The sequence below is a fragment of the Mustela nigripes genome, chromosome 6 (genome assembly GCF_022355385.1).
Source record: "Mustela nigripes isolate SB6536 chromosome 6, MUSNIG.SB6536, whole genome shotgun sequence".
In the NCBI taxonomy this organism is placed as follows: Eukaryota; Metazoa; Chordata; class Mammalia; order Carnivora; family Mustelidae; genus Mustela; species Mustela nigripes.
In genome coordinates this window covers 56,067,468-56,211,646 of record NC_081562.1, presented here as the reverse complement: position 1 = coordinate 56,211,646, position 144,179 = coordinate 56,067,468, and the positions used below count along the sequence as shown (strand labels likewise).

General features: G+C 44.6%; 3 protein-coding genes and 1 pseudogene across 6 annotated transcripts; 3 read left to right on the top strand and 1 right to left on the bottom strand.

The window, feature by feature from the left end:
• Nucleotides 1-29,198: 29,198 nt before the first annotated feature.
• On the top strand, nt 29,199-44,585 carry GSG1 (germ cell associated 1). 4 transcript variants are annotated; one of them, XM_059402645.1, is made up of 6 exons: nt 29,199-29,324; nt 38,910-39,228; nt 40,439-40,486; nt 41,367-41,519; nt 42,118-42,229; nt 44,167-44,585. In XM_059402645.1, exons 1-6 carry the CDS (start codon nt 29,277-29,279, stop codon nt 44,507-44,509), a joined length of 1,023 nt encoding a protein of 340 aa, XP_059258628.1. In that variant the 5' UTR covers nt 29,199-29,276; the 3' UTR covers nt 44,510-44,585. The 4 variants fall into 4 exon arrangements, with proteins under 4 accessions (XP_059258628.1, XP_059258625.1, XP_059258626.1 ...); XM_059402642.1 differs by having other exon boundaries at nt 40,439-40,609; XM_059402643.1 differs by lacking the exon at nt 29,199-29,324 and adding an exon at nt 36,257-36,388.
• A 2,906-nt stretch (nt 44,586-47,491) lies between these two features.
• FAM234B (family with sequence similarity 234 member B) lies at nt 47,492-78,985 on the bottom strand. The gene is made up of 13 exons (XM_059402640.1): nt 78,878-78,985; nt 69,100-69,498; nt 65,471-65,569; nt 62,894-63,082; nt 61,707-61,837; nt 57,920-58,067; nt 57,201-57,342; nt 56,038-56,181; nt 55,787-55,868; nt 52,819-52,974; nt 50,612-50,729; nt 48,396-48,616; nt 47,492-47,817 (listed from the first exon to the last, which is right to left on the bottom strand). The coding sequence occupies exons 1-13, from the start codon at nt 78,912-78,914 to the stop codon at nt 47,812-47,814; spliced, it is 1,872 nt and encodes a 623-aa protein (XP_059258623.1). The 5' UTR covers nt 78,915-78,985; the 3' UTR covers nt 47,492-47,811.
• A 6,782-nt stretch (nt 78,986-85,767) lies between these two features.
• Nucleotides 85,768-86,106, top strand: LOC132020615 (P antigen family member 4-like; annotated as a pseudogene).
• Nucleotides 86,107-111,607: 25,501 nt separating this feature from the next.
• Nucleotides 111,608-137,166, top strand: HEBP1 (heme binding protein 1). Its single transcript, XM_059404759.1, has 4 exons — nt 111,608-111,812; nt 120,687-120,825; nt 122,593-122,773; nt 136,573-137,166. The coding sequence occupies exons 1-4, from the start codon at nt 111,735-111,737 to the stop codon at nt 136,742-136,744; spliced, it is 570 nt and encodes a 189-aa protein (XP_059260742.1). The 5' UTR covers nt 111,608-111,734; the 3' UTR covers nt 136,745-137,166.
• The last annotated feature ends 7,013 nt before the right edge of the window (nt 137,167-144,179 follow it).

Below are 144,179 nucleotides of genomic sequence, written 5' to 3'. Positions count from 1 at the left end.
GATCCCAAACTGCAAGAGAAAATAACAATGTCAATAACAATGAAAGAAACTAAAGCATAGTGAGTGTTTACTGTGTATTACATGCTATTCTATGTACTTAATGGATATCAAGTTATTTGATCCCCATAATAACTTGAAGAGGTAGGTAAGCTTATTGTCATTCCCATTTTCACGTGAATTAAAGTGGCAGTGAGGGGAAAGGAAGTAGATATTAAGGCATATGATGACAGGACTCAGTGACAGATGTGAATGGGTGAGTGAGAGGGAGTCATCTAAGGGAACATCTGAATTTCTGGCTTAAGTGATAGATGGATGGTGGGGCCATCACTGACAAGCATGTTCCATCCAGAGCAGCCCACCATTGGGAGGAGAAGGGGAGAAGTCAGAGCCTCCTTAACCTTTCCCAATCCAATTCTCTGTCATGGTCAAGTGCATGAAGCCATTCTATTGATGTCTGCAAACCAGCCTTTCTGGGAGATTCCTATAAGACCTGAAAGAGTCCAGAAGGCAGAGTGGGCACCTCCAAGAAGATAAGGTGGATATTGTAACAGTAGAGGAAAGACCCACTTAGAGACAGAAGACCTTGTCTAGAGCCTGACTGACCGTGAACCACACAAACCCTCTGAATCCTCACCACTGCTTATTCTGAGACTGCCTTTGCCTGATTACAAGAACTCATGGGGCCCAGGGTGGATCTGCACTATCTTTAGCCTAGTAAGTCTGTAGACTATGCATCAGATACCAGGTAGTAACTAGATAGATACCTTTGAGTCCAAGGTTTAAAGAAGCCAGCCTCTATAGGCCCAGTAGGGGAGGTTGATTCCTAGAAAAAAAACCTGTGGTCCACTGTATCAATTGTGAGAGTATAAAGCAAAGACTCAATGTCAAAGAACCTGAATGGACCAATAAATATAGAGACAAGGAGGGGGGTTAGGTAATTTTCATGCAGAGAAAACATTGGTGCTTTCTGATGGCAATGCAGAAGAGAGGATCAAGAGATCAGGGGAGCAATTTAAGAAATGTTAGAGGTGAGCTCAGGTGAAAACTAGATAGAAAGGTATAAGAATAAGAAGTAGTAAAAAGCACAGCATGGAAACTTACTTCTGGAGATAAGGGTCTTTTGGGGGGCAAATGCAGAAGATCTTTAAGAACTAGGGCCTAGAGAAGTAAGAGGTAGAATATCTAAATAGCATAGGACTCCAGAGAAAAGATATGGACGCCTAAATAGCAACCAAGATGACCTAAAAAAAAAAAAAAAAAAAAAAAAAAAACCTGACCCTGACCATTTTGTGACCACAAGTAGGAGAAAGAGCATTTACCTTGGAAGATATTAATAGAGACACTGTTGGCGGGAGAAAGTGAAAGCAGGGGTGACTGGCCAAAAACTAGGTTAACCAGAACAGAAAACTAGAAGAAGCAAGGTTAAGTAGTAGCGCAGAAGAAGATCGAGAAGGAGATGGGGCAAAGGGAATGTGGGCTTTTACTAAATGAAGTAGTTAAAAGGTTGGCCATGATGGTAAAGCCATTGGTGAGTCTGGGAGAAAATGCAATGTGATCAAGGGGTAGATGCTTACTCTCACAAAATCATCCATGGAGAGCAACTACAACCCTCCCCGTGACACTTGTGCTGGCAGGCTCACTCACAACAGATGGACGGGCCTTGGGACCCTACCTGACATGGCCCTTCCTAGGTTGTCCAGTCCAGTGGTACTCAAGAGAAGAAACCTGCACTAGACTATAATCATGAACAGCTTCCTTCTTCTAGAACTGAGGTTGGCAAATTACAGCCCCTCCCCCCACCCCCAAGCCACATCTACCCCACTGGGCATTTCCTACCTGTGCCAGTCTTTATCAAAAGACAGAGAAAGGGGTGGGGGAGGGAGGGGGGATGGAAAGGGGGTAAGGGTCCAGAGGAGTTGTGTGGTCCTAGACACCATATTGAAAAAATAGGGATATTCACAGACCTCAGAACAGAGGCCCTGCCTACAGGTTATTCTGGTGAGAGAAACACTTATATGTATTTATCCTTGTTTGTCTTCCTTATAATTAGACTGCTAACTCCTCAGGGTAGAACTTGCCTAGCCATAAACTTCTGAGTGTACACTTCATTGCTAAGGGTAAACCACTAAACTCTTTACTAAGACAACAGTAAATATTTATTTTTACTCTCTGGAAACTTTTGTGAAGTAATGGGCAATAAGAATGTGGGCATAATTTGCCCAATTTCTCCCCATTTTAGAATCTGATTAATTTCCTTGGACCTGACTGTATGAGAAATTCTAAGCAGGGTAGGGAACTGTCTCCTTGGTTTCCTTGTGTGTGTGTGTGTGTGTGTGTGTGTGTGTGTGTACATGTGTTTTAAATCAGGGATGGCAAGTAGTTTCAGAAAGAGTTTATTAAAATGGTAAGAAGGTTTCCTAAGTTTATTCACTCATCCAAGATTGCAGGAGCTTCAGGCCAGGAGTTGATCTAGGTACTAAGGGTACAATGATGAAAAATACTGACTCTAGAGGTGGAAGTCAAAGTTGGGTGAGGAAAAGCCTCATTCATGGATTGACACCGGCTCTGGTTCTAAATCCGATTCCATACGAGCTGTTTAATTCAATCATCTTTGGCCTGCTGGGCCCACACAGTCCTCTGACACAGAGATGACCCTGCCTGAACATGGTCACATTCTGACTGGGTCCCTCTGCTGGGTCAGACTCATCTCACTGCCCTCACACCCCTGGTAGTACACTTGACTCACTACTTCAACCAGGCTAAGGGGATGGTAGATGCCCTGAGGAGCTCTCTCACAGCCACGCCTCCTCCAGCCTTTCCAGAAAGGCCCTCAAGGATTTCTGCAACCGGTCATTCCAGTTGGGCAGAAATTTCCTGCCTTGGCAATCCAGACGACTTGGCAGTCAAGAAGCATTTTGTTTTGTTTTATTTTAAATGCACAGTACATCCCCAAGCAGCCCCACCCTCTGTTCTAATTCCATTAAATCTATTCCTTTTGGACCTTTATTTTTCTCCACTAGAAAGTGGGACTGGGTGAGAGGTAGGGAGAGAGGCTGGCAAAATGAGAGTGTTCTATAAACATGAAAACGGAGGGTCGCACCTCTGCTTTGCCTCCTTACTTTCTCCTTTCTCGAATCTGTCACTTCCACTCACCAAAACACTCAAGCTTGTGCCCAGTCTCCTCACCCCAAGGAGTAGTAGGCTGGCTTAATTGAGCTGAAATGTATAATGTCACAGGAGCCAGCAATAATTAAAGGGTAACGCAGACAGCTGTGTCTTCAGAAAATAACACAGATGCATACTGCTCTTAATATAAAACTAATAACAATGTCACGCTAATATAATTAATGCCTCATTTACTCGGTCCAGTGGGGAATGAACTGTTCTACATAATTGATCTTCCCAGATTCCTGGAGCCAAAAATTTGGGGAATCAAATAGTTTAAACATATTTCATTGTTATGGAAATCTTTCTAAATATGTTGTGTTATTCTCTAGTTTCCTAGATAAACCTCACCCAACATGTTTCATTACCCTCCGTAAGGACAGAACCAGCTCCAACATTACATACCCAGTACCTGGTGGAGTGCTCGGACTCCTAATATATATTGGTAGGACAAATAAATCATCTCCAATATTGGCTTCGAGACCCAAAATAAATGAACTCTTAGACTTTGGACAGAGAGCTTTTTGGCCTCATCTAAGATTGTGTCTTGCATTCTTATATGTTTTTATAATTCCCCTGTCCCCTGCTTCACCATAAAGTTGCCAGTTTCTTGCTTCTGTTTCTAAATGGAAATGATGCAGTAATGCACGGACTATAATCTGCTCTAAATCAGCAGATTATTAAATTTATTAGGTCATGCCTGAAATAAAAGTAAATGAAAGAGGCCAAGTAGCTCTATGGATTTTTGATGCCCACCCTTGCCACCCAAAGGCTTTTTTGGCTTCCTTCTGGCTTCTCCTCTGTGCTTCAGATGGCTGCTCTTGCTAGATGAGTAACTCCCGAACAAGTCAAGCATTCCCATGAGAGCTACAATAGAAACTCATAATAAATGAGTCTTACTTGGGTTAGAACCTCTCACCATATGTCATCCAGGAAAAGATTGCCACTGATCATAGGATCTCACATCTAAATTAACTGGTTCCTCCACACTTGTGAGGCAAAGCCAACAGAGCTCACATTCCAGAAAAGGGTGGGGAATGGGGAGCCCCTGATAAGCTATAATATTTTTCAAAATTCACGAGTAAATCTCTCCCAGGATGTGTCAAATAGATCTTCCATTTGCTGGTGCTTTAGGTCTAACAGGCTTTCCCTTTCTGGGTCCCAAAGACTCCAGATCGATCACAGAAGGAACCCGACAGGATTCAGAGTTTCCCAGAGTTTCCCTGGAGTGGAAAGAATCTCTACTTTGTGCTTGACAGCTCTCTGAAAACACAAAGCAAGTGGTTGAAAATCCTGATTGCAAGTTTACCAAGAAATCATTTAGCCTTCAATAATAGATTCTGTCATTCACAAAGTGCAATGAAGACAGCAATGAACTGGTTCAGAATAGTTAGGGAGGATGTGAGGAAATGAGATTAGCATCGGACCATTGGATCCCACCCTCAGTGTGCCTCTGCTACCATCTTGGCTCCAAAGCGAACTGGTTAAGGTTTAAGTTTTCTTCCCCCTCCAGAGGCTGGTCTAGGGCTAGAGAGTTCTTTGTTGGAGTCAATAAGGGAACCAGGAGGCAGAACTCAAGCCTCACCCCTGAGTCAACAGCGGCCACACCAGGTACCTCGGGCAAGTTGTCTGAACCCTTTTTGGATTCTAACTCTTGGTCTGTAAAAGGAGTGATGTGTGCACCCCCTCTGCTCCCTGCATGCTGGGAGACTTGGTTAATTGGTGTTTGGAAAAGCTTGTATCTTTGAATGAAAGCATTTACAAGTTTTGAGCTCTGTTCTTAAGCTGAGTCTTTGTTCACGTGGGTTTTCTTGACTATGCCAAGAGAGCTTCTATAATTTCCCGCTGGAGAACTAATTCCTTAACCCAAAGAGTATGGTGGTGAATAGATGCTTTTATAAACCTCTTCTGTTTCCCTCTGACTCATTTTTCATCTCGTACGTGATCAACACAGACTTTTCAACTCTAAGAGAACTTTTTTGAAAAGTTTTAACTTAAAAAATATATGGTGTCAGCTGGATTTTTCCACATCAAATTGTGGTTTAAAAGCAGTAGTAAACGTTGCTTGCTTTAAAATTTTAAGTTTCAATTTTTAGAAAAGATTATGTTTTGCAAAATCAATAGGTCACCTTCTGATAGTATCTTTTCTTTTAACAGCTGTACTGAGGTATAATGACATACAATAAAATACACTTAAATACACTTAAATAAAATACACTTTAAATTGTATGATTTGAAACGTTTTCACATATACATACATCCATGAAACCATCACCATAATCAAGGTAATTAATCTACCCCCACAATATTTGCCTGGATTCTTTCGCTCAGTAAAATTATTTTGAGATTTACTCCATACTGTTGGGTGTACCAGAGTTCATTCCTTTTTATTGCTAATAAGTATTCCATTGTAAGGATATGCCACATTTGTTTATCTTTTCACTTGTTGATGGATGTTTGGTTGCTTTAACTTGGGATATTACAAATAAAGTTGCTACGGATATTCGTACAAGTGTTTGCAGTGGTATATCCTTTCAATTCTCTGGGGTAAATGCCAAGAAGTGGAATGGCTAGGTCTATCTCCTGAGTAGTTCCAGAACAAAAAGATACTGTGTTTGAAGAAAAGAATGATACATATGAACCCCTACATACAGTTCTTTCGATGTCTACAATTTTGATGTCTACAATTATTTATCATGGAACCAAAAAAAAAATGTACTCTGTTCTTCTTTCCCTATGTTACAATAATAACAGAAAGAATTTGCTTTGGTGTTACACAATGCAGTTTACAAAATACCTTTGCACATATTATGGCCATCTCTCTTCACAAGCAATTTCTTCTCTCTCTGATTCTCTCTGGCTGACTGTCACCCTACATAACAGTAATGAATACTGAATGAAGTATTCTAGATATGTTCTTAAAAGAACTACATATCCAGATTGCTTTTGCTCCCTTGATTCTCAAATGGCAACACTTACCCAAATCATGCTCCCTTGCCAAAGGCTCCCTTGTCCCTACTGCAAAAGTGAATGAGCAAGGTGCAGACCAGCTCCTCCACATGCCTGCTCTTGACCTCTGCCTTCTTCCTCTCCCATTCCACATGACTACAGACTCAGCAGTCACTAACGCTGCGGTTCAGAGCTTATACACTTCTTATCTTGACTCCAACTCTTTCTCAGATGTCTTGGCTAAGAAGATCCAGAAAGTGCTTTTTAATTCCCAAACGCTGAATCACCTTACCATATTATGTTGGTTAGAAAATAATATTATTGGGGAGATACTGTTGAGAGCCAAACTTAACACTTTCACTGTTTTATATCAGAAATTACTTCATTCAATGGTTGTGGGAAATTGCAGCGAACCTTTCAAAACTTCACTCCAAAAAATCTCATCCTGTCTTTCTCTGCCCCGCTCTCTCCTGCCTGCTGCTAAATTTCAGCGCCTTTTCTCGCTTTGCTCTCCCAGTCTCTTCCAAGGTTTGGAGAAAACAAAGACTGTAAGAGATAATTCTAATACGAGTGTTTAGCTTTGAGACAATTGGTTTTCTGAATGCAAAAGTGAAGTTATAGGCCTCCCCCCACAAAAATACAATTTAATATAGATTTACAAATTAAAAATAGACCTACTGAAGCACTGAAAAAAATACAGAACTTTTGAACTAATATTAGGTTGGAGAAATCTTCCTAAGCAAGACATAAAACCTAGAATGTAGGACACTTGGGTGGTTCAGAGGGTTAAGCGTCTGTCTTCAGCTCAGGACAGGATCCCAGGCTCCTGGGATCAAGTCTTGTATTGGGCTCCTCACTCAGCAGAGAGTCTGCTTCTTCCTCTGCCTGCAGTTCCCCCTCCTTATGCTCTTTCTCTCTCTCTCTCTGACAAATAAAATAAAATAAACCTAGAACTTACTGACAGATTGGCTATGTAAATTTTTCATTTTCATATGTGAAAACTATCATAACAAGCTTGAAAATAAGAGGCTGACTGGGAGAAAATACTTACAATATATACATATATATAGAGAGAGAGAGAGAGAGAGATGACTATTCTTAATGTATTAAAATCTCCTTATGTTGAGGGGCACCTGGGTAGCTCAGTGGATTAAGCATCTGCCTTGGGCTCAGGTCATGATCCCAGGGTTCTAGGGTTGAGCCCTGCATCAGGCTCCTTGCTCAGAGGGGGATTTCCCTCTTCCTTACCCTCGCTGCTCCTCCCTGCTCCAGCACACTCTCTGTGTCTCTCTCTTCTCCCTCTCTCTGTCAAATAAATTAAAAAAAAAAAAAAGGAAAGCTCTCTACATTAATCATACCCTTAAGATGTGTGCACTTTGCTGTATATAAATTTTACATAGAAAAAAAACGAACTATAAACAAATGTTAAATCCTGTTGTTGATAGGCAACTGAAATATTTAGCCTACTGATACCTGCAGCTTCATTCAAAACATACAAAAATAAGGTGAATGGACAAATGAATAAAGGAATAGATAGATGAAAAGATATATGATAAAGTAAATATAGCAAAATGTTAATTATCAGTCTAGATAATAGGTATGTGGATGCTTAAACTACACAATTCTTTTTTAAAATTAATTTATTTATTTGAGAGAGAAAGCAGGGGGCGGAGGAGGGAGAGGCTGGAGGATCTCCAGCAGACTGCAGTGAGTGCAGAGCCCAACAGTGAGGCAGAGCCCAACTACAGTGTTTGACCTCAGGATCCTGAGATCACAGCCTGAGCCAAAACCAAGAGTCAGATGCTCAACCAATTGTGCCACCCAGACACCCCCTAAACTATACAAATTCTTTCAACTTTTCTGTGTGCTTGAAAATGTTCATAATAAAATGTTGGGGGGGAGACCCCCTAAAATGAATAAGAAAATACACAAAATCCCTAAGAACAGTAAACAAAGAAAATTAGCAGACAATTTGCAATTTTAAAAAATGGGTACAAAAGGATTTTTAATTTTACTTGGAATAAGAAAAAAATGTATAAACCTTGATTACATCCAACACAAAGACACGCACAGGAAAAGAATAAATGTGTGTAAGGATATTTATTGCTTTTTTGTTTAAAAAAGAAAATAGAAAAAGAAAAGAAAGGAATGGAGAAAAAAAAAAAAAGCGAGAAAAACAACCAAAACTGTGTTCCCTGGGGAGATGGTGAAGTAAATGACAGGGTGTCTTGGTACAGAGCCCGATCCACAATGACACAGTGTGAGACAAAGACGTCTATAGGGACATGAAAGGTCTCCAAGGTCTATGGTTCACTGAAAAAAAATGGACATTACAGAATACATTGTATAAAATGACCATTTACATAAAAAATGATAATATAACTATGTATGTGTGCAAGTGAACAGAAAAAGTGCCCCAAAACATACATATTCAACCCATGACTCATCTTAGAAAAGAGTGAAATTGGAGCGAAGGCGAGAAGACATAGAAGGACATTAAACTTCTAGTCTGTAGACTTCTACACAACGAGCCTGCAATACTTTGGTAACTTTTTAAATTCCCTCAATTGACCCAAAATGCTAATAGTGACTAAAATCCAAATATCCCCCAAACGCCATGTGAAAATTGCAATATTCAGTCAAGAATTCACATGTTTTTTTCCGCCTAGCATCAAAAGCCTGAAGTCTTATAGACAAAACATCTGCTGATCCTTTACAGGATTTTTCTCTGCTTTTCATCTGAATGTCTCAGCATTCGTGTCTATGAAACAAAACAGTCACAAGCCTATAAATCATGTGAAAGTTCTTTCTTCTCCCAGTGCACTCCCTCAGGGCTTCACCCAGCTCTGGGTGCTGTCTGCTCCCAATAGAAGCCCCATTGACAGAAAAGTGTTCTTAAACATAATGGAACACATTCTGAGCTAAATACCAAAGACTAGATGGGTCAGACAGGGGAGAGTTTTACAAAAACATTGCCAGCCAAAGGCAAGAGAAGCAAATTTGAGAAGTGAGAAAAAGCAGAAGGAAGATGGGGGTGGGGTGGGGGGGAGAGAGTAAGGAAAGAGTTTCGATGGTCATATTTACAGCATCCTGACCCGTGAAAGAATTCAGAAGGAATTTGCCACCTAGGCACACACCTGTTCATGCGTGCAGCACTCTATTCAGGAAGCCAGTAGAGATTTTCTGAAGGCAGACAGAATGGTAAATTGTTCCTTCTGAGTAAGAGTTCTAGCTTTGCAGATACGCAAACATGGAAAGAAAAACTACAAGTGTTGAGTCCGGGATACATTCTGCAAGATTGCATGCCTGTGAGGACCAGGTTCCCAGCCCACAGAGGGCCTCAGAGCATTTTATAAACATTCTTGTGAGTGGGAAGGGCATTCAGCTCCATGACCAACAGCAGCTTCTCTGGCGGATACTGGATGGCTTGCATCTGGAATCTGGCAAAAATACCTGTGCTCAGGTGGAGATAGAAGGTCACCTAGACCAAAATGCCATTCACAGAGCATGTTTCTCTGCACTGCTTCTAAAAAAATGCCCCACTCCCCGCCCATGCTTCTGAGGGAGGCAGGGGTGCCCTGGGCATGTATGTCTTCATCTGCCAGCTCTGTTTAGGCAACAAACATCTATGGGGTACTTGATTCATGCCTGATACTATGCTTTACTCTGGAAATGCAAAAATGAGTCACATGACCCTCTCCCCAAGAATCCCACAGTCTGATGGGCAAGTATTTACAATAGGATTGATGTTCATAAAGGGCACAGTGAGGGCACAAAGTTAATCCAGACCACCTGCTGGGAAGGGGAAGAGAGAGGCCCAGTGTCACAGAAGGTGAGCTCTGAGCTGGGCTTTAAAAATGAGTGGGAGCTCAAGAAAATGAGAAGATAAATCAAAGACTGGGGGAAAATATTTTGCAAAAGACATCAATAAAAGATTCTTATCCAAAATATACAAAGAACTCTTAAAACTCAATAGTAAGAAAACCAACAACCCAACTTTAAAAAATGGGCCAAAGACCTATCAGACACCTCACCAAAGAAGATAAACAGCAAATAAGCCTATGAAAAGGGGTTCAACATCATATACCATTAGGTAATTGAACACTAAAATAACAGTGAAATACCACTACACACCAATTAGAATGACCCAAATCCAGAACACTGACATCACCAAATGCTGAGAAGGCTGTGGAGCACCAGGAACGCTCACTCACTGCTGGTGGGAATGCAAAATGGTACAGCTACTTTGGCTAACAGTTTGGCAGTTCCTTATAAAACTAAACATACTCTTACCAAATAACCCATTGATCACATTCCTTGGCATTTATCCAAGGAAGATGGAAATGGATGTCCATGCAGAAAGCTTCACATACAGGTTTATAGCAGCTTTATTCATAATTATCAAAACCCAGAAGCAATCAAGATGCCCTTCAGTAGGTGAGTGAATAAACAAACTTTGGTTCATCAAGACAATGGAATATTATTCAGTGTTTAAAGGAAATTAGCTGGGGTGCCTGTGGCCCAGTGGATTAAGTCTCTGCCTTCAGCTCAGGTCATGATCCCAGGGTCCTGGGATCGAGCCCCGCATCAGGCTCTCTGCTCAGTAGGGAGACTGCTTCCCTCCTTCTCTGCCCACCTCTCTGCCTACTTGTGATCTCTCTTTCTGTCAAATAAATAAACAAATAAAATCTGAAAAGGAATGAGCTATCAAGCCATGAAAAGACATGGGGAATTTTAAATGTGTATTTCTATGTGAAAAAAATATCCAAACTGAAAATGCTACACGTTGTCCAATTCCAACTATGACATTCAAAAAAAGATAAAACTATAGAGATAGTAAAAAGATCATTGGTTTCCAGGGGTGGGTGGGAGGAAAGGATGAGTGGGCAGAGCACAGAGGGTTTTTAAGGCAATAGAACTATTCTGTATGACTCTACAAAAGCAGGTTCATGTCATTATACATTTTTCAAAACTCATAGAATGTTCAACACCAAGAATGAACCCTAATGTGACCATGGACTCTGAGAGACAATGTATCAATGTTGGTTCATCAGTTGTAATAAATGGACCATTCTGGTGCAGGACGCTGATAGTAGGAGAGGCGGTAAGGGAGAGGTAGGAAGTAAATAGGAACTCGCTGTGCTTTCCACTCAATTTTACTGTGAACCTTAAAGTGCTCTAAAAAATAACATCAATTTAAAAGAGGGGGAAAAAATGAATAAGAGGCATAGCACTAGCTACCACACACACCAGTGTGGGTTCCCCCGTAGATAAGAGACACAGGCAAAGTCAAGCTTTCTGGATTGCAAGTGAAACACTCATGTGAGTATATTTTTTTTAATTTTTTAAATTATAATTGTTCTTGATAAGTCCACCAAGTGACCAAAGTTGGGGGAAAGCAGATTATAAACGTAAAGCACTAAACACTGAGAATGATACATTGTAAGTTCCCAATACATGCGGGCTGTTCTTATCATCCTCCTTCGCTGTGTTATCACCATTATTAACAGCATTCCAGGAAAGGGGAGCAACACGTTTAAGGCACAGAGATTAAAAATTAAAAACAAAACAACAACCATGAAACTCTTGAGTTTACAGAAAGTATCTCTGGAACACAGATGTCGAGGCAGAAGCAGTGAGGAGACAAGCCAGGTCTTGCAGGACCATAATTACCTCCAAAGAAGTTTGGGCTTTATTCTGTAGATAAACAGAGATAGTCTTAAGCAAGAGACGACACGAGATCAGATTGGTAATGGGAGCCAGCCTGGGGGCCGCTGCCATTGTCCCAGAGAGGAATTGCATGCTGTTCTGGAACAAGTAGCAGGAATAAGGGGTGGAGATGGAGAGCTGGTGGAATTGATAGACCACTGAGATGTTAGAGGGAGAAGAAACAGAAGTCTAGGTTGGCATTTGGGTTCCTGGTTTTAGTAATGGGACTGGTGGAGACACTAAGAGGAGGCACAGGTTGAAACAGGGTGGTGAGGTAAGGAGAAAAGAGCAAAGGGTGTATGAGTTCTCCGTCCAGAAGTACGTCCCAGATGGCCATGGGTGTCTTGGCACCACCTGTGACTGACACAGGTGCACAAAGCATTAAATACGGCCCCACCACTCGGCTGAGGCTTCTGCCCACAATATCCCATGTGATCCTTCCAGCCACCTTATCAACAGATAATGCTGTTATCCTTTTTTTTTTTTTTTTTAAGATTTTATTTATTTAGTTGAAGAGAGAGAGCATAAGTGTGGGAGGGGACAGAAGGAGAAGCAGGCTCCCTGCTGAGCAAAGAGCACGATGCGGGACTCGATTCCAGGACTCCAGGATCATGACCTGAGCCAAAGGCAGATGCTTAACCGACTGAGCCACCGAGTCTCCCTTCCTTGTCCTGATTTACAGATGAGGAAACCAAGGCTTACAGTCTTGCCCAGAGGCACACAGTAAGTACCCGAGCAAAGATGGGCACGCATGTCTCTCTCACGGCAAAGCTCACATCCTGGAAACCAAGATATTCTATGATCTCATTGACTTGCCACCACCTCCAGCCTTTCTCCTCGTGACCTGGGGCATGTGGCTTTGTCCTCCCAGCGAGCCAGTCCCTATCTGGACCCTTGGCAGGGCACAGCCCACACAGCTGTACACAGGGGCCCTAGGCCCCATTTCCTAAGCCTGCTTCCCTGTTCTCATCCGGAGGCAGGGCTGGGACAATCTGGAGACACCATAAATCTATGAAGGGATTTCAGCTACTCTAGGGGGCCATGTTCCACTTTGGCTAAATGACACTTCCCAAAGAAATGACCTTTTTCTGCATGTGCCACTATCTCTCTTGTGTGCATGGCCCTGGAACTAAATAAGTCATTGTGATGGGGTGGGGGTGGGGGGAGGTTCATTAAAAAAAAAAAAGTACAACTAGGGATAAAAATTGTACTAAGAGGAAATAAAAGATGGATGTGCATTTGGTACAGTTGTCATAAAAACCTTTGGGACTCTGAAATCTGCTTTCCTCAGCACTGTGTAGCAAAGGCACTTGCTACAGTTAATTAATGAGTCTGACTTCTAGCAGAGCAGTTTCCAAATGCTAGTCCTCAGGCCAAGTAAGTCCATAATGAAGTGTCACTACACGAGAAAATGAGAAAAATAAGGACACTGCAAAAAGCTTGTGTGTGTGCAGGTATAGTACCTAAATATGCACATATCACTATAATTTTTCTAATTGCCTTGCTTTGGAAGACTTCTCCTTTATGCTGAGACCATTAGCATCCCATTTTTAGAGCATGTTTTACATTCTAAGCAGCAACTCCAAAATTCTGGAACAGCAATTGCAGTTAGCAAGCCTTACTGAATCATTTAGCCTCCACTTTCTGTTGGGCTCTGGGGATGTCCCGGAGAACAAGTGCCACCACCTGCTGCTCTTAAAGGGATCCCTAGCAGGAAAGATGGGTATCAATGATATAATCAGAGTACAAGAAACCCCATGAAACAGCAGCACAGGACATAAGTGGAGCACGTGACAGGCAGCCTCTACTCACTGGGGAGATCTGGGAAGACTTCCATGAGAAAATGGCACTTACACAGACTAGGAATAAATAGAATGGGTAAGAATGAGCTGACTTAAGGGGCCCAAGGTAGCCCCAAATAGTGAGGCAGTTTTGAGGAACAGAAGAAAGGTGGTGAGTTTCAAGAGCTGGGAAGCTGGCCATGGGACAGGAGCACATTACTGTTTACATCTAGATAGTCTATGTCTAGAAAGGAATGCTCTCCCTGCATAGGGTAAGCCTGAATTAAACCCCTAGCCTCTGTCTCCCAAAGATGCTCCTGACTGCTTGCAGCAAAGTCACCAAATAATAAATGTCTAACTGCACACTATCAAGTACTGCTTAATAAATAATTGTTCAATGGGTAAGATTCTACGGACAAGGCTGGGCAAACAGGTCACTTTGCTGACCACTCTGTGCTTCTTTTTTTTTTTTTCTCCTGTCTAAAATAAGCAGGTTAGATCAAGATCGAAGGTCTATTCCAGGGCAAACATTCCGTAATGATAAATGTATAATAGCTACCATTTATTGAGCCTTTAAAAATTGAAGTCACAGTGTTAAATGTTGTTTCTGTATTATCAACAACCCTCATCACAGCCCCATGAGGTGTTATTCACACGATTTGATAGATGAGGAACTCTGAGACACAGACCAAACGTTCCAAGGTCATGTTCTAGTATGTAGCAGATTCAGGATTCAAACCCAGTTCCATCCGATTCCAAAACCCATGCTCTCACTATGAGCTTATGGACACTCGCATAAAGCCTTGTGATATTCTATAATTCAATTAGTAGTTCTACTGATATTCTTCAGCCTGGCATTCAGAGTCTCTTCTGGGCCAATCTTCCCCCAGTTCTAACCACAGTGGCCTTGGGTCAAGTATACTCATCGCCCGGCAGCACTCAGTTTATGATGTTCCTCCTTGATCTCCCCGTCACCAACTGCTTCTCTTTCTGGAATGAAATCAAGTAAGCAAGTAGACAATGACCCAGAAACAAAACACAATAAATGGGGTCATACACAGGTGTAGATGTTATAGGAGAAGTTATCTGAAGTCCAACTGGACCTAGGGAGCAAATCCTAAGGAGGGAGTGACAGGATAAATATCTTGGTGGGCAGATCAGCATCAAGAAGCTCCTGCAAGGGTGACAACTGGACCACATACAGTGAGATAGAAGACACAGAGATCCAGGCATGATGCTGGCCAAGAGTGGGCCAGGATACAGCAATGAAATCCCTGGAACTGTGGAACTAGGTGGAAGGCCAAGGCAGGCACTTCAGCCCTGAGAAGTAAGACAAGAAACACCATTAGAATGGAGCCCAAGACTGAGGGACTCCTCAGTCCCATGGGACTTGGCCCATGGGACAAGAACAAACCCCATCACTTATAATGGATGCTTCATATAGGCAAATTCTCCCAAACAGGATGAGGGCTGGTCCCAGGTGTTGGGACAAATTTGAGTCTGAGGTCGTGAACAGGGAACCGGTGAGATCATTCCATTCACCTTGGCTAGTTTGGTTCGTTTTAACCCTAGCCCTGATGCTAACCAGTTGGGCAAACTTGAGCAAGGAGGAAGACAGCTCTCCAGGCATCTCTTGTAAGTTCACATGTCTTATGAGAGGCACTGACTATTCTTTGCTCCAGAATTATCTTTGCAAGGACATTTGTATGATAAATAGATTTGAAAGATAGGGTCTCCCTTTGGAAGAAAATTCAGGAAGACTTACTGCCCATTATAAAAGATTTGGGTTCCCAAGCTCAAAATTCCTTTTCTCTAGTGAAACCCACTTCATATATCATTTGGTACCATTTGGTCCACTTTGCATATCTACTCAACAAATTTTATTCTTTCCACCACCTCTTTCAGAGAGATGGTACAGGGATCATAAAAAGACCTCACTGTAAATGCTAATGTGTCCCATTATTAATAATTGTTATTAACAATATAAACTCTACAACTTCTTCAAGTCCCAGCTCATTTGTCTCCATGTTGACCTTCTCAAATAGTTATCAGGAGGTCAGAGGTTAGTCACATAATTTATACATCCTGCCAGAAATGTCTCCACTTACTTCCTGAGTGTTATTTTTAACTCCCTGACTTGATTATTAGTGTTTGAGGACTGGGATCATATCTCTCACCTCTTCTGGACCCAGCATCTATGCTTAGCTATATGGTAAAGAGGCTCAGTAAACACAAACTGACTGAGTCTCATATGTCACTGTTCTCCATAAAGTCAAGAGGAAAGAATGTTAATTGCTTTTAATCAGCTTTACTGTCTCTGTGATACAGGCTTCGTAGCCTGGAGGGAGGACAGGCTGATAAAACCGTTCGTGGGATGACAAGCCCATTGAACTTACCTGAATAGCTGATGTAGCAGTTAATATTTTTATAGGATATTTGCATCAAGTGTATTATTAAACACACACTTCAGTATTTATATATGCAAAACAAATTGCAATAATCCATCTAAGTTTTTTCTAGCAACTCATCGTGTGGTACAAACCATCTGTCCATCCCCAAGAAACAGTGAAGGTCAAACCTCTGAAGCCACATCTTTGGCCTATTCCTGGGATCTCTGGGCCACAAAGCACATCATCTATTTCAAAAAGATGTAAATGAAATTAAGTTCTGAGCTATTAAGGCCAGCAAGCAATAACTCTCATGAACAAAAGCAAAACTAAAGCAATATGAACCCAAATCAAGCTGATCCTACAAATGGCTATTATACTATTGGTATCATCATACACATTTGGAGTATCAAGGCAGGTTATTTTCTCCAAGTTAGTTCTTGTACACAGTAGTAGGGGTACCTTGGTCATGGCCTCCTGGTCCAATGGCTATATATCTCAGACGCATGTTAATAAACACTTGGGAATGCCCACTCAATTAGTTATGCTTCATATACTAAGTTGTTTCTACTGAGTCACCAGTACAAATCCGAATCGCTACTGTCATTGGGTATGATAGTCTACAAAGTAATAGGAATCCATCAGTTCACAAACCTGCAAATGAAGATTGGCACTCTCAGAAAGGGGCCACACGTGGAAGTCTATTCGTGTTAGAATCTGGCGTGTCAATGTTTTCATCTCCTATGAGTAGAGAGAACAGCAGAGGCCCTACAAAGAGAATCTTCTGTCCCTTTTTATTCTGGTCTAAAGTACACATGGCCCACCATGTTCCTTCACTTGTGTGGCCAAACAAACAAACAAAAGAGAAAAAAAAAAAAACAAGGGTCTCAAGTAACATTACAAGCTGGTAAACTAAGTGAAATCATAGAGGCGATGTTTTTGATTCAACATAAGCATTCACTGACTGTTCATTCATTTCCCCTTCCCTTCTCCCTAGAGGAACTGGAAATGAAAGCTAAGAATGTGCCACCAAACCCAACAAGTCAGAGACAGTGAGAGACCACAGCCCACTTCATCTGGTGCCACCTCCATCCTGGCCAGCCATGCGTGGGGCGGGGGGGCAGGGCAAGAGGAAAAGCCAGCATCTGCTGCCACTAGAGATGGACCAGCTTGTCTTTAAAAGCTCTCACTGTGGGGCGCCTGGGTGGCTCAGTGTGTTAAGCTGCTGCCTTCAGCTCAGGTCATGATCTCAGGGTCCTGGGATTGAGTCCCACAACGGGCTCACCGCTCAGCAGGGAACCTGCTTCCCTTCCTCTCTCTCTGCCAGCCTCTCTGCCTACGTGTGATCTCTCTCTGTCAAATAAATAAATCTTAAAAAAAAAAAAAAAAAAAAAACTCGCACTGTGATAAGATCTACCCAGATAGCGTCAGGTTATTTCCAGGCTGATAACACCTCTGACTGAGCGTGCTCATGTGGGCGATCAGAAAGAGAACTTTGCCATCGCTTTGTCTCCCCAGAACACCGGATTTGTAATGCAACTGAGCTAGACTTAGAGCCAGCCTCATGTCCCTCAAGGCGGGCATGTGACAAGCCCGGCCTCCCCTCCCATCGGGGTCACTATCGTGCAGGCAGCCAGACCAACAGTGCTGCCCAGAACTAGCATTAGAGCAGACCTCAAGCACATCCTTGATCCATGAACACCACGGCGCTAATCGCAAAAATTGGGAACAGTGAGATGGGTCTCCCAACCCAACAGAATCTTGTTGTTTATTTCCGCCTAAGAGGTGAAATTCTAACCCAGGGCCAGTCAAAATACTCTCTCTATAAATTAAGTGCGATTATGCCTGGAGGCAGATATCAGCTCAGCAGAGTATGAATAGTTTGCAGATCCTAAGATGAAAGGTCCAGGTCTCTTTGGGCTTTGTGATGCTATTTACAAGAATCCCTTTGCCATCTTTTCCCTCTTTTGCCCTGTGCCTTCCACTTGCCCTTGATGAGGACACAGAGCTGGAGAGGGTGCTCAGAGCCCTGTCTCTGTGGGGAAAGCAAGATCGGGGAACTCAGGATGAAGTTCTGAATTGAATCTCTAAAATTCAGAGATTACTTGGAACAAACTCACCTCTTAAAACCAATACTTCAGATAAGGAGCAATTTGAGGGAGGGCTGTATCCCAACGACTTGTTGTACCTGCCACACACACGTTAATGTTTTAATGAGTGTTTTTGCTTCCTTTATTCAAGGGCCTTAGAATCCTTTAGGATGAAAGGTCCTGGGAGCCTGAAAGGGCTTAATGATGGGCTTCTGGTGCTATTATCCTCCCACAGAGACACCTACACTCTAGAGAGCAGAAGGTGAGTTTTTCAGCCCGAAGCACTCAGGTGGGTTGCAGATTTTGCTGCCTTAGAAAACCTCCCCAGGAGTGACCAACAGCACCGAGAGGGGGAGGGCAGGAGGGCAGGAGAGCAGTAACCCTCATAAAAATAACAGCCTGGGTGCAACTTAACCACGTGGCAAAACGCTGTTCTCAGTACCTTCCATTTAACCCTGATGCCCACAGTGTGACTACATTTTCCAGATGAGGAAGCTGGGGGCAACAGAGAGCTTTAGTAACTTGCTCAAATTTGAAGATCTTGTAAGTGGCACAACAAACCGAATTCTGGAGACGAAGCTCTTGACAGAAAGAGAGACAAGGCGGGACTAGAGACCCCGTCCTCCTGTCCTTTTCCTCCTTCTGTATTTCCAGTCTCAGAATCGGTGAACACAGCCTAGCCTATCCAGTGTGCCCAAGAGTGTGTCTGAAAGAAAGCTCCAGGGAATAAGGGGGTATCTGCTGAGCGTTTGCTCCTCCAGTCTGCCTAAGGAGCTGCCTTTTGCAGACAGATTGAGACATCTAATGGCTGGAGGCTAAAAGGGGACCACACCAAGCTCTGGGCAGACATTTGCAAACACAGACCATGTGGAACTCATTCAGCAGCCAGGATGGTGAAAGAACAGGAGACTATACCAAATAAGGAATTGCTCAAGGAACTGGACGTATTTAGATTGAAGAAGAACGGACTCGGAAGACAGAAGAGCTATATCCTCAAATACCTCATCTGTTCTCCTGGGAAGAGAGATGAGACCTGGCCTGACAAACCCAAGGGAAGAATTGATACAAAGGCAACGAAGTTAATTTTAGCGCGTGCTCAGAGACACCCACAGACAAATGCACAGCCTTTCTTAGCAAAAGTGTTTAATTACAAGCAGAAGAAGACCACTGGCATCCTTGTTAGTAACACATCCTTTCACTTTCAAAAGAGTCCTGATTTGGGTCTAAATTACGGGTCACCAGAAAGAAGGAACAGAGAGCCCCTTCCCTCCTGGATGACTTGTCTAGGTTTCAAATCATTTCCAAGCATGTAGTTTTTAAATTTGCATCTACGAGATGTTATTGAGATAGGAATCCTATTAATGATTTGTCACTACGAGGCTTATACCTTGTATCTATTTTTCCATCATTTCTGTTGTGGTCATTGAGCCTATTCCTTCAAGGACTGCTCCATTTTCCTGTCTGTGAGCTCCCACCAGCCCAGGAAACAAGCCAAGGAATGTTGTGCTGAATGGAAAAGGCAGAAAAGTTCTGTTTGACTTGGAATCCTACAGCCTGTGGCAGCAAGGGTGGAGAAGGGACTGAGTCCTTGCACAGGGTGTTCTTTGGGGCCCAGAAAACTTGGTGAAAGAATCCAAGTTCAAAATAAATGGGGCGGGAGTGCGGGGGGTGGGGGTGGGGGGTGGACACAGAAGGACGGGAGGGACAGGCAGGGACCAGGCCCTGTGTCTGTAGGTGCCAGGGGGGGAAACTGGTCATCTGGGGATGCCCTTGTTCTCTGCTGTCCCCCGGTCTGCTTTGTTTCGCTTTGTGCTTTTTCTTTTTTAAGGAAAATATGTCCTGGGGCTAGGAGCTAAAAGTGTCATTTGAATGACAATTTCTAGGAAGGGAGGGATCAAGATTAAAAAGAGAGATAGGGGGAGGGCAAGAGACCGCAGGAAAGAAAGTTCTTTAGGAAAAAGAAGTAAAGAGGTCCTCGCAAAGCCGGGGTGCCGGACAGATGCTCCCTCATCAGAGGACTAAAACCAGAGTTCTTTCAAGATCCTTCTAGTTTATGATGCGCTGATCATTGCAAAGAGGACCTTCCGTCCCGTGCGGTGTGGGAGAACAGAAAGTACTGGGCCAGAGTCCCCTCTTCCCCTGTTAGGCTCTGGGGCCTTTAACAAATATCACCTCACCTCTTGGGGCCTCAGCGTCCACGAGTGTTCACGTGAAACATTGAGGGTCCCTTCCTCTTACTGCCCTGGGCACGTTCTCCAGGTAAAGCAATGAGATGGAGGGAGAGGCAGGAAGGGAATTGGTCCATGACGGTCTTGATGGGCAGGCAAAAAGGAATCGAGCTGATGAGAAACGTAAGCAGGGAAGCCCCCAGACTTTTCCTCTGTCCTACTTACTCCATGTCTTGCGAAGGCCCTGGGGGAGTGACACCATGTCGGCACCTGCGCAGACCACGGATCAGGCTCTACAGTGTGCGTAGCTTTCATGTGTGCTATCTCATCAGAGGCCACAGCCCCTCGTGAAGTAAATAGAACTGATAGCATCACCCCCATGTTAAGAGTAAGAAACTAAAGCTCAAAGGGACCTAATGACATAGCCCAGATACACGGGCTCTGGTCCACATTAATGAAAGGCAGTACTTCAAAAGAGAAAGGAAGGACATATAACCCAGCCTCTGCTCTCCTTTGGAATTCACTTTTATCCGTGCTCGTGCTTTCCTGCCTAAGAGGCTCCCAGTACCTGGCAAATCATTAGCTTTTCCCTGAGTACTCCTCCCCACCCCTACACACACACACACACACACACACACACACACACACACACACAATCCGCAATTTCCCAGAATCACACAGGGAGGAAAAGTTCATGACAGTCCCTGCCACACTCAGGCACCAATTAGTACCTTATGCATTGAACACCCACGCAGTCCTCACCTAGCCCTGCGGGGCTTTATGGCCACAGAGAAAATGCTGTCTTTATTCTCAAGGAATTTATAGTCTTAAGAGGAAGTAGGGGAAGGTGCCTATCAAGTCACACACAGGGTATGAAATACTTCACAAGATGCCAGGATGAATGGGGGCACATGAAATGTACATGCAGGTGGGCAGCGCCTGGGGCGCGGGAACATTGGTACCACATGGTCATACCGCAAGGTCTCCGGCTCAACTTGAACAAGCGCAGTCGCCTTGCTCACCACCATTAGTAAATAAAAACATGCTTGCATGTCTTCAAAGGTACGTTTAGATTTCACAGACTGGCGCTGACTCCTACTTTAGCTAATAGAGGGCACACTTCTCTTTACCCTTTTAAGTTCCTTTGATGTCGGTTAGGACTATTAATAATAATAGCTTCCATTCATTAGATGTTTGCCCTGTGCTGGGCACTGTTAAATGCTTTGTATTCGTTTTCTCATTAAAACCCCTCTAAGACCCTAGGAGGTAGTTGTTGTCAGCTTCCTCTTCAGACCTAGAAACTGAGGGCTAGAGAGATTTTGAACCAACCTGCTCCAAGTCATATAGCGTGTAAGGAAAATGGAGATTTGAACCCAGATCTGTCTAAATCCAAAACTCATAGACTTTTATTTTTCCATTTTAGCTTGATGACAGCCTTATGGAATACGTAGGAGAGGTTCTCTTAACCCGTATTTTAAAGATGAAGAAACAGATTTATCCAGAGCTTTGATGATTTACCTAGGAGTTTTAGCACTAACCTGCAACTCCACTCCACTTAACAATCTACCCATCGTCTTTCCACAGCACCAGCAACTACTTAGACCAAGAGGGAAAGCCAAAATATTAACAGTCTTGAGACTGAAGTATAAGCAGGAGGGCGATCCGTGCAGTTTTTAATTTTTTTGCTATGCGAGCAGCTTCCTATCTAAATGTTCAACATCCTACCCTTCACCCAGTAGAGAATGCGGATGGCTTGGACTCTTCAAAGCCAAGCTGGGAATGACCTACATTTGAGAAAACTCCTGTCCTGGACGCTCTCGAAGCTACGCAGTGCCAGAGATGGTTGTAACCTTGACTTACAGGAGCACTCAACACTCGAAACCAGCAGTTCTGTTGGGATCGCTGGTGACTCAGACCCCAAACTCCCCTGGAATCCCTCCCTGTGAGCCCTATCCGCTGTCAGTTTGCCTCCATGGAGAGTCACCTTCTCTGAACTGCTGCCATGTGTGTTAGTCATTCTAGTAAGTTGGGCGAGGTGTGGGTCCAGGCCATCGTACTTCTGCTTGCTCAGAAACCCCTGAGAACCACAGTCCTGCTGTAACTTACCTGAACTAGCCACAGGCTGGCGATCTGCAGAGTCATATCCTCAGGTTCCTCGTGGGTAAAATAATGTTAATAAGCCCACCTGACTACATTATGGGGACTGAATGAGACAATGAAGAGAAAAACCCCATGGCACAGAACATTGTCAGTAGTCAATAAATACCAGCCAGACAACATTCTAGTGTCTTCCATCACATTATACTGTACTATATTGTGTTATTAATAGTCATGTGATAGTATTCTATTATTATTACTACTGATGAGGTGGTGGAGCATATTGAAATTAATTAAGGAGAGTATGACTAATTGGTATATGCAATTAGATTTTTTTTTCTTTAAAAACTCTGAGTTGGGTCCTTTCTCAGTCAAACAGTGATTTAAGAAAGAAAAAGACAAGAGGCAGAATTATTCCTATATTCGGTTCAGAGCCTGTTGTGCCTGTGCTGTCTGAATGGCTCAGGGGAAGAAGGCAAGTCCGAGAATACCTACCTTTATGCATCGGAGGGAAGAGAAGATTGCATGAAGAGGTGGTATTTGGGGACCTTTGCTCCTTCCCTCACAGACTCCCTTCCTAGTCAGTGTTTCTCTCATAAATTAAAAGCAACACGGCTCAGAGAGGACATGCCTTCCCACGGGCCTTGTGTATGAGCTGGGGCAAGGATGAAAGTTGAAGTAATTTCCTTTTCCATGGCTGCACTCGTTTCCTGTGGCTGCCCTAACAATTACCACAAATGTGATGGCTTCAAACAGCAGAAATTGACTAGCTCAGATTTCTGGGCACCCGGAGTCTGAAACCTGTTGCACCAAGCCAAAAGGAAGGTGTCAGGAGGGCAGCACTCCCGGGGGGGGGGGAGGGGGGGGTGGTGCTTAGGAAAGCCAGTTCCTGGCGGCTGCTGGATTCCTTGGTTTGTGGCCACATTACTCCAGTCTCAGCCTCCATGGCCACACTGCCTTGTCCTCTTCTGCCTGTGTCCAGTCTCCCTCTTATAAGGACACATGTGGCCACATTCAGGGTCCACCTTGATATCCGGGATCATCTCCCCATGTCCAGGTCCCTGACTTCATCATATCTGCAAAGCCCCCCCACCTTTTTTGGCATGTAAATTAACGTTCACAGGCTACAGAGATTAGGAACAAGGATGGAAGTATTGGGAGGGGTTCAAGAGGTACGGGGTGGAGGCGTGTATGTTGAGCCTAGCACAACCACTTTTTCTGTTAAACTCTGCAGCCAGCTCTGTTTATACCCCTTTCACCAGATCCAAAAGGGAAGATTTCATAGATGTTGTTGCCTAGATTGCTCTCCTTGACTCTTAAGAGGTTTTTCTCCATGGGACATCTGGCTGGCTCAGTTGGATAAGCCGTTGCCTTTGGCTCGGATCGTGATCCCAGGGTCCTAGGATCAAGTCCCACATCAGCTCCTTGCTCAGCCGGAGCCGGCTTCCCCTTTCCCCTCTGCCTGCCTCTCTGCCTACTTGTGATCTCTCTCTGTCAAATAAATAAATAAAATCTTTAAAAAAAAAAAAAGAGGTTTTTCTCCAGATCTCCCCCCAAAAGCTTCAGATATTCAAGCAATCTGGTCTTATTCATCCATTTCAAGTCAGCAAATGAGAACTAAGCAGGCACCTGTGTTTCGGGCACTGTGGGGGTTTCAGAGATGAGTAAGGGATATTCTCTGCCCCCCAGGAATGAACCAGGTGGAACTTGAAGGACAGTAGTTCCACTTTCCTTCGTGAACAATAACAGAATAAACAAAACATCGATCAAAATGAAGTCTCAGAGCCTCATCAGGACCAAAGCCCTGGTCTCAAGAGGATGTAACGCCAGTAATGGATATATTCACATCTACTTCCAAAATGTAGTTGAGAACTGTTTAGGGGATCTGTAGACACTTCCAGTACTTGTTTGTGGAGAGAGCAGAAATAATTTAAATTTATGGAAAAACTGCACAAATAAGCCATACTTAAATTAATACAAAGAACAGTCCTCTACCTTTTTCCCAAATTTACCTGTTGTTACAATTTTATCTCATTTGTTCTATCATTTGCTTCTTTCTCCTTCACTCTGTCTCTCATACTTAAATAAATTTTTCTAAACACCCTGATCACAAATTCCTTATATCACAATCTTTTGCTCCTTACTGTGTATTTTGTAAGAATGGGGGTATTTTCTCACACACGTGGAATGCGGTTATCTACTTTAGCAAATGTGGCATTGATATAATATTTTAATCAACCATGGGATTTCCAATTATGTCAATTGACTCAATAAAATCCTTTAAGTTTTTCCTCCTCCAGGACAGAATCCAGTCCAGGATCGGTATTGACTTTAGTTGTCATGCCTCTTTAATTTCCTTAATATGGACTATTTCCCTAGCTTTTCTTTGCCCTTTGTGACATTGACATTTTTGAAGCGCACAGTCCGACTTTTTTTTTTTTTTAAGATTTATTTATTTGACAGAGAGAAATCACAAGTAGACAGAGAGAGAGAGAGAGGGAAGCAGGCTCCCTGCTGAGCAGAGAGCCCGATGCGGGACTCGATCCCAGAACCCTGAGATCATGACCTGAGCCGAAGGCAGCGGCTTAATCCACTGAGCCACTCAGGCGCCCACAGTCCGACTTTTTAAATAGAGTGTTACTCATTTGGGATTTGCTCAATGTTTTCTCATGCTTAGACTCACCTCACACAGTCTCCACCCAAATCTTACACAAACGATGCTGTATTCTTCTCAGGGTTTCACATCTGGAGACACAATGCTATCCATCTGCCCCTTTTTGGTCAGGTCACTTGAAATCACCTGCTCAAAGAGTTATCTGATTTCTCTGCTGTGCAGTTACTTTTTCCCTTGCAATTAATGAGCAGTCTGTGGGGAGCCACTTTGAGGCCATCAAAATAGCCTGTTTCCCATCACTTTCCTCTATATTTAGCATGCATTGATAAGTGGATTTAAACCTGTCTTTACTATAATAGTTGCAAAATGATGATTTTTCAATTCCAGCCTGCTCTCCACATTTATTGTTCAGGAAGCAAGAGCCTCCCCTTGTCCCTTGTTTATTTGTTATTTATCTGCCAATTTATGCATCAGTAAAGACTCATTAATTCCTGCTTTTTCCAATCATTTGTCACCCAGTGCTGTACTTAATTACTCTGGTGCTCAAACTACCAGATTTAACCAGTAGAAATCCCTTCAACGTGGCTTCCATGCCCTTGTGAAATGCCCCTCATCATTTTTTTTTCCAAGCATTACTTTACTTTCTGGCATAATGTTCAAAGTTCATCTCATAATTAGCTTGTCCCATCTCTGGGATTGGTCATTTCTTTGAGAAGCTTTTGATATTAGAGGCCAAGATTGGAGTGCTACGTGCTCATTGCTGCTGGGGATTCCTTACTTCTAGGCCCTTTCAGTAGACAAAGCTAGAAAAAATATACATGTGTTTGGGGCACCTGGGTGGCTCAGTGGGTTAAGCCTCTGCCTTCGGCTCAGGTCGTGATCCCGGGTCCTGGGATCGAGCCCTGCATTGGGCTCTCTGCTCAGCAGGGAGCCTGCTTCCCTCTCTCTCTCTCTCTGCCTGCCTCTTTGCCTACTTGGGATCTATCTCTCTGTCAAATAAATAAATAAAAATCTTAAAAAATATATATATATATATACATGTGTTTACACATATACATACAAATATAATACACGTGTACATATTATATATATATACACACATGCAAATATGTACATGTCTATATATTTATATGTATATATATAGATGTGTGTGTGTGTGTATTTAATCACACTGATGCCTCCAACCCCAATCTACCCAACAAGTTTCCTTCTTGCCTCCCCCCATTCCATATTTTGATGTCACTTTCCCATACAGGAATTGTAGCTCCCAATAGCAGTCACACATTTCCATTTGCCCAGTGTCACAATATATTGAAATATTTCAAAATTGCTTGACACGCCCACCACAAGATGAGTGCAGTATATTGACTAAAAGGAGTTCTGGAGTTGGTCACAATTCTCCCCAACCCGGCCTCACCCAACACAGAAGGTAGAAGGTCAAACACTGTGTTCATGAGTATCTTGGATTTGTTCTTTCTATTAACTTCTCCCCACTTCAGTGTGGTTGTAGTGTTTATGGGAAATACAATTGCTTTTGTTTGTTTCCATTTGTTTTCAGTTGTAGATTTTCATTTCCCTTCCCATCTTGCTTTAATTTTCTTTTTGAATATGTAAAACATTAACATGCCTCCCAAAGTCAAAACTATACAAAAAACATTGTGCTCAGAAAAATCTCTCCCTCGTGAATCACTTCTATCCCCTCCCTCCACTAAGTAATCAACTTCATTGTTTTTTTGGTTTATCTTTCCTGTGTTCTTTGGTAACAATAAGCCGATATTTGTACGTTTTATTTGCCCTTCTTTCTTACACAAATGTGCAACTCTCTTGCACTTTCCAGCTTTTCAGTTAATATTTCCTGGAAAGCATTCTATATCAGTTCATGAAAATCTCCCTCATTTGGTGCTTTTTATTTTTATGTAGTGGCACAGTACCCCATTGTTTGTATGTGCCATATTTAATTCAACTGAGCTATACTGGGAGATTCAGGTAGTTTCCAGTATTTCACGATCACAAATAGCACTCTGCAATAAGTAACTTTGTACATATAGATGTCCATATAGTTGGCAGTACATCTTCAGGGTAAATTCCTAGAAGTAGGATATTTGTGGCCAAGGGATAAATGCACATGTGGTTTCGTTAAATGTTGCCAATTCGACTCCCCACTGAGCTCAATTCCAGAACCTGGGATCATGACCTGAGTCAAAGACGGCTGCTTATCTGAGCCACCCAGGCACCCCCTCATTGCTGTTTTAATGTGCATTACTCTGACTATAAATGAAGTTGAATGCCTTTTCATATATTTAGGGCCACTTACATGTCTCTTTTTATGAATTACCTGTTCCTTAATCTTGATCTCTTCTATAGGAATTTTGATCTCTTTTCTCCCTTAATGTTTAGAAGTTCCTTATATATTAGAGACAGGCTTTAAGCTGTCATATGCATGGCTCATATTTTCTCCCAGTTTATGATTTGTTTATTTATTTTGTTTATGGTGATTTTTGCCATGGAGAAGGTTTTTGTCTGTTTGTTTTTTAATGTAGTCAAATTTATCCATTTTTTCTTATTTAGTATCTGGATTGTTAGCCATCATCAGAAAGCCTCTATTTCCAAGCCTTTACTCCAAATGATTTTAGAGTCGTTTGCCCTGCTTTCTTCTAGCACTTGTAAAATCTTGTTTTCTACTTTCATATCTCCAGTCCATTTGGAGTTTATCCTTGAATATCATATAAAAAGTGGGTATAATTTATATTTTTCTAAATAGCTGTCCAGTTTTTCCCAATGCCATTTGTTCAAAAGACCATCTTGGACCCAGCAATTATAGATACCACCTTTGCCACATACTAGATGTCTCTATGTAGATGTGTTTATTTCTATTCCGTTGGTCTGCTGGCCTAGTCATGCTCCAGCACTCCCACTGTCTTCCCTGTAGAGGCCTGTAGACTGCTTTAGTATGTTAGGGCTGGTCCTCCCTTAAAGCTCCTTCTTCCCAGTATTTCCTTGCTGGTCTTGTGCATGTGTTTTCTGAAAGGAACTTGAATGTCAGCCTGTTCTGCTCTTTAAAAATATTCATTGTATTAGGGTTACATTAAATTTGCAAATTAGAGAGAGCTGACATCTGATCAAGTTGAAACATGCCAAGAACAAGGCATGTTAATTCCCCCTGTTCAAGATAGCGATGGATCATTTTAGATCTGGTGGCCTCTCTTAGACGTTTACTTAGGTATCTTAGCTAATAAGAAGCTCCCCGTTAGAGAGCGAGACCATATGCACTATACAAGCTCAAAGGGAAGAGAAAAAGAGAGAAGATACCTAAAATCACAAGGGTAGACTGTGGGCTGAACTGATCCTGGAATCAGGCATCCTGAAGGGCAAATAGGATTTAGGTTGGGTGGCAAAGAGGTGGATGGAATCCCAGTGAGGAGCACCCAGAATAAACTCAGGGGTACACTCAAGGTGACACGTCTTATAGGACAGAAAGCCCCCAGCCAGACTCTTACCTGGAAGACTAGGGAAGACACCACCTTTCTCTTTAAGCCTCAGAGTTACATCTCAGTGTTAATAGTTCCCAAATCCTCACTATGTGCTATTAAAATTAGGTTTATGAACATCAGCTAGATTTCCAGATACTAGTCCTATAGAATGGTCATTTCTGTACATTGTTGCCTTTTCTGGGAATGCTCTAGGGCTGGGTTACCCAATTCAGTAGCTTCAGTTTTAACACTACTTAAGATATTGTTGTACTGTGACATGTGTGTCCATTTTAGTTTTTGAAACGTGGCTACTAGAAAACTTGAAATCGCATGCATGGCCTGTATTGTACTTCTCTTCAGCCGCACTGGTCTAGAGCCTCACCACTCAATGTGGTCTGGGCAGCACCATGTAGGAGCGATCTCAACCCCTCAGAATCTGCTTGCTTACAAGGGTCCCCAGGTGCTTCTTACACACAGTAAGAGACGCTCTGGCTTGGATGACTCAGAAGACATCCAGGCCTCTGCTAGGTACCCCAGAGCAGCTCCCCATCCTTCTGGGGGTGGCCCGAGGAGGCAGGGGTGGGGACCAGCAGAGAGATGGCCCTGTGTGATGTCATTGTGATGTCATAGAGAAAAACCTCTTGCATCAGCCAGCCCCGCCCAAACTGGCATCCTGGCTCCAGGATATCTTTTCCATCTTCTCCAGTCCACCTCATACCACCTCACCCCTCTGCTGGCAAGAGGGGGCCTGATTCATCTTCCCGCCAGGTACGTGTTCCACGCAACCAATCAGGGCCGACCAGAAGAAGACCTGAGACACCTTTGCCTCAGAGCTTCGAAAAGTGAATGAGCAATCCTTCTCAACTGACTCAAAATGTTTGTCTCACCCAGAAGGTAAGTACCCCACTTTATTCCCCCTAGGTTTTTATTGAAATTCCAGTGAACATACAGTGTAATACTAGCTTCAGGCATACAATGTTGGGTTTGTAATACAAGTTATACAAATTTACACTTTATTTCACATGTGCAGGGTAGGAACTGGAGAACACACTGCAGGATTACCCAAAAGGGAACAGAAATCTGTTCCTCAAGCCCGTTTTCATTGATAAACCTGGTGATGTCCATACCTTGACCTTCTGTTTTCATCTTCTTCCACTAACCTTTTGTTACCACCTCCTCTGCCTCTTCATGACTTTTCCTCACTGCTCCCAGGACGGCTTGGGGCCCTCCCGCTCTTCTTTCTCCCCTGGTATCTGTATGATTCCTGTTTCCAAAATCTGGTTCCTGGTAAAAGGCCCGGTGGCGGGGGCAACCCCAGAGCTGTGTAAGACTCTAATGAACGGAAGAAGCAGATAGTAAATGCTCTGCCAGAGAAAGGCGAGGCACCCCTCCAGTCCTGCTGGTGGCCAGCTCTGACCAGGCATCTACTGGAACTGAGGAGAATGCAACCTTAGCTGTGCTAGTTTCTCTTTCCAGTCTCAGAGAATCTGGGAGAATGTGCAGGGAGCCTTCCAGATCCAGAAAGACCCTCTGTCAGCCAAAGATGTCTTGGCTCCTTTGGGAGAACCCACATCTGGAAATGACTTGCCTCCCATCTGAGACAGCTGGGAACGGCCAACTTTTAGCTCAAAGGGTTACTAAAAAAAGCAAATGTTCATTTCTCACACCTCTGGCCTTTCTCAGAAGAATGAAGCTTCCCATTAGGCAGGGAAATAAAACACACACGCACACACTCACGCACACAGAGCACGGTGGCTTGTGCTGTTCATTGGTGGTTGGGGATCACAGGCGGCGGTGGGACTGCAGCCCAAGTGAAGAGATCATAAATAGGAGAACCCACAGAAATGGGTAAGAAGGTGATGAAAAAGCCAAGCGTGGTAAATTTTATCTTTTTTTATTATGCATTTAGGAGGACAGAGGGAACATGAGTTTATCAATCTGTATCTTAAGTATAAAACATAATCCATTTCGTCACTCCGTGAGTTTCCCGTGCCTTTTGCTAAGTGGCGTGCATCTTCCCTTTCCCGACTGGCAGCCTGGGGTTGAATCCAGAGGTTTTGAACACTGACCACCATTTACTAGCCTTGTGGCCTTGAGATAGTCCAACGCTCCCTGTAGAGAACGGAGTGGCCGCCTCTCCCTCAGGCTGATTGTAAGGATTACCTAAAGAGTCTAGCAAGGGCAGATTCCTTCCCCTTCCTTTCCACTTTCCCTGCTGCCCCTTGGTCTTCACAGCAGCACTGGGAAGGACGGCTCTGTCGCCTGGCTTGCTTCTGAATCGCTCAGGTGGGGTATGCACCTTGGCCAGACTCATGAGTCCAGTCGTGGGTGCGGCTGGGACTAGAGCCCAGATCAGACAAGCAGTCGCGGACTCCAGGATTCCCTCTCAGAGCCGCCAAATGAAGCAAAGACTTAACCAGCCGCCAGGGATCTGTACCTTTAGGGAAAGGGCGGGGGCTGGGAAATACCTGACTCTGGGGTTCCCCTGCCACCCGCACCTCCCGACCCTCAGGCCCAGAGGCTGGGCGTGAGGCGCTGATCAGAGGGCCGACTCTTCCCCGCCCTCCCTCTGCCGAGCCTCGCCAGGGCAGCCAGCCATCAGGCCAGGCCCGGGGCTCGGCCTCCCTCCGGCCGGAGCTCGCCGGCTCCTCCTCTCGCGGGGGCCCCCAGGTCGCGGCTCAGAGCCGACGCCGGGGCCGGGAGAGGAAGCCAGGGCCCCAGGCCGGGCCCCACCCGCTCGCAGAGTCCCAGGCGCGGGGCCGCTAGGGCGGATCCTCCCAAACAATTCAAAACACGCTCCGCGCGCGTCGCCGTGGCAACGCGCGCCCGCTGCTAGGCGACCGGGGCGCCGTAGTAAACCCGGGGCGGACGTGTTACTCACGGAGGGAGGTGGGGGCGAGCGGAGCCGGCGGGGCCTCGGCTGGGCCCGGGCGCCGCGACTGCCGGAGAGGGGGAGGGGGAGAAAGCAGGAAAACAAGGGACGGGGTCGGGGGCACGCGGAGTGGAAACGGGGCGACCCAGCTGCGCGCCCCGAGCGACCCTGGAGAGGCGGATCCCTGCCCCGCCCCGCGGTCCCCAAGATCTCCCAGCCCCCGCAGGCCCCGAGGGCTCGGTCACCCGCGCGTGAGCGATTGCCCCACAGGATGTGCAGATGTGGCTGCCCCTCTGATTCACTCCAGCTGCTTGGGGCATGGAAGAAAGGCGGCTTCCTCTCCTGGAAATGACTGCATTAGCAAAAGCCCTCTAACAATTCCACTAACAACGGAAAGGGAAAGGCGACGGAGAGGAGAGGCCCTAAAGTGCTTTTCTTAGGTCCTTGCCCTTGAACAGGGTCCATGCTCCTGACCCATGTTAGAAAGAAGGGAGTTGTTCTTATTCCCTATGCCCCTCTTTGGGGGCCCTGGGGACATGAAACACTGTTGCAGTGGAGGTTAACCTGAAAGCCCAGAAACCCCAGAGCTAAGTGTCCTATACTGGTGGTAATATTTCGGACACTCAGCATAGGGGTTTTGGTGCCATTACTCTACCCTTCAAGGCTGGGAGGAACATCAAAATGTGTGAGGACCATCCTTATCTTCATCAGTGAATGAGTGAATGCACTGAAGCAAAAATTGTGGAGCTGGGAAATTTCGGATGGTTGGGCATAATGTCATCCAAAAGGGTTCTAATCGGTAGGGAATCCCGGAGCTTGGGAAAGAACATGGCTTTTTCCAATCCGTCACTGGCGTTTAAGCAATCTGTTTGTACCCTGGTCCATGTGAACTAAAGATAATACTCGTTCATGAGATCATTGCTATTTTCTGGGCTTTGCTGGTCAAAAAGCAGGACTGTTTCCACAGGTGGGAGGAAATGTATTGGCAGAGGATCTGTTGGCTATGCACGCTTCTGTGTAGAAAGCCACAGGGTGCGTCTGTGGACCTGCAGACCTTCTTCCACCTTCTACCTTCTTGCAGCTCCTATGTATGTGTATCAGGAGGATTGGTGTTTCCTTTAACAATAGAAGACCAGACGCTTTGCTCTGTTCACAACTTCTGCTCGCTCCTAGGCTTCTCAATTGCATTCTGAGCCTGGTTTCCATTACAGACTTCATTCACTCATTCCCTCATAGTAGAAATTGCTAGGCTCTAAGGATCAACCATGAGTAAAACACAGCTGCTCCTCTATCTAGCATCTTCAAGTCAAGCCTGCATGTTCTGAGCTGCAGGAGAAAGGCACACAGTGGAATAGGCAGGAACAAAGAACAGGAGCCTGGAGATCAGAGCCAGTGACAGCAGAAACATTCATGTCCTGTTCCAGCTTTTTGACTGCTGAGTAACAGAAAGGAATTAGTTGGTGAGGCATGTGTCAGAAATCTGACTCCAGGGCAAAGGACAAAGATACTACTACTGGTTGGGGGCAGATGGTGGCAAAGGAGGGTGGTGGGGGGGTGGTAATGGCAGCTGCAAATGAACCTATCTTGAGAGAAGATGCCACTACTGATAATGGGAAAAAGACAAAAAACAAACAAAAAACACCCAAATACCTTAGCCCTAGGCTGGTTTCCATTACAGTTGTATGTTGTCTTCTCCGGGGAAAAGGATGGGAGCTGCAGTCTTGAGGTTATGTGAGGAGGCCTGGAGTTGTATGCATACAGTCTGCTCTGGTGGGGCATTCTTACCATTGTTTTAATCGCATCTGATCCACTGTGTATTCACAAAACAATAAATTGGATTCCTGTTTACGAACTGAACTGCGTGTGGGTGTCCCAAGACCATTGTTTCTCTTTGTGTATACTAGTATGGTTTGGTACAGTGCAGGGAAGAGTCACTGAGGACCTTAGCAAGCACAGATGAGTCCCAAGCCTTGGCTTTGTGATGTCATAAATGCTGAGTCACATATCGGTCCCTGGGGAGGGGGAGGTCATCCTGACATGGTAGCAGTCCAACATACCAAAGTCAAATACTGTTTTGAGATACGGAATCTCTGTGTGTCTCCTGAGTCATGAGCTTCTGAGCCCAACATAATCACAGTCATGTTGCAGTGACTGGCAATTACTTTTTCTGTTCTAAGGGAAGAAAGAGAAGAAAAAATATTAGCATGCCTAAATTATAATGAAAGGAAGTGAGTGGGATGCCAGGCAGAGAAGCTCATGTTTCATCAAAAAAAGGAAATTAAACATTGTGGCATGTGGTCCATGGGGCTAGGGGGTGTCCTCAAGATGGATCAAGGCTAGTAGCCAGCCAGCCAGCCCAGCCATGCAAAGTACACGGCCTAGATTCAGGCTTTGGGGAGGCCTAAATTAATATAACTTCAGAGGCTCTCTCTAGAAAAAATAATGCAAAGTGACAAGTATGTCGGGGTCTTGGAAGGGGTCCGAGTTAGTGAAAGCCCCCAAAACTGGAGTGTCACGAGCTTGCTTCGCTTCCAGTCTCCCTCCAGGCCTCCTCACATAACCTCAAGACTGCAGCTCCCATCCTATGAAGGCAGCCTATGAAGGCACAGGGAGTGCGGTTTCTGAGCAGAGGCCATAAAAACCAAAGACGACAGACTGTGCCAAACGGTGACTCAAGCGGGATGTGAGAAGCGTCTGCAAGCATTTAAGGGGCGTTAAGTGCAGAGAAGGGAAAAGAATTGTTCACTGCTCTAGGGTGGAGAGGGAGTGAGGATACGATTCAATAAAGAAAAATGTGCACAAAACTCCTCAGGAAGCATTGGCTAACTGGATTTTCTGACACCGTGGAGTCTCTATTTCCCAGGGGAAGTATCTGAGGCTCTGTGAGTCACTGAAAACTGGAACAGCCCGTGAAAAATGTGCTACAGGAAATAATCCTACAAGATGTCCTCGGGGGAGCGGCTGGAGGCTCCCAGGGTTCATTCCGACCCCTGAATTCCCCAGGGCAGACACAACGCAAGCTATACATGTGTGAGTGGGAAGAAGGCCCGGGGAAGGAGAAAAAGCCCTCCCTGGGGGAGGAGCCGCCACCTGCACCCGCACGGGGGGGGGGGGGGGAATGGGGGGGGCAGCACGTGACGGAAGGGGGGAAATGTAAGGAGATAGCGCCACCCAGCGTCGGGACAAAAGCCGTGGCCGGGAAACCGACAGCCAATTCAAAGGTGAAGTGACCACAAAATTCCAGCTCTGGAGAGGGAGCTCTGTCACCATGAATAAAGGGTCGTGTGGGTGCTGTGGGACTCACGCCTGGGCACAGGCACATGTGTGTCAAATGTGCGGACACGTCAGTCCTAGAAGAGTAGGAAGCAAGAGCCAGAGAGACTCCTCCAGTTGGAATGTGGATTAATTCCCTCTGGGGGCTGGGGACGGCCTTTCATTCCCCCAGCTAACTGCACAGACACAGAATGGGAAAACCATGACTTGGTTGGTGGCAAATCTGGAAGATTCCAGGTGGGGGAGGGCCGGGGCAGAACAGGAGGGTTTCATTAAATGTAAGCCCCCCCAGGAATCAGACAGGTCATACTTAGGCGCATTAACTCCCTAGCTCCATATCTTCCAGGTTGTTCAGCTTCTTTCTTGTTGTTAAGCCAAAGTGGAGACTTCCAAGCTCTTTCCATATAGAACCGGAAACCAGAAGTCCATCCCTATGTACAAAGAGCTTTCTAGAATTACAGATTCCTGGGCCTCACCCCTGCGGTGGAATCTCAGGCCAGGCCCAGGAATCTGAATATTTTCCACAGTTTCAAAGACTGTTCTGATATTCATTCAGAACTGAGGACGGCTGCTCCAGCAGAGGAGGAGCCTCTGAGGACTTCACCGTCCAGACAGCTATCATGAAGTATAGAAAGTATTACAGAGGGGTACAGTATGGAAGGACAGAGGGAAGGGAGCTGTTCTCGCTCATGCAAAGGATGAGCGACTTTTAGACTAGTCTTGATGGGAGGTAGACCAGATGAGGACACTAAAGACATTCCACGCAGAAGGAAGCGAATCTACAAAGGCGCGGAGGACCTTCTCAGTATTCCACTGGAGGGACTGGGAGGTGGAGACCACCCATGACACACGGAAGCTCTTTCAAACCCATGGCTCTATGGGGCCCCGACATTGCAGATAATTGCTTACTAAAAGGTTGAAGGGGCGCCTGGGTGGCTCAGTCGGTTAAACATCTGCCTTCCGCTCAGGTCATGATCCTAGGTTCCTGGGATGGGCCCCACATCAGGCTCCCTGCTCATTGGAGAGTCTATTCCCTCTCCTTCTGCTCCTCCTGCTAGCTTGTGCTCTCTCACTCACTCACTCAAATGAATAAATTAAAAAATCTTTTTTTTTTTAAGATTTTATGTATTTATTTGACAGAGAGATTACAAGTAGGCAGAGAGGCAGGCAGAGAGAGGAGGGGAAACAGGTTCCCTGCTGAGCAGAGAGCCAGATGCAGGGCTCCATCCCAGGACCCTGGGACCCTGGGATCATGACCTGAGCCGAAGGCAGAGGTTTTAACCCACTGAGCCACCCAGGTGCCCCCAATTTAAAAATCTTTTTTAAAAAAAAAATAATAATAAGGTAGAAAACCTTACACAAAGGAATGGGAACTCTTGTAGTAATGGTAACCCTGCATTATTTTCTGTGTCCGCCATAAAATCAAGCCCAAGCCATTCTTACCAGCTTCCTAGGGAATGGCAGTTAGGTGGAAACTGAATCTTCACATAACTTTTTAAAGAAACTTCCCTCTGTGAAAGCAGGTCCTTGCTTCTTTGTGCTTAATCCCAGATCCCTATTGGCAAGCTCTCCTGTGTGATCTTCCAGAACAGCTGGGCCATGATTGCACTGTCAATTATTAAATGCCCAAGTTCCCTGCAAGGCAGCATTTAATCATGAGGCACTCCAAAAAAATAGGAGATAGAAGAGGGATGGGAAGGGAGGCAGGAGGGGAGGAAGGCGGTTTCATTCTGTCGACATTAAACCAAGGGGATTTGGGGCACAGATGGCATCCTGTGGTCCAGACAGCTGCAAGACACTGACCATGGCCAAGGTAACCAGCTTCCCCCTCTTACTGCTTGAAACATAACTTTGCATAGCTATTTTGAATCTGATTTTAAGAGCTGTGCCTGTCTCATCAATTTGTTGTCTATGTTAACTCTGAGTATTTCTGTTCATCTGTGTTGATGGAAGAATGACATTTTGGCACTTTTGCACTTCCTGTTGATCTGAGCCGGAGTATCTGGGAAGCCACACTCTCTCCCTTTTCTAGAGAGTAAAGAGTCACCTTGACATGGGGCTTGTCAGCATATGCAAAGATGAAACTTTTCTTAAGGCCGCTACTTCTTTGTGATTTTGTTAAAGAGATCATGGCAAAATTAGACCGGTTCTTGCAATTGAGGAGGTTATCTGGATCCTGGAGAGAAAGGCATGTGTAGGAAGAAATAAAACACATGATGAAGGGCGCAGTACCGTAGTTGTTGAAGATAATTCTTGAAAAGTCTCTTGAATGAATTCCCATTCGATTGTCAAGATGATTCTTGAGCGAGGCTCCTTGTGTCTGTCCTTGGTTGGATACTCCTTTGGAAGCAGTCTCTTTGAGCTTCATTCTAAGCTCTTTTTCATCCTTTCTTTCTCAAATCATTTCTTCCTTAAATTGTCTATCGCCTTGGTGCCGGGTTCCTTATTCTTATCTGTGATTAATATGCAGAATAACTTAAAATATGTGTAACTTGGAACGAATTGAGGCTAGAATAAAAAGATGATGTGATAGTGGACAAATTTCCAAGTCATATTCGATTGAAAATGAAGTTGAAAATGTAGAATTGCCTAAATCATTAGTTCAGTCTTCAGACAGAAAGATTAATGAAGATGTTTTACCTAGAAGTCTCATTTCCTGTTCACCCAATGTATATGAAAATAATTAGAAAGAATAAATTACAGTAATGGAACAATGGCTAAAACCAATAGGGTTTGCACAGCTAAAAACAAGGTGGGAGCATTCTTTGGGGGGACGGGGCGGTGTGTGCCTTCTATACGGGTAATAGAAGATCTTTCTTCACTTCAGATGCTGTGGTTTTTAGTCTTTACCAAGGTCACCCAGCATCCTGCACAGACTGACAATTCTTGGTGAATTTAATTTGTTGAGTGCTTTTTTAAAAATCATATTAGCAGATTGCTTTCCAGAGGTTGTTTCATCATATGTCTTATATATTGATTTTTATATGCATATGAACCTTGCATATTTCTTATGCCCATAAATAATCACTTTGTGGTATGCACTGTGTTAGTCCCTGGAAATTCTGAAGAACAAACTGTTACATTTCTGAGATAAAGTTCCCTGTAATGTAGAAAATGTTAAGCTGGAGATTATGAGGCAGATTTATGGGCCTGTGCATTTAGCTATGGTTTTATTTACGTTTCTTTAGCTAAGCAGATTTAGGTCTGATTAATTCTGATATGAGAGGTCCCCTGGAAAGCTCAAGATGGTTTACTTTAAGAAGCATCTGTCAGCAACTAAATATGGGCTTCTTTTCCCTTCAGTATGTATTAATATAACAGCATAAACCACTCTGTAACATAAAGTGCAAGACCCATCAGATTTCTTTATTTTTCTAAAGCTCAGTCTGGCTCTGAGCCATCGCTTAACCAAGGTTGAAACATCTAATATTGGTCATTCTTCAGGGGGCTCTCCTCTTCTTGTCGGCTAAAAATGACGGGGAGTTCGGGGCTCCAGCCAGAGCCACACTGTCCCCCCAGGAGTCAGGCACCACAGCTGCATCGAGCAGTGGCAATGCCTGTCCAGGTTCCTCGCTCCGTGACCATGACACTTGGTGCCCAGTCTCCATGGGCACCACACAGCCACCTCCCATTGGAGATTCTGTCCTCTCTGTGGCCGTGTCTGAAAGCTAGGCCCAGATCACCTCTCTCAGCACCTACGGCCTCCTGCCCTCTCCAGGGGTTTCAACAACCCCGTATCCCAGTAGGTCCACTGCCTTCTTTAATGCTGAAAGTCCTAATCCTTGATGCTCCCTGCCCTGGGGTGATCCAGTTTAATACTGACTGAGAAGAGCCATATCGTCCTTTACTCTCCTCTCAGAGGAATCCGTCATACCGAGAAGAGGACACCAAAAAACGTGTGTAGTTACAAGAAATACCTCAGCAAGTGGGTGCTCCTACCTTTCACTGAAGACAAAACCCAAAGTAATAATCACTGAGCGCCTTAGAGTGGCCCCAATTCTTGTCCTCACTTGACAGACCCCAGCTCTGCGGCTTAACCACATTCCCACAGAGACTATTATGGGATACTTAGCTCAGATCATCCTCAACAAGCACTTGAGTAGAATGAGGTCCAGCTTCAATAAACATCACCACCCTGGTGCCCACTCCAGGCCATTCCTGAAGCTAAACCCTCTCATTCGTGGCTCCTTGCAAGAAAGCTCCCCGGGGACCAGAGGGGCCCCATTATCGTGGAGGACTAGTGTGGCTTGAGCCCAGGCAGTCACCGGGAAGGGTACCCAGATCTCCTGGGAGGTTCTGAAGTCAGGCTCTCCCCTTGTGCTTGTCTATTCCAGATGGAACTCCCGAAGGGCTGCTCTGCCCAGCGGACACTCCTATCTGCCATCCTCAACATGCTATCACTCAGCCTCTCCACAGCATCCCTGCTCAGCAACTGCTGGTTTGTGGGCACACAGAAGGTGCCCAAGCCCGTGTGCGGAAAAGGTCTGGCCGTCGAATGCTTTGATGTGCCGGTGCCCTTGGATGGGAGCGGCGCCAACTCATCATCCCCGGAGGTGGTGCAATACAGCTGGGAGGCTGGGGATGACCGCTTCTCCTTCCATACCTTCTGGAGTGGCATGTGGCTATCCTGTGAGGAAACTGTGGAAGAACCAGGTGGGTTTGTCGTCAGCCCAGCTGCCTCATATCCCCCCCTCTCCCCGCCCCGGGGAACTTCACACGGGGCGAAGGGCCAGTGGGAAGTATACAGCACTCCCCACACCCCTCCGGGTCTCAGCATCTCCCCACTCTGCATCTTGTCCCTTTTCCCTAGAACTCCCTTTCGATGGGACCCGAAAGTCCATCTAGCTTTTCCCCTCCTGACTGTCTCGTAGACATGCTGGTTTAAAACCTCAAAGGGTTCCATTTAGACTTGTAACATCATGAGAAGCCCCACACTAGCGAGTTAGTGTTGCTGTTTGAAGACCAAATGAAAGAGGATTCTTGGGGAAAAGCCCCCCCCCCCCCCCCCCCCGCTCTGTCCAGCTGTGACCCCAGATGAGCAGCTTCCTCTCCACAGACTTTAACTTTCTCACCAGTGAGATGAAAGGATCTGAGGAGATCCCTTGTCAAGCCTCTTCCTCTCCAACCCCACCAAAAGGGTTTTCTTTTTCGGAGTATTACCGTTACGATTTACAAGGTGGTGAGGCTGAAGCCTCGGGAGGGTAACTAGGTGGAGTGAGGCTACCGTTGACCTCCCAGGTCTCCGGTAGCTCAGTCTTGTGTCACTGTGCATACCTTAACCTGTGCTCCTCAGCTTGGGAGCAGCTGACCTAAGGACAGTCCTCCTCCCTGCTCAAAGCATTCGGACATCACCTGGTAGTGATGTTGTCCTAAAGCCCAGAATCCAGTACAGTTAACCTGTTTCTCCCGATTTGGGACATGGGAAAAAGGAGGGGGACGAGGAATATAAATGTGTGTGTGTGTTTATATGTGTTATTGACATGTCATTTAGCTCAGCTCCAACCCCAGGGTCCCAGAAACAGTTTCAAGCCATGCAGACCAGGGTACGGAGGCAGGGAAAGGTGCTGGTTAACATCAGGCTTCTTAACCCTCCCGGACCTGAGAAATGGGAACATTTCCCTGTGGAAGCCCTCTCAGGCTCACATCTTCTTTTTCACGGTCAGGAGCTGGGGACAGAGAAATGAATTCTGAGGGATTCTTGCCTTGGTCATGCAACCATCCGTCCATAATGCATTCTTTCCCACTTTCAGAGAGAAATTTCTAGTGCCCACCTACCGTGTGCTGGGCAGGCACAGGTCCCAACCAGTGGAGCGGCGCCAGCTGCGGGACGTACCCCTGAAGTTGTACCTTGTCTGTGTTTCAGGGGAGAGGTGCCGAACTTTCAATGAACTCACACCACCAACCGAGAGAGGTGAGAAAGGACTACTGGAGTTTGCCACGTTGCAAGGCCCACGTCACCCCACTCTCCGATTTGGAGGGAAGCGGTTGATGGAGAAGGCTTTCCTCCCCCACCCTCCCTTGGGGCTTGTGGCAAGTATGTGGGTTTGATCACCAATTTAGTCGCCATTGAGTTGGACCTCTCTGGACCAACTGTGCTCTCTACACTGTACTGTGGTCTCCTTTTCTCTTTTTCTGAGCCCCGCGGGGTGACCCACATTCCTTCCAGAGCTGACTCTCATTCATATGCAGGAATGCAAAAAAGGAACAGCAGGAACAAATAAAGTTCACAAATAGAAAACCACCAACAGTTCTAACCTCCTCCTGTTGCCAAGTAACCATGTTGAAAAGCTCAAGAGGTTTTTTCTTTCCAATATGTATATATATTTTTAAGTTTAAAAAATATATATTTTTAAAGGAGGGAGTGAAAAAGGAGAGGGAGGGAGAAAAAAACAGAACTGACTGCTCCAAAATTCAGTAAGGAAAACGAGAACAAAAATGACCCACAGCAAAGTCATGCCTCTGCCAGATTTTGTGACGATTAGCTGATCTTTTCTTGAATCTCCCTAATGGTACTTCCAGTCAATCTAGTTTACTGGAGTCTTTATCAGGTCCTGAGCTGAGAGCAGCAAGCGCAAGGGTAACAGCAAAAGACCCCAAGGAGGGAACGCTAGCCAGCTGCTGCCAGCCCTGTCCCCTTTTCCCCTTCTCTGACTCTGGGAGGCTTTCCCTTCTGCGGGGCTCCGCGTTTCAGCGCTCGGTCATGTAACTGTCAGGGTGAAGGCTCTTCTTGTGATTTCTTTTGTCTTGTTGTTTAATACTTGGATTGTATTTTCTTCCCTGGATTCTGACAGAGATCCTATGGTTATCACTTGGAGCCCAGTTCTTGTCCATCGGACTTGAATTCGTCAGCTTCCTCCTGCTACTGATGGACCTGCTGTTCACCCGGAACCCGGGCTGCGGACTCAAGCTGAGCGCCTTCGCCGCCATTTCCTCTGTCCTGTCAGGTGCAGCCTCCCAGGCTGGGGTGGGCGGGGGCCTGGCCACCTTCCAGGCCCCTCTGATGGGCTCCTGTGTCCATCCAAAGGGCAGGAACGAGGAGGCGGGGTCCAGAATGGAGGGATGAGAGATGGAAATTTTGTATTGGATCATCATGTGCTTGGCAAAATGATTTCTCTCTGGGTTCTTCTTATTTGCCAGCTTTATCAGTATGTGAAATACAGTTTGGTTCACTTCTCAGTTGCCCATGCACACAGCTTTTCCGGACTCCGCTGGATCAAGTAGGAGTAAGAGACGCAGATATAAAGATAGATCAAGAATAAAGCTCGCGTTGAGGGCATGGGTGGGAAGAAGTAAAATGCCCCAAGTGCAGCATTGACTCAGAAACTTTTTCTGTAGCTCTCCACCTAAAGCCTGGGGGGGACTTATTGCAAAGCCCCCATCGCAGATTAGCGTCCCGGAAGTGTGGGGGCCGATGGGTGATGGGGACATCTCCACATAGGCTGTAACAGATACAAAATGAGGAGGTTGCTCCAAACTCCTACTCCCTATAAATGGCAAAGCCAGCCTGGGTCTAAGGCCGCCGCCTTTCTGTTCCCTCTGTAGGCCTTCTGGGCATGGTGGCCCATATGATGTATTCACAAGTCTTCCAGGCAACTGCCAACTTGGGTCCAGAAGACTGGAGGCCACATGCTTGGAATTATGGCTGGGCCTTCTAGTAAGTGCTTGCCATCTCCTGAACCTTCTAGCTCCTCCCCAGCCAACCTGTGTTGGATGTGCTGCCCTCAACTAGATGTTTGCTCCGTGTCCTTCCATCTTCTCTTCAACCCTCGTGCCAGGAGTCCGTTGACCAGAGAGTGGGACCATTAGGCCACCGCGGCTCTCTTCCCACCTGCTGGGAGGCACAGGGATGATTCTTCCGGCTTGTTCTGTCGGGTCTTTCTAATGATATAGCTGTCGCAGTTGCTCCCTCGCCTGATGGCATATGTTCCCTTGGGAAATAAGACTGGTTTTGTATGGCTTATGCCGATGATGCTCCCTTTATTATACATTTTATGATTCAAGATATTGGAGGACAGAGAAAGGAAGAGATCAGCCTTGAGGTGCGGTTCGCATTCTACCCCCTGTGCATGGCTGACTCTTCTCCTGTAACGAAGAGCCACTTCCTCCTACTTCTGCTCTTATTCCACTCAACTGTCTAAGAAACAAATCTCCTCTACCAGCCATTCTCTGACCCTCAAAGAACTAAGGGGTCAGTTATTTTCGGTTTCTCTTGAGAGTAGCAGCAGCCATGACAGACATAGTTGAAGCAAATACACCGTCTGTTTTAAGAGTCCTTCACTTCCTCCCCTGAGGAACACTCTCTCTCTGTTGACTGTGCAGGTGCCCACTTGGGCCTGCATTACAGTCTGCAGTCGGTGCTAAGCCCTTTACCAGTGCTGAAGAGACAGGGCACTGGGCTTGGTTTCCATGCTAGCGGAGGCAGTCCTGAAGGTCATCCTATCCCCTTTCCTAGTGATATAACGTGCTGTTGGATTCGGGCGTCTTTGGGCTATTCCAAAACCGGCCCCTGGAGCTTGCTTTCCAGACACATCGTTTTGCACCTTCTGTCTGTCTTTAAGCCGTTGTTGGCATGACTCTGCCAGCAGAAGCAGCCCAGCCTCAGTCGGCAGAGTCCGTCAGAGGCAGGCAGATGGGAACACGCTGTGCCAGTGTGTGGCCTGGCTTGACCCATCACCTGACCTCATGCAATTCCTCACTAACCTCACACAACTTCCTCCTTCCTGGGCTTCCCAGAATCATGGGGGAAATTTAAGGGTTGACTTCCCAAGTGTTTAGGAACGCGTTTGATCTAGTTCCCTGGTGGGGTTTTTTTGGTTGTTTTTTTGGTTTTTTGATTCGTCAAATCCATCCAGCTTCTCTTAAATCTCCAGCTTCGTTCCATCCATTATAAACTCCCTGAGGCCAAGAACCACATTTGTTTTCTTGAGGCAAATTCCACTGGTACAACGTATAGCAGCTCCAGGTTTGCAGCGAATGTTGCCTGAACGACACTGAGAGGCTCAACTCTGTGCTCCCAAAGACCACTAAACGCGGAACAGAAGGAGATGAAGGGGGTTGATCGCTCCCACCATCTGTTCGGAGTGAGGGAAAATCCTGGGTGGGATGTGTGTGTGTGCTTGTGGGGGGTGGGGCGAGGAGGAGGCTTATAGCACTGGGCTATGTCCCCTCCATACACCTGAGCTACCAGTCTGTGAATCGGAACTGAGGTGGGGAAGCCCTAGTCCAGAAAACTACGTGTGGGTGGGTGTGTGATATGTACACAGAAGATACACACCGAGAATAAAGGAGCACCGCGCTGACTGCTAATCGACCCAGTGAAAACGAACCTGTTGAACTCCTAGTCCAACTTGCAACACTACCAGGGTCATTCTCTTTGACTACAAAACATTCAGAACATACCTAATGAGACCCAATTCAGGCCTCTGGCCCACAGTGCTCTCCCCGAAGCACGGTGAAAGGGAGCCCACCCCGGTCCCTGAGCCCCTAAGGGGCAGCAGCCTACTTACTAATGGGAAGAGATCATGGTATTTTCCTCTCAAACCTGTGCGTATCTCAGATTCTGACCGTCTGGTTTTTTTGGTTCCTCCCTAGCACAGCGTGGCTTTCCTTCACCTGCTGCATGGTGTCGGCGGTCACCACCTTCAACGCATACACCAAGCTGGTGCTGGAGTTCAAGTGTAAGCACAGTAAGAGCTTCAAAGGAAAGCTGAGCTGCCCGCCGCACCATCCCCAGTGCTTCCTGGAGCAGCTGTCCTGTGCAGCCCCCATGGGGCATCCTCTGACCAGCTACCACCAGTACCACCCTCAGCCCGTCCGCTCTGTCTCGGAAGGAGTTGACTTCTACTCCGGGCTACACCACAAGGGATTTCAAGGACCCAGCCAGAGGCTGAAGGAAGAGGCGGCTGGGTCATCCATAGAGGAAGAACCGTGTTAGAAGTAGTAGGGTTTAGAGGGCAGGCTGAACCCAACCTTACATGTTTGTTTGCTTATCAACATGTACTGAAGCCAGAGTCTGTGTGTCGAGCATGGTTCTCACAGGTTTGCGACAAGCGTGTCTGAAAGGGCAGGAGCTAAGGGGTGCGTGTGCGGATGCTGCTGCCCCCCTCTTCCTTCCCAGCTTTTCCCTTTCCTTGTCTCATTTCAGCATCTCCCTATCTCCCATGCTTGGAATCACCCCCTCTCCTTCACTGATTGCTTGCTATGTGCCAGGTTTGGGGCTCAGCAGACAGAAGTAAAATCCAGTTCCTGCCCCTAAGGGGCTTATCCATCTGCCCCCTCTCTGGGATTTGGAGGTGCAGGTAGGCTACTCAAACAGTTGTTTACTGGGCTCAGCCTTCCCGGAAGGCACAGAATGGAAGATAAAGGCCCTCCTGGGAGCTTAGACACGTAGGACAGATGCCCTCGACACTGCCTATTACAGTATTACAGGGTCCTGCACTCACATAGTAGGGACCCAATGAAAGTTTAAATATTATCGTAGAAGCCACCAGGAAGCTAGAATACATGAGAAGTGTATGCAGGGACATGTAGGGACAGCATGCAGGGACAGGTCCACTTCCAGAAATGGTCCACTGGAGTTATTCCTGGGGTATTTATGGAAAGGGACACTTCCCCAATGAACATACACTCCTCTCCGGATCCCCAACTCACTCACTCACACCTCCTTCCTCTTTTCCATCAAGGGAAAACCAACAACCCGATGGCTAAAAAGAACGAGAATGACACACAAGTATGTTTCCTATATAGTATTTATTTGTTCTGCAACAATTCACATTTTAAATAGTGCTTCCTGACAATATACCAGCTGGCTTGTCTGTAGTATGGGCAATAAAAGCAGCAATTCACATTCAAGGGGGTTGGTGTCAGCATACCCGACAGGGAGGGGGAGTGGAGAGCATCTGGGGGAGGGGAGGATGCTGTCTAGGGTGGAAGGAAGCTACCCGGATAGCAAGGAGGAGAGCTTGGGAGAAGGAAGGTCCTTATACCCACACAAGTCACGGCTATCCCTAAGAGGCAGTCACAGGGGCCTTGCCGGAGTGGGAGAAGGGAGGAGCGCTTCCTATCTTAGAGGTCCGGTAGGGTGGGTGCCTCCAAGGAGAAGGGAGTGTCAGGACACACCTGACCAGCTAACACCCATGCTGGTCACGTGAAGCTTCTGCAATCCTCTGCCACCACTCCAACCTGCCCTGGCTGTAGAGCCTGTCCTGTGTCTAGCAAAAATGGATTCAAACTTATCATAGTTAAGACAACAGTTTGTAAACACACCATGAAGAATTTAGGGACTGATGCTCTTCTAGCTTCCTCTTATTTCTGGGACTCACCCCGCATAAACACCATCTTCTACCCAAAAGGATACCCTCAAATCAGGCCCTCAGTAAGCGACTTGGCATTTTGCTCCTCTACCCAAAATGGCTTTCCCAGAAAGCCTCAACATGGTGAAGAACAAGGTAAGAAATAGATGGCTCAGCCCAGGCCACAGAACCACAAGTCAAGTTTTAGCTATTCAGTCAACTATAAATTAGTCCTCAGAATCCTCTAGTAGGCTAAACAAGATCCTAGAATCTTCTACCCAGATTCAAACTCTAGAAGTCAATCTAGAATCATCCCTATCCTCTTGGATATCCTCTCATTGTTCCCCCAAGTTCACAAAGCTTCCCAAAGTGTTGAAATTAAATTTCCTTTCGGGGCCCTAAGTCAAGGGGCCCTGGCAGGCCAACCTGATATTGGTACTAACCTTCTGTTATGTCATAATGCCTACCACTGGGCAAATAATACACATCCCTTCAAGTCTGAGATCCCTAAATTTCTGTCATCTCTATAAATTTGTCTCGACTCCCTTTATTAATACAAGCTAAAAAGATACAGGCTCAAGTAAGACAGAACCTGAGTTGCACTCGGGTATGACCTATCAAAATTATTCAAAAAGAAAAGTAGTTCTCCACCAGCTAATGTGGGACTTTCTGCTATATAAACAATGACCTAGAAGTTTAGAAAAGAACTTAAGAGAAGTAATATTTATGGAAGAAGGGAGAAGTAAGCACTGGTGATAATTCTAAAGAACTTAACCAATTATAAAAGAGTATTTACACGAGTTTTCTCAAAATACAGTGTTTCAAAGGCTCTACAAGGAAGGAGATGTGCAGGCAAAATGGTTGCATGTGGGAGTCAAGGATAAAAACCCAGGAACAGCTTTGCTCTCATGCAAGCAAAGCAAAACTATCTCTGAATAAGCGGGCAAATGAGAGGCAGTACAGAGGATGGCCCCTAGGAGATGCTAAGAGAACAGAATGGAGTTATGGCAGGGATTAGGCTGCCTGCTGAGTCGTTCCTGACTTCACAGACCTAGGACAGCGCGCATACACATGTACACGTACACGTACACGTACACACACACACACACACACACACACACACACCCAGCACTTCGGAAGTTAGCAGGGAAAAGGTCAGGACCAGCAGGCCAATCCAGACCACATGATACCACACAGACTCCATCAGAGGCCGCTCATGAACTACGCACTGCTCTTGCTCCCCTTCCGACAGGAATGTGGTGGTAGCTATGGTCACCAAGTGTGCAGAGATGGAAAGTTTGTGAGGTGGAAGGCCACTGAAGATAAAAGCTGCAAATGCGAGGACAGCTCCCTCAGCCTCCCACTGTCTTGTCTCCCTGCCGCTAGGGTGGGAAGAAGCCCAGGTACAGGCGATGAGAGAACATGGAAGGCAAGGACCAGTGATCCTGATCAGAGGCAGGACACTGGAAATCTCAAGACAACCAAACAAACCAGGTGTACTTCAGAAGGACAAGGAACTCGGTCCCTGGAGCTTAGAACAGATCGAGAAACGAATTCATCATCACACCAATGCATACACACATGTGGCATAACGCAAAACAAAATGTTCCAGGGAAGAACTTCACTGGGATTTCCCAGCAGGAGTTTATAAATTAGACACACAAAAAATAAACCATAAGATTCACATTTCCAAACTATCCCTGGAGTGCCTAGAGGAGGGGGTTAATGCAGGGACTGAAAAGTTAGAGGTCAGATAACCCCAGCCCAATGGATCGTGCCGTCATCAGAGAACTCCAACGTGCCCTCCAAAGTGCTTTGTGACAATCGCACAGAGGTGGTAAAATGAGGTGAAGTCTTCCTTCTCTCCAAAGAACTGACTTGACACTGCTGGGAGAGAGATGGTACCACTCTGTTCACTTCTTCTGAAATGGAAGATTCCATGAGACTACATCTAGGGGAAAAAGTGCAGGTGTCAGCGACTTTCATTCCTTTCATGACAGAGCAATGGAGGAAACCCAAGCTATTTCTCTACTCTTCTGTCCTTCTGTTTAACCCGGAAAGTTCATAAGTCCTTCCAGAAAGATCCAGAAACCTTGTTTTTTTCCATGATAAACTCTTGAACATTGAACTAGACCATAGTATTTGAGGGGTGTGAGAGTAGCAGCCAGATAATTCTTTGGATACATAACTGCTCCAAGTGTGGCATGCTGTTAGCCTCGCCAGCCTCTACCCAAAAAATACTGGTCGTGCCCACCCCCTCAGTCACTGAGACAATAGACACCATGACCCCACATTTCCAAGTGTCCCCTAAGGGGATAGTACCATTGCCAGCTAAAAACAACTGAGTACCATTTCTGAATGGTCATAACGCACCTTAAGAAAACAGAGCTGCTCTCGAACAGCTGGTTCTTGACACCTGGCTAATCAAGAGGGCTCCTACTCCCATCTACTTTCTCGAGAACAAAGTTGGATTTCGTAGCATTTGCCCCAAACCCTTACTGGTAATCAAATAAACCAGAAGAGATTCACCTGGTGGGGAGGATCAACAAACTTTATTCTAGAGAGGAATCTTCGCAGCTCCCCACGGCCAATTTTGGGGGTGGTGTCCTCAAGTTGGACCACCTGGCCTTCCATCAGCGCCCACCGTAGACTAAGCTTGCTGACCACCAGGGGTGCCAGATGGCCTTCGGAGCTTGGCCCTGTTGTCCTGGTAACATAAAAGGCATCTTTCCAGAGGTCGTTAATTCCAACTGAGGAGGACAAAAACAAGAGCGATTAACGAGGACAGAATACTTCTGCAGCAGGGGAGTGGCTTGATTCTGCAACTAGATTCATTCATTCATTTACCCCTTCATTAATTTGTCCACAAAGTTTACTGAACACTTATTAAATGCCAGCACTGGGCTAGACAGTGGGTGCACAGTGGGGAACGACAGGATGCCAGCAATGCAGCACATTCATTCCTCTTGGTCTTTAGACCCTTCCTTTTCTGAAGCTGCTTCTAAGAAAGCCCCAAATCAGGAAACGAGGATATGCCAACTGTGGTGACAATTTGATAGCAAAGTGAGCACAGCAAACTAGAACTCTGGAGAATTCCTGGACTGTCAGGACACAGTCGCAGATGCTATCTGCTTCACCAGCTCTTATTTTGCCTTATCCTTAAAACAGCTGTTGTACTAAAAAGGGTCTCGATTCCTAATTACTACTATTTAATGTTCACTGAATAATGTTTTTCACCAATACTGAAAAACAACTCAGGGGCACCTGCCTTCAACTCATGATTTTAGGGCCGTGGATTCAAGCCCCACATCAAGCTCCCTGCCCAGCGGGAAGCCTGCTTCTCCCTCTCCCACTACCCCTGCTTGTATTCCCTCTCTCGCTGTGTCTTTCTCTGTCAAACAAATAAATCTTAAAATCAACAACAACAACAACCCATCAACTCATTTAGATCCCACCACAGGATTCTGTAGAATGCCACCTCCCTGACCCTGCTCCCCACCACACACAAAGCCAGGGGGCAGGGGTTCTTGCAAATTCCTTGTGAAGTATTCTTCCTAATGTATCCCAACAAACTGAGAGTCACAAGCACGTTTTAACTTCCAGGCAAATGAGTTTGTACACGGAGAGCAAGCCTCTGAATGGCAAGAAAATACGGAAAGACAAAGGAGAAGTGGCCCATCTGGTTTTCCTCACCCCATACCCTCCACCCTCCCCTCCCCCGCCACAACAAGAACTGCACACTCCCTCAGTTCAGAGTGAGGCAAAGGATCTCTGAGGAAGAGCCCCTCAGACACTTCAAGACCAGGAGGTCGCAGTGGCTGAGTTTCCAGGGTTCTGACTGCCTGAATTACTGGTCTCTAATGATATTTGATCCAGATTTTGCTATATGTTATTATTTATATACATACATAAAATTGAAGACTACTTCCAAAATGTTAACAGGGTAACAAGTGGTCAGATTCTGTGCGATTTTTCTTTTTCCCTTAATTTTTCTCTTGGCAGCCACTTCTATGCAAGGGGCATGTTTACCTGCGCTAGTCAGAAGAAAGTCTCCACTGATCCTACACCAAGGTCCTAGACACCACATGCTACCCCCACCATTTTCCTCACAGGTAATTCTTTTTTTTTTTTTTTTTAAAGATTTTATTTATTTATTTGTCAGAGAGAGAGCGCGAGTGAAAGCGAGCACAGGCAGAGTGGAAGGCAGAGTCAGAGGGAGAAGCAGGCTCCCTGCGGAGCAAGGAGCCCGATGCGGGACTCGATCCCAGGACACTGGGATCATGACCTGAGCCGAAGGCAGCTGCTTAACCAACTGAGCCACCCAGGCGTCCCCCTCACAGGTAATTCTAAATCCTCAGCTCCTAGAGGGTCAAGAGTCTAGTCTTACTTGTACTCCCAGCACCAGCACCATGCCCGACACACAGATGATGCTCAGCGAGCATCTGCTGAATGACGCTGCGTGAACCACATCCACCTGAGGACCTCTGAGATGGGCCACACTTGCCCTCAGCTTTCAGCCTATTCGGAGGGCTGGGTCCTTAGCCTGAGAGCCTGCTGCTCCTCCCAGAGGGGCACTCCGGCCACAGCCCTGAGGAAGCCTGGGAGCGGCTCAACTCCCCCACCCCCTGCTGCTGTTTGATGACACGTGTCCCTCCCTCACTGAGACAGCGGGATCTTCACACACCCAGCCAGTACACTGTCTCCCCTCATCTGTGCACACAGCCCCCACTGTCACATCACATTACCCTCTGAAGCCGTCACTGTGCCTGTGGCATTGGCCAGATCCAGAAGAATAGAGGGGAATGCTGGATGCAGGAGGTATAGGTGGTGAAGGCTGGGTGGCCCAGTTCCGGGGATGACATCCTGACAGTGAGAAGCAAAAGGGAAGAACGTAGTTAACTCTCATTCCCACATGTGACAGCCCTCCAATGAAAAGGGGTTTTGTGGAAACAAAATGTATACATGAAAAGACACCTCTTCTCATTGGATATTGAAGCCAATTACAAATATCAAGCTAAAATCACAAAAATCTCAGTTTCTAAAATAAGCAGAGCATTGCCCAGACAGAAGAAAATCATTAATTATAAAACAAAAATTCCAATTCCAAGTGGCAGCCCCCCAAGTCCCCACAGCAGAAGAAATGCACACAAGAACTGCCCTTGCCAGCCTGACCTCTGTGCAGGGATGACGTTCGGCTCACACGCATGCGTGTGGAAGACCATGTACAGGTCAGTAAATGATTGCTCTACTGAGCTCCTTGTGTGCCTCCCCCACCCCGGGACTACCCTTGGCCGCACTAGTGGAGGAAACAGGAATCCTGTATTCTTAGCATAAGAAGCACATGAACGGAGGAGGAGCACAGGCAGGACGGCTGCAGCTGCACTGCCCCGACGTGCTGCGCAGCAAAAGAGGGCATTTCCCGGACCCTCAGAGTCCCACACCTGACAGGACAGACTTCTGACTCCGTCCACATGACAAGCAAAGAGCCAAACTCCCTTCTCAACGTCAAGGGAATGGAACCCAAATTCCTCAGCCTGAAAGCCAAGGTCTTACACCACTTAACCCAAATCTGCCTTTTCCAGCCTCTTCCTACCGTTATTCACCTGGCCAGCCAAGCTTCAGGAATGTCTGACTGGCATCTTTGCTCCATCTAACCCTACGTCCCCCTTAGGCGTCTAACAATCCTCTGGAGCCCATTTCCACGACTGAAAACAATCCTCATCCTTAGATCACATCTGAAGGCCACCTCTTTTAGAGAAAGCTCCCCAGCTGCCCTCCCTTTGTGCTTCTAGCTAAATCTCTTATTTGTGCTTCTATTACAGCATCTGTACCACACGTTTGTTTTGGGGTTATTTACAGACACTTACATTGGAGAGTCACCTGTTCTAATCCCCTCACTTTATTAAATGAGGAAACCAGGAAGTTAAAATGTCAGGTAAACTGTCATGGGCACATGTTAGGGCAGGGCAGAGTTACAACCATAATCTAGATTTTGAGTAAATCTGATCCTCAAAATGAGGGACTATATTAGCATCTTCATTGATGGATAAAGAGCATGAGGCTCAGAAAAGTTAGATGGCTTGTCCAAGAGTGCATAGAATTCAGGATTCTTCATCCTTCTGGGTCCCCCCAGCATCTGTGGACCTTCTCTGAGAGAGCAGCACCACGGTTTCTAGTCTATCCTTAGGTCCCTATGGAGAACATGGTGCCTGGCACAGAGCAGGTGCTGGTCAAGATAGGCTTTATTGAGGGGCGCCTGAGCGGCTCAGTGGGCTAACCATAGGCCTTCAGCTCAGGTCATGATCCCAGGGTGCTGGGATGGAGCCCTGCATAAGGCTCCCTGCTCAGCAGGGAGCCTGCTTCTCTTTCTGTCTGCCACTGCCCCTGCTTGTGCTCTCTCTGACAAATAAATAAAGACTTTGGAAAATCTGCCTTCTGGGCTTCGGACCTTCTCCCCTGTAATTCCCCCAGACAAACCCTCAATCTCAGCTTCAACGATATTCTCTCCAACTTCCTGGCCCATGCCATTTTTGCAGACTCAGTTTATTCACCTCGAAGCCTAGCCTCACCCACATGAACCCTCCTCTGCCCCCTCCAGACCAGTCACCGTTACTTCTCTTTGACTACAGAACATGTGAATCATCTGGAATTTTGGACCTAGCATCTTGAGAGGACCTATGCCTTATCTAGCCTCCCACTGTTGGCAGCCAGCAGCCAGGGGCTGCTATCAGCTTTCCCTTGACTGCAGCTGAAAGGCAAGGCCAGGACAAGCAGAGCTCAGGAGGGAGCAGGTTCTAGCCCTGCCCATCGGGTGCTGCTATGTTTTACCCACACCCACCTAGAAGCGTGGCTGCTCCACTAAACCTTCCAGACCCAGTCAGCCCCGCAGAGCAGCTGTCATCTCACTGAGTGACGAAAGGCCCCCCATCCCACACCCCCCAGGCTCACTCACAGAACTGGGAGATGCAGCTGACGTCCCTTCAGCCCAAAAGAGGAAGACAGACTTCTGGTCTGCAGTCACTGCTGAGGTGGTTGGTGTCTCTTTCAGGTGACAGGGAGCACTGTAACTCCAGGGAATGGAGCCTGAGTCCCCATCCACCACCACCATCTGCAAAAGAGGAGACAGTGAGGACAGCCCACCTTCAGAAAGGAAGCAGGCTGCAGCGCCCGGGGGGCTCAGTCAGTTCCGTGACCAGCTCCTGATCTCGGCTCAGGTCGTGATCTGAGATGGAGCCCCACATCAGGCTCTGCAGCAGGCGTGGAGCCTCCTCAAGATTCTCTCTCTTCTCCTGGCCCCCCCCTCCTACTCCCCCAAAAAAGGCAGCAGGCCGAGGAAACACACAAGAGAATGAAAACTCATGTATATTAACAGGTTGAGCTTAGTCCACATGAACAAGCTAGGCATTCGGAAAGCATTAAACAGTGACTCGGGACCAGACCTAGTTTTCCACAGCCCTTGTCCCCACTTAGCAGAGTTTAAAGGTCTGCTGAATTCTCAAGCGGGAAGGGGACATTAGAAATCACCCAATCAGCCTGTCATTCTGCAAGTGAGAGAAGGCAGCTCGGGGACAGGAGGGAGCTCAAGAGTGCTCAGTGTCTGTGGCGGTCCTCATCCAGAAACAGCAGCCCTTTAGAGGGGAGGTGCTGTCACCAGACGCCCACAGCAGCACCTCCTGCCGGCTCCTTCCCTCCCACCACCGCAGCGCCCACGGAGGGGACAGTGACCAAGTGGATGCCCGTGCTACGCGCTGTGCTCCAAGCTTTACAGGTTTGACTCCTGGGCGTCACGCATACAGAGCTCAGCCCTAGGTTGGTCTTAAAGTTAAGACAGCACATCGAGACAGGCAAATCAACTAGGAGAAAATACACTCCTCAGCTGCATCTCTCACAGGATAATGAAGGGGACTGAGCTCCTAATCCCTGGCTGCACATATATCTCCTTCTCACCCCAAATACCTCATACCTCACAGTTTTAGAGCCTCTCCTTGGTCCAAATCCATAAGAAACTCCCCACCCAGCCCCAGGCCCGGTCCTCAGTGTCTGTTCTTCGGTGAGTGGAAGGACTGCACCCCCATCAACAATCACTTTCCTACTCTTCAGCCCCTCAGGCCCAGCCTTCTGCATCCCTGCCCGGACTCTGCCGCACTGCCTGGGGAAACAGCTACCCCCCACCCCCGCCCCGAGCCAACACTTCCAGATTCCCTCTGGTAGTCTCGGCACAAAAGTGTTGAGACACCACACTAAAAAACTGGATCCAGTCACATGCATTATTTTCCTGTCATGATAACCCTATGAAGCCAGGTGCTATCACAACCCCCACTTTATAGACGTAGAATCTGCAGTTAGGTGAGGTTATGTAACTTGCCCGAGGCCACTGGAAAGTAGTGGAGCCAAGATTAAATTCCAGGTCTAAAGCCCCAGCAGCTCAGCTCTTAATCAAGCTATGTATACCCTTCTCCCTTAATCCTGCCAGGAATGCCAATGAAAATTCCAATCTCTACCTGAAATTATTTTGAAACACAATTGGACATTGTTTCCTTCCTACACAGCACTGCTGGAAGACTCTCCCTGAAGTGATGCCTTTATCATCAGCTCTGTCCTCCACTCAGGATCAAATGACCCCACTGCCCCCAGTACTTTCACCTAAACGCTGCCGCCCTGCTTTCCAGGGCCTTCCATCAGCTGAGCTCACTCAGAGCTCTGTGGTGGAAATGCCCCTTGGCTCCTCCTTACATATCAATCCAGTGAACCACTTCTCTGCTTTCAGGATGTGAACATCTAGCCCGCAACCAACACAGAGCACCTCTTGACTCCCTTCCTTCTGTCTGCTCCCTGCGCCTCCATGGCATTGTGCGGACCTCCACCTAGCACGCGCCGTGGCGTGGCAGAGCCATGTGCATACGCACACCCCAGAGACTAGGAGCTGCATAGGACCAGGGTCTTGTGTTCATTAACTCTGTGTCTCCAGAGACATTATCTGTGCATCTGGAGCAGAACTTGGTGGACCTTAGAGGCGATGATTAACTGTTGAGTTGGCTCCCGGGGAACAGTGTGCAATATATAAATACATATTTTAGAGTGAAGGAAAACACAAAAGCTAGGTTAATTATAAAAAAAAAATTTCAAAACCTTAATTCTCCCTATAATAAGAATGAAAACTGAGGGCGCCTGGATGACTCAGTCATTTAAGCATCCAACTCTTGATTTCAGTGCAGGTCATGATCTCAGGGTTGTGAGATCGAGCCCTGCGTCCACTCCGTGCTGGGCATGTAGTTTGCTTGAGATTCTCCCCCACACACTCTCTCCTTCTAAAATAAATAAATCCTTAAAAAAGAGAGAGAGAATGAAAACTGCCTATCCAATCATTGTATCTTCACAATATACAACCTCATGTAAAATCAGAAAGACCTCCTCAGTGTCTCTGGAACGTGCCATACCATTCTGTCTCTGGGCCTCAGGCATTGGTGGTCCTGACCCGACAGGCCTTCCCATCCACCCCTCCTCATATAAATATAATTCAACTTTCGAGGTCCTGCTCATCTTTCCCTCCCTTAATAAGTCCTCCATAATAACCCAGCTACCCCAGATATCCCGTCTTCTCTGAGAGCTTAGGAAACTAGGTACCGAAGTACTAAGTTTATTTATGCCTGCCTTTCCCCACCGAGAGACTTCAGAAGGTTCTTACTGCCTAACTGTAAGAATTCAGAAGAGGAAATTCACATACTGGAAGGGGGTTAACTGGAAAAGCTTCCAATGCTAGAGATCTCAGCACTAGCTTGTGAGTTTTCAGCTACTCTTTGAGTTCTCTGAAGGAAGGGACCATATGTTAGGTTCCTATTTCTCACAGTACCTAGCATACGGCTGGACACAACAAATAGACTTTCTAGATGTTTTCATTGATCTGAGTCCCAAAGTTTTACCTTTTTCATCCCAACTCCATCCTGTTTCTGGAGAAGGAAGTCCAAGGTCTGATCATCGGTGAAATACCCAGGAGTAGGCTGGCTGCAAATGAGAACAAAGTTAAGCGCTCAGTAGTAAAGCAGAAGGAGAGGAAAACAAGGACTTCTTTCTCCCTCTTCCGCACCACCCCAGGTATCCAGCAATTGTTCTGGGCAACTTTTAAACACGGGAAAGCAGATCAAAACTACATTAGGAGGAGCATACGGCAAACCTGTGCAGGCCTTGCAGGCTCAGTGTCCAGGAAGGTGTAAGATTTTGCCCCCGCAGCAGGATGAGGCCTTGTCTGGTTGTAATCAGGAGGTTGCTGCAGTTGGAATCAGGTGCCTTCACCATCTGCAGTAGCTCAACACCATCACTGAATTAAACAAGACCCAATGGTTAGTCTCTGGCTTGGATGAGATTCTGGAGCCACAAGTTGGGGCTCTTTCTCTCGGGGTACGTGTTTCTCTATACTCTTGTATTCACCTCCCACCATTATCTCACGAGGGAGGCACTGTGTCGTTCCAGTCGAATCTCATTTTAGAAAGCAAGAATCCCTGGAAAATTCATGCCAGTTCAAAAGGAACTCCTAGGAGAAGGGCCACAAGGCCAGATCTCTCACGTTGGATACTCTGGGGGAGGTTAACAGAGCCAAAGATAATGACACAGAAAGCAGATGGAGACCCGGACAGGAGGCCTGAGATTGTCACTGAACTTGGACAGGAACCCATGGTCTACACTGCATTGAATTATTTCTTTTTCTGAACAACTGGGACCATTCCATTTAATACCTGCCCAATTCTTACTGAAACAATGTGCTAGTGCCTGAGAAAATGCTAGAAGATGATCTGAAACTTCTGACAGAAGAGAATGAAGACAATCACTACCCCGGCCTGGGGTTAAATGGGTAAAATCCACCACATGTGACAAAGGACATGCTTTTGATTAAGAAATAAACAAGAATAAAAAATAAGATTTCATGGATGCTAGTCTTGCTCCTGTCAAAACGATTCTTCAACTAAGAGAAAAACAGAAAAGGAGTAGGGCAGATACTTCTGCCCAGTTTACAAGCAGGTTTTTTTTTACATAAATCTCTCTCCCTGCCTAGAGGTCTCCCCATCTCAGCCTGCCCTGCTCTGACTCAGAACGCTAAACAGATCTCCTTCTTTTCAGTCTGTGTGTAGAGTGATCACAAATCATGATCACCAACACCTTATGTTCCCAAGAAAAGAACGTATCTACCTCACCAGATAAGAAGATGGTATATGAAGGCTAGCGCTCTTTCCCCCACAGACCTCTCTGGCCCCTTATTCACGCCCAATTCAAACGCGGAGACTCCATGGCTCCTAAGATCTCAGGAGATTGAACTGCGACAAGGTCAGATATCTGCCCTACCTGTAAATGTCAATGAGCTCAGACAGGTTGATGGATCTTCGCTTCTCCCATTCCGGCTCTTCTATCTGCAGAGAAGGTGGTAAGCTGTCTCGATTTTGGGCCTGAACAAAAATGTCCCGCAGGGCGACAGCTTGGATATTTCCTAGCACCACAGGAAGAACCAACACTGAGAAGCTGAATTTACTAGAACTCTCCCAGGGTGAGGATCTGAGCGAGAGACACAGAGCCTGATCAGATGGGTCTCACAGGGGCCCCTGGGTGGCTCAGTCAGTTAAGCGTCTGCCTTCAGCTGGGGTCATGATCCCAGATTTCTCGGATCGAGCCCCACACTGGGCTCCCTGCTCAGCAGGAAGCTTGCTTTTCCGTTTCCCTCTGCTGCTCCCCCTGCTTATGCACTCTCTGTCAAATTAATAGATAAAATCTTTAAAAAAAAAAAAAAGAAGATGGGTCTCACAGATCCCACCCAGAATGGTTCAACATGGAATGGGGAAAGGAATGAAGCAGATTCTGGGCAAGAAGTCTTCTCTTTGGAGAAGGCAACTGGGGAAAGCTGAGTTAATAACCGGCCACGGGTGGCAGAGAATGAGAGGCCCCTGGGATAGGAGGTGGCAAAAGGGCTGACTGATGTCAGCAATTCCCAAACTTTCACTCTGTCTCAGAAGGGAGGCCTACCACACACACAGATGGGGAACGGCAAAAAAACTAGCTTTGCTTCTTACCAAAGCCAAACAGGATGTAGACAGCCCCATTTGTGGTGACATAAACCTGAGGACCAATCAGATTCCCCACTCCCACGATGTTGTACTTCACGGGTCGGCCCACTGGACTCCCTGTCCGGCCAGACACCAGCAGAAAGCACAGATCTGGCTGAAGAAGTAGAAAAAGACAGAGTCAGTAGATGCCATATTGTTTCCTTAACCAAGTAGTTTCTCCAGACATTACTGATTCCTGATTAGCTAAGGGTTCAGAAACACTTCCCAAAGTTGGAAAGCATAAAGCCAAACCTGCTTCACGTTCTTCCCCTGGAAGCAAGAAAATGAAGCCAACGTTCCCATTCCTTTGGTAGATATGTGCAAAAACCATCTGTACGGTAGCTCAGGCAATTTCTCTGAAACACGGTTGTTTCTAGATGAAATCTTCTGAGGCACAGATTTCTAGCCCAGAGCTAACTACAGGACTGCTGACTCCCGGTCTCTACTCTCACACCCAGAAATCGCCAGTAATATTTGGTCCCAACTAAAATCAATACAGGCAGCCTCTCCCATCGTAACATTACATGTCTAGCCTGCCTGGCTACTATCAACCTTACTCTCAAGCAGAGACCAGCAAAACTGCCCTGTGAAGAGTCAAATGGCATTGTAGGTTTTGCAAGCCAGATGGTTTCTGAAGCAACTAGTTGACTGCCATAGCGTGAAAGCAGCCATGGATAATAATAAGAAAATAGGCATTGGCTATGCTCCAATAAAACTGTATTTACAAAAACAAGCAGTGGGCCAAATCTGGTCTACAGGTCACACAGTCTACCATCCTCTGCTCTAGAGGGTTTTCTTTCAGCAATAGAATCACCAATTGGGAAATATGAGAATTGTACTGATAAGCTGACTTCCGTAAAGCTTCTGACAAAGTTTAGCGTCATTAATTCTTTTGGACAAGACAGAAAGATACAGTTTTCAGTGTACCCAGAGTGAGTCAATGCCAATCTACAAGGGAGGTTTCTGTGGAATGTCACACCACCCTGCTACTGTCCCATTCCTACTAATCACTCTTCTCAAAGACTTGAATGAATGAATAGCTTATCACAAGCTCATCACAAAGCTGAAAGGGATAGCTAATATGCTCTATGACAAACTAGAAATTCAAAGAAGTCTTAGGTTTGAAAGATGAGTCAAAATCTGAAAGAAGAAATGGGGCCATTAATTAATTGATTAATTAAAAGGGGTGGTACTTTAATAGATTATAAATAAATGCAAAATCTTAGGAAGGCCACCACAATCTTCAGCTATGTTATTAGAAATACAAGGCCTGTATCAAAAGAAGTAGTATTTCCTTACACTGATATAACTGGTTATATCACAAACAGAATACGGTTTCCAGACACAGGTATGACATTTTAAGAAATATGGATAAAACGGAATGCAAAGGGAAAGAAAGCAAGAAAGAGAGGACTCTAGACTTCATGATGCATGGGGGACAACAGAAGAAACTGGGGGCAGTTAGCCTTGCAAGTAGCAGGCTTAGTGCGATGTGGCTAAGGTGAATGGGCTTTTATGTAGAAAGAGGAATATATTCATTCAAAGTAGCTGATGCTGGAACAGTGAGTAGAAGCTATGAGAAAGTAGAATTCTTACCAATATGACAGAATTTTCTAGACCTGACCAAAAATGAAAAGAACAGTGTTACAAATCAGTGATATTCCCATTGGCCTGAGGACTTGAGGAGAGTAGGGGCCAATGTGTCTGGAATACTGTATCAGTGATTCTAACATGGTGTGAGAGGATCAACCACATGGCTTTGAGGTCCCTTCCCACTAACGTTCTAGGCCAGATAAGTTCCACTAACCCCAAGCCAACAGTTCCTCTGTCCCAAGCCCACCTCACTCTAAACCCAGATCTAAGAATGCATCACTCTAAGTCATAGACCTAATACGTTCCATTCCTTAAGAAGAGAGAACATTCCATACTGTAGCTTAGAATAAACCAGAGCTTGGGTTCCCCAGGTTCCTTGTTGCTGGCATTAGAGGTCAAAAGAGGTCAGTATAAAGGTGAGGCTGCTCTAAACCCATCATTTTTCTGCGATTTTTCTAGTACTATCACTTTTCAGACAGAATGGACACTATTCATATCTCTACACTATGTGTAAATAAGTAAATTCTGTGAGGCAAGTTGGACAGTACACTTTTTTTGCTGTTTGGTTAAGACAAAAAAAGAAAAAGAAAGAAAAAAAATTACAGAGTAGGAGTAGGCAAGAAGCCAGTTCCTTCAACAGAGGCTGCCTCACTGTGGAGGGTCCCTAAAAGCCTCAACCTCTAGCCTGTCAGCCACCACTGGCAATGAATAGGGTATGAAGGCCAAGATTGTTAAACTCGCTCAGGACATATAAACTTGCTATGCCTCCACTAACCATACCTCATTAAACCGTTAAGAAGAAACTCCCCATACTTTCCACTTCGGGAACTTCAGAAAATCACTCCCTGATGGATGTAGTTACTGAAATTCACAATGATTGGGATTAAAAAAGATTATGTAAGTATTTGTTGAGTTTGGGGTTCAATCTACTTTGAGACCAACTTGCTAGTGGAAGGAAAACTAATAAAGTACCCTCCAAACTCACTAGTCTTCAGAAATTTACCTTACTTCTTTGTTCTCATCTCACAAAGTATTGCCAGATGTCCTAGAACAATGCTCCCCAAACAGTGCTCAGTGACTGGAGAAGCACTTTCAGTTTACTTATGGTGCTCCTGGCAGAAAACCATAAAATACTAATGGATTTCATTCTATTCTAAATCATTTTACTTGCAGATTTCATAACTCTACACCTTGTATATGCACTACAAAAATCACAACAGCAAACACAAGGTCTCTTAAAATTAAAATAAATCAAATAAAGCAAAATGATCTATATCCACATTTTCCCACAAATATTAGTTGCCAATTGTTCAATTCTTTCGTCCACCAGCATTTCCTGGCAAACCCACGTAGGAAGTCTGAGAAGACGTCTTAAAGGAACTTTTGGCACAAGCTCAAAAAAAGTGTTAGGAGTAAAAATGGAGATATACGGAGTAAAATGGAGATATGGGAGTAAAAATGGAGATACATGTGCTCGTCAATGTACTCTTTCCTGTGATTTAGGAAGGAAAACTACTATTATTTTATCTGTACACAGAGTACTAGCCCTAGTCCACTGGAGCTCCTGCAAAGCATAATCAAGGAGCATAATTTAAGGACAAATGTCCTGGACTCCAGGTCTATTGTCATAGCCTGTATACAACGTCCTTTCTTAGGTCATTGCTGTTATTACTTACTCAATATATGATGTGTTCCATATCTATTCTATGAGCTGTCTTGTGGTTTTACATAAAGGTTAAGTATGTCTAATACAACTAACAATACACCCACACGGTAAAAAATAGGCACTACTTTACGCAGTTCAAATATGGTAGCTCCGGCTTTCACAACAGCCCCTGTTCTAGATAGAACATTTCTGTGTTACATCTTGGAGAGATTCCATGGCTTGCCCAAGGCCACAGGGCTACAGTGGAGCAGGAATTTAAACACAAACCTCTCTGGTGCCCAAGTTCCACCCTGCCACAGTCAATGGGAACATAATGAGACTGCTGGGAAAATAAGTTCATGATGGCAATTTTTTCATTAAATCTCCGAGAGAGAATTTTCTTAAGCCTAAGCCCTTGTTAAAAGGTTCAAGCAGCATTTATGATACCCGTACTAGAACTGACTGAAGTTGAAGCACTTCCTATGAGAAACAGAGACAATCGGACGTAGAGCATACCTGCAATTCCCCAATGGCCAGAACGACAAGGTCTCTAACGCCATCTTCATCCAAGTCCGGCAGCACCACCCCTGGGGCAGCCAGGGTACCATTGGATAAGTAGTTTGGGTTTAAAGTCCAAATGGCTTTCCCTAGGGGTGACAAATAAGCTGATCACAATGATAGCTTCAGCCTCTGGAAAGGGCAGATGCAGAGCTTCCAGGTAAGAGAGAAACTCAATGGGCAAATGACAGCCAGCAACTCCTTACCTTTTCTTTTAGTTTTAATCTTACTGGGGATGAAGGGCACAGGAGTGTGATCTGAAATCCTTAAGCGTCTGACTAAGAAACCCATGTGATAACTTCACACCTAGGTTTTTTAGATAAAATGGAGGTGCTGAAGTCTCTCCAAGAAAGAGGAGCCCACTTGTCTGGGGCAGAGGAACTGATCTGTTAGAGATTATTACGATTTCTGAGGAACCATCCAGGGGCAGCCAACCAGACCAACTCTCTCTGTCCCACCATGTGCTCACATGAGCAGGGGAGTCACAGGAGGTTTTCAAAAGGACTTTAATTCTGCAGTTAACTTAAAGTTTTTTTCACTCAGAATTACCCCACTACCAAACTTCAACCTCTGAAACTGGAAGGTTGCTACGTGTCCAGCTTTGGTCAAGTCTAAAGCATTCACAAGCAGGACACTTACGGTTTTACATGGGGCTTTCATTATATTTGATTCTCTCTCGTTCCTCATGTCATGGGTGTCTAAATATAGAAAGTAGTCAAAAGCCCAATTCAACAAGCATCAACAAACCTTACTTTCTTCCCTGATCTTTTTTTTTTTTTGAATTTTTAAAACTTTAATTCCCTGACCATTTTTTTAAGTGGTAAATGGGTAAGTTTACACAAGGACCCCATCTATATCAAATATGAAGGGACAAAGCCCAGCTGTCTTGTACAAAGTAGGACTACTTAGAAACCAAAAGCCTCAGGGTAGTTTCTGTTTGGGTAACTCAGTTTAGCTCCATCCTATCACCAAACAGGTTTAACCATGACCTATTACTCAACCTAGTCAAACCCTTTCTCTGTTTACCTTAAATTCACCTTCCAAAGGAGCCCAAACAGACTTTCCACTGTGTGAAAGTGGAAAGGTCCCTTCCATATAAGACCGTTCTGATCCCCAAACAGAGACTTCCGTGGAATGACCTTTACCTGATGTCGCATTGAATGCACTGAACATTCTGTGTGTCCCTGTCACAAGGCAGATGGTTTCAGCCACGCTTCCTGGCATCAGATTCAAACATGTAATATCCCGGGCCTCCTCGGGGAGAGGACTGGACCAGAGTGTGCTGCCATTCATTCCCGAGAGGCACACGAGAATAGCGGCTGCCTTTGAGACACCTAAAAGCACACAAGAGACACAGGAATGGAAAGAAGGCAGAGAAGGTAAACAGCCCAGGTGAGCAGGAGGCCAGAACCACAAGTAAATGGTGCTAAGGCAGCTCACACCTGTGCATTCCACGGCCTCCTGTACTTCTGGTACTAAGTCTGACAACAGAGTACCTAGTATAGAAGCTCAACACATTCCTCATGTCAGGACATGCTGTGGACCTCATCCAGGCACCCTGTGTGCATCCTGCACCCCTCCCAGCATGCCTGCTTCCATGTCTGTCACTTCAGCCCCCACCAAATTGTCATATCCTGAAGGATAAAGACCATCCCATTCATTTCTGGAGTTTCAGAGCCTCACACAGCACCTACACATACAGCAACCAATCAATCTGCTGAATAAAAGGAGCAAAAATCCAGAATATAGGAAAGTCATTGTTAAGAACAACAGCAGCAACAAAAACAAACAAACAAACAAAAAAAAAATCAAGGAAAGGCATGCTCAGAAAAGTGAGACTGATCTAAAATATGTACAGAGCAAAGGAATATGTGAATTCTAATTGTTGCTAGCAAGTGCTCCCTGAAAGCAGAAAAAGTAAATATTTGAAAAATAAACCTGAAGATTACAACTCAGCAATGATCAGTAGATCTTCCTGGTCGAGAGTCCCATGGAATCAGCTGATAAAGCCCCTGCAGTTTCCCAAGAATAATTGGGAAAACTTAGGGGCCAAGCACATGAACTCCAGAGACAGTCTCTCAGCTACACCGTTTGGATACCAGCTCTCTTATTTACCCGGTGTGGAATCTGAACCAGTTCCTTAACCTCCCCTTGTCTCGGTTTCCCTATCTGCAAATAGGGGGTAAGAATATTAGTCTACCCTGTTGGGTTATGTGGAGGGATACATTCACTCACAACATATGTTATGCACTTACACTTGGCTCTATTGTTTTTATAATCTGCAACCAAATCAGGCTGGCCCGTATTATGTCCAAACCCATAGCCTTACCATACGAGTCCTGATAAATAGCAAACTGTGTAAAATACCAAATGATTAAAACAGATCTCCAAATCTAAAAGTGGTTGGGGAAAATTTTTACTTCAAAGGCTAATGAGTCATAGGCAGAAAAAAAAATGTAAATTAACGTCAATTAAAGCCAAAAGTCAACCTTCTAGGCTGAAGGTCCTCTCTGTAAACACACCTATTCCTAAGTTGCTTCTACGTATTACATAAAACTCAGAAAGGTTCTTCTAATAATCCCAGAGAGGCAGGCAGCCTAGAATTCTCTAAAACATACCTAGATGTTATCCCAGCTCCCAGATCATTAAAGGGTAGCTACCAGGGCTGCACACCAGACTTACTGTCTCAGTTCACAGACTGTGGGTTGCTGTCACTTTAATGGGTGTCACAGGACAAACCAGGAGCCCCTGTGTACCCACGCTGAAAATACAACCTTTTTCTTTTTTTTAGCTGATGTGTATCAGCACACTCAATTAAGTTGTGTAAGGTTTAATAAAGAGATTATTTACAAAGATGTGGTCAGGGTACAGGGAAACCATGAGAGATAGCACAGTCCCTCAGAACGTAATCATTCATAGGCCGAAAAAGACAGGAGAGAAAGTGATTCCTGGAATCCAGAAAAAGAAAGTCCTATAAGAGGACCACCATTAGAGAGGATGTGACCTAGGATCAAGGAAGTAGCTGGCCTGAGGTCATCCTGAAGGGGAGGAAGCCAAGAGAATAAATGCCCTCTCTCCCCACTCATTTCCTCTCCTCCAGTTTCTTGCCTAGACTCCCCATTGGCCAAACCCAACAGGAAACCGGCAGGCAAGGGAGCCTGTTGACATAACGTGTACTGGTCAGCCTTCCAAAGCAGACAGCAGGACGGAGAGCAGAGAGAAAGGAGGAGACAGAATCAGTAAAAAGAAAGCACACGGCCATGATAATGTGGGTAAAGATATTTTAGAAGATGAACAAGAAGCTTTTCTACTGTGGTTGGTAAGGTAGGGTTGTGTCAGCATTTACTATAATCTAAGAAGCAATGGAAAATTGGCTGGGAGAAAACTCAAGAACCTTAAGGACTAATGCTGTTCATCGCCATTTCAAGTGTGTGCATAAGTCACTTCTCTGGATCCTCCCTTCTTCATGGGACTGGGGGACTACTAAAATTCCTTCCAGCTGCAGATCTCCATGATTTCTTCAAATAAGCTTTACTGATACGCAGGAGCTTACTGACAATGTCTGTCATGTATGATAGACCCATGATGACTTTCTGTTCACTCCTGACCCTTTTCTACAGTGCCCTTCAGGACACAACCCTGGAGCTTTCTCTTAGCTCACAGCCCCTGCAATCACTGAGCTTCTCCTGTAGTAGCCTCTAAAACACATGCATGTCTCTTACCAATTGCACTCCCGTTCCATGAAGTTACAAAGGAGAGAAGGACATCACGTAGGCCGTCTCCATTCACATCAGCCAATTCCAATGGAGACAGGTCCCCACCTGATAAGCACATAAAAAACAAAAAAAGTCCTGAGTTAAGTCACCACAAAACAGTTCTCTACTCCAGGTTAGAAAGGGAACAGACACATGGCACTGCCAGCACCTTCATAAAAACCAGGCAGACTCCTGGTTCCTAAATAAGATAGAGTACACACAATTCTGCCTATTCCTCTAAGTATACCTAAACTCCCTGCACATTACAGAGAACACAAATGTAAGAAGACTCTAAGGTGGGGAGAAGGTAGGTTGGCTAGGGGCTGAGAAGCCCAAGGAACGACAGGTGATGACCCTCCACCCCGGGTTTTCTTCTGGCCTCCCATGTCCCAGACAAGGTGCTGCAGAAGCCGGCAACCCAGAAATGCCAACAGGTACAGACAAAAAAGGCCCAAGAAAAGCTGACTCCTCTAGCTGAAGGTCCAAGAAAGAACAGCATAGCAAGAAAGAAAAAGTTTTAGATCATAAATGTTCTACTCCAACCAAATGCCACACAGAGAGAACTGCAGCCCTATCCCCACAACAAAGCCTAAACGGGAGCCTAGATTTCCACCTTTGCCCAGCTACAGGAAGGCACCCCTTCATCTCCCAACCAAGGTCATGTCAGAGAAGGCCAGGTGGGGAGCCAGGACTTTCCTCCCCACCAAGGGTCTTCCACACACCAGGGAAGCCTACAGCTCTACCCGACCCGGCATTAATGAGGCAGACGCCCACCCCTGCCAGAGCGGTGTCAGCAGAGGCCTGGCAGGAAGCCTGGGCTTCCAGCCTGGGCAGCGACAAGGCAGACAGTGCTGTCCTGCCCCTCGACAGTGTACAGTCAGAGGATGTCTGCCAGATATGGAGAGAACCCAATGCATGGCTGGTGGAAGTGCAAACTGGTAAAAACACCATGGAAAACAATTTAACATAAACTACTAGGCTGGCACATGCACACACCGTATGACCTAGCAATATCAGTCATAAGTTAATGGCCGAGAGAAATTCTTACATATTGTATCAGGAAAAATGCACAGGAATTTTCCTAGTGGCAATAATGATTTTTTAAAAAACAGAAGCCACCAAAACGCTTATCAACAGTAAAATAGACCAATAAACCATGGGCTCTCCACACCATAGGAAATGAGACAGTGGAAAAAATGAATAAGCTCTAGTTACACAGCATCAATACTGATGTCTATAAAATGCTTTTATGAACATGCTAAAAACAAGTCACAGAAGACTGCTTAATTACATTTATACAAAATTCAAAATAGGCAAAATTATTTTACCATGTGGTGAAATTTTAACGGAAAGTATAATGACTCGGGGCGCCTGGGTGGCTCAGTGGGTTAAAGCCTCTGCCTTCGGCTCGGGTCACAATCTTAGGGTCCTGGGATCCAGCCCTGCATCGGGCTCTCCGCGCAGCAGGGAGCCCATTTCCCTTCCTCTCTCTCTCTGCCTGCCTCTCTGTCAGCTTGTGATCTCTGTCAGATAAATAAAATCTTAAAAAAAAGAAAAAAAGTATAATGACTCAAAACTCAGGATGGTAGAACTCTTTGGCAGGAAGAGGTAGCTTTGGTAAGGAGAGACACATGGGGGTTTCAATGGTCTTTATAATATCCTATTTCTTTCTTTCTTTCTTTTTTTTTTTAAAGATTTATTTATTTTAGAGACTGACAGGGGGAGAGAGAGCAGGAGTGGTAGGGGCAGGGGTAGAAGGCGAGGGAGGGAGAGAATTCTCAAGCAGACTCTCTGCTAAGCATGGAGCCCAACACAGGGCTTGATCCCAGGACCTTGAGATTATGACTGAGCTGAAATCAAGAGCCTGATGCTTAACTGACTGAGCCACCCAGGCACCTCAATGTCCGATTTCCTAAAGTCGGTGGGTATACCAACAACCTGTTCCTAGTCTTTACACCATATACAAATATTATAAGAGCTCACTTAGAACCATCAAAAAAGGGGGACATGTGGGTAGTTCAGTCAGCTAAGTATCTGCCTTTGGCTCAGGTCATGATCCCAGGGTCCTGGGATTGAGTCCCACATTGAGCCCCTTGTTAGGCTCCCTGCCCAGTGGGAGCCTGCTTCTCCCTCTCTTCCCCACTCATGCTCTCTCTTCCTATCTCTGCTCCCTCTCACAAATAAACAAATAAAATCTTCAAAAAAAAAGAACCATCAAAAAACGAAGTGAGAGATCTCTTATGTGGTGGGAACACACCGTAAGTCACATCTACTCAGTTTTGCCTTGAGAGAGACAATAATAGTGAGATCACAGAACAACTGATCCGAAGCTGAATCAGCTGGGATCAGTGACTCGCCAAAGGTAAATATATCTAGATCAAGATGATGTAGGGATCTGGGAGTATTGAAGGGGAGGAAAAACTTCTCCTCTACCCTCTTAGGGTTTCTAGCTGGGACTGAGTAACAGGAGAGATAATGAGATAACTGATTAATAAGAGAGATTAAGAAAAGGAAAGGACTCAAATTTATTTAATAAGATTCCCCATGTCCATGGGAGCCCTCACAGGAACATAAAGGCCTGCAGCAGAGGTGGGGAGGCCTCAGGGCTTCTGTACTCATCGAATATAGAGCCCTGAACAGCCCTGGAAGGGGAACGAACATGGATCCAGAGACTACAGGAAGATAAGAGTTATTTTAACAAGGTCTGTTTGTATACACTCCCTTCGGCCTCAACTCCCCGTCTCTGTTGATGAGTTTCTTTCCTCCTGGTACTGGGAGGGCATCTTGTACATGGGCGTTTCATCTCCTGCCTTCCAGGACAAATTAGAGGTCAAGGTCAGAGTGCCCTTCTTGCATCTGTTGTTATTCATGTGCCTTCGGTTCAAAATAAACAATATGCCAAAGCAACATATTTTGGGGTAGTGTGTTCTGAACCCCTTCACCCCCATGAAGTTGACAAAACACAAGACTGCTCAGCACTCACAGTTGAGATGTAAACCCCTTGCTGACCCAGAGCAAGCCGTTTCAAAGAAACCTGCTCCAGAATGAGACACAATAGCTAGAGTCACTCAGGTGGTTCCTCCCCAACCATTAGGAGCAAGAAAGAAAACTTACTGCAAGAAAGCAAGTTGATTTCACTTGAAATTATTTTAAAATTCAAACCAGGTCAGGCTCCTATAATCACCAAATGCCTGAGGGTCCTACAAAAGCCCCGGCCTCTGGTCTGGCCAGGCCCTGAGACTTACTCTTCTTGGTCAACAGCCTGACCTACAGCTTTGTTTTCTCCTCATACTGTGTTGGCTGCACTGCAGGGACCCAGGAAACCAAAACTCTGTCCTCTCTGCATCTAATTAAGGCCAACGCCAACAGAAACACAACAGGGCAGTGATCTTCTTAAGCAGTATCAATCTATCTTTTTGTTTTATTTCCAATCTTAACTTCCTAACCACCTCCACACATGGGGAAAGAGATGCTATAGGATACACATTTATTTGTAGTAGGACCTGGAGGGAATTTTCAATGTAACCAGAAGTTTTACAGAATTACAGGTAATCATGAAATTTTACAGAATTGGGGCGAGAAATCCTACGACTCACCTCCCTGGGGGCCCAGGTGGCGGCTCCAAGTGCTGTGCAGATCTCTGGGAGGACACGGGATCAGGAAAGCACATACGAGCACCAGGATCATGGAGATGACCAAAGTTAGCAGAAAGACAGAGGTGCGCACATAAGACACGATGGAAGAGGTTGCCTTCTGCTCCAGGCCCCCAAGGGGCTCTGAGGGGTATCCCTCTGTGGCGACCTCTGAAAGATGTGGCTTTGCAGCCCCCACAGCTTCAGCATCTGAGTCAGGCTCTGGCACTTCTCCCAGAGGGCTCTTCCCATTTTTGACCCCTCCATTCTTCTGCTGCAAGTTGAGAACAAGATCATCCTCGCTCTCGTCACTATCCGCCTGTGTGAGGGGGTCATACTCCCCTAGGTCTGGGCTCTTCTTCCCTGAAACACAGAAAGACAGAGCGTCAGGGCAAACTAGGAAGGAGAAACCCTTACCAAATGCATGGTAACTGTGAACACTTAAAAGAAAACACAGAAAACAAAGCCAGTTACGTTTACAGTTTAGAACTTGATGGCTATATGTAAGGAGAAGAATGGGAGGGAAATGAAATCAGTGTTCCAGAATTACTGCTTTCATGAGCTTAAGAAAATTGGAAAGGAAACAGAGAAAGTGGTAAATTTCAAATACCTTTTTTATTATTATTTTAAAAGACTTTATTTATTTATTTGAGAAAGACAGCACAACAAGGGGAGAGGCAGAGAAGAGAGAGACGCAGTCTTCCCAAGAAGCAGGGAGCCAGATGCCAGGCTTGATCCCAGGACCCTGAGATCGTGACCTGAGCTGAAGGCAGATATAACTGACTGAGCCACCCAGGCACCCCTCAAATACCTTTTTAGTTTGGGGAAAAAAACCAAAAACCAGAAACACTCTCTTAATTTCTCTGAATCAGAAGACATGGCTCTTGTATCAACCCCCATATGCCTAATTTGCATATTCCCATTGATTTTCTTAAATCTGTGGTGTTTCCATCTTTCCTGGAACTTGCCTAAACTTTAGAACAGTTCTCTGTACACTGCTTCTCACAGTCAGATATTTGCGGCTTCCCACTTGTCTCCATGGAAAACAACTTGGGAAGTTGAACACTAAATGTCACCTGGAGACGTCTTAATAAAAACTCACTTCTGAGCTTCCTATGATTAATTCCAATGCCCTGTCAGCACATGTTTCAGTAAACAGTGTTTACACTTAAAAATGCTATTCTGAGCAAGTGTTCTAGGAGGGGAGGGACCAAACAGGAATGCAGAGGTACAGGACCTGACCCAAAGCTGGCTTACACAACAAGCACCCTGTTTTTACTTAGACACTACATTTATTTGGGGTAGGGGAAAGGGGAAAATTACAGGAGAGCTTAAGCACACCTCCTCCCAGGTCACTCCTTGGCCCCGGCCGCCAAGCACTGAACAGTTTTATGCCTGTTGTTCATGCTATAACCAAGCAAAAACCAAGAAAAAATTTCTCATTTTGGAAATTACATGGTAAGCTATACTAATATAAACTATATGGTTAAATCTTTTATTAAGAAGAGATATAAAAAAGAAGATGCAGCCCAGCTAATTAAAAAGGAAGCAAGAAGAATTCTTGATGTAAATCTCTGCCTCTGGTCACTGTTATCTTGCTGATATCACTTCATGTTTTATGTCTTGTTTACTCAAGACATAAAATGAAGCAATAAAACACTATATGGAAACTAATATGGGAAGTACAATCTTTAGTGTAAAGCTTGGTGCCTGGTACATAGAAAGTCAATAAATATTTGATTAAAAATAAACATTACACAGAAATATTTTATAACATTAAATATTTTACAAAGAAAACCCACAGAAGATACTGAGCAAACTGGCATTCTACTAACTAGAAACTTCTATGTATTTTCACTTTCAAAGCTTTTCATTTTATCCAACAAATACTGAATTTGATTTTTAAAGGCACAAATTATAAAAATTATTAAGAACTGAATTCAAAATAGTATACTCTTCCAGTAATTAGGATACACCATTCCCTAACTGTCCCATTTAACTTTAGTTACAATAATTTTCAAACACAACCATAGGCTACTGCAACAATATTAATTCTAAAACTTTTTAAAGTTTTTTTTTAAAAGAATATACCTGATGGGCTTAAAAATGTGTTATATACATCCAGTGGAATATGACCAAGCCTTAAAAAGTAAAGAAATTTAACACATGCCACAAGACATTATGCTAAGTGAAATAAGCCAATAACAAAAGGACAAATACTGCATAACTCCTATATGAGGTATCTATCCAAATCTAGTCAAATTCACAGAAAAAGGACAATGTGGTCTCTGGGGCCTGGGAGTGAGGGTAAATGGGGAGTTGCTAATATTTGATGGGCACAGGTATCGCTCACTATCCCAAAGTAGAGAGTTCCTATCGAACTCCTTGTAAGCTAAAATAGCATAAAGCAAAGAAGCAAATACCATTAATTTACAAGGAAAAACTTTTGAGCTTTCCCAGACCCAAGCAATAACCTCTCCTAGGCTTTTCTGAAAACTCAGGATACATCTTGCTAAAAGAGGCACAAAATAAGTGCAGATCAAGCAGAGATGCTCACAGACACAATTCAAGGCTCTGGAGGCTTGAGGCTGAGATGCTGAGTGTGGCCCCTGGGGGAAGGAGCTGGGTAGGGCTTCCTCACTGCTGAGGGTGGGGCTGAGCACCGCTGCTACAATGACTTGCTGCAGAACAAATGCTGAATACTGTTTTCACTTTGTTGTTGTTGCTGTTTTTTATTTTATTTTATTTTATTTGCTGTTTTTGCCTTTTGCCTTTTTTCATAAAAAAGGGAATCCTCTTTGGATTTCTTTAGGTTAGCAAAAACAGGTAGGTCTTTCATAAAAGCAAAATGACATGACGCAAAGTATCAAAAAATGGGTCTCAGCTTTGCAAGATGAGAAAGTTCTGGAGATTGGCTGCACAACACTGTGAATATACTTAACAATACTAAAATTATTTAAAAATAATTAAGATCATAAATTTTATGTGTTTTACCACAATTTAAAAATGTTTAAATTAAAAAAAAAAAAAAGAGTATCTGACAAAGAGGAAAACATAGATGGCAGCCCCAAATCTCAGCGTAGGAGGAGACTTTAAAGATCACATAATCAAACACCAAGCAGTCACTTAGCATGAGGGAATTCACGGCTCTCCAATCCAGAAAGCAGTTCCACACACTGATTCAAAAATTTATTTCTGGGCATTTGCCAATCATCAGTCCTGGTTCTAATATCTGGGACCCCTCTTCCACATGCAAATCCTTCAAAACTTGAAAATACCAATCATGAGAAACACAAGCTATGGTATTTAAGAATTTAAATACCATACAAGCTGACAAAAACAGACAAATCTTGACTCTATCCCTTATTAGCCATGTGACCTTGATTAAATTTCTTAGCTTTACTAAGCCTTATTCTTCCCATTTCTAAAATGGGAATTATTTTTCCTACCTCATATGACTGTTTTTAAGAATTAAATAAGACAACATATGCAAGGCCTTTAGTGTCTGGCTTACTGTGGCATTTGATAAATGTCAGCTTCTAGGCGCACCTGGGTGGCCCATCAGCTGAGCGACTGACTCTTGACTTTAGCTCAGGTCATGATCTCAGGGTCCTAACATCCAGACCCGTGTCCAGCTGAGCATGGAGCAGTGCTTGGGATTTGATCTCTCCCTTTCCTTCTGCCCCTCCCATCCTCCTGCTCGCGCTTTCTCTCTCAAATTAAACAAACAAACAAACAAACTTCGGCTTCTATTATTATTGTCGGCATTATTCCTCCCTACAGCCTACCCCATCTTCTCTTCCCCAGGTTAAATGTCTCCACTTCTTTCAACTCATTACTTGAGGAAACACTGTTTCACATTCCACAATATCCTGTTCGCTCTTTTCTAGACACAATGTGATATGTCAGTGCTTCTTAAAGTATGGTTCTCAGAACTGGATACGATCCCCAGGGTGCAGCCTGACCAGAGCAGCTTGCGCTCCCTAGTCCAGAGGGTACACTACAATTCAATTACTGTAACCTAAGACCTTGCCAGCTTTCTTGGCAGTCACATCACACAACTGATTCAACTGAAAATCCCAAGTATCTTCTACACACGCTCAAGCTGGCTTATATAATACAACTGGATCTTTAGCATCAAGTGAAAAATTCACCATTGATATTTAAATTTAATCTTGCTAGTCAGCTGTCACCTTGCAACAAACATACCAGCCTAAAATAATCAAAGTAAAATCATTACTAAAATACTGGCCAACAAAATAGTTTAAAGGAAATGCATTTTTATGATATCACACACCATCATAGGTAGAGAACTTGGCTGCATGTGCTATAGAAACTAGTGAAATCTTTACTAAATCTAATTTTTAGTAAAATCTTTACTAAAAATAATTTGCAGGGCACCTGGGTGTCTCAGTCAGCCAAGTGCCTAATTCTTGATTTCATCTCAGGTCATGATCTCAGGGGTCTTGTGATTCAGCCCCACATTGGGCTCCGTGCTCAGGAGGCAGTCTTCTTGAAATTCTCTCCCTTTCCCTCTGCCATTTCAACTCTAAAATAAATGAATCTTTAAAAAATAAAAGATTATACTCTTCCAGTAGATAATGGCAAAGGAATACATTTCTGTCAGTTTCCTTCCTAAAAACTGGGGAGGGGAGGTAATAAAAATACGAAAAAAAAAAAAAAAGAGCCACCCCCCCCAAACTACAATTTATGAAAAATTCCCAAATGCAACAAAATTTGTACCCAATCAAAGAAGCACAGTAAGAGTGGGCACATGGTCTCAGGTCTCCAACAAGGAGCACAGTTCACAGAGTTAATGATGACAACGATGACGACAGCGATGATGGTAATAGGAAAGTACTCAGTACCTACTATTCTGGGCACCAGGCTAAGCACTTACATGTTAATTCATTTAATCCTCATGACAACCATGTAACTCCACTGTATCAAAAAGAAAATGAAAACATAGAGAGGTGAGTTGCATAAGATCACAAAACTAGGAAGAAAAAGAGCCAGGATTCAAACCCAGGCAATTTGATTAGAGTCCATGGTCCTAACCAATAAATTATACTGCCTCTCTTGTACCACGGTTATACAGCCAAAGTACTTATCTCTTTCTCAGAAGGACGAAGTCTGGCGTCCCAAAGACATTAATGACTCCCCCTCAACACCACAGAGACAAAGGGGAGATAAGATGAAATGAGAAATGCTTTACAAAAAACAGGCTGTCGGTTTGACGGGTAAGGAAACAGCTGTGATCAGTCAGTCGTGAAGAGAGGGATTTTTCTCTTATTTATTTACTTATTTTTTAACAGGCTGGGTCCCATTAGATTCAATTCTAGCTTCTCATTGCCCCTGCTCACTGGCCAGGCCCCAGCCTCTGCCTGCCTGTCAGCCAAAAGCTAGCCATAAAACAACTGACCATTAAATATGATTTATAATCAGAAAGAAGCCATCCATGAGTACACGTTCTATAAGCTACTACAAAGTTATGCAGATAGCCAAGAAAGAAGTTACAAAAGAACATAGCAAACAAAATCTGCCAAGGAACCAACGCTGGGTGAATGATGCCACAACATGGAAGGAATAAGGAACAGACGCTTCACTATGGAATCCAAGAAAGGAAAGGAAACAGTCTTCTCTGAAATAGGGGCTCACAGAAAGAAACAGAATATTTCTAAGAAGAAATGACAACTCAATAGGGAAGATGAGAAGTAAACAAGCAGGGCTCAGAAAAACAATGGAAGAAAATAATAAAACAATTTTAGAAAAGATACCCTTAGAGGGATGAGCAAAGAGAGCAGACGTGCCTGCAAAGAGTCGGAAACAGAAAGGGCAGGCTGGTGAAAAACCGAGAAAAATAAAATGGAAACAATAGCTGGCAGTTCCAAGCCCCTCTTCTCTGTGCACTCTTCCAAACCCTTTTACTGTCTTATCTCCAGAATTCTGCATAACAACTCTTGGAGATAGACATACTATTATCTCCATTTTCGGGATGAGGTTTCAAGTTCAAGTAACTGGCCCAGAGTTAAACAGCAAATAAGCGGCAGGGCAAGGATTCAAATCCAGACATTATGGCTTTGAAGGAAGTGCCCGGACTATCTGTGTGTCTCCCATTGAAAAGATTAAGGCTTAAAAAAAAAAAAAAAAAAAAAAAAGACTAGAAAAGCAAGGACAGAGAGAGCAAAGGTGATGCAATATATGGGGAACTAAAGAGAACAGAAAAGGAAATGGCACCAAAAACAGTAACTTTAGAAGACATACCAAAAAAGCTCCCGTAACAGAGCAAGACCTGAGATACACGGAGTCCCAAGAAAAACTGCTACAGAATAATCAATATTGAAACATAGCACAGGAGAAATGCTGAACTTCAAGACCAAAAAAGAATCCTATGAATCATAGGAGCAGCCGGGTGGGGGAAGAATCAAGTCGTTAAGGATGGAAACAACAATCAGGCTAACCTCTCTGTGGTAACATGTATTATTAAAAGATAGTATATTTTTGACATTACAGAGACAAACCTCAGCTTAATTACTGCAGACTGTGAGCTTTGATCAGACAACTCCCAGGTAAACAGTTTTGCTATCTATTCACCGAAAGAGAAGGGATTCTGTGCCCAAAGTTACGATTGTGCTAAGGAGCTGGACATCGAATCCAGGCTCCAGAGCACAGAGCACTTAGCACTCTTTTCTCTGCTTATTTCAGCCACCACTCAAATTTTTAACCAATGCAAGGTTTTCAAAGAATAAAGGAGAGGATGCTGATTTCATAATACATGAATATAAATGAGTTTTCCACAACTCACTTTTCCTCCTAGGAAGACTAAATGCCAGTCAAATGGCATTCCCACCCTGGTACAAAAGAAAACAGGGAGAAGATGCAACTGTATCATCCCCGGACACCTTCAGGAAAACATACTATAATATACACTATTCTGTGATAGATACTATAATTTACATAGACTATACCATGCATTCTACAGCTACTAAAGATACATAATCCACCTTAGGGATTAGATTATCCAGGGGCATATAATGATTCCAAATTACACATACTAAAACAAATCATTACAGTAACATTGTGCTCTGATAGTTCCTTCAGTGTTTGACCTTCAAACTTTAAAATGGACTAAAAATATATATATACTTAAGATAAGTTGTTTGCCAGGCTGTTTTATGAATGTCATATGTCCTTCTGTTACTAATTAACCTCACTGTATGTATAGGAGCCAAATATCGTTCCCTCTTGAGCTTAACAGACTGAAACAGACTCCAAGAAACAGCTCTTTCTTCACAAGGCTGATGACATCTGTCCTTAGCTTATGATTGCATCAGGCCTTCCTTCAGGTGTCACATTTGTAAATGGGCATGGTGCTAATGAAGATGATAATAAGAGTAATAAGAGCTAAAGCTGAATAATTAACATGTGTCAAAGGTAAACCTCTTCAGTACATCCATTTCTTCTACTGAACCAAATAACCCCATAAGGTAGATATGTAGCAGCGTGTGTGGCTTATAGTGAATGTTCCATAATAATGGTACTGTTACACGTGAAGAAACTAACACTTAACGAGGTTAAGTAACTAATCTGGTGAAGACCAGACTGGAGCCCAAGGCTGTCTTGTGTTCTTAGTCACCATTCTCGTCACATAGAAATAGTGAGGATGTCATGGTGGTGATCATTTTGCAATATATACAAATATCATTATATGGTACACCTAAAATTAATAGGCTATATCAATTAGACTTCAATTTAAAAAGAGAGAGAGAGGATGTTCACTAAAGTAACATAACATGGTAGCCTACACAGGACAGGGTATCCCAAAAAGAGCTCTAGGAAAGCAACTTCTACCTAATACAAAAGCTAAAAATTGTTATTTAGGCCAGTGGGGAGAAAGGGCAAAAGGGAGGAAAGCAAAAGGATAAAAAACAAACAAAAACAACAACAACAACAACAACAAAACCATAACCTGCATCACAGAGAATACATCGCCATTGTTTCTGGGCCCTAAAAAGTATCAGACATACCTGTCCAAACACAGGCCCAAGGACCAGACTGTACTTTCCCTATCCTGCCAGCTGACCAAGTTTCTGCAACTGGATACTCCAGGGAGTAATAATGACAGGGTAGGATGTGAGAATGCAAAAGAGCTCAAGAGTTTTGAAAGTGATTTCGTGATTTTCTCCTTAGAGAAGTACAATTATCTAAGCGATTTCGTGATTTTCTCCTTAGAGAAGTACAATTATCTATGCTGGGGTGGTATGGGGAAGAAAAGCAATCTAAAAGAGAAAAGAAACAAAGCTAAGTATGTCTGCACCTCATTACCCCCAGGGGGGAAATCATCCTACACAAAGGACAAAGGATAATCCTGCAGGTACAGGGATACATTCCCCACTTCATTTCATTGTTACATACACATTTCAAGACAGATTATTATCAATGTTTCTTCCAATGTTCTCAGGAGCCTATGCGGGGGTGGGGGAGTGGTGGGGGCGGAAACACATCTCTGAAGGCATTAAGTCTGGGAACAGAAATGCAAATTCATACCCAACCCAGTGTCATCCCCGGCACAGTGCAGCAGACTGGAAACTCCTTGAGAATAAGGTCCCTGTGGTCCCCTTGCAGCACGTTGATGGATATCCACCAGACACCCAACTAGCCCTTTCTAATGATGCTAGTGAAAGCAGCTGTTTTTCCTACCAACACCTGCTTTTCCCACTATCACCTTAAATTATCAGCAAATAAATGTTTATAGCTTAAGGTTTAAAACTTGTTTAGGTAGAACCATAAAATTCTTAGAAGCCCTAACGTTTAAGATTTCTTTGGGCAGAGTAAATATACTTTTATTAAAATAGCAAGTTTGTAGCAGCACCGTCTCATTCTGGAGGTTTAAGAGAAAATTAAAAAAAAAAAAAAAAAAAAAAAAAAAAGCTTGGAGCTGCTGCCCAAAGTACTGAATTAGCTCAAGTTGTCATCACCACAAGAGCTTCCCTAAAGAATATTCCACAATTTACGTGCAATTTGCAAGTGCCGAATCATTTCCCTCCTAAATGCTTAGCCTGGACAGCCAAAGGCTGAACAAGCGGAATCAAAAGCCCAAGATTCTAAAGACCCCGACGCTGTAGTCCAGGTTTTTCCCATACTGTCCGCGCGGCCTTGGACAAGCCAATGAGCCAAGTTAAGTCTCGTTTTCCTCTTCTGTAAACTAGAAGGGGTACGCACCTGTCCCACCTACCTCACGGCTGCGTCAGTGTCGTTAAGTGGAGGGGCTGCTCCAGAGGGTGGCCCGCTTCCTGCCGCCCCTATCCCCCCTGTCCCCCCTCGTCCCCAGGGCCAGCTCAAGATAGCAGGAGCCCGGATCCGGCCGTACGTGGTCCGCGGCTCCTCAGCAAAGGATGCTCCCCTCACCAGCCCTCCCCTTGGGATGGCGGCGACGCGCGCTCTGACAGTCACCCCCGCAGCGGCGCCCGCCCGCTCCCGGCCACCAGCCCCGCGTGCCCCCCGGCGGTCCTTCCCTGGATTCTCCCAGGCTCGCCCCGCGCCCGCGACCCCCGACCGGCCGTGCGCCCCTCTCGCCCCCTGGTGGCGACAGACTCCAGCCCGCCCGGGGCTGCACCCGCTCGCCTCGGGGCTCCTGCAGCTACGCCGCCAGGCCTCGGCCCGCTTCGCCCCCAGAGCCTCGCCTCCGAGTCTCCCCAGGCCCCGCGGAGGCGGCGGTGGTCGCAAGGCTGCGACTCCTTACCGGGGAGCTTGAGCGCCCTGGACAGCACAGTCGCCATGGCGGAGGCCCCGGTGCGCGTGCGCGCGCCCGCGTCCTGCCGGGAAGAGTAGTTCACAGCGGGCGGCGCGCGGGGCCGGGACCTGCGAAGGTGGGAGCGGCGCGGCGGGGAGGGGCGGGGGAGAGGCGGGAGCTGCGGCCCGCGCGCCCGCGTGCACACCGCTGCTGGCTCTGCCCCCGGCCGCTCCGAGCCGGACCCCTCACCTGGCAAGTCCCTTCCCCGCTCGAGTCTCACTTTCTTGCTCAGCGAAACGGGGAAATGGAAACTGCCCCCGAGGCTTGCAGTGGTAACGAAGGGAGATAGATAGCAGGTGTACGGGAAGCGCCGGCTGTGAAATGAGCATGGGCTTTGCAGGCGGACGGACGGGATTTGAACCCTGCCTGCATCCCTCACTCGCTGGGCCATCTTGGGCAAGTCCCTTGGTGTGACTAAGCTTCAGCCTCGTTTTTAAAATGGAGACACTACTTCATTCACGGGCTTACTGTGACAATTAAATAAACTGTTTTCGACACCCTGCACGCAGCAGGTACCTAGTAAGTGTGTTTCTCTGTGTTTCTTAGTAAAGGGAGAGGTTTCCTAGGGCTCTAACCCTCGTCTTGGGTTTCCAGTTCTTTCCAGCTATCTCCTGACACTCTACCCTGCAGCTTCTAGCTCTAGGAACAGGAACTGACCTGCTTCTTACCCACAGGCACCAAGAGATCAGCATTTTAGTGCAGGAATGCTAAAGATGTTATCTATATTAGAGTTGGGACGGGTCTTAGAGGCCATGTAGTCCACCCGTCCTGTCACGGAAGAGAAAACCCAGGTTCAGAAGGATGATGTGACTTCTTTCTGTCATACAAATGCTCTAAGATACCTCTTTCTTGGACCCCGTCTCATTCCCCTGAGAAATCGTCAGCAAGACTACCCTGAGGCTGTAATCCAAGAGACTCCTAACAGCCATCCCATCACCCTCTTCCCCATGAAAACAATGTCCCTGGACTCTGACAGGGCACAGAGCCTGGAGACAGGCCACTGAGCTCAAATCTGACTCCACCATTTCCTAGCTGTCAGATCTAAGGCGACTTGCTTAATCTCTCTCTGCCTCAATTTTCATCTACAGAATGGGTTGAAATAGTTCCTATTCCACAGCCTTGTCCTGGGAATTAAATGGACACATGGAAAGCACTTAGAAGGTGCCTGGCACTTAGTATGGGTTTTATAAGTGTTAGCTCTTCTTTTTATTAGTAATTTATTCATTTTGACAATTTAATAATTTAATAACAAATAATACATTTCATAATAATGGATTTGTAATTTATTCATTTATCCCTTTAACGTTCTATAATACCCAGAATTTTTACTGTTTGCCACCTCTCTGGAGGTATGATTAACAACCATATTTTACATTTATGTAGGTCATCTCCAAGGAGCAGCACTACAAGTCACAGTAAGTCAGTAGTGGCTTGCCTGATATCAGATTAACTAATTGGAACACATTCTTGAAATAATGAAGACTGAGGAAAACAACTTTAAAGTGAGCAGGATGTAGGATAGGTCCGTTTTAGCTGCAAAAGAACAGGAATTTATGTTTCTGGGAGAGAGCAGTGGGGCTGGAATAGCTGTGTTGCACAGAAGAGGAAGTAAAGAGGAAATCAGTTCACTCTTCATAGTGAAAGGGTATATTTTCCTTAATGTGATGGAAATAAAATTGTACAGTTTAAAGTTCAGTTAAGGGCACCTGGATGGCTCAGTGGGTTAAAGCCTCTGCCTTGGATTCAGGTCATGATCTCAGGGTCCTGGGATGGAGCCCTGCATCAGGTTCTCTGCTCAGCAGGGAGCCTGCTTCCTCCTCTCTCTCTGCCTGCCGCTCCGCCTACTTGTGATCTCTGTCTATCAAATAGATAAATAAAATCTTAAAAAAAAAAAAGTTTGGTTAAAATTTTCCTTCACATGGTATAGTCACCAAAAGCACCGATAGGCATACACAATTATGTGTGAATGTACACATATTGCATACAAGCCCCTCAGCTTTCCATGCTCCTAATCTTTGTGGCATTTCCACTCACCCTGTAATCACTCAGCTTTGCCCTAATGATTTTCAGGGGGAAGCGGATGCTGAGGACTCCCTCCATCCCAGCTCCCTGAGGGGTCTTCCTCTTTGTTTCCTTTGGCCTTTCTGGAAATCTCCTCCACCCTCCACATCTTTTTGCATCTTAACACAGGACCTCGGACTTAAACTGTGCTTCTCTACCTGAATGTGCTTTTCTTCCAAGTAAGGAAAAAAACACTCAAAGTGGCCACCAAGTAAATTAAGATCCTTGCCTTTTACATCGAGAAAACCTTTGAGTTCCTTTCTCAGTACCTGAGAGCATGTGAGAGTGCCTTCACTGTCCCAACACCCACTGAGGTCTCTGTGGTAAATGCAGACACTCTGGGCTTCCTGACTTCCCAACTTGGCTTACCTCCCCGAGAGGTAAACCAAGAGAAACAAAAAAACTGGGGAGGGATGCCCGCAGGCGGCCTAAGCTGTCTAACTGTTGTACCTGCTATGAGAAGCAAAAATTCCATTTCTTAAAATCAGAACAGAAGCCAGAAGATCCCCTTCTCTTCTTCCTCCATTGGTGGGAATATTCTTTACCAAGCTTCCAAGGTTCGAATGCTTGGTAGAGGGACCCCATATTGGCTGGCTCTTATCATCTTTGTGATATCCCGAACATTGCTCAAAATCTCTGCACATCCTACATGGATTTGTGATCCAATCTGGTCATTTAATCCTTAACATTCTATGACCACTGTTTCCACTTCTGCTGTTTCCGACTCTCCGAACTAGCTTTCCCCACTTCCTCTTGGAACCAGTACCGCTGTGTCCACCAGCACCTCCCACCCCTTCCTCCTGGTACCACTGAGATTTCCAGGCCTCCTGGCTATTTCTACTTCCTTTTAAGACTGCTCCTTCTTCCTCTGTCTCCCCATCCAGTCCATGCCACTTTGTATTTTAGTGCTGTTAAAATGGCAAAGGTGTTCAGGGCAGGGAAGATTGCCTCTCTTCTATTTTTATGTTACTATTAATTAGAAAAAATACAAATGCTATGCTGCCTCTTCTTCAAGGTCAGAGACAGTGTTTTCATTAAACAGAGCTTTCCATTTTTACTTAGTAAGTCAACTAGGGCAGGGTTTCTGCTCTTAACGAACAACCTCACAGTTTCAGTGGTTTTAGAGACTAAGTGTTCATTTGGGCTCACCTCACAGTCAAAGTGAGAAGGGGACTAGGCAGTGATAGGGGTTCTGGTCCTCCCAGATTTTCAGGGTTTCTTTCGGGCTTCTTTCTTCATCCTTAGGCCTTGGATTCCTCCATTAGATTATTTGCATCCCCAACCAGGCAGGAAGTTTTCTGTGCCATGGCTTATGTGACTTCTGCCCACATTTATTTGGCCAGAACTCAGAAACAGAACATGTATGCCAGGAAGGTATGAGCCCAGGAAGAAAAGGGAACAGTTTAGTGAGTATCTATTCAGCTGTGATGTAGGAGACACCCTACATCTTTATGGGGTACAGACTTGAGTTCTTGGTAGTGGGGAGAGGGTTTGGCACTGCTCTACTTAGAATCGCCCCTCTCCTCTAGAGACTAAAGCTTTGTTCCTGAACTGAGCTCCTTGTCCTGAGTTAAGACTTTCCACTGCGTGTAAGGTAAGGCTCTCCCAAGAGGCCCCTCGGTCTCTCTAGGCGCCATTCTTACAATGGTCAGCAGGGCATGGACAAGTTCAAACCAACTGGCAGGCCCATCTCCGGCTCAGAGTACTACCCTCTGCCACACTGGTACCAAAGACATAGAATCAGGAAGCAATAATAAGATTTTAAAAACAAAAAGAAAAGCAAATAGCACTGAGACCCGGGAGACTGAAAAGAGCAAAAGAGGTGCTCAGCAAAGATGATTATGGGGCTAAATGTCCATGTCAAGGGTCTTATGAAATCAGCCTTGCTTTCGGATCAGGACATTCTAAAAGGGCACGCACACATGGTGCATTCACTTGTCATCACAGACAACTGGACTCTGGGACCAGGAGTTGCATGGCTTATGGTGAAGACAAACAGGTTTATGTTCTCAGAGCGTCCCTTAATCAAACATAAGGCCCATCCGGTGTGGATTCATACAGACACCCAGTCTATAGAACTTTCTAGAGTCTCGACTATAAAATGCCTTCTGGGCCCTGAGATTAAAACAAAGGTTCTCCTTAAGTCTTTAGCTGGAACATATGTTTAAGAATAACACTATAATTAAGGACAGATCTGCCCAGGGCAGCTTGGTTCCCATTCCTCTTGGCCTTTATCCTAGCTTGTTCCAATGTCTACCAAAGCACTTGTGGTTGTAATGGGTGTGCCAATAGCTACCATGTACTGAGTACTGATCTCCTACAGGAGAGGACGTTGTTGTGGACCCTTGCCAACCTTGACCCAAAACCAAAACTTGGCCCTTCACTAGCTTTCAAAAAAAAAAAAAAAATCCAGTGAACCAAGTATGTTTTGATTTATGTAGTTTTCCTGAAGATTTAAGGGGGCTAGGGATGGAGTTACAGGGGACACATAGCATTTCACCAAAAATATCTGTTCAGCACAGGTGTTCTCCCGGACCCTTGCTACTAGCTTCATCACTGTGTCTTTCTCCACTGGGGCCCTCTTGTGTCTGCCACACTTTTAAGCTCTTTCTTCTTCTCCCTTTTCTGCCTTCTGCTGCCATTAGCCTTGATAGGAGGCTGGAATCTAATGTCCATCCTGAAGCAGGCATGGAAGTCATCTACCTCACACAGTGGGCATTCTGACACAATGTGTGCCATATTGTCCCTTAGGTCTTATCACCCCAATCTTACCACGACGATGTATAAGCTGGATGGATAAAGCCACTGGCCCAAAGTCGCACCCACCCTAGACGCAGGAAGGAGGATTCAAATGCAGGTGTTTGTTTGTTTGTTTAAGAATTTATTTATTTATTTGACAGAGAGAAAGAAAGGTCACAAGTAGGCAGAGAGGCAGGCAGAGAGAGAGGGCGAAGCAGGCTCCCCACTGAGCAGAGAGCCTGATGCGGGCCTCCATCCCAGGACCCTGAGATCATGACCTGAGCTGAAGATAGAGGCTTTATCCCACTGAGCCACCCAGACGCAAATGCAGGTTTGTCTGGTTTTTAATCACAGGCAGGGACACCAAATACATGGCACGTGGACTACAGTTTGTCCTTTCTTCATCCCTGGCAAACATCCGTCACCACCATATTCTTTCCCAGTGAGCCTGCACACAGCTTCCGCATCTTTAACTCAGCTTTCCGGGGAGCCAGGACCTGTCAATTCTATTTGGCCTCAAAACTAAAAACTGTTTGTAACCCCTGCCTCATTCAGAGCATAGTAACCACACCAAAAGCCCCTTTAAAGATGGTCCCTGATTCATGTATTCAGTGTTAAGTGTAACTGATGTTTGGCCAATAATTGCTCTGAGTGGTCGGGACTCCTAGCTGCTGAGCCAGACACGCTCTGGTTGGTCAGGACCTAGGCAGTATTGATATGTTAACGTTTAGACTCTACCCCTGGTTGAGTCTTTTTAGGTCTACACTTCTAGCTCACTGGATAAGTTCTAAGTGATGCTCTTAAAGTCAGTACATGAAGGTACCCCAGGTTGTCTAACTGGCCTCTTTTTTCTGCCTTTCTTAGACTATTTGTCATAGACAGCTGTGTTTTGTAATGATTTGAATATGTTTCTACCATATTAAAGCTCCCATGCTAAATGTTGAGTTCCTAAAGAACAGAAATGAGATTCTTGTGTCTTTTTAAGCCCTACACAATGCAGAGCACACTGCCCTCAGATGGCTTATTGGATAAATGTGAATTCACAAATGACTCACGTGAGAGTAGAATGAAATCAACTCAGAAAAAAGTTCTTAAAAAATGAGAGAAGAACCCCAATATTTGTAACAGCAATGTCCATAATAGCCAAACTATGGAAAGAGCCCAGATGTCCATCAACAGATGAATGGTTAAAGAAGATGTGGTATAGGTATATACAATGGAATATTACACAGCCATCCAAAGAGTGAAATGTGTTTGTGGGAGCAGTGGAGTCAGGCAGGGAAGACAGTAGATAAATAAATAAAATATATGCTGTAGCAGATGGTGATATATGTTAGGAGAAAAACAGAATAGGGAGGAGAAAATGAAGTATGGAAGCTATAGGCAGTGAGGGGGTCAGGGGGCCCAATTTTAAATGGGAGGGTTAAAGAGGGTAATAGTTGAACAAAAGTTTAGGGAGGCAGGATGAGGAGCAAGTGAAAAATCTCAGAGGCAGAAGCCTGGCCTGCTTGAGGACTAGCAAAAATGTGGCTGGAAAGGTGGTTCAAGGGTAAGTTTCATAAGAGATGAGATCAGATATAGCCAGAGCAGAAACAGGGTATGCAGAGTTTGTAGGAGGCCCAAGCAAAGACTTTTTGACATTTAGTCTGTGTTAAATAGGAAGCCTTTGAAAGTTTGGGGCACAGAAGTATTGATTTGACTTAAATTTCAAAAGGATTCTTTTGCATCACTTTGTTGTTCGAAAACAGGCTGTAGGGGTGGTAGGGGTGGTGAATGCTTTTGGCTACTGCAATAATCCCAGTAAAAATTGATGGTGGGGGTACCTGGGGGCTTGGTCGGTTAAGCGTCCAGCTCTTGGTTTGGGCTTAGGTCACGATCTGATGGGTCATGGGATCCAGCCTCACTAAGGGCTCTGTGCTCAGTAGGGAGTCTGCTTGAAGATTCTGCCCCCCTAACCCATATACCTCCATCAAATAAATAAGTAAATCTTTAAAAAAAAAAAAGCTTTTTTTCCTCACTAAGACTCAATAGCAAGAAATATGAGTGCTCGAGTAAGATCAAAATCTAGAGGAAAGGGAGATGGAAAAAAATCTTCTAAGCTGGATGAACCTGGAGTTGCTAAGCAACCAGGTAAAAAAAAAAAACACCTCAAAAAAAGGAACCACCTACTGAGGATCCAGATATTGAGCCTGGACAAGAGAGAGAAGAAGGAGCATGTGGGGTTCACGAACCTGAATTGGAAGCTGAAAGCCAGGAAAAGGAAGAGGGTCTGGAAAAGACTGGGGGTGAGCGTGGAGATGGCCCTGATGTGAAAGGGAAGACTACACCTGATCTAGCATTTGCTGAAGTTCAAGAAGCAGGTGATGGACAGTCATAAGTGAAAAAGAAGAGAAGCTGAAACCACACATACAGTTTGTTATATTGATAATATGGCTTAAATTCTCTCAATAAAGATTTAAAGTTTACTCTGGAAAAAAAAATTGATGGTGGTTTAGACCAAAATGGTGGCAGAAGAATTAAGGAGAAGTGGTAAGACTCTTAATAGATCTTGAAGGTAGAGCCTACAGGATTTACTGATGAATTAAATGTGAGCTGTGAAAGAAAGAGAAATTAAGGAGACTTTGAGGCTTTTGGCCTGAACAACTGGAAAAACCATGAAGGGGAGACAGAGATGACCAGGATGAAAGGGGAGATGAAGGTTTCGTTTGGGGTGTGCCAATTTGGACGTCCAGCTGGACATACAAATGAAAATGGTGATTAGGCAGTGGAGTTGAGGGAGAAGTCCTAGGTGGAGGTGCAAATTTGGGAGTTGTTAAGCATAGAGCCTGTATTCAAAGAGGTCGGCTCAAACAGTGAGTAGAGGAGAGGGGAGAAGGGGAAGGAGGGGAGAATGAGCCCAGAGGCATTTCTACACTGGAGGTTCTTGGAGAAGGGGAAGAACCAGCAGAGGAAACCACCAGGAGTAACCAGTGAGATCAGAAAATAATGAGGAGAATTTGGTATCCCAGAAGCCAAGAGAAAAATGTATTTGGGGGTAGGCGTGTAATCGAAAGCTTGTAATGCTGCAGAGAGACCAAGTGAGAATAGACCGGGAGTGATCTGCCCACTTTCAGAGCATTCACTGTGGTCTACTCTCTGCAGTTGTCCTGCCGGATAAGTCTCTCTAACCCAAGGAAAGAATTTGTAAGCCCTTTTGACCACAGATCTAAGCCATGTCATTCGGTCTAGCTTTCTTTTAATAGTGAAGCTGCTATTTTTATCTTCATCTTCCTATCCCTTTGATCTATCCTTAGTTCAGTCAAAGCTGTGCAGGGAAGATGGGTATTAATTTATTGTCCCCCAAACCTTCAATGGTCATAAATATTCTTTTCTTTCTCTCTTTCTTTCTTTCTTTTTTTTTTTTTTTTTTGTATCTCTGCTTGATATGTATGAATGTCTATTCTCTTATACCATGTTTCCCAAATGATATTATTTCCTCTTCTTGCTCTTAGATTCTCTCCCAGGTGACTTTCTTCTTCTTTAGCTCAGCTTTTAACACCTATCATAGTAGTTGTAGATACCTTGACAAGGACCCAGATCCTAATCCAGCCATGTAGTGATTCCTCCTTCTAATGGAGAGCAGATGCGATCAACAGACCATTCTTAATTATTGTTCATACACAAGGTACTGCAAGGTTCATAAACCTCTTCCCAGAAGCCAGGCTGTACATCAGACACAAAGGAGGAGAAGGTGGATTTTTTTTTTAAAGATTTCATTCATTTATTGGACAGAGACAGATCACAAGTAGGCAGGGAGGCAGGCAGAGAGAGAGGGGGAAGCAGGCTCCCCGCTGAGCAGAGAGCCCGACGCGGGGCTGGATTCCAGGACCCTGAGATCATGACCCAAGCCGAAGGCAGCGGCCCAACCCACTGAGCCACCCAGGCGCCCCTGGATTTTTTTTTTTTTTTAACAACTTTGCCATTAAAAACCCCTCTTTATGGAGAAACCAAGCTTGTATCTTTTCCTGTATCTAAGAGGACAGGAATACTATGCCCTTTGGTGACCCAAACAAAGAAGAGGAAATGATGGAATATCTCCAATGAGCCCACAGTGTCTGCTCTGAGCAAAGCAATACATGAAGTGAAAAACAGTCCTACTGTTTGAAAGTCAGCACGTCATACCTGCAGACACTCAGGTGTCTCTTCCATGTCCTCATAGGATAAGACAACAGAATCTGGACCAAGGACCCCCCGAAGCTTTAAGAAAGACCTCCTCCCACAAACAATAGGAGCCACAAAGGTCATAAGGGTGCTAGGCAATTCTCTGGGGGCCTCTGGCCCTTTGTATCTGAAATTTCTCTCTCAAGGTCAAAAGCATCAAGGTGCAGTCTAGCTGAGAGAGGACACTGGCCCCAATTTTGAAAGAGCCCCAAATAAACCAATTGGGATTTATTAGAGATATAATGGTGCTTGGGACTACTCTTGCATGAACTTAAAACCGTTTTTTTCTTCATTCTTTCTTTTACCTTAGAGTTTAAGACCTTGGATTTTTTTTTTTGCTATTGTTGTTTGCCTTATCAACTGCTTTACAAACTGTTAAGTAAGATTCTTAGATATACCTGAAGTTATTTCCTTATTATCATCAACTATACTTCATTTTCATTCTAACCCCTCACCCAAGTGGTAAGATTTTATTCTTTTATTCAGGAGATTATACATGAAACTACTTTCTCATGCCTATGAGAAACTTATTTTTATTTATTGACATAAAACTTTCTCCTTTAAGACAAGTAGATTTCTGATAGTGGACATAGCGCATAACGTCAACCCATTCTTTAAGAGTAAAAAATTCTTTTTCTTTTTTTTCCTCCCAGCCTTAAATACCTATGATTGAGTTCCATTATTGAGAAAATGTGTGTGCATCTTCTCTCTTTCACCTTGAAACTGGGCTAGAAATATTAGACACTGGAGAATGTATTACCCTTTGGCTTTATGTTACATAATTCTTTCCAAGTGGAATAACAATTTAATTTTCAATCTGTCTTCTATTACATCATTATGCAGGTTTTAAAATATTAATCTCATTGATAATATATCCTCTCCTCCAGTTCCTGGTACATAGTTAATTACATGTTCTCAAGTTTTCATTCGAATGATGGAGTAGAGGAGAAAATTTGGCAAAAAATCTAGTTTAAGAGGGAATAAATTTTAAAAACTTCCTTAACCTTAATCACACTCCATGTACTTGCCTCCAACATCATTCATCCACCAACTTTAATGGCATGCCTTCTAAGTAAATCCAGAATGACAACTTTAGACGAAAGGACAGTAAGTATAGCCCTCACACCAGGGCAGAGAAGACTCCTGTTTATACTAGTGAAGCCGTGCTAGAAATATTTCCCCAGGTCACCCCCCACACCCACTAATAATTTCTCCACCACACAGAGCCACCCCACCTCACTTCCACCCCCACGTCCAGTGTCCGCCCTGCTGAAAGGGATCTAAGCGGGGGAGGGTTGTTTCTTTTAATAATAGGATCTCAGTGTTGGAAGGGATTTCAGAGGTCTGCAAATATAACCCCCACTGTGTAAGAATTGCTTCTGTACTCCCTAGTCATTTCAGTCCTGCTCCATGTGACCCCCAGCCAGCAACAGTAATACTCCCTTCTGAAGCCATAGGGAACAAGGCCTAATCCCTGTGCCATATGGCAATCCTTAACAGGTCTGAAATACGAGGCAGTGTTCCCAAGAAATTTCACTTGAAGTTACTTGCTCTTTTCTATCAAAATTATTTTTTTCTCCTTCCTACCTTTTGCCGTAGGTATATAAGGTCTTGTCTACTAGTGCGAGATATTTCCTTTGACATTAATTCTTCGGCAATCAAGCCTCACATTTCTTGGAGAGTAAGTTTTATGGGGTTAATTCCTCCTTCCTCTCAAAAAGGTTTTCTCTCAGTTCATGGCTTTAAATCTTTACAGACCTTAGGTATGTATTCTAAAAGCTGAAAATGTCCATTTTCATTGTAGAGGCTTGATGATCAAGGAGGGTTCCTTTTATTTTTATTTAAGATTTTATTTATTTATTTGAGAGGCAGGGAAAGAGAGACCACAAGCAGGGAGAGTAGTAGAGGGAGAGGGAGAAACAGGCTCCCCGTGGAGCAGAGAGCCAGATGTGAGGCTCCATTCCAGGACTCCGAGATCATGATATGAGCCAAAACCAGCCGCTTAACCGACTGAGCCACCTAGGCACCCCAAGAATGGCTTTTTTTTTTTTTTTTTTTAAGAGAAGAGAATGTACCTAGAGCTACTTGGACCTATCCTATTCTATCACAGAACTCTCTATTTCCCTTTCTGTGTTAACCTTAAAGAACCAAGTTTTTGTTCTCATTCCTAAGAATGAAACTCCTTTATTCTTTAGTAGGTCAACCCTAAATAAGAGAAAGCACTTTAGAGAAAGGATTTTTGCATGTTTTTCTGCCCATTTCATATAATTCTTTACAAATTCTTTTTCTAGCCTTAATTTTAGTCCAGCAACTCAGTTCTCTCATCTGAGAAATCATTGGTTACATTTTCCTCCACTCTCTCATCTTTTTTTTTTTTTTTTACTTACTTATTTGTCAGGTAGGGGAGAGACAGTGAGCGAGAACACAAGCATGGCTCCCCGCTGAGCAGGGAGCCCGATGTGGGGCTCCATCCCAGGACCCTGGGATCATGACCTGAGCCAAAGGTAAGCACTTAACTGACTGAGCCACCCAGGCACCCACTTTCCCTGATTAAAGATCAGGGGTGCAAGAGTCCATTGGCTTCTGTTACAAATGTATTGCTTTTTACACCTTAGCCTTATAGATCTGTGGATTTGTTCTCTCTTTTAGTGAATGAGTCAAAAATACAAACTGGCATGCAACATGGAGGCTTAAGTGGGTAGAAGAAGAATAAATGAAACAAGATGGGATTGGGAGGGAGACAAACCATAAGTGACTCTTAATCTCACAAAACAAACTGAGGGTTGCCGGGGGGGGGGGGTTTGGGAGAAGGGGGTGGGATTATGGACATTGGGGAGGGTATGTGATTTGGTGAGTGCTGTGAAGTGTGTAAACCTGGTGATTCACAGACCTGTACCCCTGGGGGAATAAGCAAAAAAAATAAATAAATAAATAAATAAAATCTTTAAAAAAAAAAAAATACAAACTGGCAATTTAGAGAATAGATACAACTGGGACCAATTACCAGGTACTACTTATTCAGATTATATGTATAATGTTTTCATTTAAAAAAAAATAAAAGAATGGTATGGTTCATTTGATTTTATCTTTTTGTGTATCATTTCAATGAAATAAAAATGTAATTCATTACATTTGTGGGAAGGATGGGCAAAATAGGGGAAGTGGATTAAAAGGTATAGACTTCCAGTTATAAAATAAGTAAGACACAGCTATACAATGTATACATAGGGAATATAGTTAATAGTATTAACAACTTTGTGGTGACAGATGGAGGTTAGATTTATCATGGTGAGCACTTCATAAGAGGAATAAATGTTGAATCTCTGTGTTGAATACTTGCAACTAAGTAACAATACAGTATGTCAACTACACATCAAAACAAAAGTTTTGATACAAAGGAATACATGATATAAAATATATGTTACAAATGTAATGATTTAGTGGTCATGCTTGAACTTGATATCCAACCCAAGAACTAAAACATTCCCGTCAGTTTATACCCATGTATTTATTTTCTATAACTTTCTGTTCTATGCTTTCCACAAGTGATAGCAATATACTGAAGACTGCCTTTCAGTTTCCTTACTTTATGAAAATGTTCTAATACAAATGGTCATATACCTAAACAATAGCTATTTAATTTTGCCTGTTTCTGATTTTATGAAAATAGTATCATACATATATCGTCTTCTGGATTTGCTTTTTCCTTCAACAAAATGTTTCAAAGATTCATCCATGTAGCTATATTTCACCACTTTTTCTTTGTACAATATTCCATTGGGTGAATGTATCATAGCTGGCATAGCTATTCTCCTGTTAATGTATGTTGGTTGTTTTCATATTTTTTCCATATATGCGAGCACTGTTGTAAGTATTCTTGTATTTGTGGGTAAGTTTACCTGGGATAGGGATCGAATTGCTGTGTTGAAGGAAATGTAAATGTACAGCTGCACAAAAAATTAACATTTAAATATCAAAATTTGAAAATTTAGGGGTACCTGGGTGGCTCAGTCAGTTAGGTGTCCAACTGAGTGTCCTGTTAAGTGTCCAACTAAAAAAATAAAAATTTAAAAAGAGCAGCTTGCAGGACATTGGGTGGCTCAGTTGGTTAAGCAGCTGCCTTCAACTCAAGTCATGATCTCAGTGTCCTGGGATTGAGTCTCTCATCAGGCTCCTTGCTCAGTGGGGAGACTGCTTCTTCCTCTGCCTGCTTCTCCCCCCACTTGTGCACTCTTTCTCTCTGACAAATAAATAAGTAAAATCTTTTAAAAATAACAATAATAGGGGCGCCTGGGTGGCTCAGTGGGTTAAGCCGCTGCCTTCGGCTCAGGTCATGATCTCAGGGTCCTGGGATCGAGTCCCGCATCGGACTCTCTGCTCGGCAGGGAGCCTGCTTCCCTCTCTCTCTCTCTCTCTGCCTGCCTCTCCATCTACTTGTGATTTTTCTCTGTCAAATAAATAAATAAAATCTTTAAAAAAATAAAAATAAAAATAATAAATAAAAATAACAACTTGCTTTTGAAAGTAGTACTAATATCATTAATAGTTGTATTAATGTCATTCACACTAGCAATGTGTAAGAGTCTTTTGATGTACATACATCCTTGCCAACACATGGTATTGCCAAGACTTCTTTTTGCTAATCAGAAGGGTATATGCATGGACGCTTTGGTGGCTTAGTCGGTTAATGTCTGCCTTCAACTCAGATTATGGTCCTGGGGTCCTAGGATTGACCCGGCAGAGGGCTCCTTTCTCCCTCTCCCTCTGCCACTCCCCAGCTTGTGCAGGCTCTCTCTCTGACTTATATATAATCCAGTGTGTATGTGAGTACATGTAAAAATGTTTAGCATATATAAAAAGGTGCAATGGACTGAATGTTTGTGTCCTCCCAAAATTCACGGGAATGTGGTAGTATTTGGAGATAACCCCCAGTGTGATGGTATTTGGAGACGAAAGCTTTGGGAGGTGATTATATAAAGAGGGCAGAACCCTCATGAATGGAATTCGTGCTCTAATAAAAGAGACCCCAGAAAGCTCCCTCACCACTTTGCCATATGAAGACACAGCAATTAGCCATCTATGAACCAGGAAACCCAAATATGACACCAAAGTGATGGCACCTTGATCTTGGACTTTTCAGTCTCCAGAACTGTGAGAAATAAGTTTTTGTTCTTTATAAGCCACCCAACATATGGCATTTTGGTTATGATAGCCCAGACGGACTAAGAGAGGAAAGATAAGTCTACAACTGTCAAAAGTGGTTATCTCTGGGAGGCATGTTGTGCTGCATCCATGAAGGAGAGTACTGTTACAGAACAACTTTCATTTTTGACTCTATATTCATTTGTTAATATAAGATAACAAGCGCATATTCCCTGTAAAAATATTTTTCAAGTTGCCACCAGAACAGAAATAGAAAAAAGAAGATGTACTAAAATGATAGGGTCAATCAAAAGGAATTCTAGAAAATGTAGACATTGTTTTCTATCAGAATACTTTTCTAATGTCTATTTAAATGATGTCGCGTCATTTAATTTTATAGTCTAGTGGTGATTGTGTTTAAAATCAATTGCAATTTTCCTATAAAATGGTCTGTGATAGAACTTTGATATCTTTCACCTTGCATACGGAAGACTAGGGAAATATCTCTTAAGGAGGCATTATACGTGTTTGCCCACAGTAGAATTTCAGAGTTTTTATATTATAAGAATTCTTCACAAGGAATACTTTCCTTTTCCTAGCAGTAGTCAATATTTTATTTTCTCACCCAGCATGCAGTTCCCACCTTTGTTGAATGCCTGTTTTCCTCGACTTGACTCTAATCAGGTTCAATCTTTGTGGGATGTTTTCATAGAGTATTTGAAAGAGATGATAAACCAGAGTTTCCCCATATTCTCTCTCTCTTTAAAAAAAATAAATATCCCTTTCTCTTGTTAATTTTAGAAATCAAATAGAATTTCTGCTTCCTGCAAAGACGGAAACCTGGCCCAGGGTGCTGGCTCCCTTTCCCAGAATCAAGTGAGGAAAGGCTTACGGGGGATATGAATTCCAGGAACTAATGACATGGACCGTCAGAAGGGCTGGGGCGATGGTGGTGGTTCCCCTGCAGCGGGTGGGGGCACAGGTTGGCCACAATCTGGGGCAGACGACTGGCAGGGAGAAATGGATTAGTGAAAACAAGTTTACATTTCCTCTTGCCTCTTCTTACTCCGCTTTGAGGCAAAGATTGTCTTCCTGTTCACCAGGGAAATCAGTCAGATAGGGGCCCAGGGGATAAAATCAAGCAACTCGAATCTTAGCTAGAGTTAGGAGTTAATGAAGACAGACCGAAGCATTTACACTTCCAATGCTTCGCCATCTGGCTGTTAACTTCCACGTTATATGCCCAGCCTGGACCTTGCCCTTAAACTCCAGAGTCCAATAGACAAGTGCTTACTCTAACTCTCCCGAAATGTGAATAGACACCTCCAACAAAATATGTCTTCAACTAGACTCCCAATATTCTCCTTAAACCGGTTCTTTTCGCAGTCTTCCCCATTGCAGTAAGTAATGTAATCCTTCAAGATACTGATTTCAAATCTATTGGTGCTGTCTTCAGTTTGTATGTGGATAAATGCACACAGTGGAGAACCATGCAACTGTAGAAAGGAGTAAAAATTCTGGGGCACCTGGATGGCTCAGTTGGTTAAGCATCTGCCTTCAGCTCCCGGAATCCTGGGATGGAGCCCCTCATCGGCTCCCTGCTCAATGGGGAGCCTGCTTCTCCCTCTGCCCCTCTTCCTTCTCTTGCAGTGATACTCTTTTTCTGTCTCTCTCAAATAAATAAATAAAATCTTAAAAAAAAAAAAAATTTCTGTATACTGCTATGGCAGTAATTCCACGATGTTTATATTTAGTTCAGTTAGAAAAGCAAGGTACAATATAAAATGTATACTCTTCTACATTTTTTCATCTTACAAGTGAGGAAATAAAAAAAATGCATACATTTTCAAAAGTGGAAGAATAAGTTAAAATGTGATGGAAAATGGTTACTGTTAAGAGGAAAAAGGAAGCAGGTTAAAGGGAACAGGGTTAGAAGCTAAACTTCTCTGAATATACTTTGTGGTATAGCTTCTTACTTAGAAACCAAGTAAATGGTTTATATAATTACTAAACAAAATTAAATCAAGATGGGAAAATATCAATCCTGGAAAATTAAAAGCCAAAATATTGAATATATCAAGTTGATACCTTAGCTATATAGAAAATATTTATTTTTTTTATTTTTTTAAAGATTTTATTTATTTACTTGACAGACAGAGATTACAAGTAGGCAGAGAGGCAGGCAGAGAGAGAGGGAGGAAGCAGGCTCCCTGCCAAGCAGAGAGCCTGATGTGGGAATCGATCCCAGGACCCCAGGATCACAACCTGAGCCGAAGGCAGAGGCTTTAACCCACTAGCCACCCAGGTGCCCCAGAGAATATTTAATCCAGTAATTTCAAAATACAGCAATTTGCCTGTATTTTCTCAGTGGGATGTATTCTAAAGGAAAATAAAGTTGCAAAGAAATCTTAAATTGTATTCAGGGGTCATACTGCTAATAACAATAGTATGAAACTATTATGCTCATGTTTATAATAGTAGAAAGCTAATATGTAATTTGCTAATGATGTTTGAAACTATTATACATACATATGGAATAAGCTAAAGTAAATTAAGTAATCATGTTAATGAGTAAGAGTAAAGAGGTACAAATATAAAATAAAATAAGTAAAAAAACTCATGTTTTATTCGAATTGGAAGTATGGATATTAACTGATGAGGTATTTTTCTCTTTGATACAAGAGTACGTTTCTAGTTCTGTCCAAGGAAAAGACGTGGAAGTGATGGCCAACCCAAGGAGGACCCCTAGTGCCCAGACTGAAAGCAAACAGGCTCCTGGGAAAAACAGTTGAGTTTCTATTGGGAGCAGGAATGAGCCTGGAATACCTAGTCTTGCTAGAAAACAAAGAACCTGTTAAAGTCCATTCCACTTATGTAAAGGTCACAGAAATCAATCTGAAGGACCTTCCAATGGTCAAAACTGAAACAATTTGAAGGACTCCCAGTAGCCAAAAATGGAACGTTACCGTTAAGAATTATGATTGTAATAGAGTGAAGCATAAAAAAATATGTTGAAATCCATAAGTTTATAAGGACATTCTTTAAAAAATCCTTTATTGATCACTTTCAGAAAATACAAAAGGATGAAATAATTTTTCTAGAAATGCAAGAGAAGTTAATAACTCCTGGGGCAATCCTCATAGAAGGAGTCAGTGATCGATATTTCCTTTCTTCATGTTCAAACAGATGATTCTTACACACACTCTTCCCTAACAGGATTAACCTCTAATTCCTCACAGTGAATCAACTCAGTGAGGAGATCTTAGGTTATCTGTTCCTCCTTTCCTGTTTTGTTCTTCCTTCTTCTGTTCCTTGGAGGATCCTTTTCCAAAATAATGACCATGATGCAAGTCCTTGTCTCGGGCTCTGCATTTTTTTAAAAATATTTTTATTTTTATTTATTTGACAGACAGAGATCACAAGTAGGCAGACAGGCAGGCAGAGAGAGGGGCGGGGGAGAAGCAGACTCCCTGCTGAGCAGAGAGCCTGATGCGGGGCTCGACCCTGGGATCATGACCTGAGCCAAAGGCAGAGGCTTTAACCCACTGAGCCAACCAGGCGCCCCTCAGGCTCTGCATTTTTGAAGAACACAAGCTAAAACAATTGGTAGAAGAAGTAGCTGGAAAGCAGACTCTCAGAATGAGATTCTGGAATGGGGCTACTTACAGGTCAGCCCCTGGTAAGGACTCTGTTACTGATGATAAGTAAGAAGGAAATAATTATAAAGACTGTGGAGTTGCCTGGCTTTTGTTCATGGCCCAAGAAGTCTTGAAGAAAAAAAAAAAATGAAATGAAAATGAAATCCGGGGACGAGTGGGTGTCTCAGTTAAGCATCTGCCTTCAGCTCAGGTCATGATTCCAGGGTCCCACATCTGGCTCCTTGCTCAGCAGGGATCCTGCTTCTCCCTTTGCCTGCCACTCCGCCCCCCCCCCGACAAATAAATAAATTTTTAAATTAAATTAAATTTAAATTTTAAAAAAGATGGTTTCAGGTTAACCAGACAACTCAAGATATCCTGTGAAAATGAGAATCCATGGCAGTGTTTAAAGTGGTGCTTACACTTTGTTGCCACAGGGGGCAGACTCTGCAGACAATCAAATCCAGAATGTCATTACAAGGCTAGCAGAGCTCCAAGGATTCTGAACAATAGCCTAAACAGGTCTCATAGGAAGGTCAAGGAGCTGATATGAGGAAGTGAGAATCAGAGGCCTAAGATGGGGGTATCTGGGTGCATGAGCCTAACAACCTTGAGCCCTGCTAGCTCTTAATCCTCCCGGTTGTATGAGCTCCCTCCACCTTGCTAAAAGACGACAGCCTCCATTCACTTGGAAGCTCCCAAAAGACCCCAGATGAGAGAGGTACTTCACAAAATGGGGCTTATCCCTCTCAGGAGCTGGCTCCATCTTTTCTAACTTCCTTCCAACCAATGACTAGGGGAAGTCACAGCACAGCCCAAAGGGGTAATTCCCTTCTGGAAACATGTTGTATACACACCCAGTGAATTTGAACTCCTGGCTAACATACTCTGACAGAACTGGGGCATGTATGGGAGTGGAGCTCAAAGATGTGAGATGGAGAGGGAAGAATTTAAGGCAGGATAAGAAGCAATTACAAGGGAGCACTCTTTTATGAACTGGGGCTTCTGCTCTGATAAGGACTCCTGAAGTCAGTCCTCAAATGCTGTTGGGATGACTCCTTGAAGCTTAGACACAATGTTGGCCTGACATGAGATAGAAATGCTGAAATTGTGCTGATGGAGTATTGAGGCAAGTGTTAGGAAGCTCAGGAAAGTATAGATATTGGAATGATTGGTATATGAATCTGAGAACCTGCTGCCTAATTAGGTTCCCCAGAAAAGCCCAGAGGGCACTGCCATTGCAAGAGCAGTAAGAGAGAACACTTGTGATGGGGCACTAGGATCTTTGAGAAGTTCAGCAGTAACCGTCCTCTGTACATCTCAGTTGACTACAGGAGATTCTGCCATGCAACTGGGCTCTCCATTATCAACTAGGGTGAGAGGATTCCAGAATAGCAAGGGCCAGATGGCGGCACCCAATCTTAAGACTCAAGGTGAAGATAATTATTGTCATACAGACCAAGGCTGGAATGATAGTCGAGGTCCCTTGATATGCCAGGACCTGCAGCAATGGTTAATAGACCATGATGTGACCAAGAACAATACAGATTAGTAATGGATCAGAATATTATTTGGTTTACAGAACCACACAGAAGTTGAAAGCTTGTGAGTAGAGCAGATATTACTCACCACAATGGGTCTTTGCAATCTCATTTTCCAGATCTAGGGCAATTCTGAGACCCAGAGCCTACTAATGAAGAGGAACCTAAGCAACCTGCAGCCATTCTCTAGAAATAGTAGGAAGAGGGGAATACCCAGATATTTTGAAGGCTACAAGACACACAGTCTGGCCTGATACTGATGCTAAGGCACCTGAAATGCCACCATAATGTCTAGGGCACAGGAGAAGCTTATGAAAGCCAGGAGACAATGGGGTCCCAGTCCAAGTCCATCTCACAGTGGTTACAATGGGTGCATGAACCTACCAGTGGCTGTCCGACCCCTAAGTACATCCTTGGCATGACTATACTTAAAAACTGGATATATCCTCAATTTTTTTCCTTAACCTGTTGAGTAAAAGTCGTTATGGTAGAAATAGCCAAGGGCGCCTGGGAGGCTCAGTGGGTTAAAGCCTCTGCCTTCGGCTCGGGTCATGATCCCAAGGTCCTGGGATCGAGCCCCGCATCGGGCTCTCTGCTTAGCAGGGAGCCTGCTTCCTCCTCTCTCTCTCTTTGTCTGCCTCTCTGCCTACTTGTGATCTCTGTCCGTCAAATAAATAAAATTTTAAAATCTTAAAAAAAAAGAAAAAAGAAATGGCCAAGAAGAAGCCTCTGAAATCACACGCCTCCTCTGTCAGCCATGACAGTATGTCATAAGAAGTACCACACACTATGAAGGATTACAGAAATCAGTACCACCCTCAAAGAATTAAAAGAGGCAGTGATAGTGGTCCCTATCCTATCCCAGTTTAATTTACCTTTCTAAAACTGAAAAAAAAAGAAAGCAGTTATAAACACAGTTGATATTCATCTAAATATATTCATAAATACACCAGTTAAAAGACAGAGACTGTCAGAGTAGATAAAAAAACAAAACCCAACCATGTACTATTTACAAGACAAGAAACTCACTTTAGTTATAAAGACACAGTTAGATTAAAAGTAAAGTGATGGAGAAAGATTGATATAGATAATGCCAACATTAAGGAAAAGAATGTTTGAGGAGCCATATTAATTTTAGAGAAACAGACTTCAGAACAAGGAAAATTTTTAGGAAGAAAGAGGAGCACTGTATGATGACCATGGGGCTGATTCTCTAGGAAGATATACTAATGCTAACCATGTTCACATCCAAGCTGAATGGAGAAACAAACAAATCCACTGTTACTGTTGGACACGTCAACACTTTCCTTTTAGTAATCGATAGATCAAGCAGGCAGGAGATACTTAAGGAGACAGTTGACTTGCGTAGCACTATCACTTGATCTAATTAGCATGTATAGATTATTTTATCCAACAGTAGCAGAATACATATTCTTCTCAAGCCCAAAGAACACTCATCAAAAAAGACCACATTCGGGGCCATAAGACCCACCTTAACAAATTTGAGAGAATAGAAATCATACAAACAAATTTCTCATACCACAGTGGAATTACACTAAAAATCAACAACAGAACAATAGCTGGACAATCCCCCAAATATTTGGAAATTAAATAATAGACTTCTAAATTACACATGGGCCAAAGAAGAAGTTTTAAGAGAAGTTTTTAAATATTTTCAACTAAACAAAAATGAAAATGCAACGTAACAAAATTTGGGATATGCAACAAAAACAGTATTTACAGAGAAATTTAATCCTATGTTGGAAAAGCAGAAAAATCTAAAGTTAATAACCTAAGCTTCTGCTTTAGGAAACTAGGGGAAAAAAAGTGATCTTAAAACAAGAAGAACAAAAGAATAATAAAAATTAGAACAGAAACTGATGACCTACAATAGAGCAAATTAACAAAACCAAAGACTGGTTCGTTGGAAAGATTAATAAAGTTAATAATCCTCTAGCCCAGCTAAGGAAACAAAGAAAGAAGATATAAATCACCAACATAAACTTAAAATGTCTATATCCTTTGGCCCAGGAATTTTTCTTTAGATATAATTGCACACGTGGGAAATGATATGTGTAGGGGGTTATTCAATGCAGTATTGTTTTCATTATCAAAAGGTGGAAAAAATGTAAATACCTATTGATTGGCTACTTTTTAAGTATGGCAAAATGGGGATGTTCCTGATATACCAAAATAGAGTAATTTCTAAGATACATCGGCACATAAAAGAAAACAGTGTACAGAAACCAGGAGTCTAGTATACTGCCATTTGTGTAATAAAGGTGGAGAAGCAGAATATATGCATGTACTTGTGTATGTACAAAAAGAAATCTGGAAAATATATCTGAAAATAATATAACAATATATACTTCTGAGAAGGGGAAGTGGGTAGCTGAGAAACAGGAGCTAGAAGAAAACCCTTGACTACATATCCTCCAGTATGTTTTGGGATTTTTTTTTCTTTAAGTAGGCTCCATGCCCAGTGTGGAGCCCAATTCAGGGCTTGAACTCACGGTCCTGAAATCAAGACTTGACCTGAGCTAAGAGTCAAATGTTTAACTGACTAAGCTGCCCAGGAGCCCCACATTTTGGATTTTTTATGTATACTTTAATCAAAAAAAAAAAAAAAGAAAGAAAGAAATTTTTAAAAAGTGGACTATTTTCCATTTGTCCCCTCCCAGAGATTCTGATTTTTAGCCAAGAAATCTGCATTGATGCAGGAAATATAGATGAGGCAAAGAACACACTGTGAACAACTGAGATCCACATCAGAGGTCCACATATCAAAGTATTTGAAGAAAAGTGTCACCAGGAAGTGAAGCTAAAGAGAGCCAAAGGTGACATCCAAGTGTTGATACCATAGAATGCAGAAATGATAACACTGATCTAAACAGGGTAAGATGGAAGGGGAATTTTCCAAAATAAAGGACAAACCATTCCATGCTGATGTAACTAGGAACTAGATCCCTTTACTGTTCTAGCTGCAATCTTAGTATAGACTCTGCCATCGAAGAGAAATTGCTGACATTACAATTGAGTTATGGAAATGTCAATAGAGTTCCTTTCTTTTGATTCCTCTTTTTCTCCAAAATTGCTGATTATGATCAGCCTCTAAGTTTCAAACAAGCAAGTTTTATATAACTTTTTCCTTCTCCCTTCTAAAAAAATGTACTTGGTATAGGATGGAACATTAGACAGTAACACACGAGCACACACACAAGGTCTCTCCAATAATCGCGTTCATACTGCCAGCTTTCCTCCTAGAATCCTGTCCCTCTCACGCTACCCTACTCCATCCCACCATCATTTATTAAAAAAAACATACATTGAGAACTTATGTTTCTGACACTACGTACTAGAGACAGAGTCCTACTTAAGGTTCCTCCACTCATGATGTGTACATACTAGCGGAAAGAGGTAGAAAAAAGAAGGAAAAGCAGAGAAATCAACTAGTTAAATATTTTTACATAATGACAAGTGCTCTGGGGAAGAGGGAACGCTTAGGTTGAGTAGTCAAGTCAAGGAAAGTTTCTCTGAAGAGGTTATCTGAGACCTGAATGATGAGAAGAAGCCAGTCAAGTGAATTTCTGGAGCAAGGACATTCCAGGCAGGGGAATAGTGAGGGCAAAGGCCCTGATGCTTGAGGAATACAAAGACCAGTATGGCTGGGGCACAGTAAACTGGGAAGAAGGCACCAATGTATTGGGTGAACGCAGTAGGCTATGTGGGTGAGTGTGCATCCTACTATAATTTATCTCCATACCTTTTGATGATAGGCTGGAAATACAATGCCACTAGCCCCCTTAATACTTCAGGGTGTTTTTCCTAAGAACAAGGATATTCTCCTGCATAACCACAATACAGTTATCAATTCCAGAAACTTTAACATTATTAAATTTATCTAATCCGCAGTCCTTTTTCCAATTTATACAATTTTTTCCATGAATGTTCTTTATAGCCTTTCTAAGTACAGAGTCTTTACACCATTTCTTAGTACAGAGTCTGGTCCACAATCACAGACAGCATATAGCCGTCGTGTCTCCCTAGTTCCTTTAATCTGGATTAACTTTTTAGCCTTTTCTTGTCTTTTAAGGATTTGACATTCTAAAAGAACACAGGCCAGTAATGTTACAGAGTTTTCTTCCATTTGGGTTTTTCTGATAGCTTTACCATGAGATTCAGGTTACAGCTCTTTGGCTAGAGTTCCACATGGTGATTTTTCTGTCCTCAGAGTATCAATCCGGAAGTATGTCATGTCTTGTTGACAATATTAATTTTGATCATTTGGGGAAGGGATTTTCCAGGTTCTTCACTCTGTTGTTACTCTTTGTGGAGAGATATACATGAATTCATACCCAATACAATGGACAGTGACTCCTGGGTTCAATTTTCTGGATTATTTAGAAAAATTTTTCTCACCTTCAGTTCATTTAAATTAGGGTCCAAAGAAGGACCATGCAACGCATTTGATTGCTGTATCTCTTATGCCTCTTTCGATCTCTGACCAGGGATCATAATTCCTGACAGAGTCTTACAAGCATGGAATTCCATTATGGGAGAGAAGCATCACAGGCAAGGTCCTCGTTCTATTTCTGGCACCAAACCACAGAGAGTTTTGATTAACTGCTGGGTCCTCACTTTCCTGACATGTTTACGTGTGGTCTCCTTCTGCTGCCGGTAGTTGCTGGGCAGTGAGTGGGCTCTCCAGGCTCTAAGAGCTTGACACGGGGTGAGGAGAAGAGCTCGGGCAGGGCTCCAAAACATCAGCATAGCCAAAGTCCCCGCGGGGCCTGGGCTGAGACTGCTCTTGACACAGAAGCCTTTGTGAGTCACCTCAGGAGACCAAGGTGCATGATGGGAGAAGATAAGCCGCCTTCGTCATTACCTCAGGACTGACCTGGCAGGACCATGTGCTCCTTGCTATCCCAGCTAGCTGGTGAGCAGAAGAACTGAACTCCTGGCTGAAAATGGGCCATAAGATATTTAGACACCATTATTGGGAATGGTAGAAGCTGAAAAAACTCCCTTCAAATACTGCAAACTTGTTGGGAGGGCAGGCTACAGGACTCTGTGTGTGTGTGTGTGTGTGTGTGTGTGTGTGTGTTACAACAAAGGCTCGATTGCCCTCCTTGGTGCAGGCTATAACATTGGGGAAAACCGCTCAAACACCACATAGTTTAGTGAATGGGAAGCTAAGTTCCTGGGGAGAAATGGCAAGATTTGGGAAACTGAAGCTCCCAGGAACCAAAGAACTGGGAATACTGGCAGAATGGGTTGTCAGTGGCGTGAGCTGAGGTGGTCGGTGCACACCGCCTCCTTCAGGGAACAAAAACAATGTCCATTTTTAAGTATGAACTCTGGGCTATAGCAGAAAACTAGTGGTTGTTTGGGGGAGGATCTGTTTGTCCTTATTTGAGCAATTACAACCAAGAAACAAAGAAGTAGGCAGGACAGACTAAGTCTGACCCTCCTCGGCAGCTTCACTCCTGAGAAAGGGCCATAAAGCTAGTAACTGCTGCTGTCCTACATTTTTTCCCCTTTTTTAAGTAGGCTCCATGCCCAGCAGAAAGCCCAAAGCAGGGCTTGAGCCCATGACCCTGAGATCAAGTCCTGAGCTGACATCAAGAGTCGGACACTTAACCAACCTAGCCACCAAGGTGCTCCCTACATAACTGTATTTTTAACATTCCTCATTTTCCCAGTTGCTGGGGCCAAACACCTTCAAGTCATCCTCAATGCCTGGCACCCCATCACACCAGCAGAATCCTATTAGCTGTCCCTTCAAGTTCACCTAGAACCCAACCCTATCTCACCATCCCCGAAGCCCCAACTCCTGTCTGAGCCATCAACACCTGCGCCCACGTTAATTACATCAAGGGCCTGCTAGCTGGCTCCCTGTTTCCGCCCCTGCCCCTACCTCCACTGGCTTCCCATCCTCCTCAGAATAAACCTGACGTCCTTACAATGAACATGAGTGGCCTGTAAAGTCCTGTATGATCTGCTCAGCACCTCATCTATATCAGGCAGGGTTCTTATATAAATTTATGTCCTTATTTAAATATATCTAATATTTATTTAAATTTATATTTAGATATAATCTTAGCATATCTAATTTTATATATTGCATATATAGAGATTTATTATAAGGAATTGGCTCACATGGTTATGGAGGCTGAGAAGTCCCACGTTCTGCTGTCTGCAAGCTGGAGACCCAGGAGAGCCAGCGGTGTAAGCTCCAATCTCAGTGGAAAAGACCAATGTTCCAGCTCAAAATCAGGCAAGATCTCAAATTCTCCCTTACCCCTCATTTTGTTCTATTCAGGTCTCTACTAGATTGGATGAGGCCCACCCACATAGGGGAGGGCAATCTGGTTTACTGGGCTACCGATTCAAATCTTGATCTCCTCCAGGAACACCCTTACAGACACACACACAGAATAATGTTGAGGCAAACATCTGCGTAATCCCTTGACTCCATCAGGTTACCACATGAAATTAACCATCATGTCATCTCAAGTCATTTTTCTTCTTTCTTGGTTTAAGATTCATTATAGAGCACTTACTATCCATCAGGCACTGTTCTAAGGGCTTTCTAATTATTTATCCTTGTAACAAGCCTATGAGGTTGGTGTTACCATTATCATCATTTTACAGATGAAAATCTTGAGGCACAGAAAGGACAAATAACTTGCCTGAGGTCACCTAACTTGCATGTGGTAAAACTGGGGCTTGAACTGGTCAGCTTGGCTCTAGAAGACATTTTTGCAACTACTACCTCTTCCCCTTCTCAGTCACCTCCAGCCACACTGCCTTCCTAGCTTGCTTCAGCATACCAGCTACTTTCCTACCACAGGACCTTTGCATGTGTTCTTCTCAATGGCTTAAAAACTTCTCCCTAGCTATCTTCTCAATTATGCCCTCATTTCTTCGGGTCTCTGTTCAGATGTCACCACCTTATCCATATCTGCTTCAACATACACCCCCTGCCCTATTATATATTTATTGATGCATTTATTTACTGCCTGTCTCCCACATTGAAATGTCAACTCCAAAAAAGCAAGGGTTTTTGTCTGTCTTGCTCAGTGCTCCACTATAGAGCCTACCTGAGACCATAATAGGCATTAAATAAGCATGTGCCAAATGAATATAAGACTATACAAACTGGACCTTAAGAAGTGTTGAAAATCAGAGGAAATGACCTTTTGTTTTGTAATCTGGAAGCGATACTGCAAGGACACAATTCCCTGGTGAATAAATCCATGTGATACTGATTTTATGCTGTGTTCTAAGAGGAGGCAGAGGAAAAACTATCCAAAGAGGCATCCCCCCACACCTTGAGGTTGGAACATGTGCACAAACACCTGGTCGGTTGTCCTGCATGAGAAAGGCTGACTGGGGACGCAATCTACGCGCAGATGGGGGACGAAAGTAACGAGGAGGGAACTCCCTCCTCTCCGAGCCTCCGCTCTTGGGCTTGCCCTCAGAAGCATCTCAGTCACTCCAGATGACACTCTCCGCTAATGTGAGGCAGGAGCACTGATTATTTGGCCATCTTGGGTAAAAATCTCAGTGGGATAGATCCCCATTACCGGCTCCATACATGCTAGCCTTCTTAGTAGTGATACAACTGTGTTCTGATGCCCTATTACCAACTGTTGTTTGACTTGCCGAAGCCTTGCCTACAGGGAAAGAACAGTGCCTGCTCTGTCCCATACCTGTGCCATCATCATCCTTCTAACCTACTCACAGAGAAAAGAAACGCTTCCTGACATGAGGTCCCACAACTTCCTGCCTGCAACCCGACATATGCAATAGATACCTCCACTCATCTTTTCCTCCTTCCCTGTGTGTATGATGGAGGATACGTCCAACCTCCCCAGAATGGCCTGATTCACATCTGTTTTTAACTTCTCAGAAATAGGCAGTCAACCACCTCAGTCCTGAATCATCTTTAACATCTTCCTTCTTGCTAGCTCCTTCTTTTCAAAATTAAGACTTGCTTCAGACCCTCCCATGTTTAAAAAAAAAAAAAAAAAATGGATCCAGACCCTCCCTCCTCGTTCAGCTGCTGTGTATTTCCCTCCTCTCTTTAATAACCAAACTGCAGCGTCCACTTCTTTACCACTCACACCCTCCTTGGATCACTCAGTCTGATTTCTGCAACTCTCAGCCTACATCTTAACTCTTCCTGCCAAGATCAGAGGCATTCTTTTTATTCCCCCAAGACTGATTGATTGATTGATTGATTGATTGATCTATTTGAGAGAGAGAGAGAGAGCAAGCAGGGGAAGAGAAGAGGGGGAGGGACAGGCAGACTCCTCACTGAGTGTGAAGCCCATGTCCCTGAGATCATGACCTGAACTGAAATCACAAGTCCAAGACTTAACCGACTGCGCCACCTAGGCACCAAGATCAGAGGCATTCTTGTTGCTACACCCAATGGGTGCTTCCCAGTCCCTTTTACACTTGGTTCACTTCTTAGCAGCATCTGACACTATCCATTACTCCTTCTTGAGACATACACTTCTCTTGGCTTCTTGGCTCAGTGGCTCTATGGATTTCCCCTCTTTATGTCACGACTTGTTCTCACTCTCCTTAGTGCAGTTGTCCCCCGACTCTTGTCCCCTTGAATGTTGGCATTCCTCAGTGTCCTGTCTAGGCTCTCTTTTCTTATTCTACCTGTGCTACCTGGGCCATTTCATCACTTCCAAGGTGCCCATGAGCAGTGCAAGACGCTGATGACTTTCGTATCTATCTCTCCAACCTACATCTCTCCCCAAGACACCAGAGTGCTAAGCCTAATTCTCAAGCTCAGCTTTTAAGGCTCAAAGCCTTGTTTACCTCCTTTTCAGAGAGGCTTTCTCTCAGAGGAAACAAAGTTGTAATTGCCATATAGTAAAGGTAACAAAGATGCTCAGAGTTGTCTTGATTGATTGCACTGATATTATTAGTGGTACTGTTAGCATAGCAATCATGGACATTTAAGTAAAAATTTTTTACTAATTTTTTAATGTGGAAGTAATTCTTAAAACAATAAATTAAAGCCCATGCTGAAAGGGGTGGGGGGGCAAAAGCAAAAGGAATATTGTGCCTGATTGCAATAATGTGCAACAATGGAACGAGTTTCCATTATTCTGTCCAGTTTAGGGGGAAAGTTTGTGTATTGCACAGCCTCAGTGTAGAGCATGCTTTTGGGCTTCAATTCAGAGGAAGAATAAAAATAAAACTCAAGGGCAATCAAATGCCATTCAAAGTCACTGAACCTCATCTCTTTTTAATTAAGGCCAGGCTCAACTTTTGACTTCCCATGTGACCCACTGACCTGGGAAAGTAGGTTGGCTTAATGAGCATTTCCTGCAAAGACAGAAGAGGCAATTATCATATGTATCAGGAAAAAAACAAAACAACCTACCATTTCAAGTGGCTTTCCTCCAAATCTTCCTCTTTAAGAACTGAATTCTCTCTCCTTACCACGCTCCTTCCCCAGTCTCTGTTCCCAAAGCTCTTGGTTTTGCTTTCTTCTCCTTGTAAATGGTGAGTAGGCACTTTAACATGCATACAACTTTGGTCAGCAGAGCTCTGCTTTGTCCTGTCTTACACGTAAATACTACTACCTGCATTACTTCGCTCTAGGTCTCAGTAAACTCTGTTTCTGAGTGTGCCTCCCATCAAGCTCCATATTTTGAGTGGGTTCTTCTGCAGTAGATCTCAGCCTCCACATCCACCCCCAATCTCTTGAACTCATCTGTCTTCCTGGGTCTCATTTCCAGGGAAACAACAAGCAGCTGCAGCCATTGCCTTGATTAAGGGTCAAGTCCCCCAGTGCCTTCTTCCCTGCCCTCTTCAGCACTTGATGATTTGGAAGTTGGGGGTCAAATTTCCTGCTTGACTGCCCTTGATGCTTAGAGAAGCTTTTTTTTTTTTTTTTTAAGATCTTATTTATTTATTTAACAGAGAGAGACAGCAAGAGAGGGAACACAAGCAAGGGGAGTGGGAGAGAGAGACGCAGGCTTCTTGCAGAGCAGAGAGCCCAACGTAGGACTCTTTTTTTTTTTTTTTAAAGATTTTATTTATTTATTTGACAGATAGAGATCACAAGTAGGCAGAGAGGCAGGCAGAGAGAGAGGGGGAAGCAGGCTCCCTGCTGAGCAGAGAGCCTGATGCGGGGCTTGATCCCAGGACCCTGAGGTCATGACCTGAGCCGAAGGCAGAGGCTTTAACCCACTGAGCCACCCAGGCGCCCCTGAAGGCAGACTCTTAATGACTGAGCCACCTAGGCACCCTTAGAGAAACTTTAAGAACACCATGGCTCTGGCCCTTCAGTACCTGTTTGACCTCTACTCTCATTGTTACTAGCTGCCTGCCCTTAGGTAGATTACCTAGCCTGTCTGTGCCCCAATTTCCTAATCTACACCAGTGGAGAAGTACTAGCACCTTCCTCCCAGGGTTACAGTCAAGATTAAATGAGATGAACCAAACAGAGCACTCATGATGCTTACTGGTCGTATCCTGCCCTCGAGGAGTGTAAGTTATCATTATCCCTTTCCTACCAAATTCTACTTTGTCATAATATTTTGCCCTCAAAACCACTGCATAAATAATACATACAATTTCTTTTGTCTGCAGTACACACACAGACAACATTATTCAACTATATACATAATAAATTGCAAAGGGGAGTATCTTGCAACATATCGAAGTCTCAGATAAAGGAAAACTCCTAATAATCTGTGCTTTAAAATGATACATCCATGGATGTTCTTGAAGCAGCTGTGTTCATTCTTGGTAATAGAAACAACTTGACCTGGGGGATGGGCGAGTCCCAACCTTAACAGTGCACATAGTAGTTTTAAGTGCCTGAGCAATTTCGATCCTGCCAATAGCACTCTGAGGGGGCACTACCGCCCCAACATTGCAGATGTAAGAACTGAGGCCTGCAAAAGTTCAGGAATTTGCAGAGAAGACACTAATCACACTAGTAGGACAGAGTCAAACTGGATGGAATCCAGATCATCTGTCGCTATGTCTTCTGATTCCCAAATGCTTCTGCTACTTGACCATGTTGAGTAATAGGCCCCACTTCACTGTAACTACTTCATTTTTTAAAAAAGATTTTATTTATTTATTTGACAGCAAGAGACAGCGAGAGAGGAAACACAAGCAGAGAGAGTGGGACAGGGAGAAGCAGGCTCCCCATTGAGCAGAGAGCCCGATGTGGGGCTCAATCCCAGGACCCAGGGATCATGACCTGACCTGAGGGCAGAAGCTTAAAGACTGAGCCACCCAGGCACCCCTCACTGTAACTACTTTAGTAACTAAAATAGATGATTTTATCTAATATTGAGAATAGTATTGGGGCAACTGGTGGCTCAGTTGGTTGAGCGTCCTACTCTGAGTTTCAGCACCCGTCCGTCATGATCTCAAAGTCTTGAGATGGAGCCCCATGTCAGGTTCTGAGCTCAGTGCAAGTCTGCTTGAGATTCTCTCCCCTCTCCCTCTCGCCCCTCCCTGCTCCCATGCTCACTCTCTAAAATAAATAAGTAAAATCTTTTTAAAAAAGAATAGTTTTGTTAATCATTGTACAGTTATTGAGTAACCCTCGGGCAGGGGTAAAGCTAAAGAAAAATAGATCTTTGCCCTTTAATAGATTATTTTGTAATAAAGGGGACATAGCTGTGAGGAAGAAAGACTCAGGAACTTTTACAAAGTAACATGCAATTTCTTATGAATCGTAAGCTGCAGGCTATTTCACATTTTAATGTTTCTGGATGACTTCAAATCAATTAGATGTCATAGCTTACTAGGTAGCATTTATTTTCTTGGTGGCACGTAAAATAACAGTGATGCATAATCGTCATCTTAGAGCCAAGAAGATATAAAATCATTAGCCATTTATTTTATAGCAATCAACAAACATTAGTCAAAAGTAAATCTTTTTTATTCATAGTTAATAAAGTTAATATCTGTTACCACAAAACTGAAGTCATCAGTATCACCATTATTGATTCCAACTATCTGGCTCAGGTTCAAGTTTGCCTCTGTCAAGAAGCAGGCACAGCAGAAGTCCCTCAGGGTTGGTTAAGACGGGAAGGCTGCACAAAGGAAGCTATCAATTAGACTAAACATTCCCCAGTGAAACATGCATATAAAATCCTCATGCAAGCAGAAACATTTGAATAAACAAAATAGTAGGTGAGTTCAGACGGAAGGGTTAAAGTTTCCGGAGACACAACTTTCAGAGAAGTCAAATGCCAAGGCTTGCCACAGAGGGGGACGTCCTAGGGGAGATGTCTTTGTGGCACAGGGACAGGAACAAAAAGAGGGTATGTGGCAAGTACTGTCACATGCAGGACATCTGTAGATCTCTAAGAGGACAGGGAGTGATAAAATTGTTATGGATACTATTTTTAAGATTTACTTATTTATTAGAGAGAGAAAGAGCACAGGTACAAGTTGGGGAGGAGCTGAGGGAAAGAATCTTCAAGAGGACTCCGCGCTGAGCTGGGAGCATTCCTGCAGGGCTCAATCTCACCAGCAATGAGATCAGGACCTGAGCTGAAATTGAGTGCACAGAAGGAGCCACCCAGGAGCTCCATAAAGTATGGGTACGGATATGGACCTGGACACCACCTTCAGTATTCAAATCCTGGCTAAGCCGCATATTGGTTTTTGATCCTAAGAAAGTCACTTATATCAGTCGCTCACTTATATTCTGAGTATCAGGTTCCTCCTTTGTAAAAAGGCTATAAAATATGTAATGTTCAGTGGTGTGAGGAGTAGAGATGATATCTGCAAAATACTTGTTGGGAAACAGGCACTCAACAAATGCTAATGAAATTGGTTAGAAGGTTTTGATTGGAAGGACACAATGAGCCAAGCCATGCTGTGGGAAATTAACGTGGAATTTGTGATTAAAACCAATTAGAGGAAAGGAAGTGGTAAGGAGAAAACTAGTTAAGATGGCTTTTCAGTCGTCTTGATGAGAGGTAATGGGGTGGAGTGGGAGACAACCCAGGAAGTGTCGCTGGAGATGCAGCAATCAGGTGTCTCTAGGACGGGGCCCACAGATCCTATGAACCTTGTCTATGCAGTACGCGGGATGTAGAGCCTTAGGGTGGAGGGCAGAAAAAGCTCCAGAGGAATCCAGAGGCTTGGAAGTCTGGTGCCCAGGTACCTGAGAGGTGAAGCCGGGGTGGATGCGGGTGGGGGAAAGTCGGGGCTGGGAAGTAGAAAGTTCTCCATCACTACTGCCTAAATCCCATAGGCAGAATCTGTGTCCAAGCCCTGGCCTGCAGACGCCGTAGAGGAGGCGGGGCCGGCGGGGGCGGGGCCTCTCCGCCGCCCCGCCCCGTCCCGCCGCGTCGGCCTCCTAGCGCCTCTCCGCGGGGCGGAGTCCGAGTTGCCGCCAGCCCACCAGGCACGCTAGCCCCAGCCGCCCTTGGAGGCCTGAGTCCGCAGGTACCCCCGGAGCGCGGCAGCCACACCATGCTGGGCATGATCAAGAACTCGCTGTTCGGGAGCGTAGAGACGTGGCCTTGGCAGGTCCTGAGCAAAGGGGCTAAGGTAGGCCCGCTGGGCTGCCGAGCACCTGAAGCGGGGCTGCGCCCGCCCACCGCACCCTAACCGGGGCTGGAGTGGGTTCTGACGGGCATGTGGGGCAAGCGGTCTGCCCCAGAATGTGCGTTTTGGCTTCTGCCGGGGGAGGGGCACTGCCTTCCAGTGCCCAGCACGCGAACTGGGAAGGAGGAAGTGAAAGGGAAGTACAGAGCAGCAGGCTGAGGGCTCTGCTGGGAGGAGGGGTGACAAAGAGGAGAGATCGCTTTAAGAGAGGAGTCTAGGCGCGGCGACGGAACAGCGCCTGTTGAATGCATTAATTCATGTAAACACCCTAAGCATTCTGATCGTTTGTTTGCTGAGAGGCCTGCGGGTGCAAAAAGATCGAAAACGTGCTTGTCCTCAAGAAATTCCCAACTCCTGGAGACTTGAGTATAAAGGAGCAGGATCTGTGCTCCACCGAAGTAAACGTGCACGGGAGGGAGCACAGGGGAAGGACCCGATCCATTCTGCCAGGGGCTGATGAGGGGGACTTCCCGGAGGAAGTGTCTTCACCTGGGTTTCTGGTATGTTAGGAGAGCGCAGAAAAGCAGAGACAGAGAGCATGCGCAAAGGCCCAGAGCGGTAACAAGGTATGCTGGCCCATGGAACTCCCAGAGTTGTGTCCTTGGATACAGGATGGGTGAAAAGGGCTTGACTGCAGTCTCCCCCACAAATTGACAGCAGTGCTAACACAAGCAAATTGGATTGCCCCCTGAAAACGAAGAGTCCGCAGCTAGATTACAGTCTCCTTGCAAACAGGTACTTTGTGCCTTGTGTATACTCAGCTCCCCGCTCAGCACCTCCTATGTTAAAGGACTGTGTTGTCTGAGGACCCAGTTCTGGTACTGAGCGCGTTGATGGTCACACAAAAGCCCTCAACCAGATTATAGTCTGAGTTCTTCACGCAGGTATAACCAGAGCCCGGTCACTTCATCTGTCTGTCTGTGAGTTCCCTCAGCTGCACTTTGAATGACCAAGTTGAACCCAGATCAGGGGTGACATTCAGATGCCTGCAAGCATCCAGTCAGGCTATGGAAATGAGTGAAGCTGCCTGTGTTAGACTCAAAGGCAAGGTGGGGACTGAGGCAAATCCAAGAAAGAATTCAGGGTCCCCTCTACAAAGAGCAGCCATGTTGCTATGCAGGGATATAAACCAGAATTGCCAGATTTTTAAGGAAAACCAGAAATCCAGATTCTTCGTGTGAACTCTTCTAAGTTACAATTAATGTATTCAATAAGTAACTAAAATTTGTTGAATACCATCTAAGTACATCGTCTTTACAGGCAGTGGGGATAAAGCAATGAATAAAACCAACAAGACCCCCATCCTCGTGGGTAATGCACAAGTAAACAGGTCAAAAGGTCGTTATCAGCTGCCGATCAAGGCTATGAAGAAAAACAAGTAGGGAAGGGAGGAAGGAATAGGGAATTTGAGGAATGAGTCTGTGGTTTCGAGTGGGGAAATAATGTCAGTTTTACCTGTTTGCCTACCCATGTTCATAAACTGCAGGCCACAGAAACTGACTGTGGTGAGACCCTGCCTGTGTGAGGTGTGTGTGCTCATCTGTGGACTCAGCCCAGGAATGTCTAAGATGCTTTTTGTCCCTAACGCTTAAAGAATCCCCATGTTACCAACAGCTCCCAGAGAGTTCTCCCTTCTGTAGTGGAATCCAGCTCTCTTGGTCTTTTTGGGGTAACAGACAATTGCCAGTACAGGGTCTGGGCTGCTGTACCCCTGTCTGTCCTCAGATGCCTCCCCTGCCCATTCCCTGGGTCTCAGTCCGGAGTCTGGAATAAGAGTCGTGTCTCAGTCTGGAGTGAGGGCTGATTCCAGTTGCCTACTTCCCAGGCTCCAGTGTCAGATAACTCGCCGTGAGGGTCACCCAGGGGGAGGCACTGGTGGGAGATATAAGGGTGGAAGGAAAGAAAGAAGGTGTTTCTCCCTTTCTTTCTCTGAACTATCAGGTCTCTGGGCACCAAGAGTTTCTCCGCAGCTCCAGCTCTTTCTAGACAGGCCACCGTGGTTCTAGCTTCTTCCAAGTAACCCAGGCCTCTGAGCTCAGGCAACAGTTCTCTGATAAGCATCTTCCCTCAACCTTTGATGGGAACATGGTGCCGTATGGGATATTGCTACCAGGCTGATGCAGATCACTTAACCTGAATATTCTTAGTTTCTGCAGGTGTAGAATGGGTATAAAAATACCTCTTCCATCTACTCCCAGACCAACTATAAATATTACATTTTTTTTAAAAACATGAAAATGCTTTGTAAACTCATACACCCTACAAATGTGATAATACCATTCAGTCAGACAGAACTCAGCTCTGCTCTTCCTAGCTGTGTGGTCAAAGGCAACTTGCTTAACTTCTCTGAAACCGATCACAAGAGGGAATAACAATTTGTATCTTATAAGAATGTTTGGGAATTTCAATGAGATAACCAGCTATAAGTTGTTCAGCAAAATACCTAGTACTTGGTAGGGTATGGTAACCATTGGCTTCCGCTTAGTTTCACAGGTAATTTTGGGTAAGTTACTTAACCTCCTAAGCACTGTGAACCCTGAAATCTCTCAGCTATGAGAATGACAGTGCCTTTGTGACAATTATGTAACTATTCAAAGATACTCATAAATATATGTATATAAATATACAAAGATACTCAAAAATATACAAATTCAGAGGATTAATACTTTGAAGACAGACTCTCCCTGGAATTATCTCTCTTGCCCCGGGTAGTGTCTGGGTCAGGAATTGTTGCCCATTTTCTTGGGCCAATAGATGGCAGACAGTGGACCCTGCGTAGCTCAGGTTCGGGCTCACCATATGTTCAGGACTGATTGTGATGGAGAGATCCGGGCTGCTGCGGAGCTTATCAGGTGCCTTCCACATTGCTTCAGGAAGGAGGTGGGCACACTGCTCACACTGTATTGAATTAGGTGGGTCTTGTGGATCCGCAGCGCAGGACTGATATTAATAACTGACATCTTAATTTTCCCAGCCAGTGCACATTGGTTAGGACCCGACCACCCAGGGGTTTGAATCCTGGCTCTACCACTTGCCCACTGTAACTCAGTCATGTTACTTAACCCCTCGTGCTCCAGTTTCACCTGAAAATAAAGATAAAAACACTCACTTCTTTACAGGGATTGCAGGAACAAATTCATGCATAGAAAGTCCCGAGTTAGGTGGACTATATTATTTTTTCTTATGATGAGAAATTACTGTTTTATGATGAGAAAGCTGGCTTCCAGAATCAACATGTTATACCCACCCCAGCAGGTGGCTAGAAAAAAAATTGACCTCGCAGAGGACCTGGCAAATTCCATAGCAAGAGGCATTGTTTCAAGATCTCAGTCTGGGATTTGAATTTGACCAGGGTTCCTGGGGAATGTTGAAACTGGTGTATGCGGCCTTGGGCCAAATCCATGTCTGATTGGGAGCATAAGTTAGCAGAATCTGGGACAGAGGTGGGCTGTTATTATGTTCCATGTGACAAGGACACACACTAAACACACTAAATTGGAAGAATCGAATGTGTTAGTTGTGTTAACTTAGGTGCTTTATTTTCTGCAGAAATAGAACTCTATTTAAATTCTCCCTGGAGAACTGGGTAGTTTTGCAATGTCCCTCTCTCCAACCTAAATCTTCACAGTGATCCAGTGGTTCAAATGAGTTTATGGACATAGATGCTATCCAATCGGGTGGGACCTTCTGTAGTACCACCTTAAGACATTGTGAGTTTGCTTTTCTCCCGCATAGGTATAATTAGACTAATTGCTCATCTGTCTACCCAGCTATGTCTATTCTATTCCTTATCCTTCGAGTAAAACCAGGTTTTATGCCACAGCCTCCTTTCCCACAAATACTCCTATTACCTACTATATGCAAGACATGGTACTAGACGCTAAGACATACAGTGGTAAACACAGATAGCCCCTGACCACATGGGGCTTATGGTTACAGATGGAGGTTAAACGCATTATTATTCAGTTATAATTACAATAACTCTAGTGTTGTGAAAGTCCAGGGGTCTATAAAAAATATCATGGGAACTTGTTTTAAATGAGGATCCTCTTTGAGGAAGTGACTTTGAGGTTGGGACTTTGGGGATAAGTAGGGGTCCATCAGGCAGGAAAGAGGATAGGAAAGAGGTACTCCAGGCAGAAGTGGCAGGTGCAGAGGCTCTGAGGCAGGCATGACCATGGCATTGAAGGAAATAGCAGAAGGCCAGTGAGGAAGTGCTCTGGGTGTGGCTGGCAAGGTAGGTAGAAGCTAGCTGGTACCTGGACCATATAGGAGAGGCTAAAAACTTGGTGAATGAGGGCTTTTAGGTAGGGGATTCATTAACATGATTAAGTGATGCAGAATGCTCTGTGTGTATTCCCCAGCAATTTCAATTTCATTCACAGCTTCAGTTTCCCCTTTTGCTGATGACTTCCAAATTTATCCCCCATGTCAGTCTCCTACTAAGCTCCACACCCACATGTCCAGCTGTGCAATGGAGAGTTTGTCTATCTGTCCTGGGAGGCAAATGAACTGATAGATATGAAAGGGCCCTTCTAGCCCTAGTGTTCTCAGCCTTTGGAGTTCATAAGAAGGACGGATCACTCAGGAAGAGATGGTGGAGGTGAGCCTTAAAGATTGGTAGATTTACGGGGTGCTTGGGTGACTCAGTTAAGTGTCTGCCTTCAGCTCAGGTCATGGTCCCAGGGTCCCGGGATCAAGCCCCTTGCTCAGGAGGAAATCCGCTTCTCCCTCTTTTTCTGTCCCAACCCCCAGCTCAGGCTTTCTGTCGTTCTCCCTCTTGCTTGCTTTCTCTCTAATAAATCAATAAAATCTTAAAAAAAAAAAAAAAAAGGACTGGTAGAATTATCATGGGGGCCTTGGCTCTCGGAATCAAACTGGATTCTTTCCTTGGCAGCCTTTCTTTTCTTGCCATGGACCTTCTGCCTGGAGAAGAGTCTGAGAGCACAGATCACCTATAGGATCCCCAGAATTCCTTTCTGTGCAAGGACCCCTCCCACTCAAAATCCCACATTTGGATCACAAAGTCAATTGAACGAATTTGGGGTAGATGAAACTGACTTGTACTCAGCTCACCGTCACTGGAATGAAGCTCACAGAATCCTCCCTATGGCAGCCTAGGAGTCCTCCAGGGGTCTGGCCCAGCCAAAATCTGCAACCCCCTCTCTCACTGTGTCCTGCTTGACAGCGTTTGCTCCAGCCCCAGCGAACCAGCTGTGTTCTTCCCCTCTGCTGTTTTCTACCTATGGTGCCTGATACCTGAAATTTCCCTCCCCAAACTTTCAGAACATTTGCTACATCATATGATAATTTCATAATTATCTAGACTGCCCATATCGTCTTAATCTCCAAATCCATAGCACCTGGCAGAGGTCTTCAATAATATTTCTCAATATTTTTATCTTTAAGAACCTCAAAGTTCGTAGGTCAGCCTGGACCTAGCCGAGCACATCAATACACACCTTGCCCCCCAGAATAACCGAAGTAGTCCTGTTCTGTGTTCCCACGCTGCCCTGCCTCTCCTCTTAAATATATCATCGGATTATAACCTGGTTTTTCTATTAGACCAGACCACCCCCCTCCCAATGTCAGAAACTGTATCATTTATCACTGCTGTATCTTAGCACAGGGCACAGGGCACAGTGCTCAGCACATAGGAGAAGCTCCACTGTCATTGGTTGGATTAATAAGAGAAGGAAAGAAAGAATGAAGGAAAGAGCCAGCCAGGTCTTTTCTCCAGTGAGAGCTTGTCATCAGTTTGTGAGAGAAGAAGCTGCATCCAATGACTTTAGCTGCCCCTGTTCGGAGCTGGACACAGACATCCAAATGTCCAACAGGAAGAACTAACTCAGTAGCTAAAGGAAAATGCTTAAAAGCATTCCCATCATCCCCCATACAGTACCGAGCCCGGCAGTTAACATTAGACTAGGGTTTGGAGATTGGAACTCTGGTGCCAGTGTCACCACTTAGTAGCTGTGTGTTCCTGGGGAACTCAGTCCCTCTGGTGCTTCGTTTCTTCTTTGGGAAATTAGTTTGATTGGACGAACTTTAAAATGGCTTTCAGGCTGCAATTCTGTGATTCACAGAGTAGCGTTTCTGGAATTTTAAACACGAGTGGCAAGACTCAAAAGGACCTCAAATGAAGGCTGAGTCTAGTCTCTGCTGTGACAGAGCCAGAAAGAGCAAAATACCCCAGGTTTATACAGCACGGCTTGCTACTGAAGGCCCTTTGAAAATGCAACACTTTCCAAGGGGAGGACCTCATAGCCATCCCCCGAATGACACAGTAGATTTGATTTGGAGCCTCTTGATTCTTAGTCTGGTGCAATTTCCCCTACCCCATGTGAAGGGAAGTTGATGAAACTGGCATTCAGAAACCTTTCAGATTTCCTGGGTCCCTTTCTCACTATTCTTCTTTAATTTTGCATCACAAAGAAAATTTTTTTTTCCCATTCTAAACATAAAATTAGAATGTAAGTGTACTTTTTCAGACAATACAGACCTCTTAGCCCCACAGTCCTACCCACCTCCAAAGAGTCATTCTGTCCGCTTGGGAGTTGAAGACTTTCAGTCTAGGATGTCCCAGGAAGGCCCCTTTGCCCAGCTGGGGCAGCCACGTCTTCTGCTTATTTTTCACAATCATGAGTAAGAGAGGCAGCTCCTTAATCCATGACCAAACACCCGTTGAGCATCTAATTTACGATGCTCTATGGCATCGTTCTGGTCCACATAGTCCACATAGTTCTTGTCCACAAAGACTTTAGAGCACATTTTTCAAACTGCACAGTGTTCCATTACCAGACAGCAAAATCAATATAGAGTATGTCTTTCTTCTTTTGGTGGAATAGAATAAAATTCACTTGAGTAGAGTAAAAGTCAACAGGAAAGAAAGAAAAGGCTGGTATATTCACCCTCCTCCATAAGGGTGAAGTATCATTTTGTGAAACCCTGTTTCAATCACGTGTGTGTTCTTGATAAGGGCATGGGGTAAAAATACATTTCTTGTTTTGAATCGTGATTCTTTTCCAAGTTTGAAAAACACTGTCTTATAGCGTATGTTCAAGGAATACGAAATTACATCATATGAGATATCAAAGGACAAGGAAGAGGAGAGGGGATGGAGGAGGGCCACAAGCGTCCATAAGGCAAAGGATAATGACCTTAGGACAGAGACTCATGTGGAGAGTAGTCATGAGGAGCGGGGGTCCTCCCTGGCTTTGGGGGGATTGGCAGTGAAGCTGAGCATTCAGGGGCGTATAATTTAGTGATATGAGTTGGAATGAGGAGTCGTGTCTGGGAATAGTACAAGTGAAGAGAATGACTCTGATTCTTCTTTTTTTTTTTTTAATTTGGTGAAAATTGCCATGGAAGCTTTTATTTTTATTTTTTAACTAAATGAATTAATTTATTAACATATACTATATTATTTTATATACACATAGTATATTATTTTATATAATTAACATATAGTATATTATTGGTTTCAGAGGTAGAGTTTAGTGATTCCTCAGTTGTGTATAACACCCAGTGCTCATTACATCACGTGCCCTCCTTAATGCCCATCCCCCAGTTACCCCATCTGCCCACCAACCTCCCCTCCAGGAACCCTAGTTCATTTCCTTGAGTAAGAGTCTCTTAATGGTTTGTCTCCCTCTCTGAGCGACTCCGATTCTTCTTGACCTACAGCCCTGCTTCTAGAATGAGGCGGATCCTGGGGCCTTCGAGTTTGTGACATTGTTGCTGGATCTCTGTCACGGACAGGGCGACGAATCGACCAGGAAAACCATGAGGGCTAAGAGGATGGTGAAAAGATATTAAGAGACAAAGAGATGGGTTCGAGAGGGACACTGAAGATGATGTCCAACAGTGCCAATTTTATTCCACATCTTACAATCATTTATAAAGCAGACCAGAATAAAAGGAGCATTACATCAGTACATAGTCAGATGACCACAAGTTTCTATAACAAGTTTACATTTACTACAAGCAAACCTCGTGAGGCCAGGTAGTTTCGGCTAAAGCCATTAGCAAGACAATCAACCAGGGAGTGGGTTATGGGAGGTACAGAACAAGGACTAACTAAGAACTCAGGACCCTGGCCACATTGTTCCCTACTGTAGGGAGAGTGTGTGGGATGTCACGTAGGCAAGTGCACGACACATAGCACAGACCCTTTTCTCAGTGCACTCAACTTTCCCATCCTTAACCTTGTCGAGGTGTCCGGACTTTGAAGGAGACACAAGTCAGGGCCTGGTTTGATCCTCGACTCCAACTGTGCGGTGGCCTCCCACAGATCTTTCTTCTTTTCCAATTTTCATCTCTTTTTCCTGACGGTCCTGTCATTCAGATGTTGGATCTCCTGGCTTGATTCTCTGATTTCCAATTCTCTTCTGTTTTCTATGTCTTTGCCTCTTTACTTGACATTCTGAAAGATTTCCTTCAGCTTTATCTTCTGACTTCTCCCCTGAATTTTTCATTTCTGTTACATTTTTAATTTCTAAGAGCTCTGTGATCTCTGAACATCCTATTTTTATAGCATTCTGGTGATGTTCTGAGTGGCTTTGGATGCAATATCTTCTCTTATCTCTCTGAGAGTATTGATAATTTGAAGTTTTTTCTGCTGACTCTACATTTGTAAGAAATCCCAGAATCTTCTCATGGCCCTTCATATTCCTAACTGTCTCTTCTACCCTGTCACCATGCCCAGGTTCATTATGAAAAGTTCTTTAGCCGTTCTTATAACTGGACCATCACCGCTTCTAGAGTAATCACCGGCTGCCATTTTAATTCTTTTAAGTATGTAAATTCTATCTCTAGGAAGACGTCTCCTATGAGGAAAGGACCTGTGAGGGGGGGCGGTTTGCCACAGTGGAAGTGACAGACAAGCCTGTGGATGAGGGTCTCCGGGAAGCAATGCCCAAAGTCATGAAGTACGTGGGAGGCACCAATGACAAGGGTGAGTATCCCTGAACGATGTGGTTCTGGGCTCAGAGGGAAGCTTGCTAGGTCTCATGTCATCAGGGGAAAATACAGGGAGGGGCCACAGGGCACCTGTCACCACCTGCTTCAGTAGCACATGAACTTGGGCTCTGTGCACAAGAATGCTCTAAGGGGACCACACTGACCCCATCCGGCCTACCCCTCGGTGTGTGGTCTCCCTGCTCCATATCACCTGGCATGCTTCTCTCCCAGGCATGAACATGCACTTGGGGTATCAACCCTGCAGTGCTTGTAGTATCTTTGGACTGGTTCACTGAGTGAGGAAAGCCAAGTCACAGAGCCAGGCCAGCCTCAGACTTGAGAGGCTGTGTCGCTCAGCCTGTGTCCTGAGAGTCCCTGTGTCGCTCAGAATCCACGGGGCTCTGAGGCTCAGTGAGTGGTGAGTATGCCAGGTCCTCAGCTCTGTTCTGGCAAATGAAGGGGCTGGGAGTTTTTAGGCTGTCCCAGTCTTAGACATGTCAGTCTGTGCTGGCCGTGCCCCTATTTTTAAAACAATGGGCCCGAAGTTTCAGTGTACCTGTCAGCGTGGAATCCATATTTAAATATGAGCTTAACTCTAAAGCTCTCTCATTTGGACTGCTCTTTAGAATCAGTGCGAACCCCAAATGGGTCAAAAGCAAGGCAAAAGAAGAAAGAAAGGTGATGTTTAATTTTTAGGATATTTCTCAGGCTGATAATTTAGAAAGTCAGAAACTGGTATTAACCTCAGTAGCATTTAGTAACACCAAAGTAATCAGGCTTTGGACAATAAGTCAACCAGTAGGAGGTCAAGAAGAAATCTTTTCCTTCTTAATGTTGTTGTAATGTTTTTTAGAAGAATATTTGTATAAAAATGATAAAATTTGGGGCGCCTGGGTGGCTCAGTTGGTTGAGCATCCAACCCTTGGCTTCAGCTCAGTTCATGATCTCAGGGTGGTGAGATCAAGTCCCATGTTGGGCTCCATGTGCAACACAGAATCTGCTTGGGATTCTCTCTCCCTCTCCCTCCCTCTCTCTCTCTCTCCTTCTGCCCCTCCCCTCCCAAATAAATAAAATCTTTAAAAAATATTTTATGTGATTAAACATTAAAGAATATCTTGAAAATAACAAAACAGTACCCCAATCCATCTTTTTTATTGCAATCATTGTTGCCTTCTGAATGTATTTCTTTAGGGCTTTTTAATAAGCCTTTAAAATGTAATCATAGTGTTTGTGCAATTGTGTATCCTTCCGGTATTTATAGTTATAGCTATTTTCCACTAGTGTTAAGCAATCTTCTTAAGTGTGGTTGTTGACAGCTACATTATATTGCATTGTGTACCTGTAATTTAGACATATTCCTGTTTTGAACATTTACATGGCTCCCAGTCTCTGACAATTATAAATTCTGTGGTAATGAATATCCTATTACCTACAGCCTTTAAGATATTTTGGATTACTTCCTTAAAATTCACATTTAAACAGAAGGCAATTAGATACTGATAAATTGACAGTCTTGATATGTATTACCAAATAATTTTTTCCAAACGAGTTGAATCACTACATTCCTATTTCCAGTATATACAAATAAGAGCTGTTTTGTATATATCTTACTATATAGTTTTAACACCTGGAAGGTTTGTTATTAATTTTAAGAACCAAATATACTGTCTTGGAGGAAGAATGAGATTAGCTGATCTTCCATGGTCCTGAGCAAGTTCTGTCTGTAGCAACCCCCTCACTCTGTGGGGTTTTATGTTTTCAGGAATCGGAATGGGGATGACAGTTCCTATTTCCTTTGCTGTGTTTCCTGGTGATGATGGCTCCCTCCAGAAGAAATTAAAAGTCTGGTTCCGGATTCCAAACCAGTTTCAGAGCAACCCGCCAGTTCCGACCGATGACAGCATTAAGATCGAGGAGAGGGAAAGCATCACCGTCTATTCCCTGTAAGGAAATGATTCTCTAGTCATCCGAGGGTAACATCTGATCTCCATAACCACTCCTTGATCATCTGCAATGAGCATTTGCATTACATTTATATTTTATTCCAGTTTTATTGAGATATAATTAGCCTATAACATTGTATTGACTTCAGGTGTCCAACATATAATGCTTCGATATACAGAAATATTATGAAATGTTCACTACCATAAGTTTATTTAACATACATCATAATTTCTTTTTTTTGAGATGAGAACTTCACACATCTGCTTTCTTTTTTTTTTTTTTTTAAAGATTTTATTTATTTATTTGTCATAGAGAGAGAAGCGAGAGCAAGCACAGGCAGACAGAGTGGCAGGCAGAGGCAGAGGGAGAAGCAGGCTCCCTGCCAAGCAAGGAGCCCGATGTGGGACTCGATCCCAGGACGCTGGGATCATGACCTGAGCCGAAGGCAGCCGCTTAACCAACTGAGCCATCCAGGCATCCCCACACATCTGCTTTCTTAATAACTTTCAAATATACATGACAGGATTGTTAACTATCGTCACCTTGCTTTGTATCGCATTCCCAGGACTAGTTTCTCTTATGGCTGGAAATCTGTACCTTTGGGCCACCTTCACCCTCTTCTCCCACTCCCCTCCCACATCCCGTCTCTGGCAACCAACAGTCTCTTCTCTGTCTCGATGAGCTCAGTTGTTGTTGTTTTTTTTTTTTTTAATTGTACATATAAGTGAGATCATACAGCATTTTTCTTTCTCTGTCCAAGTTATTATCACTTAGCATAATGTCCTTAAGGTCATCCACATTGTCACAAATGGCAGAGTTTCTTTCTTTCTTTATGGCTGAATAATACTGCTTTGTGTATAGACATACATTTTTATCCCTTCATTTCCTGATGGACCCTTAGCTTGTTTCCGTATCTTGGCTATTATAATAATGGGGCAGTGAACCTGGCAGTGCAGATAGCTCTTCAAGATAGGGATTTCATCTCTTTAAAAAAAAAAATTAAAAAAAGAAAAAAAAGACAGTGATTTCAATTCCTTTAGCTATCTATCCAGAAGTGGAATTGCTGAATCTGAGGATAGTTCTACTTTTAATTTTTTGAAGAACCTCCATATTGTCTTCCACAGTGGCGGCACCAATTCCCATGACAACAGTAATGACAGTTCCTTTTTCTCCATAGCCTTGCTAATACATTTTTCTTGTCTTTTTGATACCAGCCATTCTAATAGGTATGAAGTAATATCTCATTAGGGCTTCGATTTGTATTTCACTAATGGTGGGGGATGTTGAGCACCTTTCCGTGTACCTACTGGCCATGTGTATGTCTTCTTCAGAAAAATGTCTGTTCAGATCCCCTGCCCATTTTTTAATCAGAATGCGTGGCTTTTGTGCTGTTGAGTTATAGGAGTTCTTTATCTATTTTGGCTTTTAACTCCTTGTCAGATATATGACTTGCAAATATTTTCTCTCATTGAGTAGGTTGCCTTTCCGTTATGTGGATAGCTTCCTTTGCTATACAGAAGCTTTTCAGTTTGATGTAGTTGCATTTGTTTATTTTTGCTTTTATTGCCAAATACCAAAAATTGTTGCTAAGACTGATGCCAAGGAGTTTACTCCTTATGTTTTCTTCAAGGAATGTTACGGTTTCAGGTCTTATGTTCAAGTCTTTCTTCTATTTTGCATTGTTTTTTTGTGTGTGATGTAGGATAGAAGTCCAGTTTCAATTTTTTGCCTATTGCTATCCAATTTTCCAGACAATGTTTATTGAAGAAACTGTACTTGACTTCTTTGCTGTAAGTTGGTTGACCATAGATGAGTTTGTTTCTAAGCTCTCTATTCTGTTTCACTGATCTATATATCTTTTTATGCCAGTGCCATACTGTTTCGATTACAATAACTTTGTAATATAATTTGAAATCAGGAAATGTGCTTCAGCTTTATTCTTTTTTTTTTTCCTCCAGGTTGCATTGGCTATTTGGGGTCTTTTTTTATTTTTTTCCCAAGATTATTTATTTATTTATTTATTTATTTGACAGACAGATCACAAGTAGGCAGTGAGGCAGGTAGAGAGAGAGGAAGGGAAGCAGGCTCCCTGCTGAGCAGAGAGCCCGAGGAGGGGCTCAATCCCAGGACCCTGGGATCATGACCTGAGCCAAAGGCAGAGGCTTTAACCCACTGAGTCAACCAGGCACCCCTATTTGGGGTCTTTTGTAGTTCCATATAAATGTTAGGGTTAGTTTTCTATTTCTGTGAAAAATTCCCTTGGAATCTTGATGGAGATTGTATTGAATCCATAGGTTGCTTTCAGTAGTATGTGCATCTTAACAACATTAATTCTTCCAATCCATGAGCATGGAATCTCTTTTCATTTATTTGTGTCTTCTTCAATTTTCTTCATTAATGTCTTACAGTTTTCAGTATACATATCTTTTTATCTCCTTGGTTAAATTTATTCCTAGGTGTTTTATTCTTTTTGATTCAAATAGTATTGTTTTCTTAATTTCTTTATATTATTGATGAATTAAGTTAAATACGGAGTCCTGATAATTTCTCATTTCATTTTCTTCAGCTTATGGCACACAAACATTTGCATTATGTCTGACTAAATACTTTGCCATTTGCCAAATTGGCCTGGTTGGAGTATCCCCACAGTTTAGGCTAAACACCTACATTAGCCACAGTAAGGTTCTGGGAGACTCAGGGAATAGCTAAGTCAAGCTGTTGTTTGGGGTCACAAATACATAAATGTATCGGACTTGGGAGCTGTCCTTTTTACCCCTTGAATGCCAGAAAGGCAGGGAGTATTTGCTAGAACTGGATGGCCACCCCCTCCATTGTTCATTGTCCATGGTCCTTGGAGTGTTCTCGTCCTGTTTCCAGAGCCTCATTCGGGGTCATGTTCTTTTTGACTATAGAGCATAACAGGTGCAGGTGATTGCATGTCTTTATTCTTTGGGCCCCAACCCCCCTTCAGAAACTGAGTCTCTTGTAGAGAATCAGTGGCCTCCGCCACTTGTTAAAATCCTCCTGTATGACAGGCACAAAACCGTGTGCAGTCACAGGCCAGGAGCTTTACCAGCATTAACTATAGGTGTGGATTTGCTTCTACTCTAGAACCACCGGAGGGAAAATAAATACACAGATAATCTTGTCCTGGACAGGTTTTGTCCACTCCCCAGGGCTTCTGAACTTACTTATTGGGCTGCCTGGCTCCAACACTGCTACCTGAAGGCATAGCTTTCTCTGGAGCTAACACTGACGCTGGGAACTGGAGCTTGGCTGGTCTGGCAGTGGTAGGCCGTAGTCGTGCCCCCTAGAGGACAGTGCGTGTACTGCAGCCGGGCCTCTTCTCCAGTCATCATTCAGACCTTCCTGCCTTCGCCACAGAGGCAGCAGGAAAAGCAAACTTGGGGTAAGGAGTATCTTTCCCAAGGACAGAGACTAGAGTGGGGAAGTGAGGTGGCTGTGGTACACAACTTAAGGAGGCGCCCACTTTCACAGTGGTCTAAGTACAGGATTGGCCCTGAGAGTGAGGGTCTCCTTAAATCTTGGGTGCTGTGTCTCCAATGTCTCACCCTCATTCCTGCTCCCTCTTCTCTGTCTCTTCCCCACGTGTCTTGGGAGCAGGCTGGTGTACTCTAATGAACAAGTATATTTTAGTTTGAATCCCACTCAGCCTCTCTAAGACAGTTTCTCCATCTGTTAAGTGCCCATAACAACCTCCCTCAGAGGACCTCTACTAAAGAGTATCTTTCAGTACTCACTAAGATGCTCCTGTTTTTACAAATGACTTAATGTGTATGAGCTATGGTAGGTTTCAGTAGTTAATTATTTTTTCCCTTTGCCCTTTTGATTTCATAAGGAATGAGGTTGACGTGATTAAATCAGTTCCATAAACCTTCAAGGTGGCTGGTCCGATGGTTTTCTTTTGTCCTTAACATTTTAGTATGGAAATTTCCAAACGTATGAAAAGATAGAGTAAGATAATGGACACCCAGGTGGCTCAATCGGTTAAGCATCTGCATTCAGTTCAGGTCATGATTCCAGGGTCCTGGGATCATGTCGGGCTCATATCGGGCTCATATCAGGCTCCTTGCCCAGCAGGGAGCCTGCTTCTCCCTTCCCCCTCTGCCTGTTGCTTCCCCTGCTTGTGCTCTCTCTCTGTCTCTGGAAAATAAAAAAAAAATTAAAAAAAACAAACCAGAATAAGATGATGGAACCCATCATTCACCTTCAATGATAATTAACTCAAGGTCAGACCTGTGTCATGTGTACCCTCACAACTGTCACCCCTCTGATGGGTCTTTTTGAAGCAAATTCCAGACATTTTATTAATTTCACCCATAAATACTTCAGTGTGACTACTAAAGACTTTTTAAAAATACAATCATAATGTCTTATTACTCCTAAAATTTAAACAGCATGTCATTAGTGCCATGATAATAGAAAATGTCCAGCGTTCAGATTTCCCCCACTATCGGATCATTTGTTTTTAAAGTTTGTTTGAACCTGGATCCAAATAAAATCCTTCTCGGGGCTTGATCCCAGGACCCTGAGATCATGACTTGAGCCAAAGGCAGATGCTTCACTGACTGAGCCACCCAGGCATCCCTGGTCAGTACACCTTTTAAGCTTTTACTAATCTGTGGTTTTTCTCATTACTATACCTTTCCATTTTTCATGGCTGCTTATGGATCATGTGTCCTTTTGTTTCCGATAGTCTGAATTTTGCAGACTGCCTTTCCGTGGTATTTCAACATGTTCCTCTGCCTCCGGCATTGCCTGTGAGTTAGCAGTTAGAACCAGAGGCACGGACGGATTCAGGCCAGCACCTTTGGCGAGCATGTTTCATAGGTAGTGCTGTAGACGCCACCGGGGAGTTCATCACATTCACATACTTCTGTTTTTGCAACACCCGCGACTGCAGATCACCCTTACCTAGATGCCTGGCTTCGTTCAAGTTTATAAAATGACAGTGTCCTCTATTTTTCCTTCACTTTTTTAGCTGGTGTCCTTTGATAAAAAGAAACCTCCTCTTTTCTGCTATTTGACTTCTCTGAGATGGAGGCACAGATAAAAAGGCAAGATACCTTCTCTTTAGCACGTTGCCTTCTCCTTGCCTGTTTTCAGAAGATTGATTTCATTCCTGAACATCCTCTATGGGCAAGGCGGCATTGGTCTCTGTTTTTTGAGGTTCAGTATAAACATACTAATTTAAACACAATTGATGTATTTTCGTTCCTGGCAGCTGTTCTTACTGATGCTCACATTGTCCCATATTCGGCCTGGTCCTTTTGACAAGACTCTAGTACTCTAGGGTAGCTTCCTTGCTTTCTGGTGTGACTAGATGTTTCAAACACATCTAGGTATTTCTTGCCCTAGAGCTGGAGTTTGACATTTCTCCAAGGAAACCTGGTTCCTTACGAAGGGACAGGGTATCTTTTTAAAAGGTATTATTAAAGTCCAGTCTGTGAAAATTTCCTATTAATTCTCTGAAACCTAAGCAGCTGAATGTGATAAATAGGGTGTCTGGCGTGGCTCTGTGAATTTTTTGTTTTGTTTTGTTTTTGTTTTTTTTTAAAAAAACCTAACCCAGGGTCTTAAATCAGCATGTTATTCCTCAACTAGCCACTTGGTGTCACTGCACAGCCAAATGTGCTTTAAGAGTACCTTAACCTGGAAGGCAGAGTGAAGTGGCAGAAGGCAAAAGTACTATTTCAAATACACGTAAGGGCATTAGATGGCAAAATTAATTCTAAAATGAAAGCCTTGCCCCCTTAGTTCAGGCTTCCTTTCGTAGGACATCATGAAGGGATGTTCAAAAGGGATTATGCGTTTTTTAGCGGTATGCATTACCAGTCAATGGATAGAAGGCTAGGAAGGACTAACACTATCAGAATCTCCTTAGTGGTCACAAGAGGCAATACAGGTATCCTCACACTTGTATGAGTGGCCACATTCCAGCTCCCTCTGTGTTCACGGCCCTGAAGGCCACTTGGGTTACAACTCAGCCTCCTTTCCACAGTGCAGCGCTGGGTTCGACAGAGACCTGTGGCAGGAGAGGGTGATGGTTTTAGTGAAATGTCTGGGCATAAAGGAAAGAGCTGGAAACCAGGAGTCATTGTCGGGGTGACCTCTGATCTGATCCTAGTTCTCCTACTCGATGGCCATGGGACCTTTGGTGTGTCACCGAACGATCTCAATTTCCCCAAGTACAAGGTGGGAAAAGTGTACCTAATGCCCAGGGTTGTCATGAGGAGGAAACATGGTCTCCGTAGATACCTCCAAGATGCTGGATGTTAGGTAGACCCTAGGTCAGTGTTAGCCCATTTTCCTGTTCTCGACTTCATTGCTCTCCAAGAATCAGATCAAGTTTTACTAGAATTAACAACAAAAAGTCAAGCAACTACAGATACACTTCAGTTCAAACCACAACTCTAATAATTATGAGTTTTACAGCTGGGCTGTCTGAGCTTCAGTTTTCTTATCTATAAAATAGAATGTATGACACACTGTTGTTAGGGTCCAACAAAGTGTGCGTGTGATACAACTTTGTCAGCCACAGGGCGCCCAGGGATGCTGCTGTTGTTTTCCTCGCTAAAGGACCAGGCCCTACTGAGGCCACTGGCCGCTTGGGAAGCTCAACCTGGAGAACGAGAACTTCGGAAAGAACTGCTAAGCCTCTAGGGTGTTCCATATTACCGCTCAGGAGAGCTGTAGACCAGTGTTAGTCACGTTCCTAGATAATTCCAGCGCCTACCTGTAATCACAGGAGGCTCTGGCCATGGGAGACATAATACAGTTTTGCCTCCTTGTTCTACTCAATGCCTAAACTCTGTCATTTTGATTTCAAGCAGCCTCACCCAACCATTCCTTTTTTTTTTTTTTTTTTAAGATTTTTATTTATGTATTTGACAGAGATCACAAGTAGGCAGAGATGAGGGAGGGGAGGGAGAAGGAAGCAGGCTCCCTGCTGAGCAGAGAGCACAATGCAGGGCTGGATCCCAGGACCCTGAGATCATGACCTGAGCCAAAGGCAGAGGCTTTAACCCACTGAGCCACCGAGGCGCCCCTCACCTGACCATTCTATCAAAAGTAGCACCCCTTCTTTTTCTGTCCTCTTACCCCACTTGGTTTTTCTTCTCTTCACTTATTCTCATCTGCATTTTATACCTATTTGTTCATGCATTTATTGTCATCTCCCTCACTAGAATATTCTTGAGGGTAGGGCCTTAGGCTGTCCTCTAGTAAGTGCTCAGTTAAAAGCTGAGGAATAATAAGCAAGTGAAAGTCTTGGTCCTTGCCTTCCCTGTACTTTTCTTTTCCTTTCCTTTCTTTTCTTTTTTTCCCTCATCTCCCTAAAGATCTTGGTCCCTTCCCATAGCTTCAACTGTCACCCTTCCATCAGTACATCTCCAACCTGACCATCTCTTCATCTCCCTCGAATGCCTTAACATTCATCAGACTCAACATGATGACCAAGATGAGGCCATTTACACATGTATTCATTCAGTCAAAAAACCATGTATTCATTATTCCCTTGTTCTGTGCCAAGAATTTTGTCAGTGCTCAAAATAAAGCAGGGAACAAATGACCTGTCCACTCTTTGAAGCAGGAAAAACTAGTTTTTCCTAGTGGGGAAAATAGATGAGAAACAAATGTCTCTGATATTTCAGGCCTGTGTTATTAATTTTTTATTTATATATTTGTCAGAGAGCAAGTGAATGAGAACATAAGCAGAGGGAGCAGCAGGCAGAGGGAGAAGCAGGCTCCCCGTTGAGCAGGGAGCCCGATGTGGGACTCAGTCCCAGGACCCTCGGATCATGACTTGAGCTGAAGGCAGAGGCTTAACTGACGAGCCACCCAGGCGTCCCAGGCCTAAGCTATTTCAGAGATGAGAAGTGGTCTTTGTGGGTGGAAATTATAAGGAAGCATATTTCTTACTGAAAAGCCTTCCGGCATAAAGTTTCTACCAGTAGGATGGACAGGACACAGGGCGAGGAAGTCTTGGCCGGAGGAATTAAAACATCATCTGCACAGATGTGCAGCAGTTACACTGAGTAATGCGTGTGCTCGGCGGCAAGTGTGTCCCATTTTGCACATGTCTGTCGAGTACCTCTGACACTGAAGCCACCTCACTTCTAAGAGCCCTGCCAGTGACAAGATTCTGAATCTAAAACCTAGTTAAATCACCATTTCCCCCTACAACGGGTCAGGTATCCCACCGGTCCTTTACAAACGGGTCCTTGGAAGTGGCTTCAGTCCCCATTTCTGGGGGGATGAGCCCGAGTCCCCACGGCTGCTGCTGCCATGCTTCCCAAGCACCGGCCTCCCTTCCACCCTCTGGAGGGATCTCCACCTAAACCTCCCCAAGGTCTCCCAAATCAATAAGTCAAAAATGAAGCTCAGATCTCCTCCCCAGACCTGATGCCCTGTGTTCCGTCTTACAAAAGGTCCCCGTCCATCCTCCTACTCATCCCAATCAAATGGCATCCTGACTCCTTCACCTGCCACATCACCTGTTGGCCAAGTCCTAGTCACCTCCTAGCTGCACCTTCCCTCCCTGCCTCGGTCTTTGGCATCTCCTGCCTCAACTATTGCTCTGTCCTCCTGATTTTTCCTAGTTCTTCCACCTCTGCCCCTTCTAAGGTGTCCTTTCATCACCGCCAGCCCTCAAGCATGGGACCATCCCACTACCTACCCCCACCTCTCACCTCTGCTCGGGCACTCGTTAGGGTTGGGACCAAAGCCCAAGCTGGTAATTAAATGAGATGGGGGATGGGTAAACTTTGGGCTGGGTCCCCAGATGTCTAGCCAGGCAGTGAAGCCTAGTAAAAACGCTTTGTCATGGCATCTGATCCACAACACACCCCCACTCCGTGTCCACCTGATCTCAGGCATGCCCCCCCGCAACACGTCCAGATGCAGTACCCACTTCCACTCGCCCAGCTCCTCCTACAGCCCTTCTCCAGCTTCTGCTGAGTGGAAGCTGCTTGAGGCCAGGCATTTTTGTCATATTGTTCCTCACTGACATCAAGAAGAGATGCTCAATAAACAACGGCTTATTATCAGGTCTTCCATAACACCTTCCCTTCATGTTCTAAGTCAGAACAAATCACTGCCTATTCCCCACCCCCCCAGAGCATTCCATCTGTACCTTCTGCCTTCCTTCTAGTGCTTCCTTCTGTCCCATATAATCTTTATGTGTGTCGCTGGCCTGCCCACTGCAGTTAGACCTCACAAGGGTAGAAAGACGTCTTCATCATCTTTATAGCTCTGTGGTATCCAACTTGTGTTTTGAGCCTCGTCTTGCTTGAGTCAGTAAGCATGGTTCAGTCCGACTGAATGAAATGCCTCATGGGGTGAAGCTTCTTACCCGTTGACGTGAGATTGTCAGCTCCTCGTCTTACGCTTCCTTTGCCTAGCACAGAGCTCCGTGCATAGACTCTCCCCAAATCTGTGTTGACTTGTTGATTGTTAAAGTCTCAGACCATCCATTTTTCCATCTACCCCAATGCATGCCTCAACCATTGTGATTTCTAGCCCCCCTGGGACCAAAGCCTCCATCTTTTCCCCTGCCTCATTGATGCCTGCCTCATCCCCACCCCACAAACCTCTTCCAGACCTTTGTAGTCAGCTCCTTTTGTGTTTCTGGAATGGGGTGGGGGGAGTGTCTTTCCTCGGTTCCCATGGTAACCAAAAATCTTTGTTCCAAATACTGAACTCTGACGTAGGGGGAGATAAAATACAGTGCCCTGGAGGAGAGCTTCTTTGAAGATGGAGACAGAGACTAGTTAATAGGCTTACAAAAATAATGTGTAGACTTCATGTTTATGTCCTTTGAGGAGCTCAAAGGGCTTTATGAGAATTCTTGAAGTCACACGCAAACACGTTTATGAACGCGGGGAGCTGTGGGCACTGTGCTCCCCTCCGTGTTGGGCTTGCTTAGAAGCTGAGGCAGGGAGGAGCGGGGTGGCTTCTCCCCGAACGAGCCAAAGAGCTAGCACTGGGCCTCTGTCGGGCCACGTACCTGGTGCAGTTTGGTTTTCTGGCTCGTTTGTGCATTCTTGTGCTTGGGTGAGGGAGTGTTGGTTAGACTGGCCGTGAGGAGGACACACGTGTCTGCTGTTTCCTGGCCCATTCACTCTGCTTGTTTTCTAGTAGAAGTTTCCATGATGAAGCAAGAGGGAAATTTTTTTTTTAATATTGTATTTATTTATTTGACAGAGAGAGAGATCACAAGTAGGCAGAGAGACAGGCAGAGAGAGAGGGGGAAGCAGGCTCCCCACTGAGCAGAGTGCCCAATGCGGGGCTCGATCCCAGGATCCTGAGATTGTGACCTGAGCCAAAGGCAGAGGCCTCGCCCACTGAGCCACCAGGCGCCCCAGAGGGAAATTTTTATCCTCATTATCGGCATTTCTGGAGGCCTGGGAATAAATATTTTCAAATTGCTTTTGTTTGGTTTGGGGAGCATTTTTAAGTGAATTTATGAATCCCCAGATGATGACATTCTCCATATCACTTGCTGGGTCTCTGTGTTTTTCTCAGACAGCTCCTTCTTCAGGGGCCCCTGCCAAGCCACTTCTTCCACCCACCACCTGGGGACCAGGATGCCCAAGAGCAGCCCGCTGACCCTCTATGTCTGCTCACCATCTAGGCCTTGTCTCCTTCCTTCCCGTGATGATAGGCAGTACCTACTCACTGAGGACTCCCAGCATCTGTCACCAGGTTCACCTCTTCCCAACTCAGAATCTCTGGCTCTAGTTCTTTGCCAGGTCTTCTGAGGAGATTTGCAGTGCCTGACACACACTTGGGTACACAACAGCTGTTGCATGAATGTATTTCACAGACATACCTTCATATCAACATGGCCCCCAAACCATATTATCAGTCACCCCTCCTTTTCTTCACCCTAGCATCCCTAGCAGCAGCTTCTATCCAGAGACTGCCCTGGAAACCCTGGAGAATCCTCAACTTCCTGCTCTCCCCGCCTCCCCTCACCTCTAGTCACCTGTCAAGTTTGCCTTTATTCAGAGGCCTTTGTCATCTCACACATGGTCATTCCTGGCCTCCAACAATTCCAGCTCTTTCCCTCCACTGCCGCCAGAGGGATTTCTCCAAAACAAACCTGATCATGTCAGCCCCTTACTTTCAAAGCCTTCATAAGCCCACCTTTTCAAAGTCGTCAGCACGGCATTCAAGGCCCTTGAATGGCTCCAGTCAATCCAGTTTCCCGTTTGAATTCCCACCCTTAGTGTGTGCTTCAGATTTCATTATATGAGTGAGTGAATGTGGAGGCAAACAGTCTTAAGTGCGATCATCTTGAGGTCTATCAACCTGAAGACCTGAAGACTTTTACTGTTTACCCCAGAATTGTTGACTTGGCCAAGGGATCAAACATGTGTCAGGCACCTTTTAGGTACTCTGGCTACACCAGTGCACAGAAAGTGATAAAGATCCCTGCCTTCATGGGGCCTATACTCTACCGGAAAACTCAGACCATAAACAATGGACACAGTATGTTAGATGGTCATAAGTGCTGAGGAAGAAAGGAAGGAAGGAAGGAAGGAAGAAGAGGGAGGAGGGGGAAGAGAGTGAGAAAGAAAAGAAAGAGAAAAGGGGAAAAGAATGGGAATAGGGAGTGGGGTTAAAGATTAGGGTTTTGAGAGAAGGCCCAGGGGAGAAGGTGAGATAGTTCATCGAGCCAGCTGGTCATTCCTAGACTCTTTTCCTGGGTTCCTGATACTACTTGAGATTCCCATCGTGTCCCTCCCCCTGGAGGCAGGGAACCGGATGGCTGTCCTGAGCAATTTGCAAAGTGACAGTAAATAGCTCCTGTTTGTCATGGGCCTACTATGAGCCAGCACTGCGCACAGCAGCCTCCATCTTGTGTCCCTCCGTCTTCACAGCAACCTTTTAAGACGGATTGGTTAGCCCTATTTAGCACATGAAGGACCTGAAGGTTAGAGAAGTTAAAGCCTTGCTCAAGACCATGAACAAGAGAGGGGCCGAGGTAGGACTGAGGTAGCCCTTTTGTCACCAACTGATGAGTTGAGGACCCCTCTTCCTTCGGACATTTCTAAAACCCAGTAGCCTAAAGAGCCAACATGGCTCATTTTCAAGGAAAAGAACTGAGTGTCACAGCCTGAATGCGGGGTACAGGGGACACTCAACACCCGCTTCTACCTTCAGCATCTGATTCATCTCAGGCAAGTGGTTCTCAACCTATAGACATTCTTTCAAAGTAATCCCATAGTCTTGCAGACTTTTACTGCCAGAACAGTCTTCCCTTAATGTTCACCCTGGGTCTACTAATCCACTTTCCTCTCATTTGAGCCTCAGTGAAGCTGGAGTTCAGTTTTCCTCATCTGCCTTATGATCTCTCTTCTATATACTTGAACCAAGCCTCCTCTATTCCAAAGTGGTCTCGTCTCTGTCTGTGTACTGTTAGCGACTGTCTAGACGTTGGAAGAACCAATCCCTTAAAGATGAAATCCTGGGTGTTTTTACATCAATAACCCTATAATCAACATGCGGAATGCTTGTCGAGCATGACTAACCACTTATAAAAGAGCAAAGCGTGACTCAGAGAACCCCACCAAAAATAATGCATTTGGCCTAATCTTGGCCTGGTGCAGATTCAGACTTTTGAGTCATAAAGCTCATTAGAGATGGGGACATATTTGACTCTAATAAAGATTTTAGTGCAACCCAGATTTAGACTGGTATATTTAGGGCAGGCCACAGGATGAATTTTGGAGCGTAGGCAGATGACGTAAGGAGGGAATAATCATCTCGAAAAGGCAAGCTTTATTCCTTCTCTGAACCCACCTTCTGCCATTAAGAGAGAAGCCTGATTTAGGAGTCTTTTTCCTTACTAGAAAAAGAAAGCTTTCATGATTTGAACAGGAAAAGGGATTTATTAGAAGTGATTTCTTTATTTGGGGCATGCTTCAAGCTTGCCACGGGGCCTCCCAAGACTTCCTTGGGGCCCTTAGGTCGCTCTGTTTTTTAAAAAAGCTGCTACTTGTCACCGCTGTGATGTGTTCACTCATCAGAAAGGATCTGCTGGGGGAGAAGCGTTAGCTACAGCTCTATCCTACCTAATGCTCCTGCATCTTCCTCCTTCCCCAGCTGGAAACAGAGGGGCCTGGAGGAGGGCTGCCAAGGCAAGAGGGAGCTAGAGAGAAAGGTGAAGCCATGGCCTAGGGGAAGGTCAGCCTACCATCCCTCAGGGACATTTCGGAAGGAAAGGCAAGCTCATGCTTAGTACTTCACTGCTGTGTTTCTGACTCTGTTCACATTCACTATTGTATTTAAAGCTCAAAACGACCCTGGAGGGAAAACACAGCCTATCCCAGGTGCATAAGTGAGGTTCTGAGGCTTGGAGGGATCAAATCCACCCTCAGGGAGTGGCAGCCCCTGCTCTAGCATGCTTGTCATAGTGAGATTGCCAAGTGACTTCTTTTTTTTTTTGTAAGATGCCCTGCTCTCAATAAAATTTAGAAAAAAAAAAAAAAGTCACCCAGTTGGCTTAGTCAGTTAAGCGTCTGCTTTCGGCTCAGGTCATGATCCTGGGGTCCTAGGATTGAGCCCCATGTCAGGGTCCCCACTCAGTGAGGAGCCTGCTTCTCCCTCTCCCTCTGCCTGCACCATTTACAAATAAATAAATAAATAAATAAATAAATAAATAAATAAAATCTTTAGAAAATGATAAATAATAAAAAATAAGAAAGACTCCCCCCGCCCCCTTGGGGATCATGTCTTCTCCTAATCAGCCCCTCTTTCGCTTCTACCTTAGGCAGTTTGGTGGTTACGCGAAGGAGGCCGACTACGTAGCTCATGCCACCCAGCTGCGTACAGCCTTGGAGGGCACGGCCACCTGCCGCAGTGACGTCTACTTCTGCACTGGGTATGACCCTCCCATGAAGCCCTATGGACGTCGCAATGAGGTCTGGCTGGTGAAAGCATGAGGAGCTCGCCGCCTTACAACTTCCCAGCCGTGTGCTTCTGGGTCCACTTCCCAAGGGGGGAAGGAGGGGACACAGCTGCCAACTGTGTCTCCAGCTTCGCCGACATCCCTTCAAAGCTGTGTACTGCCAATTTTATGAAATACGCCTATTCTGTCTATGCTCTTTCTCTCCTGGTAGGAACTAAGACAGCCAAAATAGGCAGCAACGTTTGAAAGTTCTGTGGTAGATCAGGAAAAAAAAAAAAAATCCAGCAATGTTTTCCCAGCTATCTGGGTCACTCAAAACAGATCACAAAAAATTATTGAACCTGTCCTTTTGTGGTGGAGGAGAAAATGTGATTTGTGCACCATCTGTCATTTCTGATTCTTGCAAGACCTTTGTCTGAAAGAGGCCTGAAAATAAAGATCTTTGACTTAAACAGCTGAGACAAATCCAGAGTATAGTTATTTCCGAGACTGCACAGTCTTATAAATAATACGTTATGAGTACTAATGATGATGTTTACTGGGACAGGAATCCCATATTTAGTTCCAAAATCCTTCATAATTACAAAGCCAAAGACCCCGGGCTGGGGAGATATGTCCCAGATGCTAGACCGTCCCAACATCATAGACGTTTACCACGACCGTGTCATAGGGATTCTATGATTAGAAGTTGAGGATCCTCTTTGCGGCTGTGGCCCATGAAGGCTTCCAGGAGGGACAAAAGTAAACCAAGGGGGGAAAAAATCATCACATTCTGATACATATCCCTGGAGGCAAGAACTGCTTGGAGGATTTATCCGTGGGAATAAGATGAGGTGAGAAGAAGCTGAGGTCCAGTTTGATGAACTGAAGAAGAAGGTGCAGTTTGGCTTGTAGGGAAGGGAATGGCCACACACACCCCGCCCCCGCCCGAGGCTGTGAGGGGCAGGTGGGAAAGTTGCTGAGCTGGAACAGAATGTGTGGGTCAGCAAGAGGACAGAAAAAGCTGGGCAGGTCACAGGGCATACGTGGAGAGTATGCTGATCCTCCCAGGGTGTGCCAAAGCCTGACCCTGTCAACAGGCACCCTGCCACCCCCCCAGCCTCCGGGGACCGCTGGACAGGTTTTCTGGAAGAAAACCACCTTGGCGCCCATCAGAAAGTTACGACACAAGCAGTGAGGAAAGAAACTAACATGAGCTTGAATCCTCACCAGGAAGGGTTCTCACTGGACATAAAACGGAATTTGCTAAGGAAAGGAGTGACAGCTATGCCATCACCTTTCCTGGCAACCATTCAGAATAGCAGTCCCTTCTGAGGGCCAGGCTAGGCCCCTCTCTGAAGATCAGTGGGAGAGCACACTGGCCCTGAGTCCTGGCCATCTGCCAGACCCCATGCTGGGTCCCTTGTGTCACCCCCCACATGCCCCACGTACATCCCTGTGAAAAAGTTACTGTCGTGACTCTTGCACACGGCTGAGGGCCCACAGGCTCACGCACTGAACTCGGGATTGAGACGAAAGTGAGGCCACGGGGGGTGCCTGGGTGGCTCAGTGGGTTAAAGTCTCTGCCTTTAGCTTGGGTCATGATCCCAGGGTCCTGGGATCGAGCCCCGATCAGGCTTTCTGCTCAGCAGGGAGCCTGCTTCCTCCTCTCTCTCTGCCTGCTTCTCTGCCTGCTTGTGATCTCTGTCAAATAAATAAATAAAATCTTTAAAAAAAAAAAAAAAAAAAGTGAGGCCACAGGGGCCCTAGGTCATGTCAAAGGTTTTGAATTTTATGAAAAGGAACTGAATGACTTTGAGCCAGAACATGATACCATCATGTTTTAAAGGGAAACTTCTGTCCTCGATATGGAAAATGGAAGGGAATGCAGTTGGTGGTAGGAAAACCACTCGGGAAACTCAATGAGGGAGACCTAGAAGCCAGGATGATGGCATGGGGTTGGGGAGAAGGGGACAGTTTGAGAGAAACAGGATCAGTGGGGCTTGGAGGAGAAGAGATGGGTGAGACGAGGGAGAAGGAATCAGGACAATGCCCAGGAGGTTGGCTCAGGCTGGGTGGATGGGACCCGCCCCTCTCAGTGGGAGGGAGCACAGGCAAGAAACAGGTGATGGAGAGCACTATCCACAAGAGGGTTGGGCCCATGGAGCATCCAGGTGGGGCTGTTTCCTAGGCAGCTGGAAGGAGGGTCTGATGCTAAAGAAGAAATCTGAGCTGCGGGCTATGTGTGGAGGTCACGAAGATACTGATCGAGTGGATGAATTATGGCCGCTCCCAGGGAAAGCCTGTGGAGTGAGAAGAGAACGTAGGTAAGATCTCAGGGGAAACCCAATGTTCAGAGAAGAGCAGAGGAAAAGAACCTAACAGCGATCGAAAACACACAGCTTGTGGTACGGGAGGAAAGTGAGAAAATCGGCGAGGAGGAGGTGACCAGTGAGTGTTACTACATCAGTAAGTGCCATGGAGGCAAGTCTTTGTCCACTGGCCCATCCTAGGCCACGTCACCGTCTCTCTTCCCTGGATGCCTGCAGAGACCCCCCCCCAATTGGTCTTACCTCCCTTCAATCCTTTTCTATGCAACATCAAGAGGAATTGGCTTTAAAACTCTCACTTAACCCTTAGAAATGTACGCTCTGTTTCACACCCTGCCAGGGCATGTGATTTGGCCCCTGACCACTCCTTCCCCTTCCTTTCTCTCAATCTCTGCCTTTGATCCTCCAGCATCGTGAACTTTCACCTCCGTGAACACTCTAAGCTCTTTATTGTGCTGGGGCCTTTGCATTAGCGGTTATGTCTGCCTGCAACCTTTTTTACTTTCTTTTTCAAGCTGCTGGCCCTTCTCATCCTGTAGGTCCTAACTTAACCCCCTCCTCAAAAAGGTCTTCAGTAGCCCCTCTGTCTAAGCCAGGGCCCCCCACAGCTCTCTATCATAATGTTGTGTTTTACGTTTTCCTTCTTAATACAAACCACCATTTACAGTTTGGAGACTTATTTGTTTTCTCTCTCTCTTGATAATGAGGAGGAGAACCAGACCTGTTTTGTTCCCCCTTACCCCGGGACCTAGTCCAGGGCCACATTTAGGGATGAATTAAGCTGTAAGTAACAGACAACTGAGCCAACAGCAGCTTAAAATAACACACTTTTATGTTCTCACGTAGCAAGATATCTAGCAGTAGGTGCAGCAGCTCCTTACTTACATCCACACTTGCCTTGCTCTTTCCCTCATGGCTGCAAGATGACTGCTGCTGCTCCGGCCATCATGTCCATGTTCAAGGCAGGAAAAAAGGGGGAGGAGGAAAGACTGTATCAGTAGTATCTGTCTAATTTTATGAGGAAACAAAAGCAGAAGCTCCCCCAGCAGATTTCCACTTCTCTCTACTGGGCCAGAACTGACAGATTCACCCACACCTGCAACAGAGATGGAGAAAGTGTGTGTTTGCCTTTCCAGTCTCTGTAGTGGGGAGCAGCAAAGGAGAATGATATTCAGAATGACTTTGGAATAGCAAATCTACAGGGGTTTCGGCAAGGGGTCAATGAGTAGGAGTGGATACCTGGAGCCAAGAATTTGGAAGACAAAAGAAATGGGAGACCTCTGGAGAGATGGGTTGAGGCCACATTGCAAAGGATCTTGAAGGTTTTAATTCTACTTCCTCACTTCCAAGCTCATGCAAATGGCTCAGGAGCACTTTGCCACCTCCCCTGGCAGTGTCTCCTGTTCCCCCATCTCTCTTCTCTCCCCCTTTGAAAGCCCAAAACAGTGGAGCATCAGTCAAGGTGAAGAAGGGGTTGGTTTTCAGTCTCCTACCCTGCAGGGAGGACATGGGGTGACTGGATGCTGGTGATATTGTGAATTCAGAGAAAAGAAGGACAGGAGCAATAAGGAATAAAATAAGGAATAAAATGTTTATCCTCAATCTGGATTTAATAATGAAAACCAGAACTACAGACCCCAGGGTTTCTAGTTTCTGATCTATGGACTAGTAAAACAATCTCCCTTCCTGACTCCCAAGTACTTTCTTGCCTGTGTCTTTCCTAAAACAGACCTTTATGAAAAGACCCTCTGGCCCCATCTCACTCCTCTCCCTAGGGTCTGGAGTAGAGCAGATGGCTAATATGTTAGGTTATTGTGTAATGAAGTTGGAAAAGCAGAAACAGTAAAGTACAGATATTAACAAATATCTAAAGTAGGCTCAGGGTTTAATGCTCGGGATCACAGCCTGGAACTACACATATAAGGATACTCTGCTTTCAGCCCAAAGCCATCTTCCTGGGGCATTAATATCCTTGCATGTTTGGTAAGCACCACCCAGTAAACTCTGTCCTACACGACACAGCCCAATACCACACTCTCCTGCTTACACAAGTGCGTAAGGGTCATTGGGTGATGGTGGGTGTAAATACAGTGGAATATTGGACTAAGCTCAGGGAATTGGTCATCACTTGTTTAAGGAAGACTTCCTTCGTTTACATTTGGCTTCTCCACTCTTGAGTAATATCACTTTGATCTTGAGCACAATAATTAAAGCTTCATAGCATGCCACACGGATGGCTATTTATTTGGTTGAATGCCATGGATCTTGCCTTTGAATTTATATTCTTGACTAGCTCTAGGTTTTCTCTTTGGAAATACGGTGTGTCTACAGCAATGTTCATTTGGGGAGAGACCCAAGCAGTATGCACAAATGCAGACTCGAGAATCAACCCGTGTGAGGTGGAAATGCCAAAATGGACCGGCGGTGTGGCAGGAATCGGTATGGCTACGTGGGGCAATCTCATCATCAGACTTCGGGTAAAACTTGAATGAAGTTTTCCTTGGCAATGAACTCATCAGACCTTCATCGAAAAGTCTTGTGAGCTGTCTCAAACCCAGCTTCTCCTGTCATGACTCTTCTTCTCTCCTGGGCTCCTTATCCTGCAGGAGCATGAGCATAAATGTTAGTTCCCCCAAGAGGCCCCTCACTTCCTGGCTCCACGCCTTTGCTCACACAGCTCCCGCACCTAGAACCTCCCCATGCCTTCCCGTCCCTCTTCTGCCTGTTTCTCAAATCTCAGCTGCAGAGACTTCAAATTCTTCCCTGATTGCTCCCCGGATCACCCCCAGTGCGAGAGGATACATGCACAATAGATGCTCGGTCTTCCTAATGTCAATTCTTTTGAATTTTTAAATGAGAGCCTTTGGTAACTAATGTTCATGGAACATCCGGCATGTCTTGGGCACTATGCAAACTCCTTACATGAATTACCTTCTTTACCCTATACAACGACCCATGAGGTTTCCACGGGCTCCGCCGTCTCATTTATAGACAAACTGGGGCAGCTCAGGAAGGCTCACTGACACGTACCAGGCTGTACAGATGGCACCTGACTAAGCCAGGACGGGAGCTCAGGAAGTTGGACTCCAGGACCAAACACTCCTAAACACTCAGTTCACTGCCTGGTTTCCTCCTCTGGCAAGAAGGAAATGAGACTGGGAGGGGGTGTACGGGGCGAGGGGGGGGGGGTGCTCCCTCCTCCCTGTGTAATTTATTCTGAGGCTCAGCCAAAGTGGCAGTGATATCATCCCTATATCCCTAGGGTATATGCCGCTGCCTGAAATTTCAGTGAACAAACCCCAGGAACTTAGAACTGCAGAAACAGCACAGATACCCAGCAGCAATCTGTTTGCCACCTGTCCAACCAGCAGCCTCGTCTGTCTTGTCTCTTTCTACCTCTATAGATCAAAATCCAGTTAAGAGAAGGTGCCTGTGTGGCCCAGATGGTTAAGCATCTGCCTTCATTCTTGTTGTGGTCCAACGGTCCTGGGATCAAGTCCTGTGTTGGGCTCCCAGCTCAGTGGGGAGCCTGCTTCTTCCTCTGCCTCTCTCTCTCTCTCTCAGGAATAAATAAATAAAATCTTCAAAAAAAAATCCAGCTAAGAGAAGGTCTTGGGTCACCCATGCAAACACAGGACCGTTGCCCTTTCATAAATGACATCTACAATATACTTTTGAGTATATAATGTGTGTCCATAATTATGTTGACTCCACTCTGATTTTAGAGTCCTCTTATGGGCCACCAAATGGGGGCATTCTCACGGGATGTTTGCTGGGTAAGCAGAGTGTGCTTCGTGAACAAAGAGGCTTACCCTAGGGGGAGAGCCCTGTCAAGCCTCGACCATTCTAGAAACTAAGAGGAACCTTCAGCACTTGGTTGTACCTGCAAAGGCCCCATGGAGGAAGTGGTCATGGGAGTCCATATAATTCCTAGGAGAAGGGCTTGGGGGTCGCTGGAGAACACCGACCTTGATTCCTTCCCTCTTCTGGACGATGAGTGGTCCCAAAGTCCATCCAGGCTGGCTGGGGTTGGAATTCTGGTCCATCGGACTCCATCCTTGTGATTTCTATCCTTCCCTCTCCCCTGGCTCCCTCTTCTCAACATGGAATTATCTCACACCCTCCAGCTAAAGCAAAGAAACGTCCCTCGGTCCTCTCCTGTTTCCAGTACCATCTCAGTTCTCTCATTTCCTCCACAGATTGCCTTACAAATTACTTGACACACAGACTGTGCATTTCCTTTCCTTTTGTTCACTCTATTGATAGACATTTACTTTCTCTGACCTTCTCTGATCTTCATTTGCAAAGTCCAGCAGGTGCATTTTCGTCTTTGTCAGGGTAGATGGCTCCTCTGTACCATGTGACAGAGAGCCCCCCCCCTTCTCCCTGGCATTCCTCCTTTGGCACCTGTGATCTGTCATTCTCGGGTGCACCTACCTCCGATTATCCTCTACCACTTTCGTGGGCTTCTCTCTTCCTGCTCTGCCCTTAAGCCGCTGGTGTTTCCGAGGGTGGGGCGGGCATCTTCTACCCCACTCCTGCTGCATCATGCCACTCTGCATACCCTCCCCAGGTAAGCCCATCCATGATGCCACAGATCATGCCTGTGGCTTCTGCGACCAGCCAACTGATGGTCACTCCCGAGTATTCAATCCCAGCCCATACTCTGACTTAACTTCTTTATTTTTTTTTTTTAGATTTATTTATTTATTTATTTGACAGACAGGGATCACAAGTAGGCAGAGAAGCAGGCAGAGAGAGGAGGAAGCAGGCTCCCTGCTGAGCAGAGAGCCTGATGTGGAACTCCATCCTACGACCCTGGGATCATGACCTTACCCGAAGGCAGAGCCTTTAACCCACTGAGCCACCCAGGCACCCCTGACTTAACTTCTGTATGCATCCCATCTCCTTCCAGAATGTGTCCCCGCAGGCATGTGGAAGTAAGAAATGGATCCATTGCTGAGACAAACACTGAACAGCATTCCCCGCTCCGTGACACAAAGACATAACAAAACCTTTGAAATAATCACTCATGGGGATTAATATAGGTCATTAATAAGATGCTCCCTCATTGGGGGGGTCTTTCTCCTGGTAAGAAATAAAATGGATGTATTCATTTATTCTTCAAGTGACACACGCCACAGAAAGCATAAATCTCAA

Bases quoted from the DNA above. Each gene is read 5' to 3' on its own strand.
- GSG1 (XM_059402642.1), top strand. From the start codon at position 29,277: ATGAGCAATCCTTCTCAACTGACTCAAAATGTTTGTCTCACCCAGAAG. The intron at 41,520-42,117 runs GTGCAGCCTCCC...TTCCCTCTGTAG, and splicing joins CATTTCCTCTGTCCTGTCAG to GCCTTCTGGGCATGGTGGCC. The intron at 42,230-44,166 runs GTAAGTGCTTGC...GTTCCTCCCTAG, and splicing joins AATTATGGCTGGGCCTTCTA to CACAGCGTGGCTTTCCTTCA.
- FAM234B (XM_059402640.1), bottom strand. From the start codon at position 78,914: ATGGCGACTGTGCTGTCCAGGGCGCTCAAGCTCCCCG. The intron at 61,838-62,893 runs GTAAAGGTCATT...TGTCACCCCTAG, and splicing joins TGCATTCAATGCGACATCAG to GGAAAGCCATTTGGACTTTA. The intron at 55,869-56,037 runs GTTTGCCGTATG...TCTCATTTGCAG, and splicing joins AGCCTGCAAGGCCTGCACAG to CCAGCCTACTCCTGGGTATT.
- HEBP1 (XM_059404759.1), top strand. From the start codon at position 111,735: ATGCTGGGCATGATCAAGAACTCGCTGTTCGGGAGCGTAGAGACGTGG. The intron at 111,813-120,686 runs GTAGGCCCGCTG...TTCTATCTCTAG, and splicing joins TCCTGAGCAAAGGGGCTAAG to GAAGACGTCTCCTATGAGGA. The intron at 122,774-136,572 runs GTAAGGAAATGA...CTTCTACCTTAG, and splicing joins AGCATCACCGTCTATTCCCT to GCAGTTTGGTGGTTACGCGA.